The sequence below is a fragment of the Orcinus orca genome, chromosome 9, assembly GCF_937001465.1.
Source record: "Orcinus orca chromosome 9, mOrcOrc1.1, whole genome shotgun sequence".
NCBI classification, from domain to species: domain Eukaryota; kingdom Metazoa; phylum Chordata; class Mammalia; order Artiodactyla; family Delphinidae; genus Orcinus; species Orcinus orca.
Window position 1 is genome coordinate 2394230 of NC_064567.1, and position 144179 is coordinate 2538408.

Here is a 144179-nt window from a genome sequence, read left to right on the forward strand (position 1 = left end):
CAGGAGCAAGGATGCTCACCTACTGTAGCAGGGGCCGGTGGTTCACGCAGGGCACCCGAAGGCATGCTGGGGGTTTCGTGGTGAGGGGATGTGGGAGTTCTCTTCTGAGCGCTCCTGTTGTAGTAAGGAAATGGGAGCGGGGAAGAGGCTGCTGACACTGAAGAGAGGAGGAGATGTGAAAATGCTCCCGTGAGAGTGACTGACCTGGTCGGGAGATACAGTAGGGTTTCCCGGCTACACGTGGGGCTCACCTTTGAGGTCTGCAGCTGTGAATTCAGAGTAGGCCAGGCAGTGTGGCTGCCCGTTTTTCCAGCCGTGGTCACAGCTGGGGTGCGAGGCAAGTGTCCCGGAGGACTGGGGTCTTGCCCAGGGAGCATCAAAGCAGGAAGAGAACAAAAGCAAGGGAGTCGGGGCTTCCCTGGTGGCGCAGTGGTTGAGAGTCCGCCTGCCGATGCGGGGGACGCCGGTTCGTGTCCCGGTCCGGGAGGGTCCCACATGCCGCGGAGCGGCTGTGCCCGTGAGCCATGGCCGCTGAGCCTGCGCGTCCGGAGCCTGTTGCTCCGCAACGGGAGAGGCCACAACAGTGAGAGGCCCGCGTACCGCAAAAAAAAAAAAAAAAAAAGCAAGGGAGTCGAAAGAACTCAAGGAGCTGGCTCCCAGCAGCAGCCAGAAAAAACCGACGTCGGGTGACAAGCAGTCAAAAGAGGCAGGGCGTGGGGATCCCGGCGGCGTGGGACTCGCTAGTCGGGGCGCCCGCGGATCTGGAGGGCAAGTCGTCCGAAGAGGCAGGGCTGAGGCGTGGGGATCCCGGCGGCGAGGAGACTCGCTAATCGGGGCGCCCGCGGATCTGGAGTCCAGGAGGTGTCCACACAGGCCACGGGGGATACTTTCTGGCCATGACCCGGTGGCCGACAAGGGGTGGGTGGGGGCAGCTGAGGGCGCAGAGGAAGGCAAGCGACCGAGTCTCCATCTAATACCGTGCTGTGGGAATGACATTTCCTAAGAGGAACGACCAAAGAAATGGGGGAGAGAAACCGGGACAGCGTGACACTGGGGGGCGGGGGAGCGCGGGGGGGATGTGTGTGACCATGGGGGAGGGTGGTGACCCTAGGGAGATGGCATCCACAGTGGGCAGTGGGTGGCAGAGTCCCACCTCTGGTCCGTCCAAGGATTCAGGCCTTAGGCAAGTACCCCTGAGGAGAGAGGGGTTCCCAGTCTCGCAGACCTGAGCACCCGACATGCAGCCGCCTTTCCTGGCCCACCGGCTCAGGAGGGAAGGAGGGCTGGGACCTGCATTGCGGAGGACGCAGGACGCAGGCCGGGCGGGCGCAGGGCAGGGTGGGTCCCCGGGCGGTGCCGACCCGGCTGTGCCGCGACCTGCACCCTCGGGGCAGCTGCAGGGTGCTCCCTGGCCAGTGCTCAGCGCTCACGGCTAGAAGCTGCAGGGGCAGGGCCTCCCCGTGGTCGCGTAGCCCTCAGAGCCCACCGCCCGGTCACCGCGAGCCACGTCCGCCCGAGGACACCTCCCGACCAGGCCGCCAGCGCAGGGGCCGCCATGGGGGCTCGGGCCCAGGGGGCGCTGTCCTCCGGCCAAACCTCTGCTCTTCTCCTCCCCACGCCCACCCTGGTCCCTAGGCCGGGCTCAGCCGTCTCACCTCAAGGCGGGGGGGATCCGTCCGCGAGGGTCCCTGACGCGTCCTGCCCCCCTCTATCACCCAGGCACAAGTGTGGACGCAGCTTAGGGAGAGGTACTTGGTGGGAGGCTCAGGGTTTATTTTCTGGTTTGGATCTAACTTAAACCTCTCTGCCTCTCACCCCGTCTATAGGCGACACCACAAGTGGAGCGAGGAGACGTTATTTGTGAGCATATGAAGCTGGAAAACTGCTGTGCTCATCACTTCTTTCAATCTGGAAGCCACACCTCAAGCTGCAGACATGTTACTTCCTGTGCTTCTCTTTCTTGGAGCCACAATTCCTAAGCGCTGTGCTCGCCTAGAGAACTCTTTCACGACCTATTTTTCTCTTCAGACTTATAATTTCCTTCAAAATACTGAAATACACTGTTGAGTAAAAGAGCCTGTCAGATGAGAGCTGGGTGAGAACTGTGGAGACAGCTGCAGCCTTTCAACAGGAGTCATGGGAGCGCACAGAGTACCTCCCCGCCTCCCGAGCCTGCAAGGAGGCTCCCACCCGCCGGAGACACACGCTCTCTCCTCCAGCCCTTGCAGGGATACTCGCCCAGACCTCTCCAGGCCGGGCGGGGGTACAGAGGGCTGGCGACCTGAAAGCACCTTTCAAAGGAGCTCCATTCATAAGGAATCCCCCCAGTTGCGAGAAACGCACTTTCGACCTGACATCTCCAGGTGTTGAGTCCACCTTCCTGAGATCCCATCACTCAACGCAAAGGTCAGCCTTTTAGAAAAAGAGTGACTTATCCATGGAATATGGGTTAAAATAGAAGAAAAACGGCTTTGACTTTATTCACTAGGTATTTTCCGATTCTGATTGAGGTGTAAAAATTCCACTAAATCAGATCTGAGAAGCTGATTAGATGTGCTGGCCTCTGACACATCACTTCCTTCTGTTTCCCCAAACCAGCTTTCTTTCTCACCTGCTCCCGTCCTTACCTGAGACCTGGGATCCTTCTCCTCAGCCATCCCGTGGGGACAGCAGTGCTAAGCTACGGCTTACCTTGAAAAGTCAGCCTCATTTCTGTCAGTGAGGCAGTGGGTGTGTGTGGATGGAGCCCAGGTTCCTGGCCTGTACAGCATGGCGGGAGGTGGGAGGGGCGAACCTCTGGTTTTCTCCTCCTCAAGCTTTTCCTTTAACAATGTTTGGTTTGTGTGTGTGTGTGTGGGGGGGGAACCTTTATTTTTTTTAATATTTTCCAAATAGACCGTGAATTATGAGCAATCTGTAGCAGCATGAAAAGCTCTGAGGATGCCTGAAGTGGGAAGTGGACACAGCAGCGCCAGCGCATGCGGCTTCTCAGACAGGCCGTGTGCACTTGACAGAAACAGAAGGCGCCGGGCAATGGCGGTGGAAAGGCATGGGCGACGGATTTTCCCCACTTTCAGTGTCACGATTCGTGCTGGAGTACAGATCTCCTTTGAAAACCTGTACAGATTATTCGTGATGTTTTAAAAAATTAAGAGAATATAAGTCTCCCACTTCCAACAAACAAAACACACAAGGACGCTGTCTGCTTGGTCGGTTCAGACTCGTGAGACCGTGGACTGAGGAAGGCCGTCCCTGACCCTCCATGAATCAGACACATTCAAGGCCAAGCGCTGACCAGAGGAGGCGGATCTGGGGGCCTGGGGACAACCCCCATCCTCTGAGGGACGGTCCCAGTGCCCTCTGTCCACATGGGTAAGTCGTGGAACGGACCGAACCCGAGCGCGAGAAAAAATAAAAGCTACAGAACAAAAGCAGAAACTGCAAGCTATTTATTAACACATCTTCCAAATTACAATACAGTTCAAAACATATTTCTCAGCATGGAATCACACAAATGATACACACAAGAATACATTTTTTCCAACCATGTCACAACTGTTCTTCACATATATTCCTGATAAAGCTGTCACAGTGATTAGAGCAAAGTGAAAAATGGGGTAAAACAAGGCAACGTCATTTCCCGCAAATGTGTGTAGCGTTCAGTAGAAAACACGGAGTAGATCACCCAGAGGAAAGCAATTCGCTCAGCTCTTGATGTCTCAACTCCCACTGCGCGCCCCATAACCACAGCTTCAGACTCGACGCCGAGCTGGCCCAGACCAGCTCACAGCGATTAGCAACAAGGTTAGGAAGGGTCACAGTCAGCGAGAGCGGCAACAAAGCCAAACAAGCCGTCACCTCCCAGTGGAAGAAGAGGCACGCTACCACTACACTGAACCCATGCAAAAGAGGTCCTGCAAAAGTGGATAAAAACAGAGAAGGGGTGATTAATGGCACGGCCGGCGCAGGCTGCAGGACGCTGGCTTCCACGGGGCCCCAGCCCCTGAGTCGGACTGCAAAACAACAGAATCCAGATGTTACTCTCGCCAACCAAAGACCTGGAGGGACAAACCGTGAGTAAAACCTGTCAAAGCAAAGGTTTAGATGTAATCGAGTTGTCGACACAGCACAAAGATATTCATGGCACTGAGAGTGGAATTCTAAACGTTAACACTTGGACAGAGCAGCCAGGAAGGAGCGCCGTCACCAGATGAAGAAGCCGTCACCAGGGGAGACGGCAGGAGAAGAGAATGGACACCCAGCAATGGCAAGTGAAAGAAGGGGCCGCGCCTGAGGACGGTGGATGGTGGGTTTGGCAGGGAGACCCCCGAAGGAAGGAAGGAGGGTGCACAGCAGGCCTGGCTGACGTGGCCCAGACACTCAGCAGCAGAAGCGAGACCAGACTGGGAGCCCAGCAAAGAGAACCAACTCAAAAATGGGGTGGGGGGGCGGGGAGAGAAAAAAAATCAGATTTCAGGCTGTGTTGTTGGTGAACCTGAAAATTAAACAGTGGAATTAAAGCCTTAGAGTTAAAATCCTCACAAAGGAAGAACAATTCTGGATCCCATGCCTGTGAAAAGCAAAGCTGAATTATAAAAACAAATGATTATCTGCTCTTCAGTCAACAGTATAAATGTGTGTTGCATGCATGCGTGTTGCTTCAAAAACATAAATTATATACTCTAAGACAATACTGCAGACTGCACACAATTTAAATAGTCCTTTAAAAATCAGGTTCCATTACGTGCCCTTAAAATGAAAAATAGTTTAAAAGAAAATCATGCTAGCAAGAGGTCTACTTTCTAGAGTATATAAATGACTACATACAGAATATATTAAAACAGCACAACTGTTTGTCCACTCTGTGGAAAATATTAAAATTCAAAGACTACATCATGTTCCTTTTTAAAAGGCCTATATTTTTCTACATACCTTTCAAAATAAGTAAAACAAAACAGCAACACGAGGCCTTTTTACATTTTAGTTGGTGAGAAGTAAAAGCAAAAAGCAGCTTCTCACTAAAAGTACCTGCTCTGCCTCTGCCCATCTTAGTGAAAAGACTCCTACCAAAACACGGCACAGAAAAGAGCGAGTTAAGATTTTCTGCACCTTCTCTAGAAAGGGCAGCTTACACGTGTAAAACCAATGATCCTTCCCAACCACACGCTACCAGAAGGTATACCTGGGATCCAATATGAATCAGTGAGTTTTGTTTGGTTCTAGGACACAAAACCATGGGCACTTTAAATGAGAAAAATTAAATAGGTTGTAAAAAACCTTACACAAAATCCTTAGGATTTAATAGAAGTCAAGGCTGACTGCCTTTGGAGAGATCATATTTACCAATGTCCAAAATAATGCATCATTCACAAGTTTTAAGAAGAGTTGAGAAGGTTAATTGATAAAATGCTCATTAAATACAATGGAGTATCTAAATTTTCCCTCTATGGATGTAACTCCTGTGGCTTCCTTCATGGGGGGTGGGGGCATCTCCTGGTCCTATTTCGCCTCACCCACCCCCCTTCCCTCTGTTGGTTAATTCCCTTTTAGAATTCTGTCACTTAAAAACCCTGTAAAAAATCAAATACCTTTCAAGCACCCCACCCCCTCCCCCAACAAACAAAGAGAAAGGAGCTGGGCTGTGGGGGGACGGGGCAGGGCGGGGCCTCTAGCTGACTACAGGAAAGTGAAAGCAGCTCTACCGGGGTGTGAGGGAAGCCCAGAGACGCACCAGGAGAGCAAGGGCAGCGCGGGCCTGCGCCCGCCGGGGACACGCTTCTGGACAAGCGGCCCGCTGCCTCTCCAGGATCTAAGGGACAGAAGGGAGGACAGAAGCCCCCAAGAGCGGCTCTAGGTGCTCTGCACACAGACCTTGACCAAAACCTGACCGTCCCCAGGAGGGGACGACGAGCACATTGAGCTTACCTTCAATTAAACAACAAAGAAATTTTAAAAAATAAGAAAACAAAAGCCAAACAGAACAAAACAAAAACCAGAAGCCAAAAAAACACACAAAAGAACAAAAAAACAAAAAAAAAACAAAAAAAGAAAGTGACAGGTTCTCAAAACAACACGGCCTCAGTTCTCATCTACCCTCCACGCAAGCCAGCCAGGCCTCCTCCTGTCCAAGAGCCCGGCGGTCCACCGAGCCCAAGGGGCTGGGCCTGGCGCGGACGCCCCTCCTCCAGCCCGGGCCGCCAGCGGACATCTACCGAGCCCACCGTGCCCGCCGCCCGCCCGCAGGCCTCCCCACCAGACCGGCTGACTCCTGTGCAGAGCCAGCGTGTTAGAATAAAGCCTCTGATGGACCCTCGTTAGCACCCCTCCGTGCTACAACTCTCCTCGCCCCACTTCTAGGCTCCTTCTTCCCTCACCCTGGACACCTCCTCCCAGCCTCCTTCCAGCAACAAAGTCTGTTTGCATAATTAAGCCAAATGCCCTTTAAAAAAAAAGACCCCTTTGTGCAGGATCTAAGCTGTCACAATTCAGAAATGCTACAAAACCAAGCATAAACAATTGTTTATCCAGGACCTTTACAAATCATGAGAAGGAAGACCCCCAATTAGAAATAGTTATGATGACGCCCCCCTCCCCTCCCCCCGTCCCCTCCCCCGCCCTCCCCGGTGGGGAGAGGGCACGGACACCTACTTAGCATGCTGCCTGTCCAGAAAGGGGGGAACCCGCAATATTTCTTTTGGAAAAAAGAGACGATATTTCTCCTTAAGAAGGATATCAGTATAAGAATTTAACAAATGTGGCCAGACCAACGGTAGTGCAAGGTTATGCTCAGATAAGTAGCTAAGTGAGCTTCTGTTACAGCATAAGATCAAAACAAGATATAATGCAAAAAGAAAAAGCACCTCAGGTCCACACAGTCACCTACTGTCTTCACCTTATGAGATATACTGATATTTACTGGCTTCTTGAATTTGTGAACAAATAATACACAGGTCAGGATAAATGTATTGACTTACTACCATCTTTATAAAAATCGAATATACACACAAACACATCAACAGTTATGGAACTGCAGCCATTAAACTTTGATAAGACAACACAAAGGAACTAACAAATAGCTAAGATGCTGCTGAATTGAAAGCATTTCCAATAACATTTAGTTTTAAGAGGTCCATATTTACATGGTTGTTAACTGCTCCTGCATACCCTTTAAATGCATGATAACGAAAGAACAAAGATAATGGTTGCAGCAGATCTTCCAAGAGGGTTCAGCTCACCGTGGTCTGATTTCACTGCGAGAAGTGCACCAAAAATGGAAATAACGTTCCTTTCTAATTCTGCTTCTTTCTTTCCTTTTCCAGTTTCCCTCAAGGAAAGCAAAGCCTTTGTTCCCAGGCCTGGCTGGCACTAACAGAGCCCGTGCCCAGGGGCCGTGTGCATCAGGAAGCGACCGCGGGAAGCCTTTCTAACCAGTCCTTTCCGGAAGGCCCGGCTCGACTAGGCCTTTCAAGAACTTTCTATCAAGAGAAAGCTTACTTCTCTGTGTGCGTAGACTGTTACAGACACACACCTGTTCCGGGGCACCCCTGTCAGACTCAGACAACACAAAAACAGACCTTAAAGTAGCCATGAGGTCTGCCTTGAACAAAGGTGCCCAAATAGGATTCGTTTCTTACCACTAACTAGAAGAAAGTACGCCTGAATGGCTACTTTTCAGAGACAACATGCAGATTTTTAGCTTCACAGCCACAACACACTCAGACTATTTCAAAAAGCGGTCAAATTTTGTATACTCAGCTCACTGCGTCATTAAGTCCTCGGTGATAAAATAAGTCCATTAACTGTAAGCCTTCCTGCTGCCCAGGGCGGGGAAGTGGTGTGGGTCTCTCCTATGTGGTGCCTGCATGCTACCCAACTCACCACTTCAACGCGGCTCTCCGTGGACTGAGCTCCTAACCTGTGAACCCAACTTTATCTCTACCTGTGAGGACGGCGGCAGCGGCCACTGACCATCTGGATGCTCCGCCGGAGCACCCGGGGCCAGGCTGGCACACACCACCACCTCCCAAGGGTTAGGCAGGGGCTTTCTGGAGCACGGGTGGCCAGGCACCTCAGCTCAGGGGGGCGAGGGGGTGTTCTAGCGTGTTCTATGAGTGCCTATAGTTTCCCGGAACCGAAATCTTCTGAAGAGCAGTCATCAACACCCACCTTCACATTCCAGACTCACTCCTAGCACACGGTACCACAGTGGAATCAATGCTACAGGAAGTCTCACAGGGTCTGAAATGCTCTTCTCTGGTTCTGGTAACTTAATTTGAAAAAGTAATACAAAATTTCAACTGTGAAAATAAGAAGATACAAGTTCACGTGACCTGTGTCTTAGCTCCCAAGAGAAGGCTGAGAAGGAGGGACGCCTTGCTGCAGGGGGGGGCTGCCTGCTCACATCTGGTCCTCGCTGGGCTAACCAGACGCATTAACCGGTGGTAACAGGCTTCTATTTCCCTTAATTCCATTAATAAATCTCACAGGAAATCTTAGGTATAAAATATAGCTAAAAAGTCTGAGTATGCCCCGGTATCATTTGCTCAACTAGTTCAGGTCCACATTAGAATCAATCCAAAATAGTGAAACTCCTTCATGAGCAGAAATACAATAAGGCACTTTTTTCCACATTTGCCCAGAATGAATTTTACTACAGATGACTTTAAGGGGAGGAAGCGTCTCTCACCTGAAGGAGCCTACCCAGCATCCCAGAGACACACTGCGCCACACGCCACGGAGAACGACAAGCCAGCGCAAACATCCCCTCGCTCTCGGGTCCACTGAAGGACAGCGCAGCCCCTGCTCAAAAGGCCTTCAAAAAAGAAAATCTTAATCACAGATTGCCCAAGAATGTTCTATATGCGTCACAGAGCCGGTGACATGAATATGCCACTTGGGGCTGCACTTAAAAAGAGGAAAAAACCAAACAGGCCTGCGAAAGCTTCAGGCTGTCCTACCCTCCTCACCTGGCAGGTATGCTACGCTCGCCTAGCAGGGAGCCCAGCGAGGGCTGGAGGTGAGGGCATCCGGACACCTGCGCTCAGCCTGGGGGCGTGTGACGACGCCCAGCAGCACTTCCGCCGCATTCAGAACGAGTATAAAAGGGGGCGCTCCCTTTGGAACTAGGACTATACAGTTGGCGCTTTTGGAGTATTTACAAGAAGCAGAATCGGCCACACAATTGGCACCACTCCCAACCACCCTCATACCCTGCTTTCCAGGATATGCAACTGCCAATCATAATCACCCGAATTTTAACCTACGTTTTTACAAGAGCCTTTTGAGGGCTTTCTGAGACGGTAAAACAAGTGAAGCTGGTTGAGAAAACGCTCATCTAGCCTGCACTGAAGATAAGTGCAACCATTATCAAATATTCTTTGCTGTGAAAACTACTGAGAATTTGTGACGTTAATGTCTTTACTCACTCTAAGTCGCTGTAATCGATCATACATAAGATCACGAAGAACGAAGTCTACATGCATTGTAAGCACTTTGAAAACATGAGAAAGCGAAACCTGTAGTTCTTTGTGGTGACAAGAGAATGTGAAGCGATCTAACACCGAGTCGAGTCTGCCGCGTCCCGTAAGGTCAGCTCTTCTGGAATCAGTGCTGGGCCGCTGGGCGCTCCGGACGACAGCCACGCAGGGCTGCGGACGGAGAGACCTAAGCTCGCGGGGCTCTGCGCAGCAGCTCCCGGGAAGAAATTCCACAGCGCGTGTGCAGCGTTACGGTCAGGCTCTCCTGCCAGAAATCACTCAACAATCAGGGCCACATTTATGTGGGACAAATCTATCATATGCCTGTGGGGATTTAAAGAAACAGTGACCATTAGGCTACCTGTGCACATCAGCAGCCACGGGATCAAGCGGAAGAAACATGCAGACTGACAGAGAGGATCCACCACACCCGGGGTGACCACCCACGTCACAGGAGGCGGCGGCGCGTCTCCGCAGAGACAGACAGCAGGTGGCAGCACAGACTCCTCCCATCTCCCACCTGTCACCAGGGGCTCCAAGGCTACCTGTGGAACTTCTGCTGAAACGCTAACGCATGGGCGGGTTCCTTGAACTTGGCTATGGCTTTCCGCTGCTGGGGAAGCATCTGTAAACTCTGAAGGAAGATGACAGAAACACTTTAGAATCCTGTTGTATGGGGTGTAATATACATATAACATACATACATACATACATTCATACATACATTCATTCATTCATTCATTCATTTTTATACATCAGATTTAATGCAAAATTTGAGTCCAGGCTGACACTTAGATCACTAAAACAAACTAATTCTACCTCCCTGGCAATTTTTTGTAATCTATCCAGATCATCTATCCAGCAACAGTGCTTCGCTAAGTCACTGCCCTGAGCAGCAGTCGTTCGTGTCCTCACAGCTTGGTGTTAAGACCTTCCTTCCATCAGGGGGCTTCCCTGGTGGCACAGTGGTTAAGAATCCACCTGCCAATGCAGGGGACACACGTTCGAGCCCTGATCTGGGAAAAGCCCACATGCCGCGGAGCAACTAAGCCCACGAGCCACAGCTACTGAAGCCCGCGTGCCTAGAGCCCGTGCTCCACAACCAAGAGTAGCCCCTGCCCACCGCAACTAGAGAAAGCCCGCGCGCAGCAACGAAGACCCAACGCAGCCAAAAATAATATATATATATATATATATATACACATATAGACCTTCCATCATTTGCCCTGTCAGCCACCCAGTCTTCTCTCTAAACCTTCCTGGGGAGGCCCAGGACAGGTGTCCTTGGAGAGTTACTTTCTGCTTTCACATCTTCCTGTCAGGCGATTTTCCACGGGGCCCTCAGTAAGCTTTTTAAAAGCACAATACTCATCATACAGGAGGAACTGCTGTAAGGCAACGGGACCCCACGGTCGGAGTGGGTAGTTATCTCCTAATTATCACTGGGGTAAATTAAGGGTTTCATATATGTAGGTGGGCCACAGTGAGGGGCAGCTGTGTCTGTGGCAGCCATCAGCATAATTTGGTCACAGTCTGTGCTTTAAAAAGTCTGAGAGAAGCGGCATCTTAAATTAAACCTTTAGGGGACTTCCCTGGCGGTCCAGTGGTTAAGCCTTCACCTTCCAATGCAGCGGGTGCGGGTTTGATCCTTGGTCGGGGAGCTAAGATCCCACATGCCTCGCAGCCAAAAAACCCAAAACATAGAAGCAATACTGTAAGAAATTCAATAAAGACTTTAAAAATGGTCCACATCAAAAAAAACCTTAAAAAGAAAATTAAATCTTTAGGATTTGAAACAACCATTCCTGAGGCTACTATTTGCAGTAAAAACCAAGTGAGTTCATGAAGAAGATGGATCCATCAAGTGAAGAGACTGGTGCAGGGACAGCGAACTTTCACCTGGTCCTCCCTCACACTTGCCCTGAGGACAAGGGGCAGCTCTGTGCTTCCCCGAGGCCTGGGGACGTAGGATCCTAGGATTCGGGAGGGATGCGCCAGAGGAGAATTCGGATTTCTCAGCCGGTCCCACTCTCCGGAGTCTGATCCTTCTCAAGCATTTTGGTGACTTGCCATGTGTGTCTGCGGCAATGAGCAAAGTGGCAGGGGGGCCTTGCTACCACGGGGACACAGCCTGAGGAAGTAGCAGAGGACTCAGTGGCAGGGAACCGTCTGCTGTGTCTGGGCTTCTGTCCAGTGACGTTTAACAGCCAGAAAAAATATCTAATGGTAAAACACAACCCTTTAGAAGTGTTTACACACGTGGCTGTTTCATTTTAAAGCATTTGTTCAAAGACCTACAACAAAAGCACATAGCCAAAATATCAGTTCCTTGAAATACGTTCAAACAAGGTAAACTGGGGGCTTCCCTGGTGGCGCAGTGGTTGAGAGTCCGCCTGCCGACGCAGGGGACGCGGGTTCGTGCCCCGGTCCGGGAAGATCCCACATGCCGTGGAGCGGCTGGGCCCGTGAGCCATGGCCGCTGAGCCTGTGCTCCGCAACGGGAGAGGCCACAGCAGTGAGAGGCCCGTGTACCGCAAAAAAAAAGTATACTGTATATGAAATAAGCACTCTCCATTTTAGTAAACACAGAACTCCCATGAGTAAAACATGACCAGGAGAGCGCTAAAAAAATATTCTTTCCAAAAAGTTGCTTTTCAGTGCTTCACACAGAAATAAACAGTTTCAAGTCTCCATATTACATGGCACTAAGGTTTACACACAGGCTCCCCTCGGAGGAGCAGTCAGATAGTCTGGGGCACATCACCAACCAGACCCGGACCAGTGCAAGGACCAGGCCCGGAGGTGACAGAGGCAGCCACTAGGCTGCAGTGAGCTCCGTCTGCCTGGTTTTCTGAAGCCAGTTCAGTAGATACTAGAGTTTTCCTCTTCTTTCAGATATAAAAACCAGACGCAAAAGATTTTTCTTGATGATTTCACTTATCATTAAGTTAACTGGACAAGTAAAGCTCAGCAACCTGGTCTTTAATTAATGCCATCAATTAACTTCTCTTGGATACACTGTCAGCATGCGGCTTTTCTGGCCTCTCAAATTCGTTACTTGACAAAGACCTGTTTTCTCTGCCAGCCCCCGCTTTCGGCTCACGCCCACTCTGTGCCTTATCCTTGAACGATCTCCAGCTGCTGAAGCTCTTCTGGAACTGCTCCTGAAGAGAAAATGCAAGAGGAAATGCCGTGCTGTCCTGTCACCACCAGAGGAGGCCAGAGAAGAACGTGGGTAAGAGCCAGCTTCAAGCCCAGGTCCAACCCAAGCACTGCAGCAGAACCTCCCGCCAGGCCCTGCTTTCTGATTCCATCTCAGGCGCCTCAGGCACCCTTTTCCTCTTCCGGCCACGTGGCCGCAGTGCTCGAGGGCGCTGGGGTGTAGGCACAGCTCCATTTCTTCATGAACTGCGGCCAGCACTGTGGCAGTTCTTACCACAAGACTTAGGAGAACTTAACCTAAACTTATTTTGTCCAAAACTACAAAAATCGCTCGATTAGGAACAGACAAGAAAAAACTAACTTGTTATGATACCACAAGTGATTATCCACACTCTACAATTCACAGATGGAATCTGGATTTTGAAAATACTACGCTCTTCTTTTGAGAAAAAGCATGTCAAGATGTCATTTCCTCTGGGTGATTTCACAATGTGGAATGAAGGCATGAAGCTTCCTCTTTACCATTTACCAATTTATAAGGTAAGAGGTAAGAAGATAGCTTATCTGTATCTAAGTGGTTTAAAGCTCAATTTGATTGAGAAGGTATCAATCAAGAGAGCATAAACTTTCAATGAAATTTTTTTTTAATATTCACTTATTTATTGGCTGCGTCAGGTCTTAGTTGCGGCATGCAGGATCAGTTCTCAATAGTCAACAAAAGTAATAACACTGTCTTAAAATTTGTTTTCTGTCTGTTCCCCTTTATTGACATTTCTGCACCCTTTTCCAAAAAACAAAACCTATTTTCAGATATAACACTGAATTGCTAAAACTGTCAATATTCAACCATTTCTGACCTACCAAAATGACAAGTATTAGCGATCACTTTATTGCGAAGAGAGGAAAAGACGCTGTCCACTAATAAGCTAAAAACTTATTATGATCACCAGCTTCTACTTTGAAAATATGTGCTTCTGCTAATCAGTAGCCCATTTCCAAATAATTAAACACTTCAATTCACCCAGAATGAACGAAGAGTTAAACTTTGTCTCCAGTCTACACACTCACTCTGACCCCGCCCCATCTCCCCCACAAATATGGTACTGGCCCTCGGAGAGACAGGCTAACTTGCCCACGCCCACCCTGATATACTTCTCATTTTTCAGAGACAAGACATCTGCAGAAAACTTGAGAATAACTGTGCTACTATAAGTAGCAAAACACCTGTTAAAATACTCCTTTAGCTGGCCGCTTCCTTTGTTTATATTCAGCCATCCCATTCAGGGCCATCTGACTGAACTGCCACAAGGCACTACATTAACAGTAGAAGAGCTGTGACAACCCACAATTTAAAGTCCAGAAAAATGTCCATGCTGTTCAGAACCTTGGCCGTTTTTTCCCTGATTAGGAAAAGTTCTTCCTCTTTCTAGAAAGAGCTTGTGTTCATGTCCATGTATACTAATAAATTACAATATTATGGGGATTCTTTCTTTTTTTTTTAACATCTTTATTGGAGTATAATTGCTTTACATTGTTGTGTTACTTTCTGCTGTATAACAAAGTGAATCAGCTATACATATACTTATATCCCCATATGAATGTTAAGGGGATTCTGAAATGATTCTGCAGTCCTGAAAATCAATTAAACTATTCTCCCACTCTGGCCAACAGTTCCCAGCACCTTCAGGAATCAACCTAAAGCCAAAAATGATATTGATATTAGTTGTTTTAAACAAGTGAAGTTGCTCAAACAAGAGCCCCACTGATCAATCATTAGACATCTACTCTCTCGGGCTCCACCCCAGACCTGGTAAGACACCCTGGGTTGGGCCCAGCCTCCAGGGACAGCTTGGGAACCATCGAGGGACACGTACCAGGTCTTCCTTTCTCACGCAATGGCACCTGCACGTGGTGGTGGCAGCTGGCCTATGCCCATTAAATCTTTCCTTCTCCAGCCTCGCAGCCGGGCTCCTCGAGCCAGTCCTCGGGCAGCATGGCGCAGGATCCCTTCATTCTGGACCCTTTCTGCACGCAGCCCACCCGACCCTCTCGCTGGTGACGGGGCAGCGTCTCAGGCCACTTCTCGCGGAAATCGACGACTCCTCCAGTGCCTGTTCATATTGAACTAATCATCGCAGCGTGTGTGGTCTTTTTTGATGCCGATTCTGTTTTTTCCTCGAGTCCTGTGTTGGGGCTTCTTGTGTCCACGGCGTAAGTGCTGTTCTTTCTGCTCTGATACAGTTTAAAGACATCCTGAGGCCCTCCTCTTCCACACTCACCTTCATCTTGTACAAACGTGTCCTGCAGGTAAGAGCCCGTGTCTTATCACATGGTCTGCCTGGAATCCTCTTTTTTCTTTTGGGATTATTTACAACAGTGTTTTCAGAACTTTGTGTGCGAGCCTCCAATTAACAGTTTTTCCCATTACGGTTTCAGATCATGCGGCCATGCCTATATTTTCTTTAAACCTCGTGATGTCGGTTTTCAGAAAGTCTACATTTGACTATGCCTGGTGTTTTCCTTCCCAAACGTCCTGAACTTCAAAATGACTGAACTGCTTTCACTGAGATCCCAGCTTTCTCCACGTCACCCACCAGACATCCCTGGTCAGTCAGAACCAGACGCAAAGAAGGTAAGATGGTCTCATCCCAGAAGGCGATATGTTCTAACGTGACCCCAACTTACACGACTGCTCAAAAGGGCTCCCCCTCACTGGGCGGCCCAAGATACCCACCAGAATGAGGGCTTTCCAAGTGTCTGGTTCCCTGGAACTACCGCATTGGGAGCTTGGCAAACTTGGTGGGTCCCGGACAGCCTCTCCTCAGCAGCCTGAAGCGAACCCCCCAGAGGACTCTGCTCTGGGACAACAGGCCGCCTTTCGAGAGCACACGCTTTCCCCCTCAATGGCATGTGGAGGCTTCCATGTTTCTTCCATTCCCCCTTCCGGGTGACGCCAGGGAACAGTGAAAGGGGTAGGAGACAGCGTTTGCAAGCTTGTGTGGTTCGTGAGACTCACGTAGGTGAAGTACTTGGTTGGGAAGCTGCACACCAATAAACGGCAGACCTGGGACCAAAACCGAAGCCCTCTCTCAAAGCCCGACACTTGCTGCCGCACTGCCGCGTCCCGGAGGGCCCGGCAGCTTCGAGAATGAGCCGCCATGGCCACTCCGGTCACTCGGGCTCTCGGTTTAGCGACTACCTTCCAGGGTTGTTGGAGAAATCAGGAAAGAAGCCAGGGAAAAGTGAACAGCACAGTGCCAGGCACGTGTTGGCCTAATCTAAGCCTCAGCCGTTGTTACTGCCGTTGCTCATGGCCAGCGCCCGCCTTTTTATTTTAGGAAAATACTTTTATTTTTACACCGTGGAATTTCATTTCTCTATAGGATAACACAGTTTTCTTAACAGTTTTGGGTAAAATCCCTCAAACAGGGAAATAAGGATAACTAAGCAAAGAGGCTCAGAAGTTATAACTACCTTACTTCCTGACCCTAAGAGTTAATTCGACTTCAGTCTTCCGGAACGCAGCGGGAGGCCGCTCTGGGGGAACATGCGCCGGTCACCGGAGGGGCACCTGCGCGAGACTCACCTGTCTGTGGAGCCCCCATGCCCCGCACAAGTCAGCCTCCCGGAGCCCCACGTGCACCCAGCCGGCCCCTCCCTTCCCTAAGAGCAAGACCCCCCCCAGTGTCCGGGCAGAACCTTCTTTCTGATTCTTTCCCTATCACTGCTAGAGAGTACCAGGTGGGCTTATTCTCACTGCACCCTCTCACCTGAAACTCTCAAACACGCTGCGATGCTTCCTGTGTCATTTCTACCACTGGTCAGAACACTTCTACAAAATTCTATCATTTTTCCTTATTCTGTCAGGGAGACTACAGATAAATGTCTTTAAAAAGGACTCTTTAGAGAGGCTTATGAGAACAGGTTAAGGGGACAGCACACTAACCGGGGAGTGACGCCGCCACGGAAAACAAGCAGAGCTGACGTGCTGTTACTGCCGTTCCCATAATTAAAGGCCCAAAGGAACCGGCCTTCCTGGTCCAGACACCACCTCTTGCTGTTACACTAAGTGAACGCCAGGTGGCACCACAGCCCAGCCCACCAGAGACTTGACACACGTTTCTTCCTCAGCCAGCGCGGCGGGCCGGGAGGCCTGGGTCCCCTAACCCTCCCTCTGAAGTGCACTTATACTTAAACCACAATGAAGTCTTGTTATAAACGCCTTTAAAAAATTTATACCTAGCAATATTATTCTTTAGCTATCTAATGCTGGCAGAAGCTTGCTATCGACAGATCAGTTTGTTTCCGGATGCGCAGGCTCAGCGGCCATGGCTCACAGGCCCAGCCGCTCCGCGGCATGTGGGATCCTCCCGGACCGGGGCATGAACCCGCGTCCCCTGCACTGGCAGGCGGACTCTCAACCACTGGGCCACCAGGGAAGCCCTGTTTGTTTTTAAATTGAGTAACTCAGCACTTTGTGAATGCGGTGCTTAAAAATCTATAAACTCTCCCTCAAAACCATTCCACGGAACTAAGTAAGACTGGCAAGAAACGAGAGCTCTGCTTTTTGCTCCCTGGGATGGACGAACATGCCCTACTAGTAAGTGCCAGATCCATCCATCACCCTCGGGGATTCTTTACGGTGGCCTTTTCAGGGTACCTGATGTAACTCAGAAAACACCACTCTCATTTTCCTATCTTCCTCTCCCTTTCGAGTTAAGAGAAGCCCTTAAAACACTTGGCATTGTTTTTGCCTGGCTTTAAGTGCCCTCAGTTAAACTTTACTTAACACAATGATCTCTAATCCTTCTTTCCAGAACAGGAGAAAAAAAAATAAAAAAGGCAAATGGGAGGAAAGACGGCCCCCAAAATGCAGAACTCAAAATTCAGTTTTTAAGATGGATAAAACCAAGGTTAGGTGTTTTAGCAGTGGCTCCAAGCTAACTTCTGCAGGGCAGTCAACCTCACGCAGTGCTGTAAGCAGCAAGAGCACTGCCCTTCACACTTCTTGAAAACTGAATCACATTCAAGGATGCTCAAGAGAATTATCAAGACTACGTAGGAAGAAGCAAAGCCCAGAAAATGAGCCGGTCACACGTGGAAAGCAACAGTGCTACCACTTCCCACCCAAACACAGACACCAGGAACACGAGGCCCCAGAGAACAGACTGGACTAGGCCCCAGGTCTTTAACTCCAGGATCCCTGGTGAACTGTGATTTGACCCCAAGTTTTCAACCGCCATTTGTTTGAGAATCCACTCAGGATAACCATATTTTAATTTATCGTAATTTAACCATATTTCAATGCATCGTAAGTTCTCTAATGCCAGTTCTGTTCCTGCAAATTAATCCGTGTTATGACGGACTGTCCAAGGACAACTCTCCTTGGCCATGAGCTTAATGCCTCTTGATGACTGACAAGCCGCTCCTGACCATACAGCTGGAAAACTGACCCTCCTAAAAACAGAAGCCACAGCCTCTGGCTAACGTTTCACTATTACATACACATGAAAACTAAGCTTAACCATCTCTGAGAATCCAAGGATGAAGGCAGAAGTAGTTAAACCTAAACAACGAAACCATCTCAGAAGGGCTTCCATCTACACCTCACTCTTGTCAACACTCAATGGTAGACGAAGGCTTAAAATACACTAAAAATTAATGTATTGTACTTAATGTAATTAATGTAATGTACTTGTGTCAACTCTGTTTCCCCATGAAGCAAGAGACCTTAAAAGAAAGCACTCTGTGCTGTGTTCTTTTTTTTTTGGCCATGCTGCTTTCGGGACCTTAGTTCTCCCCGACCAGGGACCAAACCTGTGCCCCCTGCAGTGCAACCACTGGACCACCAGGGAAGTCCCCTTTCTGTGCACTTTTTACTCAGAAATCTAACATTCACATCCACGTCCTACGATTTGCATCAAACATCCTTCCCAAGCGCTCCAGCCTCAGACATGGGTCCTGGCGCAGGATGGAGGGCTGTGCTGCTCGGGGGGGTGGGCGTAGGGGGGTTGCGGGGGCGGGCGGGAGGCGGGGAGCTGGCAGGAAAGGCCAGAGTTGGGGACTACAGACACGCTGCTCAAGGAAAACCAGGTCTACCCACTGTGCTGGTTTGCCTCCAGGGCTCTAGAGGCTGGAGCAATCAGGGATTTCAGTGGCAATTTTTGTTTACAACACAACTGGAGACCCATCTGCAGCCAGCTCGGCAGAGATCTTCACGCATTTAGAATTAGCCAGTTTAAAAATTAAGAGACCAAAATATAGTCCACATTATTTCACATTTGTAAAGTCTAAAGCAAGTTCCACAGGTGTTAACATGTGAGGCTATTTCTGAAAATGAAGGTCAAAAGGCTAGATACTTTAAAATGTTAAAATTGTTACACACAAAACAAGTGTGTGATAGAGCAAAAAGGTTGTGTGTTTGGGCGCATATAAGAACTTTAGGATAATATGAGGGTTTCAAAGGACAATCTGTTCGGCTAGAATAACTATTTCATAAGGTTTCTGAGCACCTGATAATTTCCAAGTAATCTAAGCCTAAGGCAAAGTTCTGGCATCAAGTGTGCACAGCAGATAAAATACTTGTCCTTCTTCTCAAGAGTACTGTTTTACCATGAAGTAACCAACACAAAGGGATCTTAAATGAAGAAATAACCGAGTCTTGGGAAGGACAAAGGGCACAGACAGAACGGGCCCCAGGTGACCCACCTGAATGGGTCCTACTGACATCAGCAGGCTCTTCAGCTGGGCGTCAGTAGTGGAGGAAGAAAGCCCTTCAACAGACACGACGCAGGGCTGAGGCTTGCACTCCACCACCCGGAGATTCTGCTTGTTCGGCATCAGGCGGCCCCGGCCCATCGCACCTGCCATTCCCCGGCCTCTCCCGTGCATGATGACCTGGCAGCAACAAAAGGAACTATTCAAGGTTGAAGCTCGGGGCTTTTTTCACAGCTACTAAGATACAAAAGTGAACACATCAGAATCCATTAAAATACACCGTGAACGACAGGACCTTCTGTGGTTTTTATCCACTATCAGAAAAGGGTTTAATGTCTAAATAAGACCACAGTACCCAGCAAACTGGAGTAAAAGAAAAGGAAGGAAAAGGAAGCAGCAAAGTCTGCACCTATCTTGGTGCCAAGCATGGTACTAGGTAGGCACTTTCTGTGCTACCATCATCCTGTAGACGAAGCAGCAGGATCACAGGGGTTCAGAAACCTGCCGCGAGTAACACAAAGGTCTGGGTCCAGTCCTTAACGGCCCCGGAGCCCAAATTTCTCCCACTGTATCACAGGCAAACCCAGCGGGGACCAGGGGACTGTGTATGGTGCTCCCCACAGCCGCCTCCCTGTCACTGCAAGCCACAACACTACGTACCCTGGAGGGCAGATTCTGCAGCAGGAGTCTCCCACTGGCTGCACCACTGCACATTACACTCCTCTGCAGGGCTTTCAAAACAAAACCAAAAACCCAAACTACAACGACTGAGTGCCCCTGTCCCCCACCGAAATTACAACAGCACTGGCCTAAGGTAGGACCCAGACCTTAGCATTTTTTAAAGCCGTCCAGGGCTCAAAACCACTGTTCTGGGATCTTTTAAACAAGAAGGAACCGCTGAGCTTTCCCGTCTTTTCTAATCCGGAAAGTAGATAAAGCGCCAGTGCCCCCAGACCAGGACAGCAGTGAAACGCAGACGCGGATGTGACTGGGCTCACTGCGCTTTCCAGACGTCCTGCCCCACTCTGCCCGAGAGTCGGGTAGAAAGAGCCAAAAATGACCTCCCGCCCCATCACAGAGAAGGGCACAGAGGAAGGCAGACAGAAATCAGAATGGAACCTTAGTACATGAATGGGTGCCACATAAAGGGAAACTGAGAGAAGAACACAACACTTCGGAACACTCCACAGGAGGCGACACGACTACTCCTGTGAAGTGAGTTCCCAGAGTGCAAAAGGGCATTTCAAGAGAAGTCACATGGGAAAACACCATCAAAAAGTGCAAGTTTCACTGCCTGGAAACCAGCAGTGTGTTCTGTAACATTAATAACAACATTCTCTACCGAGTGCTGGCTCACATTCCAGGTATCTTCTTATAAAACCCTCGCAAGAGCCCAAATAAGCCAGGAAAGATTACTGTCCTCACTTTTATAGGAGAGTAACCTGAGGCTGAGGATGAAGAAACACGAGGGCTTTATCTGTGTGTACAACAGACTATGGGGGGGAGGGGTGTTCTACGATCTTTCTCATAGCATACCCAGGGACAACACCTGACCAAAGAAAATTTAGACTGGAGCAATTTTTAAAGAGTATATCTGAAGATACGACTTAATGTGTCTGTGCCTGTGCCACCTGCAGCAAAAATGTCACTACTCTGTTTGTCCCTGTATCATAAGGTATTTATGAGAAAATAAATCTGGAGTAACTGAATTACTTCAAAGAACGGTCTTCAGGCTAACACTACTGCTTAATATCACCTGCAAGGCAAGCAGAGAGGATGAACTGGCAGAGTTCAGAGCTTTCTAGAAGAAACTCAGAGCAAGTATTGTTGCTCCTCTTCCACCCTAAGGTCATCAGGCAAGGGGCATCTGGCTTCTGCGCCGAGAGGGGACCTTGCTGTCGGGCAGAGAGGGGGCCCTTGGGAAAGCTACAAAGACACCCTCACCAGAAGCTGGGGGGGGTCCCCACCAGGACATGATGGGACAAGGGGGACGCTCCTCTCCTCGGGAAGGTTAAATTCACAAGGGGTACTGGATGCCCACACCTCGTCTCCCACACTGAGCTCGGAGAAGGAAAACACACCCTCGACCCCCAGAGCAAGGGAGGGAGGAGGGAAGAGCCGGGGGGAGAGGCACTTTCTCGGGCAAGGTACTTCACCCCCAAAGGCTTCCCATCTGCGAACTGGGGTGACGAGGAGGAAGCAGTCTCTGGAGGAGCAGCTGGCAGGGGAGGAAGGAGCGCTGGGCTGGGCTCTGTGCAGGGCTGTCCCCAGAGCACAGCTCAGAGCTGCCCGAAATACCCGCAGCCTGGGTTTAGGGTGATTTCCCAGCATCGTACCACTCAAAATGTCACAAGAGGAAAGCGCTTTTGTGAACACGTTAGCTTTCAAAGCCAGGGCGAAGGAAACTATGGTTGGTTCATCCACAATCTGAGCACTCCTGCTGCGCCAGGCACTCCCATCAGTGGGTTCACGGGCTCCGCTCCTGGGGCAGGGGCAGTAACAGGCAGTACCTTCTTGGCCGGGTGAATTCCTTGGATGCTCTTGATGCCTGGAGGGCCGGCTGAGTGCACGTGGGCCCCCACCGGAGGGTGCTGGGGCTGCTGAAGCGCCCCCTTGGTCAGCGTCACCTTGCGGGCAGGCTGCTGTCTCACTTCTGGGGGCTGAGGGAGCCGTTGAGGCTGGCCCTCCAGGTGAAAAAAGCCATCGCTCTCTCCTCCCTGCTGAAACCAAGGCAGCACGCTGGTCAGTCTCCGCACGAGCAGGCATCCCTCCCCAGCATCGGGGTCCACCTCGATCAGTGCTCAACCGAGAAGCACAACCGTCAAGCCTGCCATTCACCAGGGCCACGAAGGAAATTTCTTACTTGACGGGGGTTTGGGTTTTAATAGTATTTTTCAAATTTAAAACTAAGATCTTTAATTACTGTACCCACTCAAGAGGTCTATAATTACTAAAGTAAGTGCTGTTGAGTTCAGTGAAATAGTGCTTGACTTTAAAAATACTTCATACTCGACATGCCTTTTCCATTTTCATGAGCATTCTTGTGAAAATCTGACAGTTTGTATAGGCAGTGGTTTTAAACTTTTAACTCCCACTCAAACCTAATGAAAGCGGGTCATCATCCTGACTCGCCCCGCTGTCCCCCGGCGCTGGTTGTGAATCCCAGGCGCGCCCCAGTGCCTTCCTCCCTGCAGATACAACCCTGAACACTTGGGCTCCCCAGAGCGCCCGCAGGCTGAGCAGCACCCTGGTCGCCCCTCCTCCTCTGAGTCACAAGTACCCACACGTAGGCTGGCCTCCGGCCTCAGTCCTGTTTGGAACAAGAGCAGACCAGCCAGGAGTCTGAGAAACTGAATGAGGAAATTCTAGAAATGAAAGAGTTACTGGAGGCCCAGACAAGTCCTCCCCACATGGCGGACAGGGAACTGCAGGGGGACAGCAGGAGGAAGAGCTGAGGAGGGGTCTGAGGGGGCAACGCACTCACAGCTCGCCGGCCAAGGGCAGGGCGGGGTGCCGAGCACCACCGATCCCTGAGCGCTGGCTGAGCACTAAGCTGGGCAGCGACAGGGCTGCCTCCCAGGAGACCAGGTGAAGAAATGAAAAGCCCAGGCCCAAACGGATCCTCTGGTGAATTCTATCAACTGTTTAAGAAAGACAGACTCCCAATCTGGTTCAGAAAACAAAAGCAGAGGGACAACTTCCCCACTCATTCTCTCAGACTTGTATTACCCTTTTACAAAAGTCAGACAAAGACATCAAAAGAAACAAAAGCCACAAAAGAATATCCCTCATGCATATACATGAAAAAGATTCTCACCAAAACACTAGCAAACTAAATTCAGCAACGCAGAAAAAGAATCATACATCATAACCAAGTAAGATTTACCCCAGGAATGCAAGGTTGGTTTAACTCAAAAATCAGTTATCAGACCACATCAGTAGAGGAAAAGACCACATGACCACCTGCACTGATACAGGAAAAGCACTCATAATAAAAATTTTCAGTGAACTAGGAACAGAAGGGACAAATCAACCTGACAAAGGAAATCTACCAAAAATCAACAGCTCACATCATGCTTAGTGTGAGACTAGTCACGGGTATTCGACCTGCACGTTAGTCACCTAGGGAGCTCTCGTGTGTTAGTGTTCCTGGACTCTGACCCAGAACCATCCAATTAGACCCTCTGGAGCTGGAACCCAGACATGAGCATTTTTTTGTTGTTTTTGGGGGGGTTTTTTTTTGCAGTACGTGGGCCTCTCACTGTTGTGGCCTCTCCCGTTGCAGAGCACAGGCTCCGGACGCGCAGGCTCAGCGGCCATGGCTCACGGGCCCAGCCGCTCCGCGGCATGTGGGATCTTCCTGGACCGGGGCACGAACCCGTGTCCCCTGCATCGGCAGGCAGACTCCCAACCACTGCGCCACCAGGGAAGCCCCAGACATGAGCATATTTTAAACGCTCTTCCAGTGATGTTTTCCAGCCAGGGCTGAGGATGGCTGAGCCAGGTGGTTGCCCCCATAATGTTCTGTGACTCTGTGACTCTATAATGTCGGCTATAATTGTCTGAAATGTGATCCTGCTGGGCGTTATTCCAACCTGATGGGAGACTGTTCCCCAAATGAAAACGGACGCACTATGGAAAGGCAGGCCGTTCTGCAGGACCAGGATCCACATGAAGTCAGACTGCTTCTTGTGCTTCTTGAAACTTCTCCATTGCATCTTTCATCCAAAAGGTGTGAGCAGGTACCCCAGCCAGGCAGGGATGATGGCCTATTCTCAGCACACAATTTTTCAAAGTTCGTATCTTGAAAAGCTATGTGAACACTCTCTAGTTTTGTATATGCTTGAAATTTTCTATACTAAAAAGTTGAAAATTTTAAGGGTATACACCACATATTCCTATCTTTAAAAGCCAGTAATCCATCACTTATTAATTTACTTAAAATCATATTCAAATTATGTTAGTATAAGATTCATAAATTCACTGTTCAAATGTTAAGTCTCACTGTTCTTAAACACGTCTCTTTACATGGGCTGACACCTCACACTAGCCCCCAGGTCCCACCAGAGGCTGTGCCATAGATGCAGGTGGCACTGGGTCACTGAATTCTCCACACAGCTCAGCTACCTAACAGTCTACTGACTGATTCTCCACCGTCTACCTTTTTCACTAATGTGGATAAATGAACTGGCTATTATGTATGGTTTAGAGAAACCAGTGGCTTAGACCTGGGTGAGTCTGTTTTTGTTTACCAAGCCAAAATTTCCTATGCATATAGATGGCAATGAGATATTTACTGAATAAAACAATCAATGGTAGATCAGGCTTCTAAAAACTACGTAGCTCTGAATGTGCTATTAAAAAAGAGATTACAGTATCTGAATACTAGGTTATAGCCACTGTCAATTAGTACATACGTATTTACTAAATGCCACTGTGATACTAAAGAGGCCAGCCTTCAGTTCAGCACTGATACTGGGTGCACCAGAAAACATACTGTCATGCTGTACAAATCGGTAATCAGCTGGTACATGTGGTCTGAAAGGAATGATGTCCATATATACGGTGGACAACATGGTGAATATCGTTGCAGATATTTTCTTTAGCAATCCAGAGCTAAAAACGTAGATGATCTTAAAATAGAAAACAAAAAAAGAAAAAGAGAAGAAAAAGGGAATTCCCTCGCCACCAGTGGTTAGGACTCTGTGCTTCCACGGCCGGGGGGCCTGGGTTCAATCTCCAGTTGGGGAACTAATACCCCACAAGCCGCGAGGAGCGGCCAAAAAAAAAAAAGTAGATGATCTAGATAGTGAAGTTTTATTTAAAAAGAAGAGCTTGCACCAAAAATAGGATATTTGCCTATTTTTAAGGTATACACTGTGTGTATGTATTTGGGTGATAAATATGTAACGCTGTGGTGATCTGATGATTTTTAAACTGGGAATTAAGAACGGAAACATTTAGTCAATAAACACCCCAAACAAAAATTCTCTTTGCTGTTATTCTGAGTTAAGAGACTGGTGCTAATTTATGTCTGACAATATTAGGTCAGAGGAACACCCTGAAAAACAAAGTTCTAAACTTTTATTTTCCTTTCAGAACAAGTTTACGTTTTAAAGTAAGCTTGATTCCCATCTGCAGTTCAGAAATACAGGTAGAGTTATCACAAAAAGCCTCTCCATTTAAGACTTCCTAGGAGATGGCCTGAGAAGACACAGTAAAGGACGTCTGTGATCAGAGCGCCTGCAGGTCTGGACCTCGCCGCCTGGAGGTCTCCCCGCTCCGTCTGCATCTCACAAACTCACGGGCACGGTGAGCACCCCTACTCCTCCCCGCCCGGGGAGCCTCAGCAGCCGCCAGCCTGACCTGCTCACTCGAGGGGGCCCCCAGCATCTCTAACCCTAAGGTTTCCCAGGCCACGTAACTGCTTTATTCTTCTTCACAGCGTTAATCACCACTCACAGTCCTGTCACGCTCACGAGAACGGGAGCCCCGCGGGCAGCACTGGTCGCCACGCATCCTCGGCTCAGAGAAGAAGACCGAGCCCTGGGCAGGAAGACGACAAGCACTTGGTGAGTCAACGATGAACAAGAAAGAGGGATGCTTCAGGCAGGGATTATAACAAAGGCCCAACTTTTGGGAAAAACTGCTATCGTCAGCTTACTGACAAGTGACGGGAAGGTCTGGGTAAGCTCTGGAGTTACTTATATTCAGGACAATGTTTTACACCTTCTACAGCTACAAATGATGTAATAAACTTTATAACAGAAATTTCCAGGGCACTCTAGGCTCTCCATCACCATGCTGAATGGCACCATTCAACATGCTCCACTCATGGGAAGATGGATGGAGTTGTTTGCTGAATGTCTTCAACTTGACAAGTAGTACACTAGGGTCTGTACAGAGACTGTTTTCCTTCAATCCTCCCTCAAGGTAAATATTATTATTCTCACTTTCCAAATGAAAAACCCGAGATCCTTGGTCACACAGTAAGTGCTTTTAGGACTTCCTGTCTCAGTGGTTCCAAAGCATGGACTCCACACAACCTCGTAGGCAAGGAGCTTATACTAACATAACTATTTTTAGCAGGGTTAGAAACAAAGGGACTAACCATCATTCAATTAAATCATTTTAAGGAAATGAAGGTTTACTATAATGCTCTGCTCTGACATTTTTCTGGAAACCATGCTGAGGACTCAAGGCTTAAATATAAGTAATGTTATTTCATCTTGTAAGAAAAGCAGTTTTTTTTTCAATTGAGAGAACGATTATTTTCTTTCAAATTAGCACAACGAAAAGCTAATTCTTAGGATAAATTTTAAATCCCAGAGTTATTCCGGTTAACACTAGGCAACATTCAACCTACTAACTTCTAGGCTGTGGCCAGAAACATATTTTTTACACCTACTCTCACATTCTCACAGACACAGAAAAAAGGTGAATGAGAACCAAGCCAAACTGAACCCGCCTATTTACTTAGAAGTCTTCTACAACTTGTGCATATAGTTAACAGCACTGAAGGAGATTCCAAAATTATTACTTATGTAAATTTTAAAATACTGTCGATTCAAATCAGGACTTTCAGAAACCTGAAAGTTTCATTAAAAGCTTATTAAGTTACATTATCATCTTAATGTAAGGAAATAACTAGTCATCTGTGGATGGCAGATTACATTCCATTCAAAGAAAGGAAATCCACTTTGAAAGTGCATTTCTCTAGGGTGGCACAGTTCCCTTTTAAATTCTTTGCACAGCAGTGTGTTTAGACATGATTTTAAATACCTTTTACTTCCTCCAAAACAGATGAAGAGAAGAGGAGTTTGACCTGTCTTAGGCCAACCTGGAAATATTTCCTTGCTTTCTTCTGCAGATAAATATCTTTTAATGAACACACTATAAAAATGTCTCTTGAGGGCAGTTTTTCTTAAATATAAAAGGCACTTCCTGAATTAAGTAAGCTTAGGGAACACTTTTTACCAGCTTAATCGTTAAAATAAAATGAGGTTTGTAGCCACCAACATTAGCATGACAAGTTTATTTATAACAAATTGTTTAAATGTATAGATAAAAATGCCCATTGATATTGTCAGGGTAGCCTGCAATTTGACAGATCAAATCTTATTTTCATTCTTAAACATCATGAAGAAGTGGTATCGCTGGCTCGCATTCACTAGTGAGCAAACTGATTAATCCCTCTCTAGAGAAATCTCAACTCTTGATTACACCTATCAGACGTTAAGCAGCATTATTCTAGAGTGACAACACTTGACAAATTCCCCAACCATTTTTCTCAGCCTTTGTGGCCCTGCTAGCTTGTATTAACCCTGATGAAAAATTAATTTTCCTTATCTTCTTCTAAACCCCAAAATCCAAATCCGCCAAACTGGCAACTCTTTCTGTAAAGGTATTATGAAAACCTCTAAAAGATTAATTGCATGTCTTCAGGTGACATTAAATTAATTTCTGTACTCATGACAGACATTTGATACTCCGTACTGAGAGGACAGATAACATTGTCGGGACACAGAGAAGGACAGTGGTTAGGGTCCCAGGGCAGCCTCTTATGAATTCTCCTTTCGATAAGGCCTACTTCACTGTCATGGCAATGCTGCTGATCTGCCAGCCCACAGACCTCACAGAGCAGGTTTCTATTAACTACAACAATGCTGGGCCTGGCCCTGTGATCTTTAGAAAGCTCGCCCAGAATCTGGACAATAAATGATATGCATGCTCTACGAAGTTTCTAAACACAAATACATTTCATGCTCTAGTCTGTCTTTGAGACTACTACTTAAAGGAGAAAAGATAAAATAAACAGGCTAATAACATTCTTATCCAGGCTCCTGTGTCAATTCCCTAATTAAACTGCTGCAATATGATATGAGGTGAGGACACTTCACATGGGCAGTGTCCATCTATTCTACGCAATAAGCTATCCCTCCATACGCAAGCATGCAGAACGTGTAAAAGCAGCAACTTAAATCTAAACTGCTTCCTATAAAATTCCAGCAACAGGTCTACACGGGCTGGACTGAAACAAAATCCTTAAGGTTAAAGGGATCTCACAAGTGCTTGCTTGGGCTTCCTGGAAAAAAAAAGGATTCAACCGGTAGGTGCACCAGGATTTCGCCTTATGGTGATAACACGGCACAGTTATTCAAGTGCGCTCTCTCTCTCAACATTCTACCTTTCTGAAACTAGTTAGGTTTGGGCAATCTTTTAAAAGCAAAATTAATTGGCCTTTGGAGAAATATACCAAAGCCCTGAACCTGTGAGGGGATCTGATGCCCCAGGATTCTCCAATTTCTACAGCACAGACCTACCAATCTAAAAAAAGGAAAGGACTGCTAGAAGTGAGACTGCGGTTCACCCAGCAGCAGGGGCCCACGAACTCCGGCTTCTCCAGCAAGAGCGCCCCCGTAGGGATGAAGCTCCAGACTGGAAAGCAGACGCTTCCAACCTGCCCCGGATGGGCAGCTGGGAAGGACCTACTTCAGAGCGCTAGGCGACTTCCCGGCGCAGGTGACGAGGCTCCTATTCTTGGTAGCTGTTCGAAGTGAGGAGAGGGAAGTTACCCAAGACGCTGGAGAAAGCAGATTCCTTTTCTGCTGGAGAAGGTGGGTTAGCAAATCCTGATTCCTAATTACAAGAGAATTATTTCTGATTTAACCACTTATTTCGCTCTGAAAGAAACACCATATGCCTAAAAACACCTATAAATTCACGTGTAGACATTCTAATTCATTAACCCGATGCCTGTCCTCTAATGGACCGTAGTCTGTTTTGCCCAAATTTAGAGGTCACATGTTTAAGAATGCTGAAAACGTCATACCTCTAGAAGTTATCAGTTCTTCGCACCAAAGTGTTTCAAAGCTCTTAAAAACAATTACTTATGCACAGTAGCTTCTCCTCCAAAAGAAGATTCTAGAATATACATCTTATCAAACAAGCGATTAATCAAGATTCATGCCCCATTTTTCTTCCTCTCTTATTTGCCTTTCGGCCATCTGACTGCTCATCAGCTCCTCTAACAGGGAAGTGATCAGGCAACAAATGAGGCCCAACTACAACCAGCCACGTGGCCACTCTCCCCGCCAGAGAGGAGAGGGATGGCAGGACGAGAGGGAACCAGGGGTCAGCAAGGTGGGAGTCTGGGCTCTCACCTCCTTGGACAGTGGTGCCTTCACGCCCACCCCCACTCCCCGTCCATCTGGGCAGGGCCTCTCCTGGCTCCCCTACCTGTGTCAAAGAAGCTTCTCTTACACTCAGCTTCCCAGAGGTGTTTCTCTATCACAAGCCCACTGCAGTTCTGTCCTTTACTACCCATTTCCAACTCACTTTCATCTGACTTGCTTTCTCCTGGTCCTCTAGCATGGCATCAGCTCTTGGGTACTGCCCAAAACCATGGCATCAAGTCAGCTTCCACCAGAAGCCAATGAGTCAGGACAGCTGAGTCCTCCAGCCGTGGCCAGGCAGCTTGGCGAGTCACAGAATGACATACACAACGTGAGCCTTGTTCTGCCTTGGCCTGGGGCGTGGGTCTCCCCAAGAACGAGTCATCACCACAGACTCATCAAACAGCCAAATGTACAATACAATCGCATCTTGTAAACTGAATTAACAAGGATTAATGCTATTTCTGGTGTTATACTCTGCTTACTAGTGTCATCTAAATGTCTACAATATACAGCTGTTACTTTTATAATCAGAAGTACTGTGGGGCGGGGCGGGGGGGGGAAGGAAACGACAACAACACCACACTGTGTTAACTCCTCCTCCTTGGATATTTCCATAAAGAAACTGTAAAAAAAAAAAAAAAAAAAAAAAAGAAACTGTAAACAATACCTGTATTTTTAAAGGGAGAAGCTACTAATTTTCTCTATTATTTCAACAAATGTTTCTTAAATATTTATAATGTATTTGAGACAAAAAATGAACTGAAGTGGAAACCCAGCCTCAGTCAGGAGCAGTGACTAGGAGACAGCTCCAGCAGTGGGCAGAGAAGGGCAGGGCGCGGCGGGGGCGTGCAGGGCGCGGCGGGGGCGTGCAGGCGCCGAGAAAGGGCGCAGCGTGAGTGTGGACGGAGCGGGGAGACAGAACTACAAGAGCAAGGCGGCCAGACCATGGAAAAACAGGGCACGTCCGGAGAACGGGAGGCCGCGAGGGTGACCACTTGTACCCCCACCTGCGACTCCTTCTCAGACTAGAGTCCCCGAAGACTGACAGATGACTCCAAGACCAGCACTTCTGTTTCTAGTAAATCTGATACACAGTGTAAGAAACTCCTTATACTATTTTTGCAACTTCTCTTGAGATTACGTATATCAAAATTAAACGTCCTCCACTCCACAAAAAAAGATCAGGTATGCACACACCATCGCGCTAGAGAAAATCTGAGAATAACTTTTGAGGAAGAGAAGAAATCTACAAATGCACACCAACCCCCAAAAGCAAGCTCACACAAACAAATTGGGACCTTTTACGTGAAGCATTTTGACAGCCTTTTAAAAGTAAAATTCAAGAATATCATGACTGGACAGCTGGCTTTCCTGCTGAGGCATTCTGTGCTTCTCCCATTTCTCTGTGTGGCCAGCAGAACAAAGGGCTCTTTACTTAATTTGCTGCCAAATTCTTAAAATTTTCATGACCTCAATTAGAATAAAGCAGCTGAATTCAGAATTTGCTTTCATTTTCTTAAAGAACACTGTAAGAACACACTTTTTCTTCCTTTAACTAAAAGCAAAGGGTAGTAACATCTACTGAGCCAATGCCATGTGCCCAAGCACTGTGCCACTCATCTCACCCATGTCACGACAGTTAACCCTCACAGCCACCCTGGGAGAAGCTTAGCCTCATTCTGAGGAGGACACAGGTTCATCTGGGCCAGGTAACCCGATGCAAACATCTCAAAGATTCCCCATTTCCCCTAACCTGGAAGACAGAGCTGCAGGCCTAATGAAACTCCTGAATAAACAAATTCTGCACGGCACTTGCTCGTCCTAATTCTTTTTTCTGGGCTTTAATCACAGAACATGGCTGAGGATGATTATACTAAGTTTACACTAAGTAAACATTTTACATTTTTATATATGCTCTGTTATTAACCTGAAGAGGTTTTCTGGATTATGTATTGGTTATGAGAGAAATTATGATTGGGGGCAGGGGGGCACGGCACGCTGCACAGCTTGTGGGATCTTTGTTCCCCAACCAGGGACTGAACCCAGGCCCTCGTCAGTGAAAGCATGGAGTCCTAACCACTGGATCACCCGGGAATTTCAGAAATTATGATTTAACAAGATTGCTCTTTTGGTTTCTGAAAATTAAATACTTAAAAGTAGCTTTCTGAGAAATGAGCAAATGGAGACTATTCCTATGTTTTAAATAATAAAAAGAGAACCATTCCATCAACTACAATTCTTTAAGTAGATTACTTATATAAATATTATTCAGGGAGGCACATGAAATTTTAGAAGCACTATTTGCCAACATTTAACACTCTTTACAAGTAGCGTTAATTTGTTCCTTTTTAAATCTCACCCAACAAATCAGACAATATAAATGGGAAAAAACTAAAATTCACAAAGAGATTGATCAGCCTCATAACAAAAGGTCTCTTTAAATTTCAAATTCCCTTAATGATTTCAATTTTAAATATAAAATCGGATCTATTTTGATCTACATAGAAATGTTCAAAGACACATTTCTAGCACACAGCTATAGTCACAGCTACACTCAGCCAGGGTACGCCGTCCCTCGCTTCAATTCACCATACCAGGCTACTCCACACAGGTTCCAGCACAGGCGTGATGCAACCCCAGCCACTCCCCAGTCCAGACTCCCCAGTCAGGGCTCTGTGGCCCACCTCTAAACCCTCTCCACATACTCCGCAGCCAGTCAGTACCAACTGGGGTTTGGCAAGCAAAATGAAACCTGATCAGCCCTCATCCTAGAAGCCGCCCCTAAAAACTCACTGGAAAGAGTAGACTACTCTCCCTAATCTAGAACTAAGAAACCTAGGAGGAAAAGGAGCAGTAAAAATAGCTATTGTAAATAAGGGTAAAAAGCACAGGATTTAGAAGCCTCGCTCTACCAGTCAGTAGCTGAGTGGCCCCGGGCTACTATCTGAGACTCAATTTACTTACCTATGAAATGGCAATAATAGATCTAACTCATAAGGATGCTGTGAATACATGCTAAACACCTGATAAACAGTAGCTACTATTATGTGGCATAAAATCAGGGAATGTATTTCTAGAAGGGGCCTTAGGAGCATTCCAAAAAGAAAATGGACATTTATAAAGTACCTTCTACGTGTTAGAAGGGCCCCCAAGACAATAAATAGTAGACAAGCATCCAGCCACGGGTCTTCCTCAAACACAGCCACGTTGTTTTCACCTCATCACACCCTCCTGGTGACTGAGGGCCTCAACCTCCACGCCCCACACACAGGAGCTTCGGATTGGCCAACAAAGAACACATGAGGCCAAGACGGCTCCCAAAGGAAGTCAGGTACGACTCTGCGAGCTACAAACCCAGACCTGGTCAGGGACTGTGTGAGAACCGACACCAAGAAATACTTTTCATTACGTCCTTTTGAAAATGCTTCCCATGTCCGTAATGCATTAGCTCTAACAAAGAGGAACAATATAAAAAGACTAGAAATTCTCCTTCGATGATCAGTATGAATTAAAATCACTTTGAAGATAGTATAATTAATGAAAGGGCAGACTGAAAAACCTAAAGTCTTAAGACACAGGCTCTTTCACCTTTCAAAAAACCCAATTTAATAAAATCCAAAGATAAATTATTGAATTACAGACAATGAAATATGGAAATGACAAAAGAGAAGACCTTATTGATTCACAATTGCCTCACAGGTAAAAGTTCACCTAAAGAAAACTAATTTAAGCTGTAATATATTTTCAATTTGTACATCAGAATAAGACTGATGTACAAGAAATTTCCGCTTCCCTAACAATCCTGTAGATACGTATTTTGACTGTGATCACCACCAGAGCACAATTTCTAGAACAGCACTATGTACTGCGATAGTCCTGTGTCCTGTCTGAAGACCAACTACTAGAACGAGGAGACCACTGAATGCAAAGAATAGTTTAGTTAATACATTCGATGCCAGTTTAGGTTAGAAAGAAGTCAAACTGACTCTCTGAAAAGTAAATTTCTCTAGAAAACCTTATAAATAGGATGTCTATTGTATTTCTGCACAAACAGAATGTGAAGAAGTCCTGGGCTCACAGCAAAATACAAGAATGTGAACTGACAATGAAATGCTTCTATTAAACAAGTAACTATAAACCTGAAATGCATAAATAATATTCTGCACAGGTACGATATACAAGTCAATCCTCCCATATGCTAAGCCCCTGTCAGACCCTCACCAGGGTGGCTGGTTCAGCTCCAAGCACACAACATAGCACAGCCCTGGGCATTAATGCCATGGTGCATGAAAGGAGAGAAGGACCAGCAGGGACAGAAATAAAAGGAAAAATGAGAGCATACTTAGCACTTACAAGAACTGTCTCCTTTTTGCACAATGGGTATGTTACAAATAGTTCCTACCCACCAAAAAAACACACCAAAAAACCCAGGCCTTTAGGGAAACACTGTTTGTTCTGGTTCAGAGAGATACAAACAAACGAGAGACATTTATCCTCTGATAAGGTGAAAGTTGCCAACATGCTATTGGAGGAATTTTTGGAATAAATCCTAATATACAGAACATGTTGGTTAATTAACTTAATACTTAAGAATTAAAAAGGGAGCTAAAAAACCATTTCAAAGTTTGGCAGACAGCTATTTTCATGTAAAATTCCTCTGTTGTTTTCCTGTGTATTGTAAAATTATACAGCATGATTTTGGAATATGGTCTGATATAAAAACTATATTTTTTCCACAGGAGAAAAAAGCAAATTGAGGTAGATAAATTCTGCTGAAGTAGATAAATTCGTTAGTTGAAGGCTGCCTGTGGACAGCAGAGCTGTGCCCCGCACCTCCTAGTCTGCAGGAGCCCAGAGTGCCCAGGCCCGCACCGCACCACTGTGGCTGCCCAGGGAAAAGGCCTATTCCCAAACCATCGCCCCATGGCCCACCCTCAGAAGTTTCTAACTCAAGTAAAAAAATGAGACACCGACAAAGTATGATTAAAATATGGTCGAAAGCAAAAGGCCACACAGACACCGGAAACTGATGAACACTTGGGTCTTCACCTAAAGATAATAAATTCATACAATATTTAAGCAATCTGATATAATACAGGCCATCTACTTATCAACATTTTGAATCACCATGAACCGAGGTGAGAAACAACAGATTTGCTCTATCACAAATTTTCTTATGGCGTGTGAAAAACTTCACACCTTAGTCTACAAACCTAGAAACAAAAGCAATTAAAACTCGACTAATTAAGCAGCAACAAGGAGCCGCCCTTAATCCAGCACAGCAAACAGCTCCCACCCGTTCCTAGTGGTGCTGCTGTCCCTGGGTGAACTGAGGATTAGAAGTCCCTTTCTTTTTTTCCTGTAAATATTTTGTGGTTTTAAAAGGAATCATCTGTAGCTGGTTTGCTCTAAGAGCCTGTGTCTTACGGTTCTCCCCTTCTTCCCCAGTTTGTAACACAAATTGCACACAATGGGGAGCTGCGACAGAGAGCACGACAGTTACTCGGACCAAAGAGAGTCTGTTGCAGAATTAATATAATTAAAGCAAGAGACGAGTGCTACCTTCTCTAATAAATAAAGACTATACGGCAGAATCAAGGAAGCAAGTATTCTACAGACGCTGACGGGAGAATCTCCTGCAATGGGAATCTATCTGCAGCAACTCTGTTTAGTTTAAGTACTGAATTTATCCAAACTGCAATTACTGTGCTTTACTGAAAATGCTCTAAAATGGGCACTGTTATGAGGTGAAGAAAGAAATGAGGGGTGCCCCACTTCTGAAAGCACATGGTAGGATCACACATGATTTCACTTTAGAATACTGTCAATCCCTTTCTCCCTCAAATGGGGGCGGGGTGGTGGGCAATTAGCTTCACCTGGAAGACGGGAAACAGTCTTTGAAACAACGCTGCTTAAAAGCAACACACACACTGCCCCCCCGCCCCCCGCTGCCATAGATGCTCCCTGAATCTAAAGCTACACACAACAAATTATGTGTTCTGTGGTAAAGGAAATTTTATTTTTAAAACAAACTGATGATGCTAGCATAAATTATCTATAAAAAGAAGCTAAAACTGAGAAACGTCTAATTTAGGAACTGTCACACTGGTTTTTCACTAAGACTCAAGAGACAACTGAAACATGGGTCCCAACTGGAAGCAGGATTTAAACGACAATTCTTACACCAGCTTCAAGTGGGGAGAGGCTGGTCCACATGATTCTAAGACAGGCAACTTTACTTCCCTTCCTTCAAAAATCCTCTCTGGGAGTTAGGACATACTAAGTGAAACATAGATTCCAAGAGGCACTGGTGACCTCGTCAACTTACCCCGCCTGACAACTTAATCACCCTGACCTTGGAGCTGACGTGCGGCCCGTCTCCGCCACCGCTGTTGGCCCGGTGCATGACAGTCCTTTTCGCGCCAGGCTTGGCCTCCGGGGGCCGGCCCTGGAGGGACGCGGCTCGAGCAGTCTGCGAGGGGGGTGGCGGTCCCTCCCCGTCTGCAGGCTTTACCTGCAGGACTTTGTGCTGAGCTGGACACTGAGGTATGGTTCTGGCCTGTCTCAAATGTTTCAGTGGTTTCATCTGCTGTCCTTGATACTGCGTGTTAGCACCAGATGGCACAAAACTGGGTGTTTTGGGTGGAACATTGGAAACAGTGGCATCTTGGTTTTTCACGAGAAGTCGGTTTTTCACATGCGGTCTGACCTGTGCCCCCGGGAAGGGTAACAGTGGGTTACCATTGGTGGGCGACGGTGCCGACAGCTGCTCTTCCTGCCCAGCCAGGGCCGGTGGGGGGCAGAGCTGCTGCTGCTGCTGCGCCAGCCTCTCGAGCAGCTCCTTCTTCCTCGCGCCGGCCTGCTGCTGCCGCCGCAGCTCCTTCTGCTTCAGGATTTCTTCTCGGAGGCGCTTCTGTTCTTCTATCTTTAAGCGGTATAACCTCGTTTCTTCATCTTCATCAGGAAACTGAAGCAGAAAACACGCACGGTTTAGAGTACAAGGCTAGGTGACAGTTCCAGTCTGTTTCAGCAAACTTAAGAAAAGGCACTTTCTAAAAACCCTTTAATTCAGGATTGAAAGAAGCCGTTCAAAATCTGCTTATAGACTTTAAGTATAACTCCTTCCCCTGGGGAGGGAAAAAAAAATTACACAGCTAAAGCTAATTTGGAAAATCTTATCAGAATATTAAAAATGAAATAATGTAAATTTCCACTCATTTACAACTTTGAAACCAATTAAACTATTCATTTAAGATATCAAAATATGTTTGAAATGGAAACTGCAACAGTAGGGAGGCCTCGCTGTCACACAGGTTTTATCTGGCTCTCCTCTGACGAACCAACAAAAGGTGGGGTGTAAATGACCTGAAAGGGTCTGATTAGAACTATTGATTTTTCGTACAGAATTTTCAGCCTGATCTCAAACTCATTTGTCACAGAATAATTGCTTATAATGAACAGCACAAATCAATCTCTCTGACCTTGAACTCATGCACTCTCCTCAGAATCAAAATGCTGCCAATTGCAGTATTGGAATATTAATGGTATATAAGGAATGCCTTTAATATGCCAGTCCCAAACCATTCTGAAAGTCTATCAGAAGAATCTTTGTAAAAAGTCCAATAATTTTCTTAAAAAAAGCATCCAGGGGCTTCCCTGGTGGCGCAGTGGTTGAGAGTCTGCCTGCCGATGCAGGGGACACGGGTTCGTGCCCCGGTCTGGGAAGATCCCACATGCCGCGGAGCGGCTGGCCTGTGAGCCATGGCCGCTGAGCCTGCACATCCGGAGCCTGTGCTCCGCAATGCGAGAGGCCGCAACAGTGAGAGGCCCACGTACCGCAAAAAAAAACAAACAAAAAAAAAGCATCCAAAGAGGAAAGTTTAGCATTTGTTTAAAATTGTAATAATTTTCTTTAAAAAAAAATCATAGATATCATCACTCACAGATCCTTTGCAAAAGAATATAATAGGATTTACTCTACCTAGAATTCAGCTGTTAGCAAATAAACCTTAGAAGTTAGGAATTATAAGACCACAATGTAGCTGAAGAGTTGGCTGGTGCCCCCAGAGCCCGTGCACTTGACCTACAAGACACAGAGCCAAGCCCCCTCACTGGGGCTTGCTTGTCATTTTAGCAGCAATCCTGATCAACTCAGTCACCTAATTTCAAAGTCTAGGACAGACCTGAAACAGAAAATCTTAAGTTGGCTGAGGGCTACACAGAGCTAGAAGTGACATTAAGGGGAAGACAGAAAAACAGAAGTTCAAAAAGTACAGGGGCCAGGGCATTCTGGGGAAATAATAACAGGTCCAGAGGACCCACTGTTTCAAATGCAAGAATAATTAACATTCACTAGGATTTTTCCCCATGTAATCAAAAAAGAGTTAAAGTATGTTCAAGAATATAGGTAGGAATACTTCTAAATAGATTTGTCCTTCATTATATCATTACCAACTGGGTGCATATAAGAAGATAAACCACACTTACCTAAGCAAAACAAACAGAAGGTTTTAAAAATAAAAAAAACACTTTACTCCTGGTCCCATTCTATGTGCACAGAAAATTAAAAGCAAACAAATTAAGACACGCACCACTTACACTATGGCCACCTGCAAGTTCCACTTCACGCACAAAGCATCCATTTTATCCTACAGAAGACTTCTTCAGAAGCCTGCTTATTAACTCAACTATTATGAAAGGGACAAACGTGGCTAGTGGTATGCCTAAAAAGTCACTTTTCTCTTTTTATTTAGCCACTGTTACTACAAAAGTATATGTGACTTCATTTTTGAGCCAAATCCATTTACACACATGAGTCAGGAGCTAGCTATATAAACTAAAAGCAGGATAAAATTTTTAGCAATGATTTCTTTTTATAAACTATCCCAATCCCGTCTGTAAATCTACATGATTTTTTCATATACTGATTTTAAAACCGAAATGTCACCCTTCTTCTAATAAGATGTTATTAAACGTTAACTCAGTATTTTCACTTTATACTTACATTTCTGACTTGGAAACATTACATTACAGCTGCTATAATAATTTATTAGAAGAAAATCTGACACACACACCCCCGCACTTTAATTGATTGAAAGGCAAAAAACAGTTAACGCTTGTTTTTATTATGATTAAGGGCTTATATTCTCATCTAAGGAAACTTTGTGCCATTATTTTATGAAGTTAATAGATATACTTACTTATTACATTATATATATTATTATTAACGTAACTTCCACGTACTGGTCTCTTGCCACGTCTCAGGCACATACACCCAATAGTTAAGGAAACTGAGGCTTGGAATAAGTGAAGGAACTGGCTCAGAGCCGCACTGCTAGCGACAGCGGACCATTCCAAGGGCGTGTTCTAACCTGTGCTACACTAGATGCCTATGCTTCATCAGAACCTACATTATACAGATACTGCCCAACTTTTGTATCTATAATTCCAGGGAACAGCCCGCAATGGAATCCTGACTTCAGGGAAGCATTAGACAAGCGCATTCACTTCTTTTACAGGAGACCAAGGGCCTCAAGGGGTTTGTCTCAGGCATAAATTTTACTGACGTAAAGAAATTTTTTTTAAAAATGTGAAAGTTTGTGACTAATACTGCATTAACACTGAACTGCCTCTAAGCAAAACATAATCAAGTGGCCAAAACTAAACAAAGGTACAAATAACATCTCAACTGGAAATCATGTAGAATACTGACTTGCATTTATTATTTATTCTTACAACATTTATACCTATTTAGAAATCAGCAATAATATACACAATTCAGAACAAAACACCCCTCCCCATCTTATTTAAAGGTCTAAACTGGTCCTACCTTCTAGAAGTTCACAGTGTAAAACCAGAAAAGCCACAGGAACATAAGAGTAAATGTAAGGGGTCAGCTAACTATGGCCCATGAGCCCATCCAGCCCAACGCTTGACTTTGTCATAAAGTGCTACCAGAACACAGCCATGCCCATTGATGTAAGACTGTCTATGTTTGCTTTTGTGATAAAACAGCAGAGTTGAGTAATTCTGAGAGACAATTTGGACTATAAAACCTAAAATATTTGTTATCTGGGCCCTTCAGAGAAACAGTTGGTTAAGATCCCTGATATACACAGATTCTGTAACACACAACTATAACTGTATAAATACATGAATACAATCTGATATAGTACCAGTGAGAATGAAAGTGTATCTTATATGAATATGGCTGTTAGGTTAAAAGAAGGTGGGATGATTTTGTGAAGAACTCACTGGGTGAGAGTGAACTGAGATAAGAGGTACAGACCTTGATTATAAGGTCTCCCTGTTTGAAACCAAACATTATTTTTTAATTAGAAAAAGAAAAGTCCTACCTCTGGTTCTGTTTTTGCTTCCTCTTTAGGCCGGCCCACAGGGCTAACTGGCTTGACTTTCACATCAGCCTTCCCCTGCGCAGTCCTGGGCCCCACCCCGGGCCTCGTGGGCGGTGACGTGCTGATAATAGGCTTTACTTGAGCCCCGGCTGGTGCGGAGGAGCAGCGACTGTTACTCACTTCTATAACATGTGATGGTGCTATTGGTAATTCACGCAAATTACTGTTTCTTGGAGCAGTTGGCTGCATTTGCTGCATTGGTCGTTTGGTTACATTCTGAGAAGTTGTGTTCTATCATCACAAGAAGAAAGAAATTCTAATTACAACTGGAAACTTGGGAGAAGAAATATAAAAAGGCACATTAGATTAAAATATTTTTAAAAATCATTCTAACTGAATACGTGACTTCTCCTTTGGGGGGCAGATACCTTCCTGTTGGTAAACATTTTTTCCCTGCATAAATGCTTTCTGCTCTACATAGTAACATACCCTTACTGATAAGGACTGGGGCTGGGAAAGGTACCATACCTGCCTACAGACAGGCTCCTCTTTATGGATATTACACCAGGTGACTTACAGGATGGGGACAAACATTTTTAACAGAATCAGCAGTGCAACAAGGACTCCCGCACAAGGAGTCAGCTGGGTTAATGGCACCACCACTGTCAATGGGTCCCCTAAATTGAAGGTAGAACAAACAAAGAACGAAGCATTAAGTTAGTGCCCTAAGAAAAAGGAGGAAGATGCCCATCGCTCTCATCGGGGAGGAGACAGTCAAGTCATGTTCACCCTGAGGATCCTTAACAGAGACCCAACGCCTAGAGGAGTGTGGAGATCTGTGAGATGGCTGGGGGAGGACTGCATTCCACGGCTGCTCAGCTCAAGACTGGGGGTGTCGTCTGCCCCTGTTCTTACAAAAGGAAGCCCAGGTTACAAAGCACCCCTTTCCAGATCTAGAAATCCTTTCTTACTTCTTACATGATTTTAGTCTCAATGTTACTTTAAGAAACAAAGAGGCGGGTATGAAAAAACTGAGATTAAAAGCAGCTAAGTGACATGCTTGAAGCTCAAGGTCAAAAGGACCAGTATTAAAGGGAAAACCCAACTATCTCACCTTACAGCCTGGAACTCTAACCCTGAGCCTCTTTACACGGTTAGTTATTTAATGGAGGGTAAGACAGTAACCGTGACTAGTCTTTGACTTTTAAAGCGACACACATCTCCCAGTCTCTTTCAATGCACGACAAGCCGCACATCTGCCGATGGTACTCGAGAGGTAACCTCACAGATCAACGCAGTCCATCCCCCACGATTAACTATAAGCTCCATGAAGGCAGGAAATGTGTCTCTCTCATTCACTGCTGTATTCCCAGGAACCAGAGTAGTGCCCAACAACAAAGGATGTTCAAGAAATTCCTCCTGAATTCATTTACTTGTGCATTCACTGCCCAAGGAGACAGACAGCCACTGGCAAAGGCAGAATGATTATCACCCAAAACTACTTTCTGAAGTTATGCATCAATTACTAAGGCCATCTCGCACTACAGGAGGATCTAGACACACAAGGCCCCGCGACATAAAAGGTGCCCCCGGAAGACAGCTGAGGAACTGGACACTTACATGCCTTAGCCCCTGGCGCTGGGGGCACTGCGTCCGACTGCTGCTTGGCTGAGGCGGCCCCGTCTGCATGTGAGGCCTGAACTGGGGCTGAGCCGCGGGCATCAGGGGCGGGGGAGGAACAGAGAGGTGGTGGTGCTGGTGCTGGTGCTGGTGCTGGTGCTGGTGCGGGTGCGGGTGCGGCGGCGGCGGAGGCGGCGGCTGGTGCTGCGAAGGTGGCTGGAGCGGGGGCGGGAGCGGGGGCTGCTGCTGGGGCTGCGGGGGAGGGGGCAGAGGAGGGTGCAGGGGCCCCTTCCAAGCCAACAAGAGAGAAGCAACAGTTTATCATGTACGTACTGCTCGTGTTCCAATTCAGCCATTTCCTTAAAAACCCCAACACCAGAAAGAAGCTTCAAGTGGCACTAAAATTTCATTTTAGATTTGTTGATGAAGCTGATGCTATCTTAAATGCAGTGATAAGCCAAAAGCTACTACCCTGCATTTTATATTTGCCCTAAATCCTTTAGATCTTGAAATTCCAGGAATTTATCCTAAGGAAATAACTAAGGATGCGAGCAAACACAACCTCAAGGATGTTTCCTGCAGCACTGTTTCCAATACCCAAGGACTGAAACCAATAAACATGGCCAGAAATAGTGACAGCCGTAAAATGTCAACTTGTGCAGTGTTTTCAAATGCCGTGGTGAAAGAGAACTCATCACCATGAGAAGATGGTAATAACATGTTAACTGGGAAAAGAAAGCATCATGATGAGGATGCAAGCACTAAAGAGACTGAAAGACATGTGCACCCAAATGTTAGTGGTAACTGTCTCTAGATGGTGGGATGACTTCATTTCCTTTTCAAATTCCTATCTATACTTATTTCTGCAATGCAGTGATTATATATATTACATTATATTGTATTATGTATATATATTTATACACACACACACACACACACACACACACACACACACACATTTATATATATTTTGGTTGTGCAGAGCAGCTTGTGGGATCTTAGTTCCCCGACCAGGGGTTGAACCCGCACCCTCGGCAGTGAAATCACAGAGTCCCAATTACTGGACCTCCAGGAAATTCCCAAATTATACTTTTTTAATAAAAAGAAAAAAACATTTTATCCTACTGTAACACCTTATATAATAACCATTTTCCTGTTCTTACTTTAGGTACATATTCCATGTGTTTCTAAATAATCGGTTCAAGCCCATCATCATTACATACCTTAACAGGAAACTTAAGACACAAGAAAAAACATACTGGGTAAGAGAGGTATCAGACTCAAGGCAGCTGATGAAACATAAAACACCAGCAGAGGGCACTCAAATCTCTCAAATAATGAGGGAGCAGCAACCCTTTTTTTCCCCCACTACATATTGCAGAAACATAATTTGACAAAGAACCTTATTTCCTGTTAACCTTTTAAGAATCTTGCAATGATAAGCAAAGGTATTATCAAAACATGCCCTAATTTCATTAGCAATGTATAGTATTATCCTTTACAAAATCTTACTACTGAGTTTTTTCATTTCCCAAAAAATGACAATCACTTTCTCCATTTCTCCTACGATTAAGGAGATAAGCAATATTGTTAAGGAAGTTGTCTTTAATAAAGAGCACATTTAAGTTGAATACCCTCGTTCTTTAAATAATCTCCACATCTTGGCAGACTAGAATAAAAATGTGAAAGGTTTTAACTTGAATTCTGAAACACAAAACCAGCCCCTGACGCCTACCTGAAGGTTAGGCTGTGTGTGGGCGGGCAGGAAGGGCTGTCCAGGGCCAGGCAGGAAGGGCTGTCGAGGAGGGATGAACGGCCGTGCTGCTGCGGACCCTGGCTGGCTGAAGTGCAGAATCCCCACCGGCCCTGGCGGCTGGAGGGCTGGCCTCACGGGCCTCTCTCTGGGGAACACAGGCTGCTGTCCTTGCTGATTAAACGCTGGTCCAGGCTGGGTGAATGGTAAGGGGCTGGGAGTGGGCACAGGGTGACCACTGCTAAGAAGCGTGGGAGGAGGTGGCGGGGGAGGGGGACTTCGCTGTTCCAGAAAGAGATGGCTCGGGAACCTTGGTTCACCTGAAACGGAAGGGCGTTGCAACGTTACTGCCCTCTGGTCACACAGAACACACACTTCACAGAAATCAGTTTTATGTACTGTCTTACTATGGACGAAAATTACAAGAGGTTGGGTGTGAATGTCTGAAAAGAATTCTACATTTTGCCTCTTATTTCTAGACTGCTTCATTAGTCATTTTCTATAGATGATTTCCTCCTTTGTATGAAATTTTCACATTTCAGATACCAATAATGTCCAATTTTAGCATCTGAAATGACAGGCAGAAGGGCTATGGGACAAAAATCTGACACTCTTATTAACAAAATCTCCTATTGGGAGCTAAATACCGTTTAAAACATAAGCATGTTCAGGCACGTCGCCCCACGCGGCTTTGCTCTGTTACTCTGCGCCATCCTTTACCTCCTAAGAAGAAAGGGTCTCGCTCCTGGGGAGGCGGCGGGGCCCTCCACTGGTCCTGAAGAGGAAGCCGCGGGGGCTGGCTGAAGCTGTTGGGAACAGGTCCAGGTGTGTGCTGTGGGAACTCTGGAGGGCCCTGAAGCACAGCAGGAAAACAGGGTGGAAGGCAGGAAAATGAACGGTAGTTTTCAGAAAGGTGTACATGTTTTAAGTTTTCCTCTGCAAACGTCAAGGAACTTATCTCCTGAAGCCGCCACCCCTGTACACACACACACACACACATATATAACCTCATGTTACAAAATAGGTGATTCTGCCACAGTGAAACAGTCAAATGTCAAAACGCGGCATCTAAGAATTAACTCAGTGTTTTAACTGCACTACAGAACCAGAAGAGTGTTAGTTTTAAGCTTACTGAAATCCATGCAATTACTGAGCTTCCTGTCCACTAATCCAAGAGACTAAATGTCTACTTGCAGTGTTCCTGACACTCTTCTCAAACATGCTATTCTTTGCTACCTTTTTCACACAACCGTAAGCCACAGCTATGAAGCTGCTTTATTTCAACAGAAGAAAAAGAAACTGAATGTGTACCATAACAAAAATCAGCAATCGCTGACGAAACAGGAAAATGTGAAATGTTTAAGAAACCACATTGCTACAGAAGAAATAATAGTCAGATTCCATGGGCTAAAAATTCTGAACTCTTAAAACAGATTACCGTTTTTCCATAACTGCAGGTCACCAGTAGAACTCTACAAAGACAAATTACTTCACTTTTATTTTATAGTAACTTTAAATGGAGTATAATCTATAAAAATTTTGAATCGCTACGTTGTACACCTGAAACTAATATTGTAAATCAACTATACCTCAATTTTGAAAAATTACTTCATTTTTCAGTTGGCCTTTCAAGCATTTATGGAGATTCTTTTAAAACACCACATTTACTTAAGAAAGCCTCACAACTTTTTTTCACTTCTTTATCCAGAAATTCATTGATTATACATACTGTATCATCAAAATAATATTCATTTAATAACACCTCATTCTTTGAAGTATTTCTCAACTTTCAAAAACCACACTTCTTTCTCATAAACTTAAAATTCTAATGACTTTTCTGTCATCTTATTACGAATTAGCTGTTCTTTCTAAATGTGACATCATATTATAACACTGAAAATGCTTCTGCAAATTACATTTGCCTTCCTTCTCTCTTTAAAGGTCTGCTCTATCCACAGTGTTGTAAGAATAATGCAAAATGAACACAATAAACACCACAAACCCATATGGCCACTGGCTACATAACATTAACGAAATTGATTTACACACAAATGTTACATCTTCATAAAAACACATGGTACTGAAACATATGGATCAGAAAGTTGCAAAGCTTAAATTCTTGTAGTCTGTGTCTACCAGTTTAGGTGAAATCAAGGGTATTCTCACCCCACCAGTGTTTGACATCTGACATTAGGGAACATCACTTCTCACTCTAGATAAAGGCATCAATTAAGATACAACTGAAGCAAACAACATCAGAGAAATGTTGGATTTATAACTGAGAATACATACTGTACACACTCACACTAAACCAAAAGCTTTTGACCCCTAACAAATGCATACATTTTATCGCGATGTTTATTTGAGACTTTACTAATATGATGCTTTGATATGGATATTCTTCAATATTTACTACTTTTTACTATGGTAATAATACGCTCGAAAAACACATTTCTAACAGCATCGGCTATCCGACATTGGTACTGATCACATCTGCACTAGGAGTTTTGATGGACTTGCCTTCTGTCTTTCACTGCCGCGTTCTTTCCTCGTTTTGAAACTACTCTTATTTTTATGTGAAGCCGATGAAACACGTGGTGTGCATTTGCATGGATATTTTGCCAGGTAACTTAAAAAGAACATTTATTAATGAAGTATTTCTTTATAAAATATAGCATTAGTATCCTGTGTATAGTTTTACAGGCCTTTTCCCTCATGTATACACATATTTCAAAACTTTCTGGATGATAACAAATTAGCAATCAAGGTTCAGTCATTTTTTTTGTTGTTGTTGGCTGTGCCACGTGGGATCTTAGTTCCCTGACCAGGGATCGAACCCGTGCCCCCTGCAGTGGAAGCATGATTCTCAACCACTGGACTGCCGGAGAAGTCCCCAGTCTTTTTTTTTAATGTTTAAACCATTTTTCGTGGAGTGGCCCAGAAAATAAAATTGAAAATTGTCTGCCCTCTGGGTTGTGGCAAGGTTTGACTGGTCACGCTGCCTCCAATCCATGCAATTTGACTACATAAATTAGCAATGTTCACCTAAGTAAAACCCGGTTTCAGCTATACGGCTTGTTTCCTTAAACTAATTTGATGTATACCTGACTGTCCCTCTTCTGGAGGGGGGAACACCAAGAAGGAGTTTCAAATAGATAAATACAGAAGGGACAGATAAGATTCATTAATATCACCACAGCCTAAAACAAGCTATGGGATGTAAAAGGTAAAAGAAATCACTGAAATTTAAAATCTTTTAAAAATGAAATATATGTATTTTTCATGAGGCTTTAGCTTACAAATAGTAAAATATTAACACCTACTTGAAGACAGAAAACATTTTCAGCCTTTAAAGTGTATTAAGAAACGATAGCTCTCTTCAAATACCTGAGCTGCGATCACTTACAAGCAGGTGTATGTTAGCCTGCATCAGGTCACTAGGGCAGGGTTTGCCTGGATACGGGTTTGGTGGGGTAGATCCCAGCCAGGGAGCGAACGGCACCACGAAGCCTCAGAAAAGCCCCTTGGGTATGGAACTGCCCCACAGCAGGGGGACTGCTGCACCAGGAAAGGACTTCAGACCCGTCCGTGTTCTGAGAATCAGGCGGCAAGCTGAAAGACCGAGTTGTGAACCTGGGCCACCGCTGGAGCAACCAGCAACCTGCAGGTCCGTCTGCTGAGCTGGGCACGGGGTGGCATCAGGACGGCGCCAGGCAGGACAGGGAGACCTGGGGGATGATGGCTTGGTGAAATGCAGGGGCTGGGACTCAGTGGGTGCTTACTTGGTGTAGTCACCTGGATTCAGTGTCAATTCTCTTGCTTCTCTGGCTGGTCTGACAGCCCTGGGGGAGCTTGGTGAGAGACTCGGGACCCGCGTAAGATCCCAGGCCGAAGCCTGAACCAAGGCTCAGGTCTGGGCACCGTCAACCAGAGCGGGAGATGATCCTTTCTACTCACAAGGATTCTCAGCCTGTGTGTGTGCAAGCCCATGCTCCTGACACACTTCCACCGCACAGCGGGTAACGACGGCAGCAACTGGCACGTAATTCACACAAGTAACCTTGTGAAGCCAGCGTGAGCATCTGCTTCACAGTAAGAAATAATGAGGACCCAGGCGTGACGGCAGCAGCTTCCCCCACCTGTGGCTCACGCACTGCCCGCCAGGCCCTGTGCAGAGCCCCTGACCACCTGAGCTCATGAATGCACAGCACAGTGACATCGGGGGCGGGGGGGGGGGGGGGGCGGTGTCTTACTTCACAGCCAAGGAAATCGAAACTTAGGCCATTAAATAATGTGTCCAAGGTGACACCATTCTTTGTTTTTTAATCACAGATTTCAATACCCAAGAAAAACAAGTTAAAATGAGGTAGGGGAAATTTCATCCCATATGGTATAAACCTTGTCAAAATGACTAAATCTGGTTGGGCTTCCCTGGTGGTGCAGTGGTTGAGAGTCCGCCTGCCGATGCAGAGGACGCGGGTTCGTGCCCCAGTCCGGGAAGATCCCACATGCCGCGGAGCGGCTGGGCCCGTGAGCCATGGCCGCTGAGCCTGCGCATCCGGAGCCTGTGCTCCGCAACGGGAGAGGCCGCAACAGTGAGAGGCCCGCATACCGCAAAAAAAAAAAAGACTAAATTTGGGGATTTTAAAAACCATACTTTCCCCTGACTTAGATATGAACATGATCGTCTAGAACGTGAATTCTGGAAACCATCACATCCCACACAAACTTCCATATACTACTGATTTCTTCAGGAAATGTTCACTCTATACTTCTGTTTCAGCCAAAACGTGAGCCCTCTCGTAAGCCCGCATTATACAAACTTCATTTTCTCCTGTTCCTCCTTCACTCTCTCACCGACCCGTCCGTCCTGCAGCCACACTGTTTCAGGAGACCCTGCATGCACGTGGGCCCCAGCGCCCCGCTTCTCTACGGGATGCTGAGTACTGCTGGGTGATACTCTCCGTATGCTGAATCAGACTCACTCTAAGTTTCTATTTACTCTTTTTTAAAAAATATTTATTTATTTATGTATTTATTTTTGGACGTGTTGGGTCTTCGTTGCTGCGCGCTGGCTTTCTCTGGGGGCTACGCTCTTCGTTGCGCTGCGCGGGCTTCTCATTGCAGTGGCTTCTCCTGTTGCAGAGCAGAGGCTCTAGGCTCGCAGGCTTCAGCAGTTGTGGCGCACGGGCCCTAGAGCGCAGGCTCAGTAGTTGTGGCACACAGGCTTAGCTGCTCCGCGGCATGTGGGATCTTCCCGGACCAGGGCTCGAACCCGTGTCCCCTGTGTTGGCAGGCAGATTCTTAACCACTGCGCCACCAGGGAAGCCGAGTTTCTATTTACTCTTAATGGGCCCAGCAAGGTCCCTCACAGTTTCCCCTCCTCCTGGTCAGCCCTCCCACTGCCCAGGACATTCTCCCTTCTCTGAGCATCTTCTAGTCCCTCAGCCTCCTGACCTGCCCTCTCTCACCCTCCTACCAGGTAAGATGCTTCCTACCCACCCCCCGTCAGGAGTCCCCCTCCCCTCTCCCCCCGCCCCCCACCCCCGGGGCCAACAGTGCTCTCTGCGTTCTCGCTTCCTTTCTGTCCCCTCCACTTTCATTCAGCTACAACTACAGAGAATTTTCTGGCATGAATCATGTGTTTGTTGCTAATTTTTAGCAGCAGTCTATTTGTTAAAAATTTTAATTCTCATTCTATTACTGCATTTGGTCAGATTTTTCACTTAAAAGATAGGAACAGTATGCTGAATTATAACAGCAATTGAAATACACTACTAATTTGTTGACAAGCTTTCAATCTGAACTACAGTCAGCATACTTCAGGACTCATAAACTCATTAGCTGTATCAGTCACCACTATGCTAACAAGTTGACAAAAAAGGACAGACACGGGGAGAAAGGAAGACGGGAAGAGTAAAACGCATTTTCTGAGAAAGAGGGAAAGTCCTTTGGGGCTATTTCCACTTAGCCCTTCAGTACTGTGTTGTATGAATAGCTAGCAAGCAGCATCACTCATTGTGGGAACTTTTACTAACTTACGAACGTTTCGCCGATTCCCATAAGGGGTAAAGCAAAACTTAACCTCTGTTGTTCAGAACCACTGTGATCACAGGCCCCAGTCCAGCACTGCTCCTGCACCCCAGCTCGGCCCACTTCCATTTCCATCCGGTGTGGGTCACTGCAGGACACATGGGGTTTTGCACAGTGTTGACATCGGCACTGCCAGTACCTAGAAGGCAGAACTCAGCCCCATGAGAATGACTCCAGAACTGCTCCTTCACTCAGCTTCATGGAAGCCAGGGAGTGACAGACTCTCTTTGTCTTACTTCCCTGATTCTGCTCACAATTGGAAGAAGCCTGGAAAAGCTTCCTGACTTTTCTGTCTTGACTAATAAACACAGCTTTCTTCATTATTTAACATGTGAAGCCCCGATATTTATTACCACTTTTCTTAGCAGGCTCGCATCATGCTGGGAAAGTACTCGGTTTCTTCTGAAATCTGTAGTTATTTGTAAATTCCATGAGTGCATTTTAGTGCCACAAGCCTCGCCCTCTGCTGATGAAGCTCTGACCGGCACTGGTCACGTGGCTGCTGCAACAGGGCTCTTTATAACCTTCTTTTCCTCCTTCCATTAGACAGTTAATTTCAAGTCCGCCCAAAGATAGGTTTTCTCATTACAGATAAGGCAAAATATAAGTGGAAAAGTAGACTGGCTTCCCTCCACCATAAGTAGAAAGTCTGATAAATTTTGATTTTTACTTTGCCACAGGCTGAGATCAGGTAAAGTATTCGCCCCTTAGCCCCTTCATCCTTTTCTAAAAGGAAGTAGGGGGCTTCCCTGGTGGCACAGTGGTTAGGAATTCGCCTGCCAATGCAGGGGACACGGGTTCAAGCTCTGGTCCAGGAATATCCCACATGCTGCGGAGCAACTAAGCCCATGCGCCACAACTACTGGGCCTGCGCTCTAGAGCCTGCAAGCCACAACTACGGAGCCCACGAGCCACAACTACTGAGCTTGCATGCCTAGAACGCATGCTCCGCAACAAGAGAAGCCACCGCAACAAGAAGCCCGTGCACGGCAACGAAGAGTAGCTCCCGCTCACGACAACTAGAGAAAGCCCGTGCACAGCAACAAAGACCCAACATAGCCAAAAATAAATTAATTTTTTTTAAAAGTTAAAAAAAAAAAAGTCACTGAGTTACAAGAATAAACTCAAAGAGAGACTGACAATTTCAAGCTGCCTGAGAACTAGGTACATTACTTTCTGGGTCTCTAAGCACTTTCAGATTTCCTGGGAGATTATATTGAATACTCCTAACTTCTAAAGACATTTTTTGGTATTAAACTGAAGATACATGGGGATCATAAATCTTGCCCCCTCTAAAATTTTAATATTACGATTTTCATCTCTTCCCCAAACCTTCTTCCCTTTTACTAATCATCCATGTGCTAACTGCATATACACAGGCATTCAAGTGTCAGCAATACTGAACAAAGCCCCGGAATTCTTTCTCCATCAGTAATATTTAACTAGAACTTTATTCCTACTTCCAAATGACCCTCTATTATATAATATATAGTATATTATATTGATATAATTATAATATAGTTACAATTAATAAATATATCAGCTTCTGACAATTAACGTGTTTCCTTGTAAGGTGAAAGACAAATCAGCACAGGTCTCCTTCCTGTGCTCTCATTCTGAGTTCAAACCAGAAAGCCTTCACAGAACAGGTATTACCAAGTCCTAGTAATTTTACCTCCTAAATCTCCCTCAAGTCCACCCCCGCCTCTCTCTACCCTTCACCCACAGAGCCATGAGGGCCGAGACCACGACTGCTTCATTCACCAGTGCACTTCCACGCTCGGCACACAGCTGGGCACAAAGACGCCCATAACACGTAAGGCATGGATGAACTGCCGTACTCCAAGGTGAGGGGAGCCAGGCCCCACATCTAATGGAGAATGCCACAGCACGCCCAGCAACCGGCTGCCCAGGAAGCACACGGTCAGGCAGCGGCTGAAAGCCCCAGGAAGCAAGCAGAGGAGGGTGGACTGTGCTGCCCAGGGCACCAGCGGCCAGCCCCAAGGCCACGAGCCGAGCGGACTCGGAGCACAGACAGGGCAGCAGCACCAGGGAGCAGGCAAGACCGACAGAGCCGGACTCTGCAACCTAATGACTGTAGGAGGGAATTTGCTGCAACTTGTCCTGTAATGACGTAATATAATTAGACAGGAAAGGTGACATGAACCTGGAGACTCTCATCCTCACCGTATGACCACGTCCCTAATTGTAGAGAAGAGGGCTGTTCCCTGAAGAATGAAACTGAAGTGGAGAGTGGGTAGGGTATACTTCCAGCACTGCTGTTAAGGAACATAGCCCAGGCCAGTGTCCCCACCTTGCCTGTAGATCCAACTGAAGAACAATGCACCTGTAACATGAATGAAGCCAATACGGCCTCATGACCAAGTTCCTGGCAGATGGCGTGTGAGCAGAAGTGATGTGGGCTGGTTCCAGGCCCGGTCACTGAAAGACAACCTCCCGTGAATAATCTTCCCTCTTTCCCCACCTGCCAGAGGGTGGAGAGAGAGGCCCCTGAGGGCCAGAGGAAGATGCCCAGAGGGTGATCTGAGCAAGAAATAGGCATCCCGGTGGCGCTGTGAAGTCAGTCCACTCTGGCTGATACTCCCACGCTGGACGCTCTGGGGCCATCGCCGAGTCTCCTTCACTGGGCCAGCACCACATGCCCCAGGTGCTGCAAATGCCGTCCTTCGCCAAGGACTGCCTGACATGGCCACGCACTCTGCCCTCTGCCCCAGGATGGACAACTTACGCCCCAAAGCCCTACCCTCTGGGGATCAGGCCAGGGCTGGGGACTTTCACCTGAAACCACACCTTACTCTGGGGGCTCCGCCTCCTTCCTGTCCTGCATCCCCTGCGCCCTTACCTAGTCCTGGGCACCCCAAATGCCCCTCCCGGGCCCTGCTGCTGCCCACCTAAGGCTCAACCCACACTGCTGCTGCTGCTGCCAATTCTGCAGAGAGCGCCTCTGCTATCTCCCTCAATCCTGCCAACAGCCCTACGAGGGAGCTATTGTGCTCACAGAAATCTTTTGAGCACTTAAATCACCTGCACAAAGCACAAGGTTAGAAAGCACAGGTCACCTATGGCCAGAGCAGGGAACTCGGACCCACCGTGCTATCTACTGCTTGCCGCGAACAGCAAACGGCAGGGACTTACTTTCACATCCCCTTATCTGTCTCAGTGTCTTACAATCACATATGTATATGTAGGTGCGTGAGAGTGTGTGTGCGCTTTAGAGTTAAGAAAACCAGTTAAATACTAAGTCCAGTCAAGTCAGACAGCCATGGACATTCCACTGGCCTGAATGGCTAATACAAATGAGCAGCTCTTATCTGATCAACCTGAGAGACTGATAAAGGAGGGAGGACCAGAGATGCTATCTACAGCTTAGAAAGAAATAGCTGACTCAAGCTGAGTAAACAAGGAAATTTCTGGCTTTGGAAGTTGGCTCAATAGAATAAGAATGGAAAAAGAGGGGTTTTGTGGGCTTAACCTTGAAACTAAGTGACACTAGCACGGTGTGGGAACCTGGGACAGCCAGGTGGAAGGCAGCGGGTGCCAGCTAAGATCACGGCAGCTAACCCGCAGGCCCCCAAGAAGCTGAAAGCCACCCTGAGGTGTACAAATGAGGGAGGCCGACACTGGCAAAGAGACAGCTTTAATGATAAACGCAGCGTATCCAACGAGGAAGAAGCCCGTTTCCAAGAGGGCAAATGCCTACGTAAGAGGATTAGAAAGAAGAGGGCAGATAATACACGGTATTATTCCGAAAGAAAGACAATGGCTGATACATGAAATAAACCACAGTGACAACGGCTACTTCTCTGGCGATGTCAGACCATGCCGGACACTAGGGAGAAACCATCTGGGAAGATAAGCGGGCCCCTAGTTGCCTCCATTTGCCTCAATGGATAACAGAACTTGAGAGTCTTGAATATGTAAACAAACTGAAAAATTTTCCGCTTTAAGGTCCTAGAAGCCGCTTGCTGACTGCTGTCAGTATTGGCTTTATGAAGTAAACACTTAACAGATAGGAGGTATCATTAAGCTCACAGTACCATTTTTCCTCATTGTCTTCTGTTCTGTTTGGAACACAGATGTCACTTTCTTTTTCTCGATTTACACAACTTAAGTTCTGACCACAAGTTTTAGCCACATGGAAAAGACTTCCCATTGCTTATCTAGTATAAGTTCTCACTTCTTCCTTAGTAACGGAAGGACAGCACTGTGCCCAGCTAGAAGACCACCGACCCCAGCCTGGGACAAGGCGAGCTGGCACAGCTGGACAGGGGCTCCGGGAAGGCTCACTAGGGGCTGCCTGACCCTCCTCCTCTTTCAGCCTGAAACTTGGGTAGGGGAAAAAAACGGATCTCTGGTAACAACACAGAACTGCTATACCCACCCAGAAGAACTTTATTTTTATGCGAAGAATATGACACTCAGTTTGTTAACTCCCTGTTACCTGCAGCCTCATTCACATCCTGACCGATGCCAAGTTTCCTTCATAAATACAGTGCAAGGATCAGGCAGAACCAGTCACCTTTCCTTTAAGGGATGAAGAAACTCAGGTTCACAGAGTTAAACAACTATCCAAAGTTACACTGACGTGTGGTCTATAAATGCTCTTTCTCCCCTCGCGCACTGCTTCCGCTGCGGCCAGCCTGTCCTCAGGTAATGCTGAATAAACGGCCGTTCCTGAGTCTGGCGTTCACTACCTAAATTCTCTTGATGCGATCATTCATGTAACAGCACCTGCCATTTCACAAGTAGAAAGGATAAGAAATGACCAACTCGCTCTAGAAAATGAAGAACTATTTTAAGACTGTTAGTGAGCTGTAAATACCTCACTTAACAGAACTTTTAGGACTACCGTAATTCTGCCTTTTGAAAGAAAAAGCTAGCATAATCCTTTCAAATAACTGCTCTGTTTTGCTTTTTTTTGCTTTATCCCTTTAGAAGTCCAAGGTAAGAAATTATCATTCTCCCATATAATTCTTATACAAATTGTACTTTCTTTTTTGCATCTCTTGTTAATTATGTGATGTTATCTATGTTAATCCTATTCAGGAAGAACTGATAACTTCAGTTACAGAAAAAGAAAGATGAAAACTTTGCATAAATTGCTTAGCACAAAGTTAATCGTATGATGCAAAGAATAAAGAGGCTCTAACAGCTATTATGTGACTTATCAGCTTCCCTGAAAGGGTCAGTTGGTATATTTTAATAAGACTAATTGAATACCTTAACAATGTCATTGAAACTTCATGAATCTTTCAATAAATTACAGCCTCCGCTACAACATGTTTTCATTTATTAATCTCACTTAAAATGCAAAGAACTATATAAGAAACCAATAGACACTTGAGAATGCCTCTCAGTTAATTCTGATTAAATGATGGGTTAAGTGCAAAGAATCAAGACCACTAGTGACCCCCGACGTAATTAGAATTACAGCCCGTTGTCACAACGTTAATCCTCTTATTTCAGTATTTTCCATAGATTTTTTTCTTTCAGGTTATGCCTTGTTTAAATACCTACATTCATTTTCCTAGAAGGTACCTGTGTATTTGCAGACGCATTCTTAACATTCTGAAGCACCATATACCCAGCAGCAAGCGTTAGGTTTCACACTGGAGGTGGTGGGGGAGAGAGGAGGACACCACATGAACTTAAATACGCTAGGGTATTTAAGGTTACTGGTTCAAGCGGTGAAGCTAGAGCAGGCACTGCAAGTTATAACACTGTTACTTTAGTACAAAATACTGTTTCTGATGAACCTACTGAAGACTGTTTACACTTTTTCATAAATCAAACAACCTTTTATCCCTATACCTCGCCCCCCGCCACTCCCCTCCGGAAACAAGCTCACCCAACGTCAGGCCCTACCGTGGTAAACTTCTCCACCTCAGCACTCCTGACAGCCACAATCTTACAGCTGTGATGCATCTTACCAGATCCAATTATTTTTACCCAGTTTACTGAGGTGCATTTTAATATTCAGGGAGAAAGGGAGAAGGTTCAGCACGATTAAGAGACTCAGGTCGCCTTGCTTCAAATCCTACCTCCTGCACCCAGCTATGTGAACTTGAGCGATTTCATCTTTCCAAGACTCAAAGTTTCCCTATCTGTAAAGTGGAGAAAATGGTACCTTCATGAGGTTGTTGAACACAAGCTTTGAGCAAAATCTGGAATATTGTAATCACTCAATAATGTTCTTCATTTCCCACTGGTCGTCAATAGTATATGCTCTAGGAAGATGGTATTTCCTCATTCAATGAAGGACTAAGAAAGCAAAGCAGCGGTATCAGCTCTATCGACTGAAAGCACAGTCTGTCTCAAAATTCTCATCTCAATATACCTACCGTATGACCCACAATCCCCACCTCCCAACTATTCACTGACAACTATGACCAGAAAAAATTCCAATGTCCAAATGGTGACTGGGCAGACAAACTGGGCTATATGTGCACAATGGAATAATGCTGGTCAATAAGAAAGGACAAACCACTGGCAAGGGCGACAAAAGGGATGGTCTAGCCTCAAATACACTGTGCTGGGAGCACGAGGCCAGGCTCGAAATGAAGCATGCCATGTGGTTCCATTCATGCGCCACAATTTGAGGAGCAGAAAGCAGATCACTGGTTGCCAGGGGCTGGGGTGGGGAAAGGGGCTGCCTACAAAGGGGCAGCACAAGGAAGTCTTCTGGGGAGACGGAACTGTTCTCTATCTTAATTGTAGTGATTACACAACCGTATGTATTTGTTAAAAATCAGAGTGTACATCAAAAGGACAAAATTTTTAAAGTTTAAAAAAATTCACATCTTTTGGAAGAAGTGCTTTCAGGTGCTTTCAAATAAAATAGGGCCACTTTCAAAGTTTAAACAGAACTATGGACCTTCAAGGACTCCTGGAAAAATAAACATTAAAAAAAAATTGGTGTGCTTTGCAGGACAAATCAGTAAAAACAGGACAGAGATTTTCTTGGCATGGAAGGAGTTCTAAGACTTTGAAACTTTGTGTTATTGTCAACATTTCATTGGCTGAGTTATTAAATTACAGATGGGCAAGTCAAACTCAAAGTTCAAGTCTACTATACAATGAATGGCACTATGTATCTGGGAGGATTTATGAAAGGTATTCAATTCAATGTAACAGTTTTACTTAGCCAAAAATGAAACAAAATAGTGCATCACACTTTTACAATGCAGTTTTTACACTGTGACTTAATGGCTGGACTTTATGATCTCAATGAGTATTCCCTGGCCTTCGAGTTATTGGTGTGGATGCCCACCACCCTCTCTCCACCCAACGCACACAACACTTGCTGACAGGACAGCAAGTCAACAGGGCACTGAATTTTATAACCACCATATTTAATAGCTGTTACCACAGTGCTTAGCTGCTCCTGGTACTGCTGCAGATGGGAATGCACTGATATGATTAAATCTGATGGTATGATAATGTATGGTAATCATGATTAATCAGAAACCCACCAGCAAATGAAGGATGTTGGGTATTATGTCACCTGCATTTTAAAACGCATTCTCTTGCTGCAAGCCTGACAATGTTTGACAGGGGGAAGGACCTCCTCCCACATTCACCTGCTACTACTCAGAGATCTGGTAAGAGAAAATGCCCAGCATTTCTTACCCATCTTAAGTGCTAATAATTACAAGGCATTGCAGGCAAGTTGTAAAAACAAGGGTTCAAAAGAAAGACTTCTTTTTCCTAGACGGAACAAAGTCTGGACTCACATCTGCAAGGGCTATAATCAGAGAGAAATGTAATTTGATGCAGCAGTCTCATCAAACATGATTTGCATGAAATGCCATATAAAATACATCCAAGAAGTGTCAATCACCACCACCTGATACCATGCATCCGCGTTACATGGAAACACAGTGCAGTCAGACCTACCTGTGAGGTGCTATAACTACACAGTAAACACAAATGGAAATCTCATTTATCGGGTCTACCTAATAAGGTAATCACTAAGGAGACTAATTTAAACTTAGTATGGTAGTCTTTTTTAAACATAATATTTAGTTTTCATTTAAACAAAGATCACTAGGAAATTATTCAGTAGCCAAATTACTCAGTATTTAATTGGCTACCCTGAAATAGCAGCATTTACCAGAAACACCAAGGCAAAATGAATGACTCAATAGTTTTAAAATAGCCTAGGTCAAGAATCTTCACAATGTGAGTTACCTGAAATTCATATGTATGCTTACCTGACACTGAAAACACTTTAAAAATATTATTAATCAACACTTCAGAGTTGCTTTTTCAAGTGGACAAAGTTTAAAAACAACAAACATCTCTTTGAGGACAAATACATAACTGGATAGCCATACTTATGGATAAGGAAAGGACTTAAAACTTTAATGACAAAAACATCAGGAACAGCCTTGTGGAAAGAGAGATCTATTAAACTAATATGTCAACAAAGAACATGGAACTGAAAACAGAATTCAGATAGACACAAAAACAGAAGCTGACTTGCAGAAAGGTAAACTAGTCTCCCCATCCTCGCTCCCTTGCAAAAACAAAAGAAAAAAGAGGGCTTCCCTGGTGGCACCGTGGTTAAGAATCCACCTGCCAATGCAGGGGACATGGGTTTGATCCCTGATCTGGGAAGATCCCATATGCCATGGAGCAGCTAAGCCCGTGCGCCACAACTACCGAGCCCACGTGCCACAACTACTGAAGCCCGTGCGCCTAAAGCCCGTGCTCCACAACAAGAGAAGCTGCCGCAATGAGAAGCCCGCGCGCCGCAACAAAGAGCAGCCCCCGCTTGCCGCAACTAGAGAAAGCCCGTGCAAAGCAACGAAGACCCAATGCAGCCAAAAATGAAGAAATAATTTATTTTTTAAAAAAACAAACACACACACACACACACACACACACACGAGAAAACCACAAGTGTCCTGTGAAATCACACTAAAAGGTCGTGGCATGAAAAAAATGCTTCAGGAGTGGACTGCGGGCAAGTAGGCGGCTAGATGGCAGGATGGGGCAGAAGAGAAGGAGCTGAAATGGAGGAAGGACGAACAGTCACTCGATGGCCCCCTGATCTCCTGAGGCACATGCTTCCTTCCTGTGCCAATCTGCTCTTGCAAGTAGTCGCTATTTCTAAGGTACATTTTACATTCAGCAGATTAATATTCTGATATGAAAATAAGTATGAAAAAGATTCATTCTCTGATATGCTTGCTATCAACTGAGACATACTTACGATTCCAAAAAAGATTCATAACTCTGATATGAAAAATTAAAATAGTCCTGGGAATAAAAGCTTAAGTGAGAAGAAAGCACTAATGGCTATATCTGTAACTAAAATTAAATACGTGAATCTAATTTTTAGAAACATAAATTACAAAGCACTTCACTAAATTCCATAAACAAAGGAAGAAGGGGGAAAAAAATCCCATCTGGATGCAAAGACTAACATGACAAAAGAAGTGCTGGCAGTGAGCTTAAAAGCTTAAGCAGTATTTTCTAAAATGATCAAAAATAAGGAATCCTTTTCTTATGATATTTATTACTTTGACATTCAAACTTTTGTTTCAGAAACTGTTTATTCAATTCTGTAAATAAAATTCATTAACAGGAAATAAAAATATTAGTATTGCTACATTAAGCATAGCCTAGAATACCATATTTTGGTCTAAGATTGTGATTTTAAAAAATAACTGAATAATTCTGTAAAAAAATTGTGTTTCATATTAGGTTGTCTAGAGTCCTCTGTGATTGTTTAATTAAAAAACTGGATGTGTTATCACTTAGTACAATTTCTAGGCATACTAGTTCTCAAGTTTTCTTACTAGTTCTTACAATTTCTAGGCATATTAGTTCTCAAGTTTTCATACTAGTTCTCAAGTTTTCACAAAATTGCCAAACAAACTGGACCATTAACAAAGTAAAGTTTACCAGTGTTGGGGAAGAGAAGGAATATCTTAGCATTAATACCAACTGTATCCTAATCCCTTTAAAACTGGGAAATCTAGTGGTACTTCTGTCTACTGCCTGCCTTTTTCACTCTTTAGTCAACCGGGTAGAGCTGAATTCTTGTATAGTTAAATGTGGATAATGTAATTCTACTGTGCAAAATCATTTATGTATTCTTGAAAACAACAAAAAGTAAAAAATTAAAGTATACACCCCTTCTCTACACTATTAATTTTATGTAGGTTCCTAATAAATAGCAAGATAACTCAACATTAAATCCCTGTATACGCTTATTTAACAACTATTTATCTGGACTTCTGTGCACAAGGCCTGGAGTCAGGTCATCTCCACAAGACACAGGATGCCTGGGACTCTGTACAGACATGAATCGGGTCCTTACATCAATACAAGTATGAAGCTGTCAACAAGAGCATGACCTACTCTAGAAGCAATGGGAATTCATAAAGGGGGCTTAGGCTGGGGAAAGACAAGATCAAAATCAACTTTGCTTTGCTCAATACATTTCTGTATAATTCAAATCTTTTTGTGTGCCAAGGAAGTACACTGATTCAAACAGACCCTATGATGAAACTGAAGTTAGGTTTCCTAACATGTTTTACCAACGTGTGTGTGTGTGCATGCTCGCATGCACGTGTGTGTGTGTATAGTCATTTTACAAAGCAAAATTCAGTTTAACAAATAATGACTGAAGTCCCCTACGGAAAAGTACCAAGAAAGAGCCTGCAGGGCACACTGCCATCAGTAAGAAATTGCCAAGGGGCTTTGTTAAGCCACAACAGTGCTGTTAGACTTCAGTGACCTATGCTTATACGTTTTATAGTTTAAGGACTAGCTCTGTGCAGAGCATTCTGCATAGGAGAAACTCACTAAATGGTCACAAAACTATACCTACATTGACAAAAATCCAAGTATAATCTATTAGCAGAAAAGGAAAAAAATAATTTTTTAACATCTTTATTGGGGTATAATTGCTTTACAATGGTGCGTTAGTTTCTGCTTTATAACAAAGTGAATCAGTTACACATATACATATGTTCCCATATCTCTTCCCTCTTGCGTCTCCCTCCCTCTCACCCTCCCTATCCCACCCCTCCAGGCGGTCACAAAGCATCCAGCCGATATCCCTGTGCCATGCGGCTGCTTCCCACTAGCTATCTAACTTACATTTGTTAGTGTATATATGTCCATGCCTCTCTCTCGCCCTGTCACAGCTCACCCTTCCCCCTCCCCACATCCTCAAGTCCATTCTCCAGTAGGTCTGTGTCTTTATTCCTGTCTTACCCCTAGGTTCTTCATGACATTTTTTTTCTTAAATTCCATATATATGTGTTAGCATACGGTATTTGTCTTTCTCTTTCTGACTTACTTCACTCTGTATGACAGACTCTAGGTCTATCCACCTCATTACAAATAGCTCAATTTTGTTTCTTTTTATGGCTGAGTAATATTCCAGGAAAAAAAATAATTTTACTCAGAAAAGATATATGCACCCCAATGTTCACAGCAGCAGTATTTACAATTGCCAAGACGTGGAAGCAACCTAAGTGTCCATCAACAGATGAATGGGTAAAGAAGATGTGGTACGTATGTACAATGGAATATTACTCAGCCATAAAAAAAAGAAATTTTGCCATCTGCAGCAACATGGGTGGACTTGGAAAGCACTATGCTAAGTGAAATAAGTCAGACAGAGACAAACACTGTACGATAACACTTATACGTGGAATCTAAAAAATACAACAAACTAGTGAATATAACCAAAAAGAAGCAGGACTCACAGATATGGAGACCAAGCCAGCAGCTAAGGGCGGGGGCGGGGGGGTGTATACAGGGGTGCGGAAATGGGAATTACAAACGACTGGGTGTAACACAGGCTCAGGGATGCACTGTACAACATGCTGAATGTAGCCAATATTTTGTAATAACTGTAAATGGAAAGAAACCTTTAAAATTACATAAAATTAAAAATTAATACTCATAAAGATATTTTAAAAAAATAATTTGGCATACGTAAAATGACAGGAGATGGCCTAGAGTTACTCTCCCTTCCCAACAATATTTTGATGGACTATTAAGAAACGTAACAGCTCTAATGTAATTTTTAAAAAACAGATTCCAAATCCGATTGTTCTCTCTAAGGGAGACTGATTGTAGAAGTAAGTAGAGCACTGCATTTTCAAGATCACAAGTTTACTGTAACTTCAGCTTAAGAAACAGCATTTGGGGCTTAAAGATACATATTGGCGCAGTGGTTAAGAATCCGCCTGCCAATGCAGGGGACACAGGTTTGAGCCCCGGTCCGGGAAGATCCCACATGCCGCGAAGCAACTAAGCCCGCGCGCCGCAACTACTGAGCCTGCACTCTAGAGCCCGCGAGCCACAACTACTGAGCCCGTGTGCCTAGAGCCCACGCTCCGCAGCAAGAGAAGCCACCGCAATGAGAAGCCCGCGCACCGCAACCAAGAGTAGCCCCCGCTCGCCGCAACTAGAGAAAGCCTGTGCACAGCAACGAAGACCCAACGCAGCCATAAATAAATAAGTAAATAAATAAAAGATACATAATAAACAGCAGTAAATATTTCTGAAATTATATCACACACATGACTAATTTCTAGGCCAACTCCTTCCCATCACCCCCACACACATCCCACCTTAAAAACAGTAACAAAACATTACGCCTTGCAGAAACTTCCAAGAGCAGTTCAATAATATTTACTACCCTCAGAGTACAATATAACTTAAAAATAAGTTCAATTTCTCACAAAGAAATTCTGTTTTATTATCCTCTTGTAAAATCCTCAAGTATTATGAGGTTTGCTTCTTCCAGTATCAGATACAATTATATCTGCACAATCAAAAATTTTAAGTAGATAAAAACTGCAAATGATTATTCTAATTTTATATTTACATACAACATTGCCTTATGATTTAAGCTACAATTGCTTTTTCATATCAAGTTTTATCGCTATATTGCAAATAAAACACAAACACAAGTCCAATGAGGATTCTAACGCAGAAGCTCACAACCCTGAAAATAGCAAAAAGTAGTTTTTTTAAATGTCAGTGCTTTACAATAACTAGCAGTTAAACTACTTCACCAAAAGAAATATATCTAATGACTAAAATCATACACGCTTATCCTTGAGTAATACAATTAATAAATCTTAGCTATTTAGACAAGTGCTTCAAATACAGAATTGTACTCAATAAACATCACCTAATTTTTAAAAATAACTAGTTTTTAGAACTTGATAAGTAATTTTTAAAAATTAGCTAATACAGGGTATGAAACCAGTAAGAAGCAGTTTCAGAAATCATAATTCATAAATAATAATTACAAATCAAGGAATTTTCTTAAAAACACTCTGAAACTTAAATCCAATACTGATTTTTTGAATAATCATCTGATTACACATCTACATATCCTTCATTAAAACCTTTTTGCTAAATGCCCCACATAACTATGGTATCTACTGTAGCATCAAAGCTAGAGTCAAATAGGTCATTTAGGCCTTTCCTGGATATCAGATTGTTTAGCCTCAACAAAACTACACCTGTTTTACATACAGACTACATTAAAAAGTTATGGTCTGGTCCTTTTTTCCTCAGAATTGTTCTTAGAGAGAACACGTTCTCACTGATTTCACAAAACCATGAACTAACTACACATCAAACCTAAAACTCAAGTAAAACGAAATATAACTATTTAATGGACATTTTTCTTCTACTTAAAACATGTTACAAGAATGGATAAAGTTATGGGAACTACAGGAAAGTGTGGGGAGGAGTGTTTTCTCTTAAAGATATTTTAAAAAGAAAACCTCCATTTTAAAATATAAAACCAATGGCTCATGAAGACTTCTGAGGGTTTTTTAAAAAACAAGTAGACATCTCATCATTATTCCCTAAAATTGCACACACATACCCGTACTTACCCAAATGCACATGTTCCCCCACACACACGACAATAAAGGCCCTTTTTCACTTTAACATGAGGCAACAATAAAATCAAAATTCATATTCTTTAAGACGAAAGCCATTCTACTGATGATCCTGATTCAACAATTTTACAGTTAAACAAAATTAATTCCATTCTCAAAAATCCACTGACCTTAAGCTTTTAACAAACATTTTCCACTGCAAAACTTATTGTCAATATTTACAAATCCTTCAACTTATACTTAGCTGGAACCACTTATATTTGCTATAGTAATATTTCCTAATAAAGGCATGCTCATCCCTATCAGAGCAGAAGGGGCAGCTGCTACTCACCGGGAATCTCTGGGGTCCCACAGCAGGTCTCGGCTGGCTCGGGACTGGCAGCAAGGGCACTGCAAGAAAAACACCTTTCATTACAAACACATCCAAACCCACCAGAAAAGGAGTACAATGTATTAAGCTTAATGAAAAATATATACTATGTGTATAATACATATAATAAGTTTACACTTAAGCTAAGTGCTGAATATTTTCACAATTCCATAAAGGGAAAGGGGAGAGAACTTCTGCCTTCAGTATACAATAGCACGAGCAGAAGCTTAAATTTCAACAGTGAATTCTTATTCAGAATTAAAATATTTTGCAACAAAAGGAGATATTATTCCTCTACAATAAAAAACCTACTTTATTTTTGACATCCATACCCAGGTTATCCAGGCTATCTAATCCGAGTTATATTTTCTGACTCCAATCAAATACGAATTTAAACCCAAATCCTCTAGGATCATGAAAGAGAGAGGAGGAGGGAAGGAGGAAGTGAAGCAGGCAGAGAAAGGAAAACACACACACCCAGGATATTGTGACAAAGAATGACCTACACAAAAACCTGCTATGCCAAGACTACTAGCTTGTCTTAGTTTTGTGTTTAAACAGGCTGAACTCTCATCAACTTACCAGAAGAACAAGGAGCCAAATAATTTTAAAACAGACATTTTATCATAGGGAAGAAGCCAGATGCTAGTTTCACACCATGGGGCTAAATCAGATATGTTTAAGCTATTTAAAACATATGCCTTATAGTGATTTTGATTTTGGGGGTGAAAAAAAATGCCCACTCGAGTGGTGACTGCTACATGGTAGCCTGCTATATCTTCCATTAAAACGTCCTGCCAGGGCTTCCCTAGTGGCGCAGTGGTTGAGAGTCCGCCTGCCGATGCAGGGGACACGGGTTCATGCCCCGGTCCGGGAAGATTCCACATGCCACGGAGCGGCTGGGCCCGTGAGCCATGGCCGCTGAGCCTGCGCGCCCAGAGCCACGGGAGAGGCCACAACAGTGAGAGGCCCGCGTACCACAAAAAAAAAAAAAAAAAATAGAGTGCTAAGGATGAATTTTTTTTTTAGTTATTATGATTACTCAAAGAATTCCGTAACTCAGCTTCTAATTAACATCACACTTCCACAGGTCCAACTGAAAGTGATACAGTGTAAGGGCCTGTGTCAATTGCCTGACCAAAGCCAAAAAGTGAGACCGAGAGAAACTTCCTTTGATAAAATGTAAAAATGGGAGAAGTCCGTCCCTCTTGACAATCTAATCTAATGAGTCAAAATTTCAAAGTAACAGTGGGTCACTGTGCAAGACAATATAAAATTTTATACAGCTAGCTAACAGGCACTGGGGTACATGGATTATATACCTGAAGCAAAATATTAGACTGTGAAGTGGAGAAAGAAAAAACTAATACAGTATCTCTGACCTCAGAAGATCATAATGAAAGTGAGGAAGAAAAAAAACTGCATAGTAAACAATACAAAGACAGTGTTTTTAAAATTAACTACCAAATAGAAAATACACAGATCTCCAAGAATATGTACCACTTATTTATAAACTTGGGATTTAAACAACAATTCCTATCAAATAATTCCAACATAATGAAAGGGTAAGTATTTTAAGTTTCTCTAAGTTCGGGGGGAGCGGGGAGGGGGGCTGGATGAGAGCAAGAAATCCCATCATAATTAATAGATTTCTTACACAGAAGCCTTCTGATGAGTTGGCAATTTTTTTTTAATCACCTGTAAAAAGCAAGGAAAGAGAAAGAAGAGAAAAAGAACAAAAGATGACAGAAGAGAGCATCTGAGAACAGGTGTGATAGAAGCAGATCAGAAATCTAGCCAAACCCAGGGGGGCCGTGGTCAGACTGCCAACGTGTTTGCAAAGCATCTTTGCAGAAGCCTCGTAGCCCACGACCTGGTTTGCAAGCAGAACACTTCTACTTATCTGCCTCCTTCTTCACTGTGAACAGGAGAGAATTTAAAACCTGTAATGCTAGGGCCTCCCTGGTGGTACAGCGGATAAGAATCTGCCTGCCAACACAGGGAACATGGGTTCGAGCCCTGGTCCTGGAAGATCCCACATGCCACAGAGCAACTAAGCCCATGCACCACAACTACTGAGCCTAAGCTCTAGAGCCTGTGAGCTGCAACTACTGAGCCCACATGCCACAACTACTGAGCCCACATGCCACAACTATTGAGCCCACGTGCCACAACTACTGAAGCCCAGGCGCCTAGAGCCCATGCTCCACAACAAGATAAGCCACCGCAATGAGAAGTCCGCACACCACAACGAAGAGTAGCCCCCACTGGCCGCAACTAGAGAAAGCCTGCATGCAGCAACAAAGACCCAACGTAGCCATGAATGAATGAATAAATAAATAAATTTTTAAAATAAATAAATAAAATAAAACCTGTAATGCTAACAGATCATTCTAGTTGAACCCTGAACTCTTTATATTTGATATTTAATATCTATTTCCCATATTGTCCCACGAATTAATGAACTAAATTGATTAATGTTTCAATTCATTACCACAGTTCTAATACTGAAAATCTGGAAAACAAGTTAAATTTCCACCAAAACTCGTTAATTATAATATGATAGAACACTCTTCATCCTTGAAAAGAAAATATGTGCTATCAGGCAATGGTGCACATACATTTTTAAATTTTTTAAAAACAGTTGTTTTTTTTGTTGTTGTTGCGGCATGCGGGCCTCTCACTGTTGTGGCCTCTCCCATTGCGGAGCACAGGCTCCGGACGCGCAGGCCCAGAAGCCATGGCTCACGGGCCCAGCCGCTCCGGGCATGTGGGATCTTCCCGGACCAGGGGCACGAAGCCGTGTCCCCTGCATTGGCAGGCGGACTCTCTACCACTGTGCCACCAGGGAAGCCCTAAAAACAGTTTTTTAAAATATCTTTTAATTGCCTGAGGCTCTGAGAATCACGGGTTAATCTCTCTCTCATGTACAGGAGACCACTAGACATTCAGCCTCTCTCAAGAATAACGGCGGCTTTCTATTTCATTAAGCTCGTTCATTTAATATCGAATAAACAACTGCTTCGACAGTGTTCTGAGTGTATACCCTGCAAAGGCAATTTCTCTCTCTCCCTGTGTCAGGGTTCTCAAGATCAAAGGTACGTTAAAGAGAAGGAACGTGGGTGGGGCACTGAGTCGCCTGGCTTCATGAGGAGAACACATTTAGCTGGTTCTAAGAGTTTAAAAACTCTTGTCAGAAAGCTGATCTTGTATCTACTGAATCAGGCACAAGCACTGGGATGCAAGGCCTGCATTCTGTACCCATTTGGCAACTGACTCTGGCAAGGCACACTATTTTCATGCCTAGAGGACAGCTTGGGGTTTCCTTATAGCTTTCCCACTGTGTAGTTCCAACACTGTTTATTTTCATTAAGCTAAAGAAAATCTGTGCACCTTACCAACTGCCAGTTTTCCATTCAATTTTAGAAAGAAATACACAGTAACAGATGCTGACATCAGTAAAATTATTTCGACAAATTAGATTTACTGCAGTTGCATGTCTTGGGAAGCCGCTGTGGAACAGGCTTCCCCAATGAGTCGTCCTCCCCCTTCACGCAGCGTGTGCTGGTTCCTTCATCCCACAGCTGCTGAAGGAGACCCAGGCCACCGGTGCACTAGCTGCAGGGACTACAAAGGTTAAGTGCAGCAGCCATACTGCCTGCCCCTGGGAGCTAAGAGCCCTGGGAGGGGGTGAGGCCAACGAGTGACTCCAGCACAGCATGGGGACAAGGGAAGGGGCCAGGGCAGGAGGCTCAGGGACCCACAGGTACCAACCCGACTCTGACCCTCCTGGGTGTGTAAAACAAGAGCAACTCCTAGAGCCACACACGGACACTGACACCCACGGCCAGCCAGCTGCCCTCACAGCCCTCTGCTCCAAGGCCACAGCACCGTTTCATGGTGACGCCAGGCCCTGGCTTTCTCCCATACTCCAAGTCCTATCTCAGGCCTCTCTCCAACTTCTGGAACTTCCTGACCCTTTCGAATTCCAAGTTCACCATCAGCAGAAGCTGTGATGACCTCAGCTCTTCCCCTTCTTGGTCTAATGGAAATCTAACTCTCCCAAAGGATGAGGCTGTTTGTCTCCCTCAGCCTTCTTCCCGCTGGCTCTGGAGCGGGGGTGGGGGTGGGGGATACTTCTCGGTCCTCACTGCTGTTTCAGACCCCAGATTCGGATCTCATGTTATCGGACAACACGGCCCAGGAACCCCCACTGCTGCCCACGTACTGGTCACACCACTGCTCTTTCCTTCCTGTGTCTCAGAGTCCAGTTCCTAGCTCACCGTCTTCAACACCAGCCCTGTCTCAGGCCTCAGCAGCGATGCTCAGGCTCCAGCACCCTGCCACCAGGCGCCCGGCCGCCAGCCTCTGTCCCAGCTCCACCACACCTGAGACCTGGGCATTATCCACGACCGTACGCAATCTCTACGAGTCCCCCTTCTTGCCGCACTACCTTCTACCTTTCCACTCCTCTTCCTCCGGGACCCCAGCTCCTCCAACTGCTGGACCCTCAAAGATCTCCTGGCCCCTTGTCACCATACACGCCACAGCCCTTCATTATGAGCAAAGCGCCTTCTCTACTGCTTTGCCAACACCTGGACTCCAGCAAGTCCAGCTCTGTCTAGGCTGCACCTGACACAGAAAGGTGAGTGTGGCTGGAGAAGAGCGTGCAAGCACGCGGCCGGGTCTCCGGTCAGGACCCACAGCTCGAGTGGGCGCCAATGCTGCCCAGCACCTCCACTCCCCAGCTTCTGTCTCAACAGGACACCTTTGACAACTGTCAGTACAACCATCTCCCATTTCTGTGCGCCCGTTCCCTCTCAAACCCACCTCAGTGAGGCATGTACTGCCACGACTTCACCAAAACCACTCTGTCAAAACCCCAAAGACCCCTCTACTGCCGCGTGCAGCACGCGGCCTGAAGCCCGTCCCCAACGACCTGGCAGCAGTGGGTCCCCTGCTGCCCCCGTCCTCTACACTCCTTGGGTTTCCGACTCCCTGCGGGCCCCCGCCTATCACGTCGAGGGCCCCAGGCTCCAGGCCTCAGTCTCCCCGACACGATGACGCCTGGGTCTCCCACTGGGTGCAGACTCTAGGTCCACCTCTGTGCCAACAAACCCCCACCTCTGCTTTGCGCCCAGACCCCTCGTCTCAACTCTTCCTAGTAACTTCATACATGACACTTCCACCTGCACGTCTAGGTGGCATCTCCAGCACAGAACTTTTGCTGTGCTGCTCCTCAAAACCTGCTCTCCCCCAAGGGCTCTCAGGTGAAGGCAACTCCACCCCTCAAATGCTCAGGCCCCCTCGGCATCATTCCGCCTCTTCTCCGCTCTCATGCTCATCCGGCCCAACGGCTCCATCTTGAATTACATCCAGCATCTGACCCCTAACCACCACCACCGCCCTCACCTGAGCCATGTCATTTGTTACCTGGATTACCGTGGTCACCTCCTAGCTGAATGCCTGGTCTCCACCCCTGCCACCCTAACAAGCCCACTCTCAACACGGCAGCAAGAATAACCCTTTTAAAACATACACCAGATCACGTTATTCCTCTGCTCAAATTGCTCTAATCACAGCCCACGTCGTTCAGAACAAAAGCCAAAGCTCTCAGGATGGTTCCCAGGTCTTACCTGACCCAGGTTCCACACTTCTTTCCACCTTTATCACTCTTTTAATGTTACATGGTCTCTTTTTAGTTACTTGAACACAAAAGGCATAGTCTCACCAGAAGTAAGAGCCCCTGTACTTGCCGACCCCTCTGCCCGGAATATTCTCCCCCGAAAGAGTCATGTCACTAGCTCCTGGACCTTCAACTCTTCCCTTCCTAATGAAGCCGGCCCTCACCACCCCATGGAAGGCTGAAGCCCACCCCGATGCCCCCAACCCTGCACATGTGTGTCACTGCATGCTTGTCCTCTAACACGCCACACAGCGTTCTTATTTTATGACGTTTACTGCTCACTGTCTCTGCTAGAAAGCCAGGTCACAACTGCAGAAAGCACTGTCTGTTTTGTTCACCAATATATCTCCAATGCCAGGGAGAGCAGGATCTCAATCAACACTGTGTTGAACAGATGCATGAAGATATGCTCCATATCAACTGCTCAAAACTAGTTTCCCAGCTTCGGGAACATGCATCTGTAATCATAACAGAAGAGGTTATTCACTTAGAATTAATAACTAAAAGATGGGTTTGTACCTCTGGAACTCAAAGCAAGCACACCGAGTGGAACCTGAAGGGAACATTCACTTTGCAAACATCCCCACCTGGGAATTTATGAAGAACACCAATCAGGCACTTCCACAATTACCTCTGATGCCCTTTACATTTACTGTGCCTTCTCAGTACCCGCCACTGAATGATACAACAAGAGACGCACGTGTTGCAGCAGACGAGCATGGCCTGGCCAGGCAGCACGCATCTGAGTGGTGGGGGAGGAGTCAGGGAATCCACGTGGTCCTTACACACCTGCACGTGAGAATGATCTGCCAGAGGAACCTGGAACTTTACAACAGCAACGGAGACACGTACCTTGAACGGGCGTCACCACTGCCCCCTTGAAGTGGGGATTTATGTGTATGTTCTTGGGCTGCTGTGGAGTCACAGGAGGAGGGGTCATCATCGCCCTCGGGGCCTCAATCTGGGGCGGCAGGTGCATCCCTTGAGGAGGGGAGGGATGGTGGGGATGCTGCAGGGGAAGCAGAGGCTGGAGCTGCTGCTGCTGGAACAGACTTCTGATCGGCTGCTGCTGAGGCGGCGGCGGTGGCGGCGGAGGGGGAGGCTGAGGCTGTGGAGGAGGAATTAACCTCGGAGAGTGCGCCTGAAGAGTACCGGAAAAGAGACACATTCACAGAGATCAACGCTCAGAAGAAAAAAAGCCAGTGCCTTACAGATTTCACATCGACTGAACTGTGAAGTTACGACTTAGAAATAAGTTTACAGGAGCAGCTTGTGTAAAACAGGAGGATAAATAGGCTGCTCGCCTGCTCACAGTAAGGGCCACTGCCGGACAACACGAGTCGACCTCAGGGCCAGGAGGGAAAACCGCAGCCCCAGAATAACACGCATGGATTCCAAAAGCAAAAAAAGTGCAGTTCCACCATCAAAACTGCCCACCGCGAGCCAAGCGCTGCGCTGGGGACGGAACACAACCTGCCCTGGGCTGTCCCTGCACAGCCAGCCCTGCCCCCCTTTGAGAAAGCCTAGGGAGCCAGGCGAGAACGTGCACAAACAACCCTGCTAGAAACCAGGCTGCAGAAAAGGACAAAGGGCTCCCTGAAAGGAGTGGGGGGAAGCTCCTGAGAAGACGGCATCCAAACCAGGAAGGAGGGGAAGGAGACGTGCCATGCCAGGAGGGGAACAGAATCACCAGAGAGCAGCAGAGGCAGAAACACATGCCTACTGGGTACACGAGGGGGAGACCAGTGTGGCTACAGCCACATCTGAAGACCGGAGGATGCGAAGGTGGGAAAATACACCCTCAAGGTGGTCAAGGATCTCAGGCTGTTTCATGGAAGACTCGCTGGAGAGCAGGAAACCACCACCCACAGCAACAGCTGCAGAGCACCGGGCTCTTGTGTTTTAAACACCTACTCAAAGGTCAGTATGTGGCGTAACTGACTCACTCCCAACCACCCTATGCAGTGGGCCGCTGTTAGGACTCTCCTTTTACAAGATCAAGTGGCTGGTAAGCAGAAGAGCAGAGAATCTGATTCCACAAGTCCTGCTTGTAGCCGCTAACCAAACTGGCCACACGCAGCAGTAGAGGCAGCAGGCTACTACCGACCAAAGTGTCTCGTATAATGAGCTGTTTTCCCCGGGATGACGCCAAATTACGGAGGCTTCTCAGTTGTCACAGCATGCATGACGACGATGACTAACAGTGTGTGAGATGGACGAGGGAAAAGAGGATGGAACAAGACAGACCATTTAACAGGCTACGGTGGGAGCTGAATGGAAGAAACGGCCGCGGTCTGAACAAGAGCAGCAGGAAGAAGACATTTTAACGGAACAATGAGAATTTTGAAACCAAAGTGTACATGACCCTGTCTAACCTATCCTTCCTCAGGGAGGACTTCTCTAAAGATTCTGGAAACGGCTTAAATCCGTGGATACATACATATGCTCCCAGAAACCAGTCTGTTCCCTCCTCTGACTCATGACATCTGTAATGTGCACATTTGCACATGGTGCGGGAGTCTTCTCTATCTCATTCACCAGTGAATCCACAAGGAGAGCACGCTGACAGAGGGACAGCTAAGCTAAATCTGAACAGAACTGGGAATGAGCACAGTGCAGGGCCATTCACTCAAGAGCATGAAGGATTTTTAAGGAAATCGTGTGTTTTAAACAAGGGGAATTTAGGGCCTGGGCGACACCCATGCAGAGAGGCCCAGGGCAGCTAGGAAATGAAGAAACTGAGCTGGCAAGAGGCTAGGGCTACAGACCCAGACTCGTGTGGAGACAGCAGATGGCAGGAAGGTCAATGCTGCTGACTGAGAGCTCTGACTAAAAAGAGGCCTGAGAACAACGCAGCCAGAGGAACAGGAGAGACAGAAGGGGCCCTGCTGGAAGAGAAGAGAGTACACCCCAAGCTCAGACACTCAAAATAAGAAAGGCTCAAGAAAGAGGAGCTCGTGGGTGATGCCCAAGGTCCCAGAGTGCAGTCCAACAGGACGGACTGCAAACGTCAGGTGGCGATTCTGGAAGCACATCCGGGAGAGGGAAAGGCACGAAGTCCAGGCAGCAAGGGACGGACCGAGAAAATGGACACAAGCAAAGACGGTGAGCAAAGGTTATTCTTTCCAGAACTCTGAGGGTGAAGAGTCAAAGAGACAGCTCTGGGGTGGGGAGTGGCCAGGATCAAGGGTGGACCCAAGTGTGAGCGAGGTTAAGGTCATTTCAGACAGTTGTGACCGTTTCAGTAAACTGCAGCTTTAAAACACCACTGACTAGCGAAGATGAGCATAGAGCATATATGCCAAAGCTCCAGGAGTGGGTTCAGTCCCAGCTCACTGGGAGCCCTATAGCATCTACAGAATTCCAGAGATATGGCATCACTGTCGGGAGGGACTAAGGTCAACTGACACTTGGGCAACGTTTTTAAAGCACTCACAGATCTCGCAGTTGAGCCTCTCTGAAGGAGGCACATATGGGCGCATACTTCCTCTATGTAGATAAGAAAACAGGGAGTTCAGTTACTTTTCCAGGATCATGGAGACACAATTATGCAAAAACTGGTCTCCTGTGTGGTTGGTTCCCCTCCAGGAGGCCAAAATAACGGAGTTGGCTGTTTAGTACACGGCAAGTGGAGGTTGGGGGCGAGGAGATGGGATGGAGAAGAAAAAGAAAAAACTGAAGGGCCCGTCTTCTCGCTATCAGAGAAGCTTAAGAACAGTTGTATGAGCAGACAGCAGTTATTAATATCATCAACCTCTTTATGCTGTAATCAACCCACCTACCTCTCTTCCCTGTAGATCAAAATTAGAATTCTCATGCTAAAACAGTTAAGTCATCCTTAGCGGACAAATGTATGGATACCAAGGGGGAAAGGAGTGGGGTGGGAGGAACTAGGAGACTGGGACTGACACATTTACATTATTGATACTATGTATAAAATAGACAACTGACGGGAACGCACCGTACAGCACAGGGAACTCTAGCTAATGCACTGTGGTAACCTAAATGGGAGGGAAGTCCAAAAGGGAGGGGATATCTTTATGTGTACGGCTGAGTCATTCTGCTGTGCAGTAGAGGCTAACACAACACTGCAAAGCAACCATACTCCAATAAAAATTAATTAAAAGTAATAATAATAAAACAAAACAAAAAAACAGTAAGTCATCTTTTCTACTTTGTTATTTCACAAATGAATGCCTCCTGAAACATAACATTTGTACACGGAGGCAAAGTGTGGTTTTCCCCCTAAACTCAGGTAATAATGTAGGAGGGTAGACAGTGTGGACACATATTTATATTAAATGAATCTGTCCTTGAAGACTGACTTCTGAAGGAAAAAGCTATAAAATCCTGCAGCTAACTGAAGGAACAACAACAACAAATCACTACGATTCCTGTCTTTATTCCTGAGATGTCTCATCTGAAATACAGAGGAAATTCAAATGAAGCTGAAATTACAAGTACTTGATTTCTTCCTAAATTATGAAAACTTTTTATGGATATGACAATCTCCATTTTTATGGATAGGATATGATAGTTACTTGTAAGAGAAACTGCTACATTTAAGGAAAAACCTACAGTAAGCAGTGTATAAGAAAAAATATTTTATAAAGTACGCCATTACTGCCAGATTCTAGATGTAAGACGCTCAGTATTTTCAGAATGGTGCTCGTAGGAGCAGCACGTCTCCACAAGCAGAAGGTAAAAGCAAGGCTCCCCTGTGGTTCAGCCACGGGAGGACACCAGGTCTCCTTATCGCCTCTCTCTTTATCAGTAGTGTGCAGAGAATTAGTTTGCACTACCTGAATACTAGAGGACTGAATGTGTGTGACCATACACGAAATCATACTATAGATTACAAAGAAACTTGAGCCATTATGCCTTTTACTCAATTTTAATTTCAGACTAAGATAAATGCAAAATATGATACCCACACAAAAGCGTATTTTCATCTGAAATTGCAAAAGCTCCCACAATGAAACTACACAACTTACCACCACAGGTGGCTGTGTGGGCAGCAGGGCGGGCCTGTGATCCTTGGCTCTTCCCCTCTCACTGTTCTCTCTCCTCTGGTCTCCCACTCCACGACACATGGACGAACCTCCTCTCCTTCCTCCCCGCCTCGAGCCGTAGCGGCCCTGTTTATGCTGTCGCTCCCTTTCTTCGAATTCAAGCAACGCAGCTTTGGCTTCTGCTGAAAGCTCTATTTGAAAAGATGCATATGTGTTAGATACCTTCGAATAGCCTAAATCAGATTTATAGGGAAAAACAGGAAAGAACTACATGACGATGAAACTTAGGAACAGCAAGTGCTTCACCCACTACGAACAACTCAACTAGCAGCATCAAGTAGGATACAATCACAGAGACACTCAGGCCCCATGAGTGAGACCAGTTAAATGGAAGACATGCCTTTCCCTTGTAATAAAATACAAGGATCGCCTGTAAATTTTAAAGTGTTTTCATTTGTGCTGAGGGAAGCTAAAAAGAAGGAGCTGAAGTTCAACCCAACCACCGCCCTTAATCTGCTAGGCATCTTGCAGTGATGGCGGATGACGCTGGTCAAGACCTGGCTCCCCCAGTCTTAAACCAGGACACTCTTCTAAGCGGAACCAGGACAAGTATTAGTTAATACACAGTGACACAGAGACTCAAAAATGACAAATTCCTGATTGTTCTGCTTTAAAAGCAGAACTAATAAAATCACTCTCGAGTCAAATACTTAAGTTAATTTCATAAAAAATGGAAACTTATTTAATACTGTCATTTCAGATTTTCAGATTTATGTTTTTTTAAATAACAACTTTACTCTGTGAAGAAAGGCTTATATCCATGCAGTCTGATAGGGAAGCTACAGCAAATGAGAGCAAAGCCAGAAAAGAAAAAAACTCATTAATGCAGATATTTCTGGGACACCCAGTAGGGGCTGCTCACCTCTCTGACCAATGCTTTAGGGATACAAGAAACATATAGGCTCTGGCCCTAAGAAACTTCAGTTGGCACATTATTCTGAATTCCTAGAAGAAAAATGCTAACTTATTCAAATATGGTTCCTTTATTTTAAAATATTATCTAAGTTATGATAATATATCTTCCATTAATAAATGAATACCTTCTAAAGATTTCACTGAATTCTATTAAGAAGGATTGTTATGCCCTCTTCCACAGTGAAGGGTAAATTTTAAATATTACCAGTTTATCTCCTACCTTGGATTCCATAATCATCTCCAAACTCTTCCAAAACCTCTAAGCCACATTTCATTTTCTTGAAATTGTTTCTATGGTATTCCCCTCCCTTTCAAATGAATCTTTGACTCCATACAAAAGAAAATTTAATCTCTTCTTAACAAGCACACACTTTTATTCTCATCTTGACTACATGATTGGTTCACATACACATTTTATGCAGTGAATCAGCAATTATTTTGCTAGTGGTTCTAAGTGTCAAGATTAATTTCACTATCCCCAGTAATAAAATGGTTTCAAATGACATCTTTAATCAGCAAGTAAAAATGCTTTCCTCCAATTGAGACAAGCTGTCACAAAAGGTCACCAAAATATGACAGGATGAAAATTACATTTGTAACTTCAACTGAAATGTTAATTTCCCTTTAAGTGTTTTCTGAACTATGTCCATATTACAAAGCAAAGAGATATATAGCTCAATGTAACAAGGTTTTACAGTGTTGTCCCTTTCTAAAATGTGCTTAAGAAAAACATATTTACATATAAATAATTTCATAATAGTTGAACTAATACATAATGAATATCTATAAAACAGTTTACTTGGCAAAATAAAAACAAAAGACAGTCTGAGTTTTTTTCTTTTTTAAACAGATAACTGAATCAAGAAATTTGTGAAAATCTTGCAAATACAAGGACCATCGTGTAAACTGAAGGCAGTATCCTATTGCTGGTACTAGGTGACCTTAAACTGTTTATTACTAGATGAAAATATTTTTCCCAAAGATCCTTTGCCTTAAGCAAAATTAGCCGAGGACATTACTTCAAGGACTTTATGTGGGCATAACAACAACGGTCTTCAGGTTAAAGCAGTAAAACATGGTTTAACATATTACATGTGCCAGTGAAACTGAGGACACTGCAAAATCTGGGCGCCTCCTCATACAGAAAGAACTGTCAAAGCCTAACTAAAACAAACATAGTTTTTCATTTATTGCTTGTACTGCTTCCAAAGAGAATCTGAGGTCCACCTCCTAGGGCAAAAGAACTGGCAGCTCTGAACTGCTGTGCTGACACTTCAGGGTAACTGGTCAATGACACCCACGTTTTAGAGATGGCTTTTGACATTTCCATTCAAAATAAATCTTTCCCTTACACATGCATGTGCTAGAAACCCTTCTCAACTGCATTCTGTGAGAGAATTAAGCCCTTTTACCCAATGGGGTCCTTTTTATGTAATGAATGAATGTATTTCCTAAGTACGTAGTTTTGTACCATCCTTGGGAAAACTGAGAAACAGTCACATTTTCTCTAAGGTATTTAATTCCCAGAATCCTGGTTGAGGATAAAAGCTCACTACTTAAGATCGTAACTCAGGTAAAAGCCCAAAATTCCATATCTAATCCAATCTGTAATTCAAAATGCAGATCAACAACTGTGAATCAGGTTCTACAATGGTCAAGACTGTCATAAATATGAATTAGTGTTCTTCATATTTAAGGATGACATCATATATTTGAATGTAAAGAAGACAAAAGTGACCAAATGCCCTTCCAGATTTTGAAAAGAACTCACTAGTCCACATGCAGATGGAAGGGTCAGAAATGGGGGATGCCAGACCATCATTTCATTCTTTTTAGAGTGGAGTGTTCTTAACATTAATCAATGATATCACAAAATGATTGTTTTTATTTGTATTCAGAATGTTAAAAGACACCATTTGTCAAGAAACACATATCATATGAGACGACATATATATTCCGGTAGCAAGGTATTTCAATTCCATTACAAAGAGTAGGTAAGCAGCTTCATACAATCAGATAAGTGCAAGCATCTGTATACAGAACCTGAAACTGGTATTTCTATCACCAGGAGTATACAAAGTGATGAGTACAAATTTATGTGAATTTCTAGTATACCAAATACTGTAGTAGCTTCTCTTTCTCACTGAATATTCTTCTTCTATATAAAATTAACCTTTTGTTGGGGGGAGGGGTCTTAAGGAAATAAGGGAGCTCACTGCTTTAGGAAACCAATCTCTAAAATGAACAGAAAAATCGTTTTTGTACTGGGAATAATCCTAACTTTTCAGTTACTAGAAAACTCATGTTTTCAAACACTAAGCTTTCTTAAGTTAGGGCTTACAAATAGGGAACAGAGAAAGATACTTTTAAGTATCATTTTTACTTGCCCTATTATCTAGCCAAAGAATCACATTCTGCACAAATACCTTTAAAGCCTTTTTTCTTAACGTTTAAAAAAATGGTAAATGGTCAAACTGTTTATGCTTCAGATACTCTGCCTATAAGAACCCCAGGCCCTCTCTGCCCGTATGTAAAGGGCCAACCTGCCCATCACTACCCACCTTCCACCCTCCTGTCTCAGGATGACATGACTATAGCAACTGAGAAATGCCCTAAAAAGAAAAAAAGGAAAAAAAAAAAGATTCAACACAAATTCTTTTCAGTTAAGGAAGTACAAATGACCCTGAAAAGAATGAAATGAGGCAAAGATCCTGAAAAGAAAGAGATGCAGGAATGAAACAAGTACAAATTATGAACACAGGCAAGCAGGACATTTCAGAACACGTCAGTGCTTGGGTCAAGGTAGAGTGAAGAGAGATGAGAAGACGGTAGCTGAGGACCAGGGGACGGGAGAAGCAAGGGCGCTGAGGATGCGGGGAGGGTGACCATGAAATGCACCAGGGCCCATAAGGAGCTGGCTGCAGAGAGGGAAGGCCACCATTCCTGACGGTGTCTGTGAAGTGATTTCACATCCTTAGAACGTGTAGCTATCCCAATTATTAAGATTTGACACATATGTTCCCCAACTTATGCAACAAAGCCACAGGCCAGCTACACAGAAGCAGAAAAGGGATGATTCACCACCACCACCCGCCCCACATGCCACCCTCCTTCCCTAATAAGCTGCTGCCCATTGCCCTCTGGTGTTCAGCCAGGGGCGCCATCTTTCCTTTGTTCATCTTATCCCAGCCCAAGATTGAGATGTCTATCTATTCCAATAAGCTTGTTCTGTAATGTTACCAATTACTCCTGCTGACGGATACTTTTAGTCTTTTCATCCCCGTTTTAAGACCTTTGATTCATCTCCTTTTACCCAAGCCCAACTTCTCAGCTCTGCTTTCTCAGAAACCTGTGGTGTACTGGTTCAGACTAACCGGCAACTTTATACCATAACTTAAGAAGAGTCTAGGGAAATCCTGGGCCAAAAGGTAGGAGGAGGAAACTGGAGGGAGAAGAAATGGAGAACACTAAGTCTCTAGGTCAACCTTTCCACAAACCTTACTCAGTAAAGGAACATGGTAAGACTGGCTCACTACTGTTAACTTTGGCATCTTGTGAGCTTAGTGCCTTGACAGAGAATTCCTATCTGCCACTTAAAGACACACGCTCAGGGTTTCGACTGAAAACGGTTACAAATAACACTTTTATGAAGTAATAAAGGTAGTAACTAATGGTTAGTTTCTTGACTTTTACTTTGACCAAGACCAGAGAACAAGAACAACAACCCTCTGTCCTTCCATCCTTCCACCCTCCTACCCTCCTCCTTGGAGTACGGGACAATATCCCAGTGGCTCTCAAAGTATGGGTCCCAGAGCAGCAGGAATGGCATTACCCGGGAACGCACAAGAAACGCAACTTCCCTGGGCCCCACCCTAAAGCTACCGAATCAGAACAGCTGAGAGTGCATCCAGAAATATGTGTTTTAACACGTCTTCTGGGTGATTCTGCCGCTCAAATGTGAGAACCACTGCTTTATTCTTTGCAATGGGCACTAGACAGAGCCACAGACAAGAGGGGGCGGGGGGTCAATACTGGAAAAGGCTCTGCTGATTAGCAACAGCCTGTAGTAGGTCTGTAACAGGAATGATGTTCAACTGACTGTGCTACAAACAAGTCATCTTGTCTCATGGTTATAATAAAAGAGCAGCAAAAAGAGATGGTTATAATAACACTAAAAGGTACAAAATAAAAACAGTCTGGCCCAGAATTAGCCCTGGCAACCTGGACAGTCTCGGGAAGGGTAAAATGACCCCGTACCACCCCACACCACCTTCCCAGAGCCAGCCAGGAACCGCACAGTATGCATGAGAGCAGCCACAGACTCCAAAAGAAAAACTATTAAAAAAAACAATCAAATATTTTATTCAAACATGTTTTAATCCAGAAGACAAGTCACGTTTATAGACTGACCTGTACAGCACCGTAACTCAGCTCTCACCTCACAACGACCATCCACCCTGTAAATGCCATGCATAATACTCTATAAAGGCAACTTTTTTTTATCTGTTTCGTTAATCATAACAGTACTATGGAGGAAGTTGAAATGGGAGTGAAGGATGGGAGACAGGCAAAAAACGTTACCCAAAGTTTCTGGAATGTTCCTTCTCTCTCTAGTTACATCTGAGAGCCTAATAATTGTTCCTTCTTTCCTTTCAGTTTTGAAACGTAATCGTCCAGATTCTTCATCATCATCCTCTTCTTCATCAGACTCCTCTTTCATGTCCTTCTGCAGCTCCAAAGTTTCCATGCCTCCCTACATTGCAGACATACAAAAAACAAGAGGAGGGAAAGTGAGTTCATATTCTTTTGAATTAAATATTGAATAATGGTATGTATACACATATGTGTATGCACACATAAAAGCTCTTTATATTCAAGATGTAAAAATACTGCAAAATGTCCTATTTGTAAAGCCATGTGAAACATTAAACTGATCCCAGGAGACAAAATCTCAAACATTAAAAATTAACAATGTTAGAAAAAATTCAAATTCCTACTCCTGGTTAATAAACAAAGTCTTACACATTGTTACTACTTATACTTCTAAGAGAGCAAACATGAATTCCAAAAATCCCTGCTGGCCTGGAGTCTAATTCAGAGCTAAACAAAGTTCAATATATTAATTAAATTAACACTAGTGTTCCATGAGCTTATTAGCATATAACCCACCCTGTAACTCACATTAGATGACAGCACACTCCTTCCCATTAAACAGGCTCCACATTTCCTGTAATTCCTGACCCCATCTACTTTGACTTTCAATGCCAGGCAAGCGCTCCAAATCTGCTGTTGGGTTGATCTGGTTTTTTTCAGCCTCCATAATCTTTCCTGTAACATTTCTCACCCCTTTCTACTTCGTTCCACTGCCTAGTGTTCGCTCATTACCACCTCTGGCTCAGATTATTAACCATAAAACTATTTTTTTTCTTCATTCACATCACACTAAAACCAGTTTTTATCTTATATTTCATTACATCAGGATTCCTATAAAAATTCTGCCCAATCTGGTCCCAAACTAAAAGTAATTTCTTCATCAATTCTTTCTGCATAACTCATGTTCCTTTTGACACTAATCACTTTCACCTCATGTTACATCTTAGTGACCTACTGTTAGGTAATAAGGTAGGTACCTTCTGACCGTTAGGTTCACTTAGACTTTTGGTAAACTTGAAAAAAAAAAAAAAAAGACCCAGAAACTACTCCTTTAGTCTCATCATTCATAATTCTTACAGGTCCTTTACTCTTAAAAGAAACAAATATAAACTACTTCATTAGAAAGTGTGCAAGAAAAAAAAGATACAATCATTTTGGATTCTTTCCCCAACATTTTCTGTGTAAAAAATGCACACACTCATTGCTATAAACCCTAAAGTAGAGAAACAAATGCCTGAAAATAAAATAATGAATGTAAACTGTAACTTTTAGCCTAATGATTGCAAAACCACTTTTCAGTATTCTGATACTCAGCATACTATAGAATTTTTTGTTTTTAATTTTAGTCCATTTCTTTTTTTTTAAATTTATTTTACTTATTTATTTTTGGCTGTGTTGGGTCTTTGTTGCTGCGCACAGGCTTTCTCTAGTTGCGGCGGGCGGGGGCTACTCTTGGTTGCGGTGCGCAGGCTTCTCATTGCGGTGGCCTCTCTTGTTGTGAAGCACGGGCTCTAGGCGTGGGGGCTTCAGTAGCTGTGGCTTGCGGGCTCTAGAACACAGTTGTGGCGCACAGACTTAGTCGCTCTGCGGCACGTGGGATCTTCCTGGACCAGGGATCGAACCTGTGTCCCCTGCATGGGCAGGCAGATTCTTAACCACTGCATCACCAGGGAAGTCCATTATAGAATTTTTTTTCATTAATTAATTAATTTATTTTTGGCTGCGCTGGGTCTTCGTTGCTGTGTGCAGGCTTTCTCTAGTTGCAGCAAGTGGGGGCTACTCTCTTTGTTGCAGTGCGCGGGCTTCTCATTGCAGTGGCTTCTCTTGTTGCCAACCACAGGCTGTAGGCGCGTGGGCTTCAGTAGTTGCGGCACACGAGCTCAGTAGTTGTGGCACACGGGCTTAGTTGCTCCGCAGCATGTGGGATCTTCCCGGACCAGGGCTCAAACCCGTGTCCCCTGCAATGGCAGGCAGATTCTTAACCACTGCACCACCAGGGAAGCCCCTCCACTATAGAATTTTAAAGTACCAAAATGTTGGCATTTTGTTGGTTTAATACGATTACTTCTGTCTTACTCAATATCTGAAACCAAGAATGAGTGACGTGCGAGATGGACCCAGCTATGTTTGTGCTGCACTACGTTCAAACTGAGCAAACGTCAACTCACTTACAAAATACTCTTCTCCACCGCCATTAATGCTCCAGAGCAGTGCTTCTCAAATTTAAGGTTTATACCGATCACTGGGAATCCTGCTAAGATGCAGATTCTGATTCCGCAGGTCCAGGGTGGGGTCTGACATTCTGTATTTCCAAGAAGCTCCCAAGTGAAGCCAACGTGCAGGTCCACAGAACACACTTTAAGTAGCAAGGCCACAGAGGAGGAAAGGAAATCACTACCAATAAAGCAAAGATTCTATTACAATAGTCATTTCATGTAAAAACCTACAGGAAAATGTTTACAGTTCTCTTTTGGATCACCGAAAACAGAAACAGTAGTGAATGGATATACGAACTATGGTGCATCCAAACCATGGAATGCTCTTTCGGCCATAAAAAGGAATGAACTACTGATACAACAACTGGGGTGCAATCACAAAGGCATCATGCTGATTGAGAGAAGTCAAAAGGTTTATCACTCAAAAGGTGATACTCTGCGACAATTCCACATACATGACACTCTCCAAGAAACAAAACTGCACTGGTTACCAGTGATTAGGAATGGAGGGAGGGCCTGACTACAAAAAGGATGGCACAAGGTAGCTTTTTGAGAGATGGAATGTCCTAGAATGCAAACTTCTGGTCCAAGTCGCAGGGTCCACTTCAGCTTTGAACTACATCAAGGATTATACAAGCCCTGAGCTAAAACTGAAACACTGCCTGGTCTCAGTTGCCTCAAGTGCAGGCCACCTGGCAACATTCACTAAGCTAGACTCGCTCCTTCAGCCACTGGTCACTACCTCTTACTCTAAATACTGAGCATCTCCTTTGCCTATGTGCTTATAGAATTAACTAACTAACCTACCTGCCAAAATGCTGACTTTCTCTGCAGAGAGATACTTATGAATGGAATATTCATACATATTCACAATATTCCATTCACAACTAAAATTCCACTGAAGGGTGGTGCTGGATAACAATATAATAATTTAATTAGCCTAAGATTGTATTTTGTAAGAATTTAAATACGTATGTAAATCTCTGATTTCATTATAGACACTGCCAGAAATATTTGGAGGTTTGATCTTTAGCTATTTAATTATCCTGAAACAGAGGGTGCATATGAAAACCATCATGAAAGTTCTTTAAAAATAGCCAAGTCCACTAAAGTCTTATCATATATACTGGGTGGGCCAAAAAGTTCGTTTGGTTTTTCCTGTAAGGTGGCTCCAGGAGCACGTAGTTGTCTCTAACTTCATTCAAAACAATTTTGTTAGACTGTATTGTGACAGCTGTAATATCAGCATGCATAAAAAAAAAAAAGTATCAAAACTGTTGAATTTTTGTGTAGCCATTTTAATACTGAAGATGGAAGACAAAAAGCAACATTTTTGGCATATTATGCTTTATTATTTCAAGAAAGGCAAAAACGCAACTGAAATGCAAAACATGATTTGTGCAGTTGTGCAGTGTATGGAGAAGGTGCTGTGACTGACTGAACGTGTCAAAAGTGGTTTGCAAAGTTTCGTGCTGGAGATTTCTCCGTTGACCATGCTCCAGGGTCGGGTAGCCCAGATGAAGTTGACAGCGATCAAATCAAGACATTAATTGAGAACAATCAACGTTATACCAAGTGGGAGACAGCCGACATACACAAAATATCCAAACGAGTGCTGAAAATCATTTGCACCAGCTTGGTTAAGTTAAGCAAAAACACCTTCCTGACCTATTTCTGCATGCAATTCTCTACTTAACTGCAATGAAAACGTTCCATTTTAAAACAAATTGTGACGGGTGACGAATAGTGGATACTGTACAATAATGTGGAATGGAAGAAATCGTGGGGCAAGCGAAATGAACCACCACCAACCACGCCAAGGCCAGTCTTCATCCAGAGAAGGTGACGTTGTGTATATGGTGGGATTGGAATGGAGTCCTCCATTATGAGTTCCTTCCGGAAAACCGAACAATTAATTCCAACAAGTACTGCTCCCAATTAGACCAACTGAAAGCAGCACTCGACGAAAAGCATCCGGAATTAGTCAACAGAAAACACATAATCTTCCATCAGGGTAACACAAGACCGCATGTTTCTTTGATGACCAGGCAAAAACTGTTAACAGCTTGGCTGGGAAGTTCTAATTCATCTGTCGTATTCACCAGACATTGCATCTTCGGATTTCCATTTACAAACTTCTCTTAATGGAAAACATTTCAATTCCCTGGAAGACTGTAAAGGGCACCTGGTACAGTTTATTTGCAGTTCTTGGCAGAAGGTAGTGGAACAAAAGGGTGAATGTGTTGTTCAATAAAGTTCTTGATGAACATGAAAAATGTGTCTTTTATTTTTATTTTAAAAACTGAAGGAACTTTTTGGCCAACCCAATAGAAAACTATAGAGAACACTGCTTTAAAAAACTTCCCAAAAGTTTTTAGTGCTTACAAAATATTTGACAGAGGATACTTCTTTACTATATCATGATATACAAAAAGTATCTATTTCTACCAACAGTTAAAATTTACAAGCTGGAAAGACTGAGCAATTAAATTGTGCAAAAATTACAAGAGAAGAAAATTACAGACCAACCTCCTTCGTGAATACAGACACAAAAGTCCTTAAGAAAATAAAAGCACATGGAATCCAGCAAAAAATAAAAGGAAAATTCGTCACGACCAAGTGAGGTTTAGCCGGAAGCATAAGGTTGATTTAACATTCAAAAATCAATTTAACAAATCTTACTTCGAGAAGAATTCCAAATATATGTACATACTCTCCCCTCCTCCAGGAGTGGACCTTAAGTCCCTCCTCTCCCTCGCCTTGGGTGCAGACTAGACTTAGTTACTTGCTTCCAAAGAAGAGAGCAGAGAAAGTAAAAGATAGTAACTTTACAGAATTACTATCTTTAACTGGCAAAGGCCACCTCACCACATAATCAAGGCTGACATTGCCAGGGAGGTCCTGTACCCAGTGGTATGATGGAATGAGGACACCTAACCTCCATGGTATTCTTTCCAAAAACCCATAACCCCAGTATAATCATGAGAAAAACATCAGACGAGCCCAGGTTGGGAGACATTCCACAGGACACCTGGCCAGTACTTCTTTAGACTGTCATGGTCGTGAAACTCAGGAAAGACCAACAAACTATTACAGACCAGAGGAGACAAGACAACAATGTGGTGCCCTGGACTGGATCCCAGAATAGAAAGAGGACATTAATGGAAAGAGGACATTAATGGAAAAACCTGCAAAATGGAAATTAATTTGGGAATATAGTTAATAGCTTTTAAAGCCAATTTAATTCACATTAATAAAACGGGGGATAAAAGTCACAAGATTATCTCAACAGATGCAGAAAAAGCATTGACAAAATTCAACACTCATTTCTGATTTAAAAAAAAATATCTCAGTAAACTAGACATAGAAAAGAACTTCAATTTGACTGAAAAACCTCCAAGTAGCTTATATTACTTACTTGATGAAATATTGAATATTTTACACCTACTATGAACAACAGTGCCCTCAATGTTTCTATTCTACATAGCACTGGAGATCGCAGCAAAAGAAAGAAATAAAAAAACTAGTAGGAAGAATTAAACTGTTTATCAACAGGCAACATGGTTATTACGATGTTAGTTTTCCCCGAATATGATCTAAAGATACAATGTAATTTTCATAAAAATCCCAAACAGATTTTTAATAGATACTGACAAGTGAATTACAGAATTTATATGCAAAATTCAAAGGACTGAGAATAGCCAAAACAATCTTGAAAAGGGAACAAAACTGGTGAATTACACTTCCTGATTTCATGCCACAGTAATCAAGATAGTGTAGTATTGGCAATAGAACAAAAAAGAGATTCCAGAAAGAGACCTAAACTTAAGTGGGCAATTGATTCTTAACATAAGCACCAAGGCAACTCAATGGGAAAGCCTTTACAACAAATAATGGTACAAAAACTAGATAAACTAATGGGAGAACTGAGACTCTCACACATGACTGGTGGGAGTATAAACGGTACAAACACTTTGGAAAACCATTCAGCTGTTTCTTATAGCATTAAACACACTGCTACCCTGTCTCAGTAATTCCACTCCTAGTTAATGCCAAGGGAAACGAAAAATTACATTCACAAAACGATGTGTAAGATAAGCTTTGAGTTATTCATAATAACAAAAACAAAACTGGAAACAACCCAAGTATCTATTATCAGAACACAAATAAGGTATATCCATAAAATGGAATGAACTGTTGACTACTGACATACACAACCACTTGGATGAAACTCAGAAACATTACGGTGAGCAAAAGAAGCTAGGCACACAGCATTACATCATCACAAACTGATTGTATAAATGTATGCAAAGGAAAGACAAGGAAAGACTAATTTAAGTCAACAGAACTAAGAACACGGCTTGCCTCTGAGAGGAGTCAGGACAGACTAGAAAGAAACAAGGGGGAATTTTCTGGGGTGATGAACTGTTTCTCACCAACAGAAGGATAGTAACTTGGATGTATCAAAACACTGAACGTATACCTCAGATCTATGCCTATCACTGAATGTAAATGTTATCACAATTTTAAAAGTTTCAAATTTAACTAGTGCAAAGATATTTTTAAACTTCTCACTTGTTCCTCTATACAAGCCAAAACCTTTTTAACCATGTTTGAAGACAAAAGCATCACTGACACTGAAGTGGCTGTATAATTAGAAAGGCTTGAGAGTTAGTCTTCATAATTAGGTCTTTCTAATTTGTTTCGAGTACAGTGATTCCTTTGTATTAACCAAGGAAGAACATTAGTTAAATAAAAGGAGCCACTGAAAATAGACCTTTCAACTGAAATTACTTTTTAGTTCCATAATTCAGATTCTAATGTGTACTTAAACATAACTCCTAGAAAGAAGTCATCTGAAAAACTGCAATGTGCCTTCCACCTCCGTCTTAAGCAACCCAGAGCCATGAGCACTGCAACGCAAGGTGGAGTGCAAAGGTTTGGTTCATCAACACGCTGCAGACAGTTAATTTAAGAAAATGGGTCAAAAAACTAGGAAGACACCAAAACACAGGTGTATGCGGCAAAATAAAACTGCTGCTCTTCCCTGAGGACTATATAATTTATTTATACTACTAAAAAGGATGGGAGGACAGCCCTCCAAAAGCAAAGCCTACCAAAAGGTACTGAAATAATACCTCCCAGCACCCAAAACAGTACCGTGCATACAAGTTCTCAATAACGATCTCTTTGACTGACATTCAGCGATTCCACTATGAGGAAGAAAACAAGCCCAAAACATCTGTTGCCAGGAGAAAAGACCAGCACAACACCTGCCTCCAAGGACTATTAAGTCCTGAGAGCAAAGAGCAATACAAAGAATTTTCAGTCAGTACAAAAACAAGCAACAAAAACAAGGCAATAAACAAACCAACAATCAAGGACAGAGGATAAGGAAAATGTGTGAGTGACTTTTTAAAAATATTTTTAAATACTAGATATAAAATTAAATTATGGAACATACAGCTTAAAAGAAAAAGCAGATAATATACCTCTTAACAGATGGTATAAACTATGTAATCTGGATGAGAGTTTACTTTCTCCTCTATAAAAAGAGTCACATAGAAAACAAGCATTAAGATGTTTCAAGTGAGTTAGCAGCAACTAGAAATCACAGGAGTTAAACAAACGCATTCTACCTCTTTCCCCTCCAAATCACCAAGGGTCAAATTTTAACCTCTCTGTATTTCCCTGTTCACAAAAGTTATTTTATTCGTGGCAAAAACATTTTAAAATATTTGACACAGAAAGTATAAAATAATCCCACCATCCAGAGGTGATCACTATCACCATTTGTCTTTATCCATCCAGACATGTGTTTGAGAGTCACACACACACATTTAAACATGCAAAGCTATGGAGGAACCTAAGGGGAAGAAATCTGTTAGCTTGCTCTTTTCACTTAACGCGTCACGAGCCTCTTTCCATGTCCAAGAGAGCAAGGGCATCCTTTGGCAACCTGCAGTCCCCTGACCATCATTTATTCAACCTTTTAGAAAAATCTATTTACATTGGTTCCACTTATTTTCAACGCTGCAAACAAATACCCACTGCATGTATCCTTGAACAACACATCTTAGATTAACTCTTGGATAACTTCATCAAAGTGGAATTATTGAGCCAAAGGACTTTCAGGCTTTTGATACTGTCACAAACAGTGTAGGGTCTGCAATTTTACTCTTCTTGCAAGTTAATAACGTACCCTGCCACTGTTTCATGGAGGCTGTGAGAAGGCACGAGACTCTCAGCCACAGACTAGGACAATTTATTACTCTTAACAATAGCAGTAGCATTTGGGTCCAGCTCCCTAAGCCCCAATTCCCATTGGGCCATCTGACGAAGAGGGCCAGGTGACCCTGTGCAAAGGTAGCTGTTTTACAGGAGGGGCACTGAGTTTAGGGAACTGTTATAATGAGCAGAAGGCATGGCTGCCCCCTACTCCAGAGAAAGATACGTCTTTCCTAGATGCTGCTACAAAAACACCCTTGAAAAGACTGTCGGGAACAAAGGAGGTGCTTTGCTCCCCCGAACATGCAGAGACATGACAGAATTATGGAAAATTCTTCTGGCAGTCAATATTTCCAAAATAATCCCCCCAACAGAATAAAAAATACCTGACCAATAATTTTGATTTTTGCCAATATTAAGACAGGTTAGAACTCTCAACTGTTATAATTTTTATTTTATTGAATATATTTTATATACTTAGCGATCATTTGCTTATGTTATTTTTGGATTACTTTCTCACATTATTTGCCCTTCTTTCTACAGGAGTGCTCATCTGTATATACGGAACATATTGAATATATTAACTCTTCCATACCGAACATATTAACTTTACTACATATACTAATTCTTAGGCTCATGTGTAAATATTTCCTCATATTGTCTAAACTTGTTTATAGTGCTTTGGGGTATTTCTCTATGACTTTCTAAACTTGTTTATAGTGTTTTGGGGTATTTCTGTATGATCAAATCATTCTTTTCCTTTACGGCTTAAAAAGGCCCAATACCAAGAGTAGCAGAGTAGTGAAACCAAGACAACTTGGTACTCATTTTTACTCATTCTCTATCATGTCCTTAATCATGAAACTCTCAGCTTTAACTGAATATGCTGTCACCTAATAAAACACTATATTCACCAGTCTCCTTTGCTGTGAGGTACAGCCACGTAACTAAGACGTAACTCATGAGATGTTTACACAGTGTTGTTTGAGAACTCTGGGACATGTCTTCAAAGGGTGGGCATGGTCTCATTCAGTCTTCCTGCAATCCACTGTTTGGATGTGGACCATGGTAAGACCAGCAGCCCTGGAGTTGTACCATGGAAATCTGGAAGAAGCCTGGGTACCTGATTACCTTGTGAGGCCAATACCAGATCTGAAATGCCTTCTGGAATTTTTTGACATCATGAGAAATAAACTTGCACTATTTGGTGAGTTTTCTGTTTTGCAGGTAAGCCTAAGGCTAACACACCATTATTAAAACATTAAAACATTTTCTTCTAATACATGTAAAGTTTGGTGTGAATTAATCTGAGATCAATATTGGCATAAGGTACAAGAAAGGTATATAACTTTTCCCCCGATGACTAAGGCTTCCTAAGTATGTCTGAGATATTGTTATATTAACTCATACATGTTATGAGTTCATTTACTTGAGGGCTGGGTCTGATCATTCATGTTCCTCCAAAGATAACTCTCTCCCTCAATCTGTCTGTTCAGAAGACACTGAAAATGGAAGGTAAGATTACCATTTTTTTAAATAATAATCCACTTTTGCTTCAATATTTTAATGAATACAGTTCAGGAACCAAAGTCGGAAACATCTAGATCTACAAGTCATACCTTATCAGTTCCCGAAGGCACCCAAGCAACAGCATAACACCTACCAGCATTCTTATTCTTTAACTGCTTTACAATAAAATAGTTTATATCTCCAGAGATCATTTAAGGCTTAAAATCTACAAAACCTTTTCTCACTCTAAAATATGCTACAAACACAATACATTATCCAAGTAAGGAGAAGTATTACCTAAAATGCTGAAAGAATAAATTACTGGGCGGAAAAAAACCACAATGGAATTAATTTTCCAACTACAAAATACTACAAACTAATGAAGAGGAAATGAACTAATTAATGGGCGCTGGATTCCCAGGTTTCCCTTTCAACTACTCACCCCCAGAATGACCTCCACAGCCACTTCCGTCTGTCCCCCCCAACGCCTTAACAGCTTCTTAGATTTCTCTCTCAGAGATCTTTTGCCAAAACACCCTTTCACAGGTCTGACCTAATCTAGGCTCGTACTGGCTTTGCACTGGGCGGAACGTGGTGCTAAACACGACCCACTTAAATCTGGTCTCCCTGAACCTCGGTTCGGTGGCTCATCACTCAGAACAGAGCAGTCACCAGTAGGAGAACCATTTCTTACTTAACATCTTCTTTAGCTTTGTCTTGGTTCCTTGGGCTGAATATATTTGCCTACAATTGAAGAATCTGGGAAAAGGGAGCGTTCTACTATTCTACCTTTTCTCTAAGTTTCAAATTATTTCAAATAGCAAGAGAGACAGAGAGAAAGCACAAAAAGAGAAGTCAAATTTAGCTCGTTGGGGAAAAGCAAGGGTGTCCCAGAAAGTGTCTGTACGTGATCATATACTCTGTCGTAGCATTATATTAGGGAAAAGATAAGGGTAAATGTTTTGTATACTGAGTTTCTAAAGCACTGGTGTAAGACCTAAAGGAAATGACCTAAGCCAGAGAAATACCACTTTTCATGATCTCTTGGGAAAAAGAGGGAAAAAAGTATTAAGGAAAATAACTGAGAAAAAACATTATTAAGGAAAAAAAAAATTTTAACCCACAAGTTCTAAGACTATAGAATGATTTTGTGGCTCACATGCTTGACCCATGGGACAAGTTCTAAGGTTAGAAAACAGAATCTATAAGCCTCCATCTCAGAGCACACCTCTATTCATCCAATGACATCTATTTTTCCAGACCTACTTCACAGGCTACCTCTTCCATAAAGCCTCAACACATCCCACCCCGGTTCCCCAATCCATCCTCAAGACACACACCCGACCAGAGAGGCCCCCTGTGTGAGCTGCTAAAGCATGTACCTGAGCCTCTCTTCTAGGAGGTTTACTTCTATGTTTACATCACTGGAATTTGCCCACGTCTTCTCTCCCTTTTATGAGGCTGCAATTACCTTGAGAACAAGAACCAAGCTTCTCAATCATCCTTATTTCTTCAATACCTAACACAGCACCTAAATCCAGGGAACTCTGCAGTATTTTTTGAATAATGGTCAAAATTAACTAACGTTAACTAATTTGAAATAATTACAGCACTCCTTTCAAAGCACTAACATATACTGCGCATTTCAAAACATTTCTACCCACACTCCCATAAAACATTTAAAACATTCTTAGGGGCCTCCCTGGTGGCGCATTGGCTGAGAGTCCGCCTGCTGATGCAGGGGACACGGGTTCGTGTCCCGGTCCGGGAGGATCCCACATGCCGCGGAGCGGCTGGGCCCGTGAGCCATGGCCGCTGAGCCTGTGCGTCCGGAGCCTGTGCTCCGCAGCGGGAGAGGCCACAACAGTGAGAGGCCCGCGTACCGCAAAAAAAAAAAAACAAAAAAACAAAAAAACAAAAAAAACATTCTTAACACTCAAAGGGCAAACAGCTATCTGGAAGCCACAGCTAACCAGAACTCACTGTCCAAAGATTCTAGAGAGCTCAGGGTTTTGTTTTTGTTCTTTTTTTTTAACTACACTCATACTTCAAAGAAGAGATGTATCAACTTTTCGCTAATATTAAAAAGATGCTCATTTTAAATCTGGAAGAAAAAAAAAACTCCAGCAAACTTTTGGACTCTTTTTAAAAGATGAACAAATACCTCTTCAGTTTCAGGAGCAACCTGGGAATCAGTAATCTCATCTAATTCCTCTTCAGCAACACAGTCTTCCTGCTCTTTCATCCCTTGTTGCCCACAAGCCTGCAAGTATTCTTCATCCTAACAGCCATTAAAGAGAAAGTAAGTTTTTCTCATATAGCTTTGGGGTTTTTAAGCACTTTTCACCTTCATGACTCATGCTTAGTTATGTTAGCAAATTTTACTATGGCAATTATCAGACTGAGCAGAAAAGCACTAAGCACAAAACCAGAATGGGGCCTCCCCTGAGTGTTCATGGGCACAAGAGAGCAGTATGCCAACCCAATCGCTGCAGGGAGTGATACGGACCCTGCTTCAACCTCCAAGGGCCCTGACAAGTAGCTCTTCTTCAAATCCAACACTAAGGAAATGTAATCTTAAAAAGAAAGTGTGTATGTGCTTGCATAGAGCAGCTCAGCAGCAGTACGGGGGCTGGAATTATGCCCAATTCGAACCGTTTTTATATCAACAGAAGACAACAAAAGTATGGGCAATTCAATTCAACTCAGGAGCTGTATTAAAATTACATGTTAGAATTAGTTTCTCCATCAGCCGCTCCCTTGAATCAGAAGGATGATTCCAGGTTTGCATGAAATGTAAGGGCATGGCAGCAGGCAGGCATCTCTTGACGGCATAGGGAAGGAAGCAGGCAAGCTGGCTAGAAACAACAATTGCAAGGAAAGAAGGGCTCCTACAGGTATCACTACAAGTAACAAGATCTGACCCCTCCAGGGGAGCTGAACTCCCCAGTGCCCCTGGCCACCAGCTCAAGTGAACAATAGGCAGGAAGGAAGAGCGGACCAGCTGCGGGACCTGCACAGCCCTACTGCACAGAATCCAACAGTCTCTCTACAAAGAACAGCAGCTGTACCCAAGGTGACAGACCACCTTAGTCCCCACAGCCGTCTCGCAAGACTGTCCAAACACACTGCATTTTACTTCCCCAAAGAAACTGTTACCATCCTACCTAAAAGAGCAACTATCACTACCCATGATTCACTGAGAGCAGAACTGTCGGATTTCAAATAAGGCCATACGATGCTAATCAAAACTGTCAGCCAACATACAATGGAGAATAGTCTACACCACTGAACTCTCACTGGGAAACAAAAATCTGCTATCCATTACATAAATTACCAATCTGAAATTGTTCTTACAGAACAATGTCTTATGAAATCTCAATCTATGTTAACTTTAAAGGCACTAAGTAAATCTGGTTGTGCTCAAAAGTATAAATCATCTGACAGTGTTCTCATATTCTGTTGAATAATAAATAATATACATCTCTTCCTAATACAAGAATACAAGTTTTTACATCAAATCCCAATTCACTCTCAAGATTAGGACAGCAAAATTCAAAAAAAATTTTTTTGAGTATGAAAGGAAAGAACACCACAATTTACTACCAACTTTTTATGGGAAAATGCAGTTTCTTCATATGTAAGATTGTCCCTTCCAATTGTAAAATTCTGCGATTTTATGATTCCACTCCCAGTTATACACAAAATTCCTCCCTGTGACGTTACGTGTGAGCTCAAATAGACAGAACATACTCGTGATGAGTACAGAGTTAATTCTAGCTTTAGAGTATGAGTTAACAAGTCCTAAGTAGGACATGAACCACAGTTAAATAAACCATTTAATAAACTAAAATACCACTGGTATACACAGGACTGCAATCTACTCATATGTTCGTTACCCTAATAATGAATAATTAATTAATCTGTGCACCAGTGACAGCCTAAGACAGTAAGAGGCCCACACTGCAGAGCTGGAGAAAAGTATTTCACAGCTTAAGTCCATTTTTCTCTTCCCATGCAAAGAAGAGGCAGTGCCAGATTCTACCACTGTGATGTCTATAAAGAAACCAATAATCTTAAAGAAACCAGAAAGAAAGGAAAGAATGAGTGTGGCTGTAAAGCCGGATATACTGAGGTGAGCTGACATTGCTCACAGACAGACATTTAACTTCGCCTTGTACCTTTAAACTTTACAACTCTCTGTGAAAATATTTGGACACGTTCAGTTAAGTAAATTTATTTACTTTAAGATTTTTTTAATTCTGAAAAAATTTATTTTAATGCGGAGAAGTACTGTGAGTATAACGAATTTGCATTTTTGTCTTTTCAATACGTGAATCTTAGGCACAAGATGCTGGATAGTTAAGTTGGATTTTATACAACAAGGGGCCTAAATGTAACCTCAAGTTTGGAAAATAAGAGAGGGAAAGTCCTCACTTACTAAAAATTCTCTTTACAACAAACTCTGCAAGAACACCAAAGTGAGAGATACCTCTTATGTGACCATGTATAAGTGCTATCAAGCACTTTCCACACTGTGATTTGTTCCACTAAAGTCTAAGTTCACAGAAGGCAGGGGCCACGCTTTATGCTTCATATTTCAGCAATACTTACGTCCCCACTGCTTGGACACTGGTAAAGATCTGTTGAGCTTTTGAATTTACAAGGGATGTGACTGACTGACCATCTTATTTTAGGGATGAGCAGTAGAAATACTAAAACGCTCTAACCAGGGTATAACGGGGCACATTTTTTAAAGACCTTGGCTTAATTTTTAAGAATCATTTTAATTTACAGTGTCTCACTTTAACATAGTATATGGACACACCAGTAAACCAGAGAGCACCTGTCCACACTACTGAAGGATTTATTACCAAAAGAAACCATTACAGAGTTATCGAAAAAACAAGGACCCATGATGCCTTTTACAGGATTCTGTTTACCAAACCTAGAAATATTTTTTCATTACTATATCTACTAAAGAGAAAGCATTCAAAAAGAATAAATCTTAAAAATAACACTGCGATATATAAACGCAACTGTGTTTGGAACTAAATATTCTAAGGCTCCACGTAAACGATTAGTGTCTTTCAAAACTACACACACACAAATTTTTTATCAAATGAAAAATTACCTACTCTGAATAGAAACATTAAGAGATAAAGGCAGAACTCTAGCCCTAATGCTGCATGCCTCCACCCCATTCCAGCAGCCCCACTCACACTGCACCTTGGGGGAGACCAGCACCCTGAAAACCCTAAGATTCTACTGCACCTATGGAGGTCATGCCCTTCCAACATAAATTTCTTTTAATGCTTATTTCAAAAACAAATCTTTTTTAATGATAACATGAAGACAGATGAGCAATCTTTCACTAATACCTTTTTCTTTCTTGACAGTTCAACCTAAAAAAAAAAAAAAGCTACCAACCAAAACCACCTTTCCGAAATAAAAATCAGTGCAATCTTTGCTTCCTGATTACAGATAACAAATTATGTGTGACATTTCCTAAACTAACCTCCAATCTCTTTATTCATGTTTAGACAGTTCTCAGTTACAAAAAAGGATGAATGAACAGGACATCAATCACTCTGGAATATTAGCACCTTAAAGATGTCTTTAGCAGGTCAATAATCTTTTCACCTTAGAAGGACTTTATCAGATCTTGTCTAAAGCCTGGATAAAAGCCCTGCATTAAGTACTTCTAACAATTGACAGTGTATCTCCACCACACAAAGCTGTTTTCTTCCTCAAGGTCACGATTCTGTGCAGCCTTCCAGGATGACAAAGGAGCATTACCTCCGGCCAAACAAGCTGTCAACACAAACTTTGTCAGAGCACAGATAAAGAAACTGGCAGACAGTGATAATAAGGTCTAATTTCCCGCCCTCCCAGGGGAGGGAAACAGATTTCAAATCAGTCTAGAAACCTGTACCCAGGCAGCCATGCTCTCTTCGGCCATACAAAGGAGAAAGACTCACTGTGAACTCATCTAAAGGCTCGTTGATCTCGATGTCTAACACCTCGTCGCTGTACAGCGGCTCCTCCTCCGGCTCCCCCGCGTACTCGATGTGGTCTTCTGCCAGCTCAGCACCGTGGCCTTCATACTGTCCTTCTTCCTGGTACTCAGGAGCATACAGTTCAGATCCATCAGACTTGTGATAAACGAGTTCATCCTCTCCTTGTTCATACTCGGATTCCTGTTCTCCAGACTGGTCATTAGTGTTGTCAGACAGTTCAAACGATGTGACCATGCCAGATGTGGTATTCAGACTAATTGTGACACCCTGAGAACTAGAGGGGACAAAAATACAAAGAAAGGCAGGCAACTGGAGTGAAGCTCAAAACTAAATCACTGCATAAGTTAACTGTTAGAAAGACCAGTGAAAAGTTACTCCAGTGGCTGCTCAATGCACACTGACAACAACGACTGCAAGCAAAACTCAATGTGCTCCCTACTAAGCCAGCACTACAAACCCTCCTGCACACCGCAGAGCTCAGTGCACTACACTGAGCCAGGGCCAGCACCAGACTCCTACTGCATAAGGCGCCCCCTCTATCATCGGCTGCAGCTTATGTGACCAGGAGAACAGAGCAACCATGAGAAACAGGTCTACCTGGCAAAAGTCCAGGACTGAAAGCAAATAGACTATGTTTCATTCTAACTTCCAGAATGAAATGGGTGGTATCTATTTTCTAAAACATCCAGGTAAAACTAGGAGTATTACTCTATAAACAGAAAATCATAGATGGAATTTTAAGAACAACTTGTTTTCTTTTTTAAATCTATGACGCAAACTATAAACTCCTATTTAAGAAATCAAAATATTAAAAATCTGCATGAAAATACATTTCAATGTTCAACTAAAGTTTATACTAGCCACAAATTTTTTTTAAAAAGTTAATTTCTGAGTAAAATAAACGAGGGCAGTTTTAAAACTGCAAAAAAAGAAATCACATTCCACCTGTTAAATCACAACAGATAAATGTCAAACAATTAAAAATGCATAGTAACACTTAAAACACAAGGTTTTGTAGCTAAATCTAAGTTTACACTTATTAAGTATCCAATCCTAACAAAAAATTGAACATGCCACATACACTTGAAGACATATGGCTAAAAACATTCCAAAGGTTTATTTCAAGGGCAATTTAACTAACTCAAAAGATCAAAATATAATAATGATGTCACGGAATGGAACTGGGAAACAAATAACTGACAAAATAAATTAATTTAAAACTTGTTACCCATTATGTTAGAAAAACTGTTACAAATCTATAGCTCAACAATGAATGGAATATATTTGTTAACTACATTTATAAGCAAGAAGCGTCTCTATATTTTCACAATAAATGTTTCCTCATAAAACTGAAAAAATTGTTCCACCTAACAGAGTATACTAAATGCCTCTTCCTCTTCTAATTGCGTTACTATGTCGGCAACAGAAAGATGTTCTTTATTGCCATGCACTGAGTATTTGTGCCCCCCCCTCCAAATTCATGTGTTGAATCCTAAAACCCAATGTGATGGTGTCTGGAGGTGAAGCCTTTGGGAGATGCCTAGGTCATGAGGGTGGAACCTCTGAATACGATCAGTGCCCTTATAAAAGGGACCCGAGAGAGCTCCCTCACACCTTCCAACCATGTGAGTACACAGTGAGAGGGCTGGGGGTCCTCACTAGAACCCAACCAGGCCAGCACCTCAACCTAGGACTTCCCGGCTCCCAGAACCGTGAGAAATAAATTTCTGTTCTTTGTAAGCTACCCTTTTATGAAATTTTGTTATGGCAGCCCAAACAGACGAAAACAACTATATTCAGATAGTCAACTAGAGGCGAAGTACAGTCCAAAGGAGTTTTCAAAATGGCAATTCAGTTACTAGATATGTATAGATAAAAACTGTCTAAAATGAAAACAAAAGCAGTAACATCAAACTGTGACCAACAGTATTAAGAGTGGGGGGCCACTGCCCCCCGTCCAAATAAAAGAATTCTTTAAAAGAGCGGTGCATATACCTGTACTGAACTTTTATAACCAGCACTCAACAGAGCTCTCAGAGGTCATTAAATGCAAGACCAACACTGATTTTAAATAGTTGATCTATTTATAGAAAAATATATATGGCTTCCACATCAAAGAGTTATATTAATATCCTGTTTACAATATAATCATGTTAAAGATACAGTACTACATTATCATTTATATCTCACTATAATTATAAATTAGTCACTAGAAATTTAGTTACATAAAGAACATTTTTAATGAGCTAATGTTGAGTACCTGAAATTTTCTTCGTCTTCGTTATCACTCTGCAGAAGATCATCATTTAGCTCCTCATCTGACAAATCCGACTGATTCTAATTAAAGTAAGAAATCTAATTAATGCATGTTACTTCCACAAAAAAAGACTTGTTACAAAAGTGCAAAATTACGTTGACTGGATTGTTTCTAACCTTGTTATTAAAACATCTACCATTCAGAAAGTTTTCTCAGTTTGATATAACCATTTGCCAGTCGAGATTCTACATATGGCATACTGGCTAACTACCCCAGACTAATTTTTATTTATTTATTTTTAATTAATTTATTTATTTATGGCTGTGTTGGGTCTTCATTGCTGTGCGTAGGTTTCTCTAGCTGCAGCGAGCAGGGGCTATTCTTCGTTGCAGTGCGCGGGCTTCCCACCGCAGTGGCTTCTCTTGTTGTGGAGCACGGGCTCTAGGGCGTGTGGGCTTCAGCAGTTGTGGAGCGCGGACTTAGTCGCTCCGCAGCACGTGGGATCTTCCCAGACCAGGGCTCGAACCTGTGTCCCCTGTATTGACAGGCGAATTCCCAACCACTGTGCCACCAGGGAAACCCCAAACTAATTTTTAGATGCCCAGTCAAATAAGTATAGAAGCAGCAAGCATAATGATCATATTTACTATAACTCTTAATGAAAGAAAAAAAGGAACGAGTCCTTTGGCAGTATCCTATAAACAAGTAATTTTTTCTTACCACAAAAAAAAAAAATGGGGCTTCCCTGGTGGTGCAGTGGTTGAGAGTCCGCCTGCCGATGCAGGGGACACAGGTTTGAGCCCTGGTCCGGGAAGATCCCACATGCTGCAGAGCAACTAAGCTCGTGCGCCACGACTACTGAAGCCCGCGCACCTAGGGCCTGTGCTCCACAACAAGAGAAGCCACCACAATGAGAAGCCCGCGCACCACAACGAAGAGCGGCCCCTGCTCGCCACAACTAGAGAAAGCCCACGCGCAGCAACGAAGACCCAACGCAGCCAAATATATATATATATATATGTAGAGTTATGTATATACATATACACACGATATATAAATATACACATCAACGATAACTGCTTTCAAGTTTTTACTTGATCAAGAGTTTAGAAAAACCTACATCAGGTTTTAGACTTTTATTCTTGTTTATCTGAAAATGTATCATATTTATGTTTATTTTTATGCTTATCTCTGAATATTCCCAAAAAGTAAATCCCAGCTCCAATATGCAAATACTAACCACTGAATGTTAAGGAAGGAGCTGCCGCTTCCTTCGGGCAAGTGGCAGCTTTGCTGCCGCCTTCAGAGATTCAGTGCCTGCTAGAGTGCCTTGTCGTAGCAGGAGCTGAAGTACTTGCTTCAAAGGGTTTAGGGCTTGAATTCTAAGTTATCAAAGAACTTACTAACAAATTAAACACTCAACTCTTTGTGCATTTAAAAAGTAATTCGATTCACAAAATTTTAATCTATACCCAACTTTCCAGTAACACATCCCATGCATAAGATGTATTCCTATATTTTAAATGCAATTAAATAACTATCATTTAGTTTCAGGAAGACCTGTATTTCTTACCTTTTTGCCAGAGAGCAAATCTTCTCCAAGTAAGTCATCTTCAAGTTCACTGTGGAAAAAAGAGACATGACAATGTATTATTCCTATTACACACTGCGAAGTTTGTAGACCACTGGGAAATTTATCCAGGACTTTAGGGTTTGGGTACTTTCACATTAAGTTTGCTACATTTTCCTTTATTAATAATGAAAACATATTTTCAAATACATAGGGAACATCTGGTCCTTTAAGTATGGGAAGCTTTGCTATAACTAGCGGCTCTCACTAGACTTCTAATCTTAGTTTTTTCACCTCAATATGAGATCTTAATTTCTCTGGACTTGTTCATTAATGAGCAAGAAGAAACTATAATACAATATCTATGCTTTCTCTTACCTACGATGAAATAGGAAAAGACAGATGCTCAACATCATTAACTAGGAAAATTAAAAACCAAAATCATTGAAAGACCATTTAACACTCAAACTGCGAAAACTGAGGAAGTTTAAAAATGAAAAATAAATGCTGATGAGGACATTCAAGTAAATCATAACTAAGAGAATTATCTTTATAACATGGGAGTCATGTCAGCTGTCCACAATTTTTTGTCAGCATGTTTATGCTTTGAAGCAATCAGAAGGAGTTTTTCTCATAATTAAAATACAAACCCTTACCAGATGAAAAACCTGAAGACATTTCCCACTGTATGTTTCTCTAACTGATGAAGATGGCTACCACTAAATTACATCTTTTAAAAGCAGATGACTAAGGACCAACAACTAGAAAGGAGGAAACGCAATTAGGCTATGATTCTAGGTACAAATGCCAATGGAGATTTAACTGCACCAATGTTCTTACTATGATTTGCTACTTTTTCAATAAGGGCTCTGGTTACAAATATCTGTAAGTTCTATAAGTTTTGAGTGCTATTTCACCCAAAACCCATGTTTACTTCTAGTGTGCTACTGTGCAGAATGCCAGAATATCCTGGAATGCACATAGGAAGTTACAACAGAAATTCTATATACTACTTTTTAGAACCAGAAACAACTCAACAAGTCATTTCATTCATGCACTGAATACCTCTTTCATTATTTTATGTTACCCTACATAAATCGTATACCATCATTTTATAGATAAAGGAAATAAGGACAAGGTTAAATGATTTGCCCAAGGTCACACAGCAGAGACAGACTCAGAATGAGAACTTAGCTCATGGAAAAAAATCTTTCATGGACCTGTATAAGTAAAACAGTTATTAGAGACTAATGTATAACTTCTTCCAACATTTTCAATCCACAAATCACCTAATCATCTTTCAGATACAATTTTTGTATCTTCAGTGTTACAATCATTTTCCATGGACGAGGAAAAAGTGCTTTCTAGTCACAATATTTACAATAAGCGCATTTGAGAATCTGATTCCAGATAACCCCCCAAAAATACAAGCACCCCTTTGAGGACAAGCACCCCCTGAAGCATCCCTCCAAATAACTGAAAAGGGGAGGTAATCCCATTTGCCCCAGGGAAACTAACTGAGGAGAACTCTTAAAACCATAATATGAACAGGTGCTGGTAATCATATAAGCAAAAATCTAGAAAGTATTTGTTGCTGACAAATATATGGAAATAAGAAATCAGTCTTGGACTACCACCTATTTTTTCTAAACAAAAGCATTTTTTAAAAGAAGATAAATGAAAACTTTACCAGTTGTAAATGAGTGGAGTGTACAGAGGTGGAGAACAGTTGTTTCCATGACTAACAAAGGCAATAATAGCATGAAATAAGAAAGCAAGACGGGAGACAGAAGGATTAAGTGCACGCGACTACAATATGCATAAATTATAGCTCAAGAAATCACTAACGCCCATTCAGTGTGCTACATGCCAAGAACCACTCCACGCGTTTCACACATACTCACTCTTTTGTTGACATAACACAACCCCAGCAACCAGACACCTACATCATTCTCCATTTTTTTCAACGTGAAAACAAAGACGCCAAGATGTTAAAGAACTGGCCCAAGGTCACCCTGCTTCCAAGTCAGAAACCAGTAGATGAGCTGAGACAGTCTGGCTCCAGAGTCCAAATACTAACTACTATGCACACACCCCACAAAAGTTAAATGTAGTTAGTTCTCTATTGTTATCATAAAGTTGGATCCTTACAAAGAGGTACACAAAAGGGAAGAAACTTGTAAACTACGAAACACTACCAAAATTACACCAAGGGTCACCAAAAGCAACAATGAACCAATGGGACTGAATGGTCCAAATCGAGTCCTTTCAAAGGGGTGAGCAGTTATGCTCGTGGACAATAACGATAACTGTTCGGAAGCGAAAGGAGTACCAAAAGCATGAGGAGGCTTCCTGCATTCACCTGCAGAGCTCCCACAAGATTTCACCAGTAAACACTACTGGAGGAAGAACAACCTCTTTGGCAGGTATTTCTTATCAAAGATGAGAGACAACGATCTCTTAGGGAGCAAGTACATTTTTACTAACAAACAGAATTATACTAAAAGACTTTTTCAGGAAACAGGTATTTTGCAGGCAGTCACCTGGCTGCAGCCTTTCAAAATGAGAAATCTAAGTGACAACAAAGACTGCACGTGAGCTCATCGTCTCTGTGCCTGCCTACTCCAGGCCACCCTCGTCTGGTCCCTGCCGGCTCCAGGCCCTGGATGGGGTCTCCAGGAATGGCTCCCACGGGCTCTCCGTTCCCCCGGTCTTTCTTCTGGATGGGCTCGGCCATGGGAGGTCCCAACGGAATGTCACAAAGTGAGAGGAGAGACTGCCCCCCCCCCACCTGCTCAGCTCCAGTTCCACCCCACACAAGCGCAGCCCTGGCTGGGCCCTCAGACAGCCCTCCCCCGCAGGCCTGCGGCTGCTCCCCCAGTGTCACACCTGCTTCTTTAGCCCTGCCCCTAAACATCCCCGTCATCAAATGACCTTCAGTGGAGACCTTCTCAACATGCTCTTTCCTACCGGGACGTACACTGATGTTTTCTGACTCACTCTTCTAAACTTTCAAACTTCTCCTCCACCATCCAGCACATGGAAGAGGCTATTTTATGCTTTAAAAATATCAAATAAAGAAATACATATGATACAGAATCTTCATATGCAAACATGCACTGAAGATGAGTGAAGAGAGGGCACTGGGACAAATGCTAGTCACACTGGAAAGAACAAGAAAAACTAGAGCCCTGTCTCACTGCAAACAAAACCCAATTCCTTCATAGCAGAAGACCAACTAATGTCATGACAACCAAAATAAATTCCCACTGAACAAATACTGGGACAATTCAAACATTAATAAGAATAATAACTACAATGGATTAAAAAAACACATGCAGTATTTAAATCTATGAATTTGAAATGACTCAAAAATAGAACTCACCTCTGGAGGATGCTAAGGAACTGACCCGTTCTTTTGAAAACTGGTAAATAAAAGTAAAGAATCAAGCACTTATTCCGTACCTCAGAGGAACCAAGTAGTTTACAGAATCACCACAACTAACAGAAAAAGAAGGAATGACAGAATGAGAATATCACCACTTGGATCGTCTAATGGCTGGTTACACCACAAAAAGTTAACGAGATATTGTGAAGCTCCTGATGGAGGAACATACCACCAACTAAGACACTGCAGAGCCCCTACTCCTGCCCAAATTCAAACCTGAATCTGATCAACCTCCAGATCTAACTATGAATTTACAGAAAATGCAAGATGAAGGAACATACTAAAAACACTCCAAGAGATGCAATCACCAAAAGTAGAAATTCTCCAAGATAAACCCCTTGTTTCTTCAACAAAAACTGCAGGGAACTAACAAAAACTGTGGAGAGAACTTACAGATGAAACAATACTTAAAAGACCTACAAATAAATTATGATATATGGATCTTATTTGGATTCCAAGTCAAACTATAAAAGGACACATATCCACATTATATGTACGTGTATTTGTAATATACTTATATATACATGAGACAATCAGGGAAATGTGAACATTAATAAGATATTCCTATTAAGGGACTTCTTTTTAGATATAACTCTATTATGGCTATATTTATAAATCCTTCATTTTTTAGAGAAATACAATCTGATATATTTTCAGATGAAATTATGTCTGTGATGTGAGGAGGGTTACAGAGATCACATATAAAACAAGAGTGCTTCCCACTGACACTGTTGAAGCTGAAGGATGGTATATTGCCTGCACTGTACTATTCTCATATACACTTGAAATTCTCAATAAGTAAAAAAAAAAAAAAAAAAAAAAAACAATTTAATCAATTTCAGGAGGAAGGACAGAACAGAGGAAGAAAAGGAAGGAAGGAGGGAGGGAGGGAGGGAGGGAGGGAGGGATGGAGACCAAAAAACACTTTAAAACTTTCATAGGAACATACAGAATACAGGGTAGGGAAGAATTTCTTGAGGACAAAAGGCAGAAAGCAGCTTGACTGACATCACATGTCTCCTGAAGAGGTGGCCTCAGGAAGGCCACAGTGTCGCCAAAGAGCGCACCTTACTTACCAAATGCACAACCTGAATCTAGGCTTGAGGAGACACTAGCAAAACCACACTTGAGGGCTGCTACAAGATAAACAGCGTGTCCTCTTCAAAAATGTCAAGTCGTTAAAGACAAAGCCTTTATAGAAGCCTTTACAGAAGTCTTTAAAGACAGAATTCTTCCAGATGAACAAACAAAGAGGAGGAAAAGAAACTCATTTTTGGCTAGAAAGCACATTACTGGGACAACTGACAAACCTTGGATAACCAATGTAGATTCAGAAGAAAATGGCATGATACAAACTACTGCAAACTACTGTCAAAAGGTGCAGGAAAGAAAAATGTTCTATGTGTGTATGTGAGCATGTAAAGAGGGAGAGAATAACAGGAATATGACAAAAAGCAACTGTGAGTCTGAAAGAAGGGCTTATAAGAATTCCTGGGTTTTTCTTGCAACTTTCCCATAAGTCTGAAAATGACTTCCAAATACATTTTTCATACTTTAATTTAAAAAATAAACAAAAACCATACAGGAAAAGATTATAATGATATTATTTATAAAAACCTACTTGAAGACTATTAAGTTTAAGACAATACATGCCACAGACTGGAAGGAGATATCTCTAAGTGCAAAAAAACAAATTTCAAAAAGTATAAAGAATCCCTAAAATCAATAAGGAAAAGACAAACAACCCAAAAGAAAAAGACAAATACTACCAGATGACTAACAGAACAGAAAGTCCAAATGATGAGTAAACTATGAAAATACACAAGATTTGACTCAGCTCCCCATCACAGTCTTTTAAATAAAACTAGTTATCAGTACTTCCCAATAGGACCACTGCTTATATAGAAAACTTTGCTCTAAGCTCTCACTTTTTTATGGACTACCTTAAGAGTCATTGAGGGTAATCAACTTTATGTAGACTATAAGAATTACACAGTTTTTAATGTAGATTTTTCAGTAAAACTTCTGGGACATCACAGTTTTCAAACAGCAACCAGGTATTCTTTTCACAGCAGTATATCATTGTTGTTCCTTATTCAGGTCTATTGACCTTCATTATCAAACTTTCTGACTGCAACTCCAAGGTAATGTTCACATTTTCAACACAGTATTTAAGATAGTAAGAAATATGTAACGAATAGTCATCATTTGAGAACTCCTCCAACTCAAATGAAGGCCTCTGTGCACTTCTCCAGTGCACATCCCTCTAACCCCTACTAGAGCGCCTTCCCAGAAGTAATCACTCCATGGAACTGACATCTATCATAACTGTCGACATTTTTAATAGAGTGTGTGTGTGTGTATGTGTGTGTGTATGTGTATGTGTGTGTGTATGTGTATTCCTAAAGAGAGATTTCCATCTTCACTAGTTATCAGAGAAATCCAAATTTAAACTATGAGATACCATTTTACACAAATTAAAATAGCAAAAATGTTAACGTCTAGCCAAATATTATGTAGGATGTGGAGGAATTCTGTTGCTATTGTTGTTGCAGGCATACAATTACTCCAATAATAGCTCTGGGTGCCCACCAACTCAATACCATCACTGTATAAAAACAGAGAGATAAGACCCCCCGTGCTCCGCTGGCAGCCCTGAGACAGCACAGGCCTGGGGTAGAAGCCCACTACAAAGCCTTCCACCTGGAGTGCTCACCCCTGCCCTACTTTAGCCCAGTAAGGACCAGCCTACCCAGGAAAGAGCATCACTAGCTAACACACTGCTCAGTAAAGATCTCTGTGTGGCCTAGCGACAGGAGATAAATCAGCATGGATCCTGTACGTAACCAGGGGTTTCCGCACCTGTCCCAGTCCTCGTCTGCAGCTCTTCTCCTCCAGGACCGCTCTGCACCAGGCTTATCAAACTGGTCAAAGTCATCATCTGTGAGCGAGAGGCCACGAAAGTCAGTCTTACTAAATTAAAACAGACACACATTCAAATACTGAAACAACTTGTTTCATTTAAGGATTCCTGACACGACATTTTAAAATACTAAAATTTCATATACAACAATTATAAATGCTTTAGCCATTTTTAATAACTAAAAAATTTTAAAGCACATATCTACCTAAAGAAAATCAACTTACTAAACACTATTAGGCATGAAAACTGACAGAATAGTTTTTTAAAATCATAAATTTAAGTAAAACTGTTTTCTTTATAAAACAATGGTTTTTGAGTACATATTTTTTACTACAACTATATAAAAGGGGGAAATTGCCGCCTTGCAAAAATTAAAGAGACTTTTCTAATACTTTTTGAAATTTTTACATTTTTCCAAATTAATCATGGAAAACAAAGACCCTATTTAAGGGCAGCAGAGATAATGTAGAGAATTAACAAACAATAGAAATACAATACAAGCTACATACACAATTTTAAATTTTACTACTGTTCACATTTTAAAAAGTGAAAAGAAAAAGACACAGAAAACAAACTTATGATTACCAAAGGGGACAGCGACGGAGGGAGGGAGGGACAAATTAAGAGTACAGGATTAATAAACACAAACTACCATACATAAGCAAAAAGGATTTACTGTACAGCACAGGGAATTATATTCAATACCTTATAATAATCTATAATGGAATATAACCTGAAAAAAAATAACTGAATCACTTTGCTGTACACCTGAAACTAACATAATATTGTAAATCAACTATACTTCAATTTTTAAAAAAAGAATTAAAAAAATTTTTAAATAAAGACGAAATTTAAACAGGTTAAATGTTAACAACATTTTAACCTAGCGTATCAAAAACATCATTATAACATGTACTCGATACAGAAAAGATTAAGATATTTTACATTTTTTCCCACACTGAGTGTATATTTCACATATACACCACATCTCCTACCTCATTTTCAAATTTATTTTTATTATTAGGAAAATCAAAAAACTGGAATTTAAGTTTTTCATCTTAGAACACATGCAAGCAAAGAGGCTTGAGAAGCAGCATCATGTCTCCCCAGAGAGCCTACCTAGGGGAGCGAGATGACATAAACATAAAACCCCAGGAATTTTTTCAGCCTGGGGCTAGAAATTAACCAATAAAGTTCTAGCAAGGTAATACATCAATTCCTACCATACACTACCAAACAGAATAGGTGCTTTAAAAAGAAGAAGAATGAGAGATATTAAAGAATTAGCATCCTTGGGGAATTCTGCTTCCAGTATATCATCAGGAGGAGCTCCACGAACCCACTCTCTGTGAAACTGGTGAAAATTATTTTTGATGAAATGACTAATGTCTCTGGAATTGATTCTAAATGCATACATTAAATGGAAAACACTCATTCAAGAAATCTACTCAAATTTGGTAAGAACGGCTACAGGATTCTGTGGGTTTTGAGCCAGGACCCACTCACTCCTCCCCCTCGCAGCTCAGTGAGGCATCAACTCCATCCCCTCTAGACCAGTGCAGCCAAGAACACACACCTCCGCATTCCTCCCCCTACGCAACCTGCCTGGCACTGAGGCTAACTCCCGGGCGTGAGAAGGAGGCAGGGGTTCCCTTCTTTCACCCAGGCCCCAAGTGTGGTACAGACGCCTCTGGCGCCCAGATCACCCCTGCCCCAGCTCACGGGGTGGGGGTTTCATACCGAGAGGTAAGCAAGCAGATCCAGGGCTACTGCCAGCACCCGCCCCCCACCCTGCTGCCACCCAGGCACTCGGCTCCTAGAGCAAGGGTGTCACCCAAGAGACAAGTACATCACTGTCCCCACCCACAGCACAAGAGTTGGGGCTCAGAGTGAGCCCAATGGGCAAAGCAAACCTTGTAACAACAGAGCTCCAAAACTCTCTAAGAGGAACTAACTTCGTTATGAACAGAGTACAGAAAAAGTCCTAAGCAAAAGGCGCTCTCAGAAACAGTGAAGGTTTTGGAGAGAGATTATTAAAAAGGTAAGAGTCACTGGAGATAAGGACTGAACTGCAGGATGCCTAGTGGACCAGAGAAATGAGGAGACAGGGGCCAGTGCCCTCACTTACTTAGAACAGATCTCAATCACTGACCTCAGACACTATCCAATCAAAGGAGTCTGAATTTGACTGGTCAGTCTGTAAAGGAAATTATGGCCCAGGGCACTGTGGAAGGTGTGGTCAGAGAAAAAGACAGAAGGAGCCCAGCCAAAGCACCACCATCCCAGGGTGCCTGTGGGCACGCCCAAGGCTGTGGCCCCTTGAGGAGTGACATCAGAAGCTTCACACTGCCCAGAGTGGGGTGTGGGGTGGGAACAGACTTCACTTAAAACCTAGCTGGTCACCAAAAAGGTAAGCAAGCAAGTAAAAACAGGGCCAGGGTGGAGAAGTGGGAGACCAGCACTCAGACACGACACAATATATTATCTAAAATGATTTCCAACAAGAAATTACAAGACATGCAAAGAAGCAGGAAAGTACAACCCACAACCCATCAGAAAAAAGGGAGGCAACAGAAACTGCCTGTGAGGGACTTCCCAGGCAGTCCAGTGGTCAAGAATCTGCACTTCCAATGCAGGGGGCATGGGTCTGATCCCTGGTCAGGGAACTAAGATCCCACACGCCACGAACGTCAGCTTTAACAGACAAATTGGCCATTATAAGTATGCTCAAATAACTAAATGAAACCATGATTAAAGAACTAAAGGAAGGTATGATGACAATGTTGCACCAAATAAACAGTATGAATAAACAGTAACTATAAAAAAGAAGCAAAAAGAAATTCTATAATTGAAAAATAACTAAAATGAAAAATTCACTAGAGGGGCTCAACAACAGATTTGAACTGGCAAAAAAGAAAGAACTGGTAAACTTGAAAACAGATCAACAGAGATTATCCAATCCAAAGAACAGAAAGAAAAAAATGAAGAAAAATGAACATAACTTCAAAGAAACGTGAGATACCATTAAGCACACAAATATATGTGTAATAGGAGAAAAAGAGAAATAGAAGCAGGGAGAAATATCTGAAGAAGTAATAGCTGAAAACTTCTCGAATTTATTTGTAAATATTAATCTACACATTCAAAAAGTTCAACAAACTCAAAGTAAAATAAACACAGAGATCTACAAATACCCACATCACAGTCAAAATGTTTCAGAGACAAAGAGAAAACCTCAGCAGCAGCAAGAGAAAAACAACTCATCACTTAACAAATGCGATAAAATTAACAGCTAATTCTCATCAGAAACAATGGAGGTCAGAGGCATACACCAAGTGCTCAAAGAATTCTATACCCAGCAAAACTATCAAAATAAAGGTGAAAAAAAGACATTCACAGCTAAACAAAAACAGAAGAAATCTGTTGCTAACTGACTCTGTAGTTGATTGAACTGTGTGCCCCAAAATGACACATTTAAGTCCTACCTCCCCATTCCCCCACCTGTGAATGTGACCTTATTTAGAAACATGGTCTCTGCAGACATAATCAAGATGAGAGTATTTGGAAGTTAAATAGAAATTTAAGACTTTGCAAAGCTCGTTTTAAAAATAAATGGTACAGTACTATCGTTTCTTTAAAAAGATGAAATTATACTGGATATTAGACCTAACAGGACACTCAACTCAGCAGCAGAATATACATTCTTCTCAGGTGTACACGGAACATTCTCTGGGATATATGTTAGGCCATAAAACAATTCTTAATTAATAGTTTCAAAAGGTCAAAAGCATACAAACCTGACTAAAGAATGGTTGACCCTTGAACAACACCGGATTGAACTGCATAGGTTTCACTTATGTGTGTATTTTTTGCCAATAAATATGTACTACAGTACTACACAATCCATGATTGGTTGAATCCACAGATGCAGAACCATGGATATGGAAAGCCAGTTGCAAAGTTATGCGTGGATTTTCAACTGCATAGAGGGTTGCAGTTGACCCCTATATTGTTCAAGGGTCAACTGTATAATAAAACTAGAAACAAACAGAAGAAGGAAAACTGAAATATTCACAAATACATGGAAATTAACCAGTACACTTCATCAACCCATAGGTCAAAGAAGAGATAAGAAACAGGGAAATAAGAATGTACTTTGAGAAAAATGAACACAAAAATACAACATACCAAAGTTTATGGGATGCAGCAAAAGCAGTACTTGGAGGAAAATTTATGGCTATAATTGCCTACATTAACAAAGAAGAAAAATCTCAAATCAACAACCTTAATTTAAATCTTGAGGAACTGGAGAAAGAAAAGGAAATTAAACCAAAAGATAGCAAAAGGAAGTAAATGATAAAGATTAGAGCAGAGGGACTTCCCTGTGATCCAGTGGGTAAGACTTCATGCTCCCAATGCAGGAAGCCTGGGTTTGATCCCTGGTCTGGGGACCAGATCCCACATGCATGCCACACCTAAGAGTCCACATGCCACAACTAAAAAGTCCGAGTGTGGCAACTAAGAAGCCCGCATGTGGACTTCCCTGGTGGCATGGTGGTTAAGAATCCACCTGCCCGGGCTTCCCTGGTGGCGCAGTGGTTGAGAGTCCGCCTGCTGATGCAGGGGACACGGGTTCATGCCCCGGTCCAGGAAGATCCCACATGCCACGGAGTGGCTGGGCCTGTGAGCCATGGCCGGAGCCTGTGCTCCGCAACGGCAGAGGCCACAACAGTGAGAGGCCCGCATACCACAAAAAAAAAAAAAAAAAAGAATCTGCCTGCCAATGCAGGGGACATGGGTTCAAGATCTGGTCCAGAAAGATCCCACATTCCATCCACAGAGCAACTAAGCCTGCGCACCACAACTAATGAGCCCACGAGCCACAACTGCTGAGCCCGCGTGCCACAACTACTGAAGCCCCTGCACCTAGAGCCCATGCTCCGCACCAAGAGAAGCCACCGCAATGAGGAGACCCGCAATGAGAAGCCCACGGGCCGCAATGAAGAGTAGGCCACACTCACTGCAGCCAGAGAAAGCCCGCGCACAGCAACGAAGACCCAACACAGCAATCAATCAATCAACCAACCAATTTATTTATTAAAAAAAAAAGAGGCCCGCATGCCACAACTAAGAGCTGGTGCAGCAAAAATAAACAAATAAAAAATAAGTATTTAAAAGAGAAGACTGTGTCCATAAAATAAAGATTACAGCAGAGATACATGAAACAGACTAGTAAAACACTTTCAAATTCATTCCTGAGGCCACTATAAAACTAAACAAAGATATTAAAAAAAAAATTTGACCATTATTCCTCATGACCATACATGCAAAAATTATTTTTAAAAAATTAGCATATAGGACTCAATAATACATTAAAAGGATAATACACATCATGACCACATGGGTTTATCCCAGGAATGAACGGTTCGTTTAACATCCAAAAATCAATACTTTTTAAAAATCAATGTAATGTGTCATAATAACAAACTAAAAGTAGAAAACCCAATTATCATCTCAATATAAGGAGAAAAAGCATTAATCAAAACCCAGTATCTGGGATTTCCCTGGTGGCACAGTGGTTAAGAATCCGTCTGCCAATGCAGGGGACACGGGTTCAAGACCTGGTCCGGGAAAATCCCACATGCCACAGAGCAACTAAGCCCGTGCGCCACAACTACTGAGCCTGCGCTCTAGAGACCACGTGTCACAATTACTGAAGCCTGCGCGCCTAGAGCCTGCGCTCTACAACAAGAGAAGCCACCGCAATGAGAAGCCCGCACACCACAACCAGAGAAAGCCCGTGTGCAGCAACAAAGACCCAACGCAGCCAAAAATAAATACATACATAAATACATAAATAAATTTATTTTTTTAAAAAACCCAATATCCACATTCCTTATACAAACTCTCATCAAATTTAAGTATAGAATGGTATTTCCCTAACCTGATCAAAGGGCATCTGTAAGAAAAACCTATAGCAAACATCACAGGTAAAGGCAAAGACTCGGTGCTTTCAGCTGGAATCAGGAACAAGACTGGGATTGGACTTCCATTACACTGCAATTCGGCACTGTAATGGAAGTTCTACCTAGTGCAACCAGACAAGAAAAAGAAATAAAAGGAATTCAGACAGAAAAGGAAGAAGTAAAACTGTCATCATTCACAGCAAACATGATCAACTATGGAGAAAATCATATGGAATCTATGAAAAAAAGGTACTGAAACTATTCAGTGAATGAAATAAGGTCACAGAATATAAGAACAATATTTAAAAAATCAAGTTTTTCTACATACAAGGAATGAGCAGTTGGAAATTTAAAAAATCCTTGCACTAGCTTAAAAATATGAAATACATACTAGGGATAATCATAATAAAATTTGTGAAAGACCTATAAATTAAGAACTATGAAACACTGCCGAGAGAAACTAAATACCTAAAGGAAGCGGAAAATAACTAGAATTCCCAAAAGGAGACACAAAAGGTTGTAAATGTGGGTAACCTTGTGCTTGGACAAAACCACATTAAGCAAAGGAAAAACCACACCTGATAAAGCAGAAAACAAAAACATACTTTCTTTCCACCTGGAATATGGAATGTAAAAATGGATATGAAAAGAACTCTAACTCAAAATCCTAAGAAACAAACTAAGACAAGAACTCTGTATGCCTATTTTTATTCTTCTTACATTTTCTGCATCACTTCCCTTCTGTTCTCCCTTTAGAATATAAACAAATCCTTTTTTTTTTTAAGTTCTAGTTTATATCTGTCATACTGAGCAGAACCAAGAGAACAAAACATGTCCACACTAATCCAGAGTTTTAAAGGAAGAACAGCGCATCCCTGAAGACCAAGGGGAAGATTAACTCGGCAGGACAAGAGTGGTCAAGGCCTTTACCTAGAAACTCTCCTTCTAAGGCTAAACATTATACCAGACATGCTATGTTATTAAGGGAATCAACTTTCCTCATCTGCAAGACTTAAAAACAGCTACTGGAATTTTTACAATCTTCAATTACACAGCAATTAGATATCTATAACGAACACAACTCTTTTACTTATCATTCTTATTTCCTCATCCTTTCCAGGAACCTGGAGCTTAGATTAGAAATTTTATAGAATATTAGCTTGGAACAGGATTCTAGCAGCTGTCTAGTCCAAGGGTCAGCAAACTACAGTCCACAGGCCACGTAGGGTCTGCCACCTCTTTTTGTCCAAATTTGGCTACTGCCTGACTTATGTAAATAAGCTTTTATTGGAACACCGTATGCTAATTCAGTTACATATTCTCTATAGGTCTTTCAAGCTACAAGGCACAGCAGAGGATTGCAAGAGAAGCCCTGTGATCTGCAGAGCCTAAAATATTTACCATTTGGCCTTTTACGAAGTTTGCCAATCTTTGCTCTAGTCCAAAGGTTCTAACCTTCTTTCTTTCGCCTCAACACCATTCTCATGTATACATGCTCATATTCTGAATCACTAACTGAGTCAAAATTCCATATTTTATAAGTGAGGAAATCCAGACCCTTTATTTAAACAGCAACTAGAGGAAGGAATTGGACTAATATTTAAGAACATTCAAAGTGAGCATCTTTGCCCTATAGTATAACTACCAAATTTTGAGTAACCAAGCAAAATTTTCAGAAAGTACCCCTACAACATGTACTTGAAAAATTATTTGTAGTCTTGTTCTAAAACTCTCTTACTTTCATGGGACCCTGGAGAGGTTTCCCTAAAGTGAACTTTGTATTTCGCTTATGAAGTGCAGTGCACACTGACAATTTGTTTTGCGGGTCTTACAACTGAATTTCCTCTTCCTGTGTTGGAAATTAATCACAGTATGAGTCCTGAAGGAAGACAGAGCAGGGCTCTGCCTCCCAATTACGGAAGCCATAAAAGCTAGACCCTTGAGTTCTCTACTGGCCCGGGCAGGCTGGGAGAGGACAAGAAGTCAGAGCTCAGCCAACTGAATGTTCCCATCATGACTTAGAATCTAGAGAAAATGACACCCCATTTCTTTTCCCAAGAATCCACACCTTCTTTTTAAAAAGTGAAACCTTCTCAATTGCTAAAGATTAGTTGCTAAATTGGTGAAGTGTAAGGGAAGAAATGTCAAAGAAAGGGACAATTTCCTTCTACCCATCTGTCTTTCCTTCCACAGACAGAAGTAACAGCTCTGCTGAGACTGTGGTCCCCACCGCTCTATGCAATGGTGCAGAGAATGGGAGGAGTAGACTTCCCAGAGCCTCCTTCCCTGTGTGGTTCTGAGTTGGAGTATGCAAGGTAACGCAGTCACAGGAGCTCTGAGTCACAATTATCATCAGTTACTCTGATGAGGCAGAGGCAGGACAGATGACGGACGGACACACACACTGCAGATAGGAGGTTCTCAGAGGTCAGAATGTGCTCTTGAAAACCATGTGTGGCATCCGGGCTTGTAGGTGCTGTGATGGTCAGTGGGAGCTTCTTGAGACTCGATACCATCAGAAGTCAACACCTCCAGTACTGCAGACTTGAGACAGTCCACTGGAGCCTCCGCAACAGTCTTCAGTTACAAGGGCTTCCAGGCAAGCTCCCAACCATCAGTATCAGATAACCAGACTAAGTTTTCCTGACCATCACACCCCCAGCCTTTCCAAGGATTGTACAAGCCTCTAATTCCTGTGTTAAAACCCTTCATACTTGGAATGCAAGGCATGGCCTCTGTCCTAACTAAAACAAGACTGACAAAGCTCAAATAAGCCTAGCACTACTGAAGAGCTGAAGAGAGGTTTCATTTTACTTCAACAAGCTAGCATTTTTATATTTGTTTTCTCATTTAATCCATCCCCAAATTCTCCTTTTACAGATGTGAAAAGTAAGACTAATCAAAGTTAGTTAACAGCAAAATCAGATTTAAACTCTGGTCTACCAAACACGAAGTACAACGCTCTTGAACTTATTCAGGAAGCAACTGCAGTAACAAACCCTGATTTCCTATGTAAAAATATTAAAGGGTAACCATAACTTCCTGAATGTTTAGGTAGGAAGACCACTAATTCATGGAACCTACAAAATCATGAAGGCAGAATCACTCTAAAGCACAGGATGCAATCTGCTGGCCTAGAAGACACACACTCTCTTTGAATTATGTTGTCTTTTTTTAATCAACTTGGTTGCCAATATTTTAAAAATATAATTATATATAAGTACCGGAGTTACAGCTTCTTCCAAAAAAATAAAAATATCAAAAGATCTAGAACAGTGGACCCACATTTTGCTTTAGCTAAATCAGCTAAAGGTGAACAGCACCTGGCCAAACAGGAACAAAATCCCTGGGTCTATAAGAAGAGTAAGTGACGAGGAAGTGGCAGCCACAGAGCCTAGCTGGAGAAGCCCCATCAGCAGCTGCAAGCCCGCCCAAGGCCCACACCGCCCTGACTTCCGTTGTTCTGCAGTCTTAGTTGTCCAACTCCTTTATGTGACTCTATGAACTACCAAAATATCTATCCTTCCAAAAGAATCTTAATGAACTGTCTCATCATGCTTATCTTTTGTATACAAATGAAGTAGCAAAATCCAATAATAAGAATTTCAGAAAGTGAGAACAGAGGAATTGAAAGGAGAAAAACAGTACCGTGAGAAAATTTCCCAGAACTGAAGGATGCGTATTTCCAGACTAAGGTATCCACCAAATGCAGCACAAGAAATAGAAAAAGACCTATGCTAATGAATCTTATAACAATAAGGAGGAACTGTTAAAACCTTCCAGGAAGAGAAAAAGGGTCACATACAAATGACAGGGAATCAGAATGTCATCAGACTTCTCAAGAGCAGAACTGGAAGCCAGAAAACAACACAGCAGTACTACCAAAAATCTAAGGAAAATGAATCTAAGTCAAATCTAGAGTTCGAGACCCTACCAAATCATCAATCAAGCATGAAAATAAAGTAAGAATTTACTCAGACATGCATGGGTCTCAAAAATTTACCTACCTTCAACACACCCACTCTTAGGAAACTGAAGCCTGTAACTCCATATTTGTTCATTTGAAAATATAAACATAAAGAATAATTTTCCCAGAAAAATTTATCAAAATTGACCCATGGATTTAAAAAAGCTAAATAGACCAATAATATCAGAAGAAACTGAAAAATAAACAGGCAACAGATCCAAATGGCTTTGCAGACAACAGCTCTTCTGACATTTAATAAAAAGATTTTTACAATGTCCAGAAAATCTCACAACTCATTCTAGGAAGTCAGCCTATCTTACAAAAAACAGGATAGCACCATGTGCACACACAAATACAAAACTATAAGCCTATCTCTCTTATGATCACAGATAAACCCTAAAATGAAAAGCAACAGAACAATGATAAGGACTTACAGAACCAGAAGGTTCTGAACACAAGATTGCATGATTGATTCAGCATTGGAAATCTATCAATACATCACAGTAAGATATTAAAGAAGGGGCCTCATGATCACCTCAATGATGCAGAAAAGGCTTTGATAAAATTAAAACCCCAACTCAAAAAATAAACTTTCTGAGCTAAACAAACAGTAACTACCAGAAAACTACAGCAAACACTATACTCACTGGTAAAACATTAAAAGAACGCTCATTAAACTCATGACAGGATGACAAGACAAAGATGCCTGTCATCACCCCTACTACCCAACATTATATTGGAGGACTTGACAAGGAATGGTTCTAGAACGAGAAGTACAAGAAAAAGAAATGAGACATAAATACTGAAATAGAAGAGACTGCAGATATGACAGTCTGACTAGAAAATCTAAAGCACCAAACTCTTAAAAAAAGATTCCAATAAGCCAGTTATACACAATAACCAAAAAAAAAAGTTTTTCTATAGTAGATCAGCAACAAATTTCAGAATATAATAGGATGAAAAACTATACCATCCACAACAACAACAAATACAAGATATCTAGGAATAAAACTAACAAGAAATGTATGAAAACTATATAAAGAAAATTTTACTAAGGTTAAGTTCCATAGAAGACAGAGATCCCTTCTCCTATGGAACTTACCTTAAGTAAAATTTTCTTCGTATCTGCAATCTCTTCTATTCCAATATTTATGTATCCCAACCTCTTAGATCAGTGCCCAGCACAGAGCAGGTACTCAGAAATGTGGTAGATAACTGACGGGCAAAAAAGAGCTTGACAGCAAGACATTCTTGTTGCTGAATGAAAGAACCCATATTGTAAAAGTAACCATCATCCCAAAGTTATATTAATAAACTCAATGCAATCCCAGTAAGAATTTCAGCAGAATTCTTTATAGAATGTGATGATTCTGAAGTTTATTTTTTTTTAAATGCAGAGCTCACTGAAATTTCTGAAAAACATGCTATAATATATATAGACACACACCATGGAGCAGTAATTTTTTAAAACTATGAATGAGAATTTAATATGTTCTAAAGTTGGAAAAGATAGAGAATTCAATAAATCATATTAGAACTGTTAGAAGCCCCAAATTCACACCACACCCAAAATAAAATTCCATATGCAATAAAAGCTAAACATAAAAAAGTACAGACGCATAAGGTATTAAAAGCACAGAGGAACTCTTGGCATGGAGACACCATTACGAAAAAAATTTATGAAAGCAAATGACAAAAAAAAAAAATCTGAAAAAGAAAATATATGTGTAAATATATATAAACGAATCACTCTGCTGTACACTTGAAACTAACACAAGTTTGTAAATCAACTACACTTCAATAAAAAAAAAAACTTGGGTGGGAGCGGTAGTTCCCTGGTGGCCTAGTGGTTAGGATTCCGGGCTTTCACTGGTGTGGACCCGAGTTCAATCCCTGATCAGTTCAATCCCTAATCGGGGAACTAAGATCCCACGTGCCGAGAGGCAAGGCTGAAAAACAAAAAAACACACACACACAAAAAGTTTTTAATATATGTAGCCTACAACACCGTATTTGCACTTCTAGAGTTATCAATCCTCCAGAAATATTTGCTTAAGCACACCAAGATGTGTCTGTAGACGTTTAGTGCAGAATTTTCCACAGCAGTGGAAAAGGACATATAACTGAAATGCCCATCAATACAAAAATGGTTAATCAATAAATGGTGGATCCACGTAACTCTCACCTACTAACACAGGAGAGATCACCAAGACCTACTACTAAGTGAACAAAGCAAACTGGGGCGCACTACGGGATTCCATTCATACCATAAAAAGCCACACAGCTGTAAATGTGCAACTTACATGTGCACAGAAAAGGGTGCAAAGGGATTCATGAAGAAAATACTTTATTCTTTAATCACTAATTTGTCAAGTGTTTGTTGAACATACACTACATGCCGGGAACTTGGAATAAACGGCAGGTAAAACAGGCAGCATTCCTGTCCTCAAGGGGCTTACAGGCTCCTGGGGAAGGGAGATTTAAAAAAAGTAAATAAATAACCAAATAAAATCACAGACTCAGATAAATGCTCTGAAGAAAGAAGGGTGCCACAGAATTTAGGTGAGGGAGGCACACAAGCACGAGATGGACATATCTGAGACAGAAGAAAGAACGCTCAAGGAAGGCCTCCCAAGGAGCCTGAGGCCTGGGGGATGAAGAGCCAGAGGGAGGGCAGGGGCGGTCCTCCTGGAGGGAAGCAGGCTGACCCAAGAGCTTGGGGAGGCTGGGGGACCGAGTCACGCAGAACTCACAAGTCTTGGTAAGGAGTTTGCCTTTAGTCTAAAAGCAATGGGAAACCAGGCACCTGTGACAAAATGGAAGGAAAAACTCCAAATCATCAAGGACAAAACCTACTTAATCCTCTAAAATAGCCATTCTCAAAAACTTTCTGGACTCAAATGTATTGAAGACACCAAAAAGCTTTTGTTTATGTGAATTACACTCACTGACATTTGCTTATTTTCGAAATTAAAAATGAGAAACTCAAAAAGCTACGCAAGCACACATTCCATCGGCCACCTGTACAACGATGCCTTCACGTGTCACGCAGCCTTTGGAAAACTCCACTATGCTCCAGGGAAAGAGCGGAACATGCAAGTGACCCTGGTCCTATGAACGGGAACACTTCTGACCCAGGAGTTCCCAGAGCACACTTTGAAAATGATACAGAACCATGATTTTGAACCCCAGAAAGTAACCAAGTAAGGAAGGTAAGCCAAGTATTTTCTAAATTTAACTAGAAAGCCTCAGGAAAAAAATCACGTGACAGAAAAATGGCATACACCAAATCATACTGCCACAAGTGACATTTCTTGCATTTAGTGTCTGTGGGTTTTTCCATTGCACCATATGAGCGCTTCAATACTTAGACCAAAATACTTAGACCTAGACAGGATTATTGCAATGTACTCATAAATAAGCATTCCTAAAGAACACGCAGTAGGATGGTTTCAATAATGAGAACCAAGCCCAAACACTGCTGTTGTTCATACTTTACCAGTTAAGAGTCTCCTTTATCAAAGTTTTCGAACTATCGTAAAAGTCACTTTCAAGTGTTTTTCTCACGTTAAAAAAAAAAAAAAACCTCAATCAACAAAATGTGATTTCAACCAGAAAGTGATTTGACCTGAAATCTGTTTTGAGTTAGGTCCCCTATCGAACTCATCTACGCTAGGAAAACAAGACAAACTACCCAGAGGAACTGCATCAGTACCTGACCCTTTTCGGCCCCGTTTCTATCTCTTAGGACGCTGATCACGAAGCCCTAATGGGTCGGTATCAGACCACTAAGGAGTTCATGGAAAACGAGACCAGCCCGGGTAGGTTATTTTTTTCAGACTCCTTGCTCTCCGAAACTCCGCACAAACACATCCCCTCACGTAGATGAGTCTAATGCAGGGCTGTCAACCACCCGGAGCCCAACAGGACAACACCTCCTGGGCCGCGACCCTCCCGCAAAGGGCCCGGGGGCGGGCGCTGTCACCCCGCCCCCCGCGCAGGCCGCCCGCCGCCTCCGGTGAGCCTGAGCCCTCACCGCCGTGAAGGCAGGGACACGAGAGCACAAAGACGGCCAGGAGCGGCCCGCTGCCCCCCCGCCGCCGCCTCCCTCGCGGGGCCGCTCACTTACCTCCAGCGCCGGTTCCTCCGCCCGCTCCCAGGGCGGCCGCCATAGTGCTCGCTGGGCCCGGCCTTCAGCCTCGCCCCACCAAGCCAGCTGTGGGGGCCGCCGGGCCAGCCGGGGCCTGGAGACGCACGGCGGGGGACGAGACACGGGGGGCAGCGGGCCGGGCCTGGGGGTGGATGGCTGCGCGGCCGGCGGGTTGCTGGCCCTACGGCCTGCTCCTCTTCAGGAAGAAAACAACAAACTATCGCAACATGGCGGCCGGCTCGGCCCGCCGCCGCGGTGCACGCCGGGATGATGGCGGCCGGGAGGCGCCGGCGCGGGCCCTCCCCTCCTGGCCGCGGCGGCTCCGAGCCACCTCCGGGGAACGCAGGCCGAGCGCGGAAATCAAACACGCGAGCGGCCACCTTCCTCGGCTCCTGATAGCCTACTGTTTAACGCGGGGGCGGTTACCGGCTGTAGTTCGGCCCCGGGCTCTGTCGCAAGGCGCTTTGCAGCAGTTGGCGCCGAGCTTTACGGCCGGCGGAAGTCTCGTTGGAAAGGGGAGGGAGCGGACCCGCGCCCCGCAGTGGGACCTGAGCCTGGTTTCTGTGTTCAGACTGTGCGGCGCGCGGTGGGGGCGGAGTAACTGAGCGGTGGACCGACGCGGGGAGCGAGCGCGCCTGGGGCGGGCCGGGAGGTGCCGGGCATGCGCACTGCGGACTGCGGGCAGAGGCGGGTGCGCTGAGCCGGTACGGCCCTAAGACAGACGTCGCGGAACGAGTGCGGGAGAATTTGCGTTTGAGCAGCGACAAAGGTGGAGAGCAAGATGCTAATGAGTAACAGAAAGGGGACCAGACAGTAATGCTGAGAAGAGTGAGGGCTTCTCAGGATAAGGCGTCCGAAGACGACTTATGACTTGTTGGCCTTTGGGGGGGAGGGGGGGTGAATGTAATTAGGCCTTTACGTACCCACAAGCTACAGACGTTGGTTCCAAAACAACGAGTGTGGGGATTATGGGGAGAGAAAAGGGTCGTTTGAGGTAGAAAGAGAAGGCTGAGCAAAGGCGCAGAGGTGTCCAATGACTTCATATGATTCCAGATCTGCAAGCAGTATACGTGGGCGCTGGCGTATTAGTAGAAAAGAATAATTTCTCGTGGAAGAGCCTACAAAACTCCACCTAAACTGATGATAGTAAACATTTTCAGTAATGGGATAAATCAAAATTGTGTGCCACCTGAAAAGATGCAATAGGGAGAAACAGCATCACTTATGTGCTGATCCTGTCACAGATACCTAACTGAACCTAATCCTGAAGAAGTAAGGACAAAAAAAGTGAGGGACATACTACAAAACAATTGTCCTTTAGTCTTCAAAAGTGTTAAAGTTATGAAAGTCAAGGAAAGACTGAGGAACTGTTTCAGACTGAAGAAAAAAAACGACATGACAGCTGAATGCAATGCATGATTCTGAACTGGATCATTTCACTGTAATGAATATTATTGGAACAAGTTGCAAAAATTGATGAAGTCTGAAGATAAGATGGGAGTTATATAGCAGAATTAACTTCCTTATTTTGATGATTGTAGGTGATATGCAGGAAGAAAGTCTTTGTAGAAAATACTAAGTGTTACGGAATCCAAGTTCATACTGCTCACTGCAGGACAGGCCAATAAATTGAGAGATGAGGTGTTGAGACAAGGAATAGTGAATTTACTCAGAAAGCCAGATGACCAAGAAGATGATGGACTAGCGTCCCAAAGAGCCATCTTACCTGAGTTAGAATTCAGGCTTCTTTTATATTAAAGGGGTGGGGGTGTGGTTGATTACTGCAACCTTCTTGGGCCAGAATCCTTTTTTCTTGCAGCTGTCCACAGAGGTCTGGTCACAATGTCCTTATAAACCTCCAACAAGACAAATGTTATCCTCTCTTCTGCAACTTTTTATCTCGTTTTCATTCTACATGAATGGAAAATTGTTATACCTTTAAAGGTCAGAGCCCTGAGAATGGGCTACCCTGTATAGTTCAGGCTATAGGCAACATTCTTAATGTGTAGCAAAAGCAATAGAATACAAAGGTTAAAGTAAAAGAAACAGATCCAATATGGAGTCAGATTTGTTCTTCCCTCTTACAAAGGTACTTGGGGGTGATGGGGCTTCAAGTCAGGAACTTATTCTCAAATGGATCGTAATAAAAGGGTTTTAATTTTACTCTATATTAAATTTTTCTATAAAATCAAATATTGTTTTCTACTGCTTCACAACAAAAAAGAACCAAAGAGAACATTGTTTAAAAGTGCAACTTTAGGGCTTCCCTGGTGGCACAGTGGTTAAGAATCCGCCTGCCAATGCAGGGGACACGGGTTCGAGCCCTGGTCCAGGAAGATCCCACATGCTGTGGAGCAACTAAGCCCGTGTGCCACAACTACTGAGCCTGCGAGCCACAACTACTGAAGCCCGTGCGCCTAGAGCCCGTGCTCCGCAACGAGAAGCCACCGCAATGGGAAGCCTGCGCACCACAACGAAGAGTAGCCTCTGCTCACTGCAACCAGAGAAAGCCCACGTGCAGCAATGAAGACCAAATGCAGCCAAAAATAAATAAATTAAATAAATAATTTTTTTAAATGCCACTTTAATTGTGGCATCACTGGTATATACCCATATCCAAACACATCAAATTGTGTACATTGAATATGTGCAGTTTTTTGTACATCAATTATGCCTCAAAACTAAAAAAATTCATTGTTGAAGTAAAATGCAAAAGAAAAGTTAAACAGATAAGAGACAGTTGAGAGAATTTTAGAATTACGGGCAGGTAGGAAAAGATTTCCCAAAATATGCCACAAAAGTGGGGGAGCAGAGGGACAATATGACTGAGAGATTTCAAAATTGGGAGGTTGGAATGAGAATGTCAAATTGGAGTTCCAAAAAGTAGGTAAAAAAGAGGATGGAAAAGAGACAATGTTTGAAAAGATAATTCCTGAGAACTTCTAAGAACTGGTGAAAGATATAAACCCACAAATACAGGAGGCATAACAAATATCAAGCAAGAAAAATAAGTTCACACCTATACATATGTGGTGAAACTGAACCGCATCCACAAAGGAGATCTTAAAACAACCATAAAGAAACTGCCACCTCTGGTCATGATGAAGATGCTGGGACAGACTGCCCTTATATCGTAACTTGAAAAGTAGACAAATTTGAGAAAACAAAACTGCTTTCCAATGTTGGGCCACAGGCAGTACAGGCCTGTGGTCACTGAGAGAAAGGAAACCAATGAAGCGGGCCTCAATAATCATCCAGCTTTCTGCCTGGGAACACTTTCTGGATCATGAGGCAGGAGGGGAAACACACATGAAACACGGTTGTCTTAAAGACTTGAGGAGACAGACCAGAATTTAGAGGGCCTAACATGGGGCATTGTGGGGAGGTGGTAGTGGAAATGATGGAGCTATGCTGAAGAAGAGCTCCAGAAATCCACACAGGGACACCTTGAATGTGCTGCTGCAGGGCAGAATCCCATGAGGATAAACAGAGGACCAGAACAACCAGAAAGCTGTAAGTGGAACCATTCCCGGAGCTCACACAGAGCCTGGGAGATGTTTGACCTTCAACCACCCAGAGTGGATGATCCTGGCTGACCACCCAGGACATTCAGGAGAGACCCAAGAAGGGCCAATGCATTAGGACTAGGACAAACCAGTGCTAGAATCTCCTAACAAAGCTTTAAAACAACTCTCGAAATAGTTTATGCTAATCAAGTAATTTAATGGCCTACCGGAACAAACTTCATTTTTCTTTAAAGAAAAACAAACCCAGCACTCAATAAAGTAAAATTCACATAGTCGCATTTAATTTAAAAAAAAAAAACAACTACTAGTGAAGGGAAGAAGCAGGAATATATGACCAATACCAGAGAAAAATTAATCAATAGAAACACAGGTGACCGAATTAGCAGGCCAGGGATTTCTAACAATTATAAATGTGCTCAGGGATTTAAGGAAAAATGGGCCCATAATGAGGAAGGAAATGGAAGATATAAGTGGAACTTCTAGAGCTGAAAAATGCAATATTTGAAATTAAATATTCTGTGGATAGGAATAAAAGCAGATTAGAAATTTCCAGTTTCATCTGAGAGACAGAGAGAGCTGGAAAGAGCATCACTCCCAAGCTCACAACAAGGAAAAATTACAACCACCTTCAATGTCCTCGAGCCTTTAATGAGAGAATTAAAAGATTTCAGAGCGGGCTTCCCTGGTGGCGCAGTGGTTGAGAGTCCACCTGCCGATGCAGGGGACACTGGTTCGTGCCCTGGTCCGGGAAGGTCCCACGTGCCATGGAGCAGCTGGGCCCCTGAGCCATGGCCGCTGAGCCTGTGCGTTCGGAGCCTGTGCTCCACAACGGGAGAGGCCACAACAGTGAGAGGCCTGCGTACCACAAAAAAAAAAAAAAAAAAAAAAAAAAGATTTCAGAGCAACCAACTGGAAATCAAGAGAAAGACAGACGTCTGCAAAGAAAAGCAGGACCTGAGCCTTTGCTTACCTGGGACAGACAAGGCCGGATGCCATAGAAGCTGGAACTAAGATTCAGCTAAAAATGTTCAGTGACATCTAAAGGCCACGTGCGGGCTAGCATGAGAGCGTGAAGCCCCTTAGGGCTGCACAGGCAGAGAGACCTGCACCGTCTTGCAAGCTTCTTCTCCATGAACCCCACCAGGCACTGACTGGGAAGATGGGCAGAGTCCCGAGCACACCCCTCCTCATCTTCCCACTGAAAGTAAGCCATAGGGCTTCCCTGGTGGCGCAGTGGTTGAGAGTCCGCCTGCCGATGCAGGGGACACGGGTTCGTGCCCCGGTCCAGGAAGATCCCACATGCCGCGGAGCGGCTGGGCCCGTGAGCCATGGCCGCTGAGCCTGCGCGTCCAGAGCCTGTGCTCCGCAACGGGAGAGGCCACAGCAGTGAAAGGCCCGCGTACTGCAAAATAATAATAATAATAATAAATAATAAAAATAAGCTGTCATCTTCACAGGGAAAAGCAACAAAAACGGTGGCCTGGGGACAATGGGGAAGCCATTTCTACTCTGAGAAGGGGACAGCTCACAGGGGAGCCCGGACGACAGGTGGAAGCAGGGATACTGGAGTCCACACCCTGAGACCCGGGGCAGGACGCTGTGCCGGCCCAAAGAGGCTGACAGAGAACATCGGATTTCCCCTCTCGCACCTCCTGCCACCAGTCCAACAGACGTCAAATAAAACTAACAGTGGAATACAGTTGGGAGAGCTGCAAAGACATTCTCCAGGGAGTGCAGTGCAAAGAGAAGACCCCAACCCAGGGGACAAACAGACACATCTCGGCACCCCAGCCCTCATTCCAGCACGAGGCATCACTGGAGGACTTGGGAGCTTTGGGTGCAAAGAAGGTAGCTGTGGCTACAACAAATAACCTGCTGTATGATCCTTTCGAGGGATGCATTACTGTTGCTTACAAAGAAAGAAACTTCATAATCATATATCCTATATTTTACTTCTCAGTTATTACTTTCAACATAGTTAATTTTCTTTTTATGGTGTTTTTTTTTCTTAGCCTATTTTTTTCTTTTGTTATTAGGAACATTTTCTTTATAAAGATGTTAAAAGGATATCACCCTAATGCATATTGATAAGACTAAAATATCCCATATGAATTGAATGATTTTCAATTTAAGATGTCAAATAATGCATTTAGTAATGGCAACTGGAATATGAAGAGATGTTAAATACACACCTGAACAAGCAACTGTGCAGTAGTATGCAAATCCAAGCTCTTGAGTTTCACTGTTTGCTTGAATTTCAGTTGCATTTAAGTATAAGCCTAAATGGTAACTGATAATTGATTACAGAGCAACGGTAAGCCTGATTCTCAATTCTAGCATAAGGTCCTCACCAAAAAGTATCCCACTTCTTAAGTATAAATCTGCTAATGAAACTACACTCGCACCAGGATGGTTTCTGAAACACGATTTCATCCTTTTTGCGAATGGTGACTTGTGTGACACACACACATCGTTGGTGTTTTCTGTCGTGTTTCAGAAGCATGTTTAAAGTGTTACTCTGGACAGTGCTCGTGGAAGTCACAGATGGCAGTGGCTGGTCCCCCAACCTTGTTGCCATCTTCCTTCACTGTTTTAACAGAGAATAAGACCAAGCCCACAAGATTTCCTCACTACCTCAGCGGTCTACCCAGGAGAGATTCCAGTCTGATCCTTCCCCATGTTGTGGAGAGCTGTGTGAAGTCACTGCATAATGTGAATAACGAAACTGAGAGTTGTGTAAAAACAAAAAGAAAAATAGTGCTCCTGAAAGTGGGAATATTAACTTTCTAAATTAATTCTTCTAGCCACTTAGGAATATAGCTCATCTTTCACCACTTGTCCATGCTACACATTTTGCTTCCGATGTGAGTTCAGGCTCCCATCTTTTTCTTGCTAACGTTGTTTTACCTTTCCAAGTCCAAATGATTTGTCTTGTCCGAATGCTCGTCATTCTTCCGTTCCCTCCCCCATTATACCAATTGATAAGTAGTTGCTTGTGTGCGCTCTCCTCACTTCGGGGTTACCTTCCAGAGGGCAAAGGACCCAAGTTTCTGGCTTATTCGTTTCCCATTAACATTAGCTACCCACCCAGCCACCACGTGCGCAGGTGTGCCAGGCTGGGGCTGGGCAGTGGAGGCGCCAAAATGACCAAGATCCTGCCCTGCCCCAGGGTGTCCCCGTCTGGCATGAGCCAACAGCTCTGTGTGGTTGACGCGAGGACAGCCCGGTCCCGGAGTGAAGCTGCAAGACCAAATCATTAAAACACATTCTTACTGAAGGAAATTAGAGATCCCCGCGTTCCATAGCTGGCGCTGTCGTTCTGATACGCATAAATTTAGTTCCTCGAGTACTGACTGTAGATTGGAAAAAGAAATATGGTTGTTGATTATTGCAACTAAAAATTAAAACTGCTGTTCATCATTGTGACTAGTGAGAAATCTCACGAAGCCACACCTCCGTGGGAGCCCTGAGCATTTTGGGGTGCCTTTTATGGTGTCTAACCTGACGGCAGCAACTTACATGTCTGCACCTTCATTTCCTCATTTATGCATAAAAGGCACCTAGTGCCGTACCATGAGCACAGAAAGTGCACTATGAAGTTCCTGTAGCTTCTGTATAATAGAACTGAAGTCACTCTCCCCCTCCTACCACCTTCGAGACTGTCCGCGGGGGTGGGTATGTAACCCAAGCTGGGGCCCTCAGGACGCTGCACACAGCGGCTGGTGGGGGGGGGGATAGTTTTTCACGCAATGACGTTGGGACAGTGTGGCCTGAAAGATGTCAGTGGCCATGGCCTTCCCACGGCAGGAGCCCCGGGCTCAGAAGAGGGGAAGGAAGAGGCAGGAATGACAGAGTCCAAAAATAATTTCTCGCGACTTCAAAGTCAAGCTAACATATTGTACTACGCAAAGGATGGAATCTTCACCAGCAGAAAATGAAGAGAATGTGGATCGCTGCTTTCTGAGCTGTAGATAGATATTTACCAGCTGTATGAAATCTAAACAATCCTGTCCAAGTGGCGCACACCAAATGTTTGTTCAATTTTTCATTTACCACCTTCCGTTTATAAACTACTACACTAAGTGCTGGGAGTGAAAACAGCAGTTTAAGCTACATCTGGTCAGAAGGAGTTTTTAATGTGGCTAAAGAGACCAGGGAAAAATCAATGTGAAGCAACAGCAGGCAATTGGAGGAGTAGCTGGAAGAAAGGGAGGCATTCAGGGAATAGCAGCCTGGGCGGATCTAGGGGAGCAGTGCCCGGATTTATGGGTAATCCGAGAACACATGCTAAGTCATTGTTACTTTTCAGGTCCTCAGTATTGAATTAGATACCTAAGCACTTAAAAGATCTTCTTTTTAAAAAAGATCACTTCCAGATAGGATATCTTGTTTTAACCGAAAAACACTTATAAAAAGATTTTGCTGCTAGAAAGTGTTAGTGTTAACATTTAGACAATTATAGGACTGATTATGAAGATAATCTAAGTGCAAGCATTGGAAAAGCCACTAATAAATCTCTCATTGACCAGGACTTCACTGGTGGTGCAGCGGTTAAGAATTCACCTGCCAATGCAAGGGACACAGTTTCGATACCTGGTCCGGGAAGATCCCACATGCAGCGGAGCAGCTAAGCCCGTGCGCCACAACTACTGAGCCTGCGCTCTAGAGCCCACGAGCCGCAACTACTGAAGCCTGCGCGCCTAGAGCCCGTGCTCCGCAACAAGAGAAGCCACCGCAATGAGAAGCCCGCTCACCACAACAAAGAGTAGCCCCCGCTCTCCACAACTAGAGAAAGCCCACGCACAGCAACGAAGACCCAATGCAGCCAAAACCAAAAAACTCTCATTGACCTACATTGGAACTTAAGGAAAAATAATAATGCTTTGATAAATGTTTGCCTCATAGAATTATATCGATTCAGTGGGTAAATGAGGATTTTTTTAAAAGAATTTAAAAAAACGTAACATAAAACAAAAACAGGCAGAGACTGGTAAATTGGAGCTCAATAAAATTTGAAACTGCTCCGTTGTTTAAAAATGTCACTTAAATGTGAAAAGACACACCATAAACTAGGAAAAAATATTTGCAACATGTATGACTAACAAAGTACTAGTACCCAGAGTACACATATATACACACTAATTGGTAACAATAATAAAAACAAATAGCCCAATAGAAAAATAGGCAAAGGATATAAACACACAGATGACAGATGAGGACTCTCAAATGGCTAATGACAATACGAGAAGCTGGGAAGCCTCACTCTGTGTAAGGGAGTATAAGAATTGAAACAAATTCACACCCATCAGATTGGCAGAAATTTAAAAGCTGGACAATACCAAGTGCTGGTGAGGCCGCGGGTGCCGACAGAAGCATAAAGTAGAACAACCATTCTGCAGAGTGACTGGTAATATCTAGTAAAGTTATTAATTAGTGAAGAACAGAGCATGCTCTCCTATCCAGCAATCTCCCTGCTGGTACACACCCTAAAGAAATGCTCACACGTGTGCATTAAGAACCAGAACATGCTTGCAGCATTGTTGATTATAGCAAAACCAAACAAAGCTCCCAAACGAATAAAAACACAAAACAAACACCGTATCCAAACGCACATTTTGAAAAAGAATAGAAAAATAGATTGTGATATACTCACAAAGTGAAAATGGTGAACCAGAGCTATGCATGCCAAAATGGAAAGACCTCAGATCAGAGTGTCGAACAAAAAATGAATAAAGATGAAAATACGTATACAGAGAAAACTTTCATATAAAGCCAAGGTGTAAAGATGTGCCCATGCAAGATAAACATTCCTGGTAGGGCACAGGGGAAAGGACTGCACAGTCACAGGGTCCATGTATTTTATGCTAGGTGTGTCTCAAACTTCAGTCTCTACAAGGTATTGTATGTCTGAAAGATTACATCATGATAAACCAGGCTTTTGTTCCATATCTGTATGGTAGTAGAATCCTCTGAATTCTGTGACTTCTTTCCTATCACAATATTTTATTTTGCATTGAACAGTTTTATTTGTAAGCATTTGTCATTATAAATACCAAAAAGCATCAGATTTATTAGTCTGAAATTTTCAACACTCGAAAATCAAAAAGTAATATTCTATTAGAAATTGTCTTTTGAGTTCAATATAGAAAGAGAATGAAGACAACTCATCACACTGTTGATTTATCAACTGTTTGCTGATTTTTAAGGCTAGTTTGAGATGCAACTGATCAAAAAAGAGAGATTTTATTGAATCAAAACTGCGTAAGAACATTCTCTAGGTTGGTTTCAGTTTTGCAGGAAAGTTGTATTGTTCCATCTTACTTTTTAAACTAAAGATTTGTTAAATCTCCTTCCAACTCAAAAGTAATCCCAAAATAGGGCATTCAGGTTTTTCTCTGGGGAAAACTGATCAAAAAAATTAAGGTCCAAATTTTGTCCATCGGAAGAAAAAACAAAAGAGTTTGCACACCTGCACATCTGCTAGCACGTGCTTACGTGACAAGCACCTGGATAGGTGTGAAAATGGGAAGTCAACTAAGAATTTGTCCTGCTGTCAAGAATCTCCACACACGTATCTATTCTTTTTCACTATCTTTTTCATTATAGGTTATTTTACAAGATATTGAATATAGTTCCCTGTGCTGTACAGTAGGTGTGACCCAATATTTTTCATGCTTAAAAATAATATATTGAAAGAAGGAACAGAGGTCTGCACGGTGGAGATGTGAAAGCGGCCAGTCGGCTTCTCCTCTGGTGTTTACAGCCACCCCTGCCCCACTTCACGTCAGGGGCTGCCTTTCCTAGTCTTCTGGGTTGGGGAGGGAGAAGCTTGGAGTATATTTCTATCCACAAATAGTATTCTTCTTCAGTGGAATTCTAGTAAACATAATTTTTGCCACCCTTCTACATTTCTAGTGGGTCTCTCTGTGTGTAGATTGACACCTCAGGAAACCGCCCAGCTGGTCCACCCCTAGAGGTGCCTACAAGTTTTCTCCACTGTACCATTCTTCTTCCCTTTGCAATTGGTAAGTGTCTCATAAGGAGTTACTTTGAGACTATGTAAATATTCTGTTTCTATTCAAACATCGCCCACTAGTTTACATTCGTTGATTATTCTTGCCCGAATTGATTCTGATGATGTTGGGCGGCAACTGAGGCTTTTCTAAGTCCACAATTCTGCATCCATCACTCGTAATACTACTGTAAGAAGAGCTTTCACTATTTCCTATTCATTTATTTATTCAATTATTTATTTATATCAGTATGGACTCATGAATTTATATTCTATTCTACAGATTATAATCTATTATTATTACTTATTGTGTTCAAATTGTCATAGATTTGGCCATAAGAAAACCTTTCAAGTTGGATCCGTATCCTTTTGCCTTTAGCTTTCGAGTATGTTATAGAGCTAATGTTTGTGTCTGCCCCCAAATTCCTATGTGGAAACCCTACCCCCCAGTGTGATGGTGTTAGGAGATGGAATTTTAGGGAGTGATCAGGTTTAGATGAGGTCATGAATGTGGACCCCTCATGACGGATCAGCGCCCTTACAAGAAGAGACTGCAGAGCACATGACATGTGTTCTCTGCCATGTGAACACACAGCAAGAAGGCGGCCGTTTGAAAGGCGGAAGAGGGTCCTCGCCAAGAACCCATTCTGCCGACATTTCGATCTCGGACATCCAGTCTCCAGAACTGAGAGAAATAAATGTCTCTTGTTCAAGATGCCCAGGTTGGAGGTTCTTTATTATAGCAGCCAGATCTGACAAGACAGAGAGATGAGAGAAAGAATGTAGTTGTAGTTCTTTCCTTGCCCACCCTCCTCTGTGCTGCTATGTTATTTATGTGTAACACACTATTTGGTTCTTCTGTTTCTGTGTGTATTTCATTGGAGTTCTCCCTCCCTCCTTACTGATCGAATAATGTGAAACATTAACTTGGTTTTAACCCGTCAGAACCATACAAAGGGTATATTCAGAGAGGTGTGTCCCTGACACCCGCTTTGCATTCCCCCGTCTTTTGCACTCCATGCTCACCATCCTCTATAATGTTTCCTGATTCCCCTTTTCTGGGTGTCTTTTTTGCAACAGACAATTCGTATGTTTTCTTATGCTCCTTACTTCTTAGATGAGAGGAGCTCCCTGTGTAGACACACACACAGAGTTTCCCTCTTTCCCGTGCACTGGTGCCCTGTGTTATTTAGTGTCTGAGACCTGTCAGCGATGCCATCCCTCCTCCTTGGGTAGGTGATGGTCTGGGGTCTGCTCCTTCGGCTGTTTTCATTGGAAACTCACCTCTACCTTTGTAGCTGTCAGCTCACGTTGGGAGCACAAAGAACTCTCTGAGACATGAAAGCTGTAATGGGCAGTGCCCTGGCTGGACCATTTACATATCACTGTCCCAAACAGTGGAGTAAATACTCCAGAATAAATGCCATTATCTTTGAAGCTCTCCTGCAGAATGGTAGAAACAGATGGCAATTAGGCAGTGCCAGGGATGTCCTCCTTCTAAGCCCGATCTGGACACACGCTTTCACAATTCCATGCTGTTAACACAGCACTCAGCCCACAGGCCATGTGCCCTATTTAAACATAAAACCGCAAGCGTGGATATGAAGACTTCAAAGGGAGGTTGAAGGGACATGTTTATTGAAATTGTCCCGAGCACTTTTAAGGTGTCCCTCAGCGAAGTCCAAGGCCACAGGGGTGGGGTCTGGAGAGCAGGGGGAGACAGGAAGCACACGTGCAGCAGGGGTGCTCCTCTGTCACCCCAGATGGAGAGCTTGCACTTGGGAAGTTTAAAGCAGCTGCGCCTGAGGGGCCGAGCCAGTGCTGGCCTGGGCTCCCAGGTGACCCTGAGGTGTGAAGATGAGCAGGGGTGTCCGGGCAGGGTCTGTTCAGGCTTGAGGCCCAGGTGTCGGCTCACGTAATGGCAGGGAGCTGAAGCAGCCTGCGGTCTCCCCGGAAAGGCACAGGCGGCCTGGCCGCAGGGCTCCTCCCCGGGCCCCAAGGATGGCCCAGCAGGGCCCAGGGCGCACGAGGCATCTTTCCTGCCTGCCTGCGGTGCCACAGACAAGGGGAGGGAGACCCAGGAGGCGTAGACCACCTCTTGTGGGTTCAGTGGGAATTTACAAAAATTGACCTTCTTTGAGCAATTCCTGCTTGATTTTATTTGACCTACTTGTAGATTTCTTCTTTTTGGCCTACTAGATGAGAAAAATAAGGTTTCTTTATTTTCATTTTAAAGAAATAGCAGTTTGAACCACACTGTAGGCAGTGAAATAGTACAGTCAGGAAACCAGACCAGCTACAACTGGGTTTCCTTTCACCAGCCCATAACCCCAAGCAAATCACCTCTCTGCACCCCTGTACTCAGATTTCTGGTGGGTGATAATGGTGCTGACTTCTGGCTTATGGACAGGATGAAATGAGCTAATGCACTTAGGTGGTGCTTGACATTGGGTAGGTATTGACCAACCTGCAGCCTGATTATTCCCACCATTGCCAACACCACCACCACTGCCAACACCAACACCACCAGCCCCACCGCCACCATCACCATCACCATCACCACCATCACCAGCACCACCGGCACCACCAGCACCACCACCAGCACCACCATCACCACCTTCACCAGCACCACCAGCACCATCACCACCACCACCACCAGCACCACCACCACCAGCACCACCAGCAACATCACCACCAGCACCACCAGCAACATCACCACCACCACCACCATCACCACCAGCCCCACCGCCACCATCACCATCACCACCAGCACCACCACCACCACCACCACCACCAGCAACATCACCACCACCACCACCACCACCACCAGTACCATCACCACCACCAGCACCATCACCACCACCAGCACCACCACCACCAGCACCACCACCAGCAACATCACCACCACCACCACCAGCACCACCAGTACCATCAACACCACCAGCACCACCACCACCAGCACCATCACCACCATCAGCACTACCACCATTATCACCAGCACCACCACCACCACCACCAGCACCAGCACCACCACCACCAGCAGCAGCAGCAGCAGCAGCACCAGCACCACCAGCAGCAGCATCACCACCACCAGCACCACCACCACCACCTTCACCACCATTACCACCTTCACTACCAGCACCACCTTCACCATCACCACCATCACCATCACCACCACCATCAGCACCACCACCACCATTATCACCATGACCACCACCACCACCACCAGCACCAGCACCACCACCACCACCAGCACCATCACCACCATCAGTACCACCACCATTATCACCAGCACCACCACCAGCACCACCAGCACCATCACCACCATCAGTACCACCACCATTATCACCAGCACCACCACCAGCACCACCAGCAGCACCACCACCAGCAGCACCACCACCACCACCAGCACCACCAGCAACATCACCACCAGCAACATCACCACCACCACCACCACCATCACCACCAGCCCCAGCACCACCGTCACCATCACCACCAGCACCAGCACCACCACCACCAGCACCAGCACCACTACCACCAGCACCACCACCATCACCACCACCACCAGCACCACCAGCACCAGCACCATCACCACCACCAGCCCCATCACCACCACCACCATCCCCAGCACCACCGTCACCATCACCACCAGCACCAGCACCACCACCACCAGCACCAGCACCACCACCACCAGCACCACCACCACCAGCACCACCAGCACCATCACCACCACCAGCACCATCACCACCACCAGCACCATCACCACCATCACCACCACCATGTCCACCAGCACCACCACCAGCACCACCTTCACCAGCAGCACCACCTTCACCAGCACCGCCATCGCCATCAGTGTCTAGCTATTGCTAGCAGAGTGTACATGGTCCGGGTTGGTCTGGCAGCATGCTGATAACCTCAAAGTCCAAACAGCTAGCTAGTGGGGGTTGGGGCTTATTTAAAATACAACTGCTGGTCCTGCCATCAGACAGTCGAAGTCAGCAGGTCTGGGTGGGGTCCAGGAATCTGCATGTTTAGTAAGCATGATGACTGATTCTGCTGCAGGTGTCTCTGAGGCTTACACTCTGGGAATCAGCCTGGGTCTGCAGGTGGGGGGTATGGGTGGGACCCAGGACCATGCGCCCAGCTCCTCTTCACCAGACCAGATACAATGAAAAGCTTGCCATCAATTCATTCTAATTTGTAGAAAATATTTGAAAGATTCCTTCAGCTGGTGTTAAACATCGGCCAGACGCTGCTCCATTCCAGGTGAAATGTGTTCGCGAAGAAAAGGCAGAGATCCCTGCCTTTCTGGAGTTATAGTCTAACTGGGAGAAATAGACAATAAGCAATACATAAATTTACTAAATAATGAAGGTGAACATGCCATGAATAGGACAAAAACAGCAAGGCAAGGCTAACTGAGAATGTGGCTGCTGTTTCAAACTGGTGGTCAGGGAGGGACTTACTGAGAAGGTGACTTGGAGGAGGTGAGGGCCTAGTCACAGGATATCTGGGGGAAGATGCTTCAGGCAGAAGGAAGAGCCTGTGCAAAGGCCCTGAGGCAGGATGGTGGGTGGAGTCGTGAGAAACAGCAAGGTCATTATATGGTTGGAGTAGCCGCAGTGCTGGTCACAGGAGTAGGAAACGAGGATCTAAAAGGTGAGGACTTCTTTTCAATAGTTTTTAACTTTTAAAGTATATTCAGTTCACAAATAGATGAACAGGGTCCTTTGTGTAAACATCAGTCTTTCCCCTGCAAAAGCTGTTAATGAGACACTAAAGCGTGTGTCACCAGGCTCACTACAGATGTTTTTCAAACCATGGTCACTACTCATTGGTGGATGATAAAGTCAATTTAGTGGGTCGTGATCAGCACCTAAAAAAAAACCCCAAATAGTATAGAACAGAATACACACCATCAGGGTCATTGCACCTAGCTAAAGCGTTACATCGTGAAACTTTTGTTTCCTGTGTAACAGAAAACCAAGGGAACAGAGGCATTTGTTAAAAGTGAGCTTTGAATCTTGTGGACTCAAATCTCTGCTCGGGCTACTGAATAAAATTAATTAGTAACCGAATTGGCCTTCTTTCCAAAAATCCGCACGGCGCTTCAGGAAACACCTCTGCTGTCACCCAGCAAAGGAAAAGCAAGGAGCACTTATCTTTCTGGAGGTGAAATGGCCAGATGGATGCTGATAACACGAGGGCAAGGGCGCCACCGCAGGCTGCTCGCCGTACGTCATCAGACCACCTACATGGACCTCTTTCCTGACTTTAAAAATGGGGTCATTTAAAGCCCAGTGGGCTTCATTGGGATGGTGTAGGACTGGTAATGTGATGGAGATGAATGTGCTTCAAATACTGTCACCTACAGATTAGCACTTGCCATCTGCCTTTACGAGGATTAAATCGTGTGCTGCTGTAGCTGCTAACCTTCAACACCCCCTGGAAAGGGGTTCAGGTGGAGATCAGGAATGAGGTGCTCTGTGCTCTGGGAAAAACTGTCAGGACAGGTCTTCAGATGGTTAGATATTTTCAAGAGAAGATTTTATGAGCCCAATTCTTGCATCTCCTCCTATCTAGAAAAGCACAAAATCCGTCATGGTGACGTCTGCTCCTCGTGACCAGCAGTAACCTTCTGCAAAAAAATATGTGCTTGACTGCATGTACTCCCCCTTCACAAAAATCACATGTATACTGACCTCCCCCTACCTCTTTGGAGCAGTTTCTCAGAGCTATCTGAAATGCTGTCTCCCAGGCTATAGTCCTCATTTTGCCCCAAATAAAACTGAGTTAGAACCCTCATGTTGTGTATTTTTTTCAGTCAACAAGACAATTGCTACCAAAAGGTAAAATAGGCTATTAAAAAATCAATGACTAGCAATTATGAAACTTTTTAAAATTTTATTTATTTTTATGTTACTTTTGGCGGCACTGGGTCTTTGTTGCTGCGTGTGGGCTTTCTCTAGTTGCGGCTAGCAGGGGCTACTCTTCGTTGGTGCACGGGCTTCTCATTGCCGTGGCTTCTCTTGTTGGGGAGCGTGGGCTCTCTGCACGCGGGCTACAGTAGTTGTGGCACGTGGGCTTCAGTAGTTGTGGCTCGTGGGCCCTAGAGCACAAGCTCAGTAGTTGTGGTGCACAGGCTTAGTTGCTCCACGGCAGGTGGGACCTTCCTGGACCAGGGCTTGAACCCGTGTCCCCTGCATTGGCAGGCGGATTCTTAATGACTGCACCACCAGGGAAGTCCTGAAACTTTATTTTCATAGGAGTAGAATATACAAAACATAATTTTCCATTTTAACCATTTTAAAATGTACAGTTCAGTAGCATTAAGTACATTCATGTTGTTGTGCGACCATCACCACCATCTATGTCCAGAACCTTTTCATCTTCTCCCAAATTATGAAACTTTATTCATAAAAATAAAGAGAAAAATTCACTGCTTAGTCTACAAGTTACGAGTTCTGAAAAATGCATAGAATTATATAACCACCACCTCCATCAGATATAGAATAGTTTCAAATCTTCCCAAATTCCTTCCTGTCCCTTTTCGGTCACCCGTCCCCCAGTCCTTGGCAACCACTGATCTGCTTTTTGACTTTATTTTGCCTTTTCCAGAATGTTATATAAATGCAATCACATACATGGAATCATACAATACGTAGTCTCTTAGGTCTGCCCTTTTACGTAGCGCAGGGCAGGGAGAAGCATGTGCTCTGTGGAATGGATCAGTGTAGGGTAGGATTCCACTGTAAAGACGGCCCCACTTCCTCATGCATCTCCCACCTGATTTGGGTTGTTTCCAGTTGTGGGTGATTAGGAATAAAGCACTGTCACTATTCACAGACAGGTTTTCGAGGGAACGTAAGTTTCATTTCCCTTGGGTAAGTAGGAGCGACATTTCTGAGTAATACGAGGAGGATACATTTAACTTCTGCCAAGCTGGCTTCCGAAGCGGCCGTGCCACTTTGCATTTCATCAGCAGGTTGCAAGAGAAGAAGTCGCTTCGAATCCTTGCCGGCACTTGGCACTGTAGGTTTAAAAAAAAAAAAATCTTTAACCATTCTAGTGGACGTACAGTGGTGTTTCATTATGGTTTTATTTGCATTTCCCTGCTATGACTAAGGACATTGAGCATCTTTTCATGTGCTTGTTTGTCACCCCTAATCTTCGTTCAAACTTTTTGCCTATTTTGAGTTTGGGTTGTTTCATATTATCAAGTTTTGAGAATTCTTTTCATGTCATGGAAGCAAGACTCTATCACATATGTGTTTTGCACATACTTTCTCCAAGTCAGTGGCTTGTCTGTCCATAATCATTAGTATCTTTCAAAGATCAGAAGTTTTAAATTCTGATGAAGTCTAATTTATCAATCATTTTTCTTTTATGGGTTATGGTTTTTGGGTCTTACATAATCTTTGCCTAGCCAAAGTTGCAAAGATTTTCTCCTATGTTTTCTTCTAGAAAGATGTTTTATGATTTTAGGTCTTCCATTTAAGTCTGTGATCCATTTTGAGTTCATTTTTATTATGGTGCAAGTTATGGTTCATTTTTCTTTCTCTCTCATGAGATTTTTTTAAATTTTTTTTTACAAATTTATTTATTTATCTATTTTTGGCTGTGTTGGGTCTTCGTTGCTGTGGGTGGGCTTTCTCTAGTTGCAGCGAGCGGGGCCTACTCTTCATTGCAGTGTGTGGGCTTCTCATTGTGGTGGCTTCTCTTTTTGCGGAGCACAGGCTCTAGGTGTGCGGGTTTCAGTAGTTGTGGCACGCGGACTCAGTAGTTGTGGCTCACGGGCTCTAGAGTACAGGCTCAGTAGTTGTGGCGCATGGGCTTAGTTGCTCTGCAGCATGTGGGATCTTCCCGGACCAGAGCTCAAACCCGTGTCCCCTGCATTAGCAGGTGGATTCTTAACCACTGCGCCACCAGGGAAGTCCTCTCATGAGATTTTTATTTACTTTTTTTTTATTGAGGTACAGTTGATTCACAATATGTTATGTTTCAGGTGTACAACATAGTGATTCATGATTTTTTTAATTATATTCCATTTATAGTTATTATAAAATATTCCCTGTGCTGTACAATATATCCTTGTAGCTTATTTAATTTATACATAGTAGTTTGTACCTCTTATTCTGATGTTTATCTCTGAAAGTATGTATAGACATTATATTATTGACTAAATCTATATAATCACATGGCTATTTTATAATTTAGTTATCTGTTCTGTTGGTGATATTTAGAATGTGTCCTGTGTTCTTCTACTATGTATACTGCTGGAATGAACAACTTAGTTCATGTATCTTTGGATTTGAGATTCTTCTCTTGGGTTGGATTCCCGGAAAGATTGGATCAGTTTTTCCTCTCTCATATAGTACTTGTGATTAATACATTTTCTGTGTGTGATAATTTGATTGGTGAATCATGACATCTCAGGTTGGGCTTTCATTTGTATTTGATTGCTGTTGAGGTTAAATGTGTTTTCCAATGTTCACATTCCTTCGTATGACCTCTTTCATGATTTGTCTGTTAGTCTTTTTACCTATAAGGCAGTATCTCTATTAGTAGGCGTTCTAAGACATATTCACCGTTAGGTGGGAAACATCACAAAGTCCTGACAGCCTGACACCTTTTTCCACTTAGTATAACGTGAGAAAGAGACAAGGAAAATGTATTTCTATCAATCTCTGTGTTGTTGCCCTCTTGATTTCTTGAAAAACAAGAAAAACACAGTAGCATTTTTGACCTTTGAATTTTCAATTACTATGCCAAGCTTTCGAGACAATTCAGACATAATAAATATTCTTTATACAGGACCTTGTCCTTAATCCATGATTGATACCTTGTGCTGAAGTAGCATAGTTGGTGTACAGAAGAATCATCTCAGAGAACACAAATGTTAATACGAGATCGGTTGTCAAATATGTTTAGAAAGAAAAAACAAAGAGAGAACATAATTTGCCTTTCTCAGATGTCCTGACAATATCACAGCAGGCACCTAACACCACCCGGATTTCCCTCTCCGTGACTCGACTTTTGTGTGTGAGCCTTGGGGATGGTACCCACTGGTGGCTATCAGCACTGCACGTGGACAGCTTCCCGAGAAACGACCTGTTTTTAGAACATGGACTGAATTATGTTTGAAGATTTAAGCCTGTTTCATATGTCTGGGTAATATGTAACGCATTTTATAAACATAAGTTGTTTAAGATGGCCAGTTAATTGGATTGACGATTGAATACATTCTCCAAAACCAACCAGATCCACAATTTGCTTCTCTTCTCTCATTTCTAAACACTGTAACCACTTTGGTGATGACGAAGAGGAGGAGAAGATCTGCAGGTCTTGTTGACGTTTTATAGAGGGTCCTTGAAACAGTCCTTTAGGGAATGTTGAGAAATTTGAACTCCTAAAGGAGTCATCGCATTAAATGCTGTGTACTTTCTCGTTTCCACTTATTCAAAGGGAAAACGGGCGTGGAGTAGGTGAGTTCAAACCATGCCATGTAGGACACTCTGCTTTAAGAAAACACGGTTTCCAAAACTCCAAATGCATGAAGTGGATAATTTAAAGTTAGAACTTGATTGACTGCATTACCAAGGAATTTTTTCAGCTGGGAGAAATATGCTTTGTAATTTTTGTTTTAAGTATCAGCTCTGTTTGTTCATTTAAAATAACTAAGGGATTCCCTGGCAGTCCAGTGGTTAAGGCCCCTGAGCTTCCACTGCAGGGGCTGCGGGTTTGAACCGTGGTCGGGGAACTAAGATCCCACTTGCCACACGGTGCAGCCAAAAAAAATAAAATAAAATAAAATAACCAAGTTGACGCATTTTTCATATCATTCATATTTTTCCAGTGCACCCACACCAGTATCTTAAAAGTACTTAGAAATACAAAATTGTATCAACCCCGTATTCTCTTTTATTCTCACACAAGTTTTGTGTAGGTGTCCTAGTGAGGACACTAGAGCAAACGCAGACACACTTTGCAGTCACTTGCAACTGGAACTGTGACTCCTCAGATATTTATCTTTTAGTATATGGTGAAAGATGCACAGTTTTCTTTTCCTCTCCAGTCAGAAAGATGTTTTTTTTCTTTTGGCAATAGATTTCCTGCTGGGAGAGCATTGGGGCTGATCTATGAGAGCAACACAAACCCATTTAGGCCACTTAAACAATGTATTATGCTTGTCACAGCTAAAGTCTGTGAACCAGCTACTAATTTGCAATTTAGAAAGATATGCCTGTTTGGACACCCAAGTTCTCGACCTAATAGTTTATTTCGTCTAAGGCTGCATTTCTCATTAGGAGCACCCAGTCCATCAGATGGCTGTTAAAACAAAACAGAAATGAGCCCTGGGAACCAAAGAAACAACGTAAGACTGTGCGTTGCAATGTTTATGTGTTTTCAGTGCACGAGGAGCCCCTGTCCTAGGACCCGGCCACCAGTTAAGTCGGTGGGACCCCAAGGTCCAGGTGTTCCCAGCGGCTCAGTGGTGACGGGCATTCGCGGGTTTGCCGTCACGGTTCTGATGAAGTCCCAAAGCTGGACGTGTCTCCGTGACTGTTCTGTGACATAGCTACCCGGGTGGGGACTGAGAGACTAAGGTGACACTGGTGGACTTTAAGGGACAGCTTTGCAATGGAGCAGTGCTCACGACAGATGAGTCAGTCTCAGGACTCTTGCCTGCTCTGTGCTGCGGCGAGAGAGGCTCCCACCTTCTGGAGAGGGGAGCTGACTGGCATCTCGACAAAGAGAAACTGTGATCACTTCAGACACCGTCGCTTCAGAACTTCGAGGGTAGAGGGTGCACATGTTTCTACTTGCAAAGCGTGTCTCAGTGATTCCAGAAAAGTCTCGCATCTCCCTTGCTTCTTGAGGCTCCCACAGATACAGCATGCAGTTGCTTTCCCAGGCAGCCAGTTTGCTTATTGATCTCGTTGGAGAAAAGAACAGAACTATGAAAACTTACTCCGACAAATGCTGCTTTCATCTTCAGGCAGTAAAGCGTCTTTACAATCTGATTAAAACACTTGGAGACAAATAAAATCGCTTTTGGATTAACAGTAGCACTGGATGTGGGAGTCCTGCTGGAACTGCCCCCCGACCACGGGTTCCCTCCCCGTCGCCCCCCCACCGTGTTTCTCAGATCCTGAACTCAGGTTTGAAAGTCGGAAGACTGGGGTTTTAAAATCTCAAGCCTGAATTCTTGACGACGTTTCCTTCATTACCCTTTTGCAACCCTTGTTTTAATGTATGTGATTTATTTCTGGTGACTAACTGTCTCTCCCGTCTCTCTTAGGTTCTATGCAGTTTGGAATCCAGGCACAGGTTGTTCCAAAGGTCCCAGCCTCCCGCAGTCAAAGAAAGGGACTCCGATTGCGTGCTTGACCCGGGCAGAGGGGGCAGGGACTGCGTGAGGGGGGAAGGGTGAGGGAAGGCAGAGCGCAGAGGGGGTCCCAGCTGTGAGAAGAGAACCAGGAGCTGGTGCCAACGGTGACCAGGCAAATGCAGATGCTCAACGCCTTCCTCCTGCCTCTCCTGCCTCTGTGTGACTTGTGCCCCCTTTGAGGCCGTGCCGGGTATTAATTAACCTGATGTCACTTACTGAGGGGCATATGCCCTGTGACTCATTCCGGCGGTTAGAAGGCAGAGAGACAGCCAGTGACCCTGCCCGTACTTCCTGCTGGGAACTGAGTCCGAATATCTTTGAAGAGCTCTCTGCTCCAAGTTGCCTGGCCTGCCCTGCTTTGGGGAGAGAAGAAGGAGCCTCAGGCTTCCGGATTCTGCAAAGGCTGCAACAGTGTTCAGCGTCCCGACCTGAGGACCAGTGATGTCGTTCTTTGAATTTACAAAGCTGTTTGCGGACACCTGTGGTCTCTAGCTCTTCCCGTTGCGTGGGGAGAAGGGGCGTGCCACGCCAGCAGTTTAGAACCCCAGGCTCTTGGGGAAACGTGAGCTCAAGTCACGTGTACAGCAGGAGGAAAACACTCCCCGTGCCCAGCTTCCCGATAAGGGCAGTAAATGAGTTAGAAAAGATCATTTGTGAGGAAAGGCCAAATAATGGGTTGAAATAAAAATGAATAGTCGTGTCTTTTACTTCCCATAGTTGAGATTTACGGAGCATTTATAATAAGATGGCAAATCCTGGAGCACGGGAACTCTCACAAGTCAGGAATAATTTGTTTCTTGCAAAATTAACACTTTTTCTCATTAGATGTTGGGATTCTGTACTTTTAAAAAATCCCTCTGAGGTTGTTCACTGAAATATCTGATTTTAGGAGGAGTTTGAATTTAGCATTGTGAGTAACACTATTTCCTTAAAACTTTTAAAATGGGATACATTGTAGACCTAGGGAAATTTTACTGTAAAAATGATGTCAGGTTTCTAAATCAATCTGACCTGATAGGGTGTGAACTGCATTTTAAATTGTCATTGTGCACAGTGACTGAAAAAAATATTCAAACAAGCTACCACTTGGTTGCATACAAATTCAGGCCTCCTCACACCTGAGGGCACCCAACCAGGACACAAAAATACGCCCTAGGCATCTGAGCCTCCACTGGGGATCGGGCCACCCCCCAGTGATGGGCACTGGGGGAGGGAGAGGGCCCGTCAGCTTCAGAGAAGCATTGCAGAGAACCTGTGCCCCCAGGGGAGAGATGTGACCCCAAACACAAACACGGGTGAATATGGGTTACTTGCAGTCTGGAAATGCCGAAGTCATTAAAAAATAATTCTCAAAAGATTTCATTGTGAGTTGATTGTTTGGAGCTTAGAATGAGTGCTCCCAGGGAACGCAATTTGAAATGCTGGTCGGGCTCCCAGCAGCCCTGGGAAGGCGGGCTAACCTTACGGTAGCTGGCAACCAGTGGCCGAGACTTGCTTGGGAAAAACCACTCATGTTTTGTTTCTGGACAGTGAGACTCTGGGGGGAGAGCTCGGGGAGGGACCTGGAGGCCCGGCAGCTAAGTCCAGTCCTCTGCTGTGGAATTAATGAAGGGGCCACATGAGAGCAAGCGGAGGCTGCTTCGTCAGAACTGGGGCAGTTTCGTCGTGGCAAAGGGGGCTCAGGGCTGCCCTGGTGGAGGCTGGCGGCACAGGGAGCTGGGGCAGGGCTGGAAACAGGGCTCTTACGCGGCCGCCGCAGGGAGCATATCAGGCTTTCCCCAGCTGGCCCTACATGGGAAGTGGGGACAGAAGCTGGGGATCGAGATATTGCTGTCAGATATTGATCATGGCCCGGCTGTGTTGCGGGGGTTCCTGAGCTAGTTGCTGGAGACAGAGGCTGACTTCCTGGAAGCCGGGCTGGCTCCCCAGGCTGGTCACCAAGAAGCAGCCGCTGCGCGTGTGGTCAGGGCTCTGTGTTTATACGCGGTCTGGCTGTTGTCCATGTGTCTATCCAGTCTATCCAGTCTCACT

At 43.7% G+C, this 144179-nt stretch overlaps 1 protein-coding gene across 13 annotated transcripts; it reads right to left on the reverse strand.

Moving 5' to 3' along the window:
* Positions 1-3441: 3441 nt before the first annotated feature.
* Positions 3442-120769, reverse strand: RBM33 (RNA binding motif protein 33). Of its 13 annotated transcripts, none has more exons than XM_049714615.1 (19): positions 120197-120766; positions 106074-106152; positions 99767-99815; positions 98197-98273; positions 95898-96210; positions 92081-92197; positions 79892-80063; positions 74318-74526; positions 70176-70464; positions 63599-63657; positions 43982-44237; positions 43244-43581; positions 41509-41796; positions 39889-40179; positions 35889-36500; positions 21866-22072; positions 19347-19535; positions 10022-10110; positions 3442-9800 (listed from the first exon to the last, which is right to left on the reverse strand). In XM_049714615.1, exons 1-19 carry the CDS (start codon positions 120237-120239, stop codon positions 9752-9754), a joined length of 3726 nt encoding a protein of 1241 aa, XP_049570572.1. In that variant the 5' UTR covers positions 120240-120766; the 3' UTR covers positions 3442-9751. The 13 variants fall into 13 exon arrangements, 11 of the variants coding, with proteins under 11 accessions (XP_049570572.1, XP_049570571.1, XP_049570570.1 ...); XM_049714614.1 differs by having other exon boundaries at positions 21866-22075; XM_049714613.1 differs by having other exon boundaries at positions 35862-36500; positions 120197-120765.
* Between the last annotated feature and the right edge of the window lie 23410 nt (positions 120770-144179).

Bases quoted from the DNA above. Each gene is read 5' to 3' on its own strand.
- RBM33 (XM_049714612.1), bottom strand. From the start codon at position 120,239: ATGGCGGCCGCCCTGGGAGCGGGCGGAGGAACCGGCGCTGGAG. The intron at 74,527-79,891 runs GTAACGTTTTTT...CTTTTCAAATAG, and splicing joins GAACATTCCAGAAACTTTGG to AGCTTTCAGCAGAAGCCAAA. The intron at 22,076-35,861 runs GTAAGTTGACGA...CCTTGGTTTCAG, and splicing joins TGATTAAGTTGTCAGGCGGG to CAGGGAGGAGAGAGCGATGG.